The sequence below is a fragment of the Musca domestica genome, unplaced genomic scaffold (genome assembly GCF_030504385.1).
Source record: "Musca domestica strain aabys unplaced genomic scaffold, Musca_domestica.polishedcontigs.V.1.1 153, whole genome shotgun sequence".
Classification (NCBI taxonomy): domain Eukaryota; kingdom Metazoa; phylum Arthropoda; class Insecta; order Diptera; family Muscidae; genus Musca; species Musca domestica.
This window is the reverse complement of record NW_026712211.1, coordinates 658,711-786,286: the sequence shown is the minus strand read 5'-3', so window position 1 is coordinate 786,286 and position 127,576 is coordinate 658,711. Positions and strand designations below refer to the sequence as shown.

At 35.5% G+C, this 127,576-nt stretch overlaps 1 protein-coding gene across 1 annotated transcript; it reads right to left on the bottom strand.

Annotated features, from left to right (window-relative positions):
- Positions 1 to 10,239: 10,239 nt before the first annotated feature.
- LOC131801326 (uncharacterized) lies at positions 10,240 to 114,131 on the bottom strand. The gene is made up of 10 exons (XM_059119875.1): positions 113,974 to 114,131; positions 110,116 to 110,177; positions 99,133 to 99,494; positions 76,926 to 77,838; positions 70,707 to 70,847; positions 62,650 to 62,774; positions 37,344 to 37,472; positions 25,884 to 26,602; positions 22,164 to 22,329; positions 10,240 to 17,723 (listed from the first exon to the last, which is right to left on the bottom strand). The coding sequence occupies exons 1-10, from the start codon at positions 114,129 to 114,131 to the stop codon at positions 15,435 to 15,437; spliced, it is 5,064 nt and encodes a 1,687-aa protein (XP_058975858.1). The 3' UTR covers positions 10,240 to 15,434.
- Between the last annotated feature and the right edge of the window lie 13,445 nt (positions 114,132 to 127,576).

The following is a 127,576-nucleotide window of genomic DNA, read 5'->3' as shown; positions in this document are numbered from 1 at the left end:
AAAAGTACTAAATAATAAATTGTACTGAACTTCTTCAAATGGAATCCTTAATTTTGTTGTTGAGGTATCTGTTGGTATGTGGGATTGAGATATGGAGTTGGTTTCGGAAATGTGTACTACAATTGTACGAAAAGTACAAAATTGTACTAAAATATTTGGGTGAAGGGATTGAGCGCGAATCCCGAAATTTGATTAGATATCACTGTTGGTGTTAAGTACGGAGGTGGTTTTGAAAATATGTACTATAATTGTTTGAAAAGTACTAAGTGGTACTAAATTTGGTATTGTGTGAAGTTATAGAGATAGAATCCGGAAATTTAATATTGAGTTCTCTGTTGGTATATGGGATTGAGGTATGGGGATGGTTTTGCAAATGCGTAATATAATTCAACGAAATGTAATGCATAGAAAAGTACCGAATGGTACTATATTTGGTATTTAGGTATGGTATGGTATCTGAGTTTGAGATTTGGCGATGGTTTGAAAATACGTCCTATATTTGTAGGAAAAGTACTAAGTGGTACTAAATTAGGAATGGAGTGAAGGGATAGGGCTGGAATCCCAACATTTGATATGGATGGGTCAGTTGGTGTCTGTGGTTAAGATATAGAATTAGTTTAAAAAATATGCACTACAATTGTTCGAAAAGTACCAAGTGGTACTAATCCTGAAATTTGATAATGAGGTCTCTATTGGTATCTAAGATATTAAGGTGGTTTTGGAAATGTGTACTATTATTGTACTAAATGGTACTAATATTGGTAATGGGGAAAATTAAATTACATGACTGAAATCCTGAAATTTAATATTACGATAACTTTTAGTATCTGAAGTTGAGATTTGGTGGTGATTTTGCAAATGCGTAAAATAATTGTTCAAAAAGTATTAAATGTTACTAATTTTGGATCGCTGTTGGAGAGATGTAGATTTTTTTCGACGTTTTCATATAGCCCCCATATAACAGTACCTGCCGATATTCGGTATTTGGATGATTTTAGCGACATTATTCGCCGGAATTGTTTTAAATTTGGTGTTTGAAGGTCGAAATGGATTCTACAGCCTAAGGCAGAAAATTGTGTGTGCAGGCCCACGTCTTCGTATAGCCCCCATATAAGGGTACCTCCCTATATTCGGTATTTCGATGATTACTCACCGGAATTGTTTCAAACTTGGTGTTTGAAGTTCGTAATGAATACTACAGCCAAAGGCAGAATATTATCTATGCAGGTCCACGTCTTCGGTATTTTGATGATTTTAGCGTCATTATTCACCGCGGTAGTTTCAAATTACGTATTTAAAGTTCGTAGAGAGAACTAAAGCCTGTGACAGAAAATTGCCTATGCGGGTCCAGATGTTTGTATAGATCCCATATATCAGTACCTCCTTATATTCGGTATTTGCACGATTTTAGGTACAATACTCACCGAAATTGTTTGAGATGTCGTATTTGAAGTTAGTAATGGAAGCTACAGCCTGTGACAAAAAATTGTCTATGCAGGTCCAGGTCTTCATATAGCTCCTATATAACGGTACCTCCCTATGTACGGTAATTTGATTATTCAGTGTTTATTTCAACTTCCGAATTTGAATATGTTAATGGCTTATGACAAACAATGCAGGTTTACGTCGTACATATCCCAACACAACGGCTATATTCGGTATTTTTAAGATGTTAACAGAATTTTTGGCGAATGTTATCTTTTTCGAAAACTTACTGCTTTTTTACTTGTTTTTCTCTTTTTTTGAAACTATGCAAAATAATACATATCTCTTTAAAAATAATTTTATGAAAGTTCTTCAGTTCGACCGTCACTTAAAATTCTTATGGATACATATCTTTATTATTCATACGTTTCCATTTGATATCGGAACCGAGAGAAGTAATGAAGATCGAAAATACACCAATTTTTTGCTTCCGTCAAATTGAATGGACACCGACCAGTGGTAGATTCGATTATGACAAAGGGTAAAAAATTATGTGGCTGGGTTGACTTGTATCCACGCTCAGACCTGAAGGATGGAAGCAAATATATCTGAATTTAAAAAATGTTGCTTTGATAACGTAAAACATTTTTCAATTTCAAGGTAAGGTATAAAGGTCATAGTCTAGGCAGAGTTTGAGCTATCGTTTTTTGTAGACTCTGTTCATTGATTTTATAGCAATTTAACAGAATTAATGATGAACAAGCCAATTTTGATTTCGATGCTAAATAACTTTATAGTCAATACATTATTGCCTTTTCTCCAGAATTGTTGAATTTACTCTGATTGCCGGAGTAGTAATACCAATTTAAATTGAATATTTAATTCGCCATCAATTTTATATATATAACGTGGTTACAATTCCAAGAACAATTTATTTTCATTTTCTCCGTGTTTTTAATGCATTATAAATGATTTCGCCGAAAAATCGGAATCGGGATTAAGTCTACGCAAATCATTGCATGTGTGTACATACATATGTACATACATATTGCATTCATACGAATATATGTACTAAAAATATTTAAAATCCATTCGTTTGGCATTTTCAGAACATTCGTACACAGTTTGGTGAGATCCATAAATGATAAATGTGTTTTTTATTGTTAATTACGAAAACGGACAACCAACCAAATAACAATAGCAACAACAACAACAAGAACAAAACTCATGCACAAATGGATTTATTGCAACCAATGTGAAATGCGAATATGAAAAATAAATGACGTTACCCAGTAAACAAGTTGCATGAAAATTCAATTAAATTTTATTAAAATACTGATAAAGTTTACTGTGTCGGTTAGAAAAGCAGTGTGTAGTACTTGGAACAGGTTTCAAAAATTTGAAGAGTTTAAAACATTTTAATCAAATATGTTTTTGAAGCATAAGAACTATTAGCAAGTCCTTTTTTATTTTTTTATACTCTCAGCCATATGGCTACGGAGGGTATATACTATCTGACAGGGCTAAAACGTGCCTCATCGAAATAATGGTTTTAGGCCCTAGGTCTCTTTGGGCCAAATCCGTTTCAGGACATTTGGAGTCGATCAAGTGACGTCCGTCCGTCTGGCTGGTGCGCACCATAATTCTCGAAGGGAGTATCCGATTTGGTTCAAACTTGTTACAACGTAATATTATTATCAAACTTAGATCGAGTTTGGAGATGGGCAATAGTGGTCCAGTCCTTTCGGTCCCTCCCCCCAAAAAAAGTCAACGTAAAAAAATAAATTACTGCAAATTCAAATAATTGCTATGTCAGGCGCTAAAATGGACAATTTCGGTCAACTCCATCAAGTACCTCTCCCAAAGAGTCAAAATTTTGAATATATTGAATATAAAATGTGATGTAAGAGTCAGATTACCTTCAAAAGTTTCAATACCCACGAAGCTCATAAAACGCGAAATTAACATCCGATTCCGTTTAGACTTGGCACGTCTCAATATTTCTTTCAACAATAGATCTGTTGCAAAGATGGTCGAGATCGGGCCATTGTTTTTGGTACCTCCCCTACAAAGAGTCAAAGTTTTGAAAAACCAAAACGATTATAAAATCCGAAATAAGCATCCGGCTATCTTCATATTTCACACATCCCATTATTTATACTAAAACAAGTTAAAAAGCATACCCTCTACCATTTGGAACGAGTTTGGAAATTTTCAAAAAAAAAAAAAAAAATCATTAAAACATTCTGTTAAAATTTTAAAAATACCAAATATAGCCGTTATATTGGGGTTTATACGACGTGGGCCTACATAGGCATTGTTTGTCATAAGCCATTACCATATTCAAATTCGAAACTTGAAATAAACGGTGAATAATGTAGCTGAAATCATCAAAATATCGTATATAGGGAGGTACCGTTATATCGGAGCTGTGCGAAGACCTGGAACTGCATAGACAACTTTCTGTCACAGGCTGTAGCATCCATTACGAACTTCAAATACCACAAATCAAACAATTTTGTTGGGTATTGTACCTAAAATCGTCAAAATACCGAATATAGGGAGGTACTGATATATGGGCCTATACTAAGACCTGGACCTGCACGGACAATTTTCTGTCACAGGCTGTAGTTCCCATAACGAAATCTAAATACGTAATTTCAAACAATTCTGGTGAATAATGACGCAAAAATCATAAAAATACCGATTATTGGGAGGTACCGTTATGTAGGACTATACGAAGACGAATACCTGCACAAACAATTTTCTGTCTTAGAGTGTATTATCCATTTCGAATTTCAAATGCCAAATTTGAAACAATTCCGGTGAATAATGTCGCTAAAATCATCAAAATACCGAATATAGGGAGGTACCATTATATGGGGGCTATACGAAGACGTGGACCTGCACTGACAATTTTCTGTTTTTGGGTGTAGTATCCATTTCGAACTTCAAATACAAAATTTGAAACAATTTCGGTGAATAATGTGGCTAAAATCATCAAAATACCGAATATCGGGAGGTACCGTTATATGAGGGCTATATGAAAACGTGGATCTACATGACCCATTCACGAAATTAACCTGCCTACTGGAAAAATAAGCATGTGTGCAAAATTTTAGTCATCTATCTCAATTCATTCGAAAGATAGCGTGATTACAACAGACACACTGACGGACAGACGGACATCGCTAAATCGACGCTGATCAAAATTTTACGCTGATCAAGAATATATATACTTTGTTGGGTCTGACATGAGTACTTCGAGGAGTTACAAACGGAATGACAAAGTTAATATACCCTCCATAGTATGGTAGAGGGTATAAAAATATCTGCTGTGAAGATGGGATATACTGGTCCAATCCTTCTGGTACCTCCCCCACAAAGTGTCAACATTTTGAATATCTATGAAGCTCATAAAACGCGTAATTAACATTTGAATCCTTTCAGACTTGGTATATCTTAATATTTTAATCAACACTAGAACTGTTACAAAGATGGTGGAGATCGGGAAATTGTTTCTGATGCCTCCCCTACAAAGGGTCAAAGTTTTGAATCACTAAAACGATTATAAAATCCGGTTCTCTAAATTTTGAATATCTATTAGACTCATAAAACGCAAAATAAACATCAGATTCCGTTCAGACTTGGTATATCTCAATATTTCCATCAACACAAGATCTGTTATAAAGATGGGAGGGATCGTAACATCTCATCTGGTACCTCCCTCCCTTTTTAAAAAACAAAACGACCGAAGAAGCGAAATAAGCATCCAACTCTCTTCAATTTTCACACATAGAATCATTTTTGCAAACACAAGATCTTTTGCGAAGATGATATTGCCCATACCAATATTTTTATCTGTATTAGATGATATATGAAAATGGAATACTTCGGTCGACTATATCTGGTACCTCACGCACATACCAACATTTTCTAAAAAAATTATTACATATGTCATATAAATATTATCCAAACTTGGCACGTCGCAATATTTATATCACATTTATTTAGGACTAATACGAAATGGACAATACTGGTCCATCCCTTCGGAACTTACTCCATACAGGGTCAAAATATATTAAAATAATGAACATTGGCTGAGGGTATACATCTGATATATGAAAATGGAATACTTCGGTCGACTATATCTGGTACCTCACGCACATACCAACATTTTCTAAAAAAATTATTACATATGTCATATAAATATTATCCAAACTTGGCACGTCGCAATATTTATATCACATTTATTTAGGACTAATACGAAATGGACAATACTGGTCCATCCCTTCGGAACTTACTCCATACAGGGTCAAAATATATTAAAATAATGAACATTGGCTGAGGGTATACATCTGTCGGCAAAACCGACTGATACTTTTTAGCTTATTGCCTTTTAATTTTTAATCTCTTAATACGCAAGTGCAAAGGCTTTCATTACTATTTCCCAGAACTCAAAATCTGCACTGTATTAAAAATTCCGCACATTTTCAATAACTCATCTCATCGTTCATCATTGGGTATTTATTTTTTATTCATATTATCCTCCATAAATCCTTTTGTATATTTAAATACATTTGTTTTTGTTCTTTTGTGTGTGGGTGTTTGTTTTATGTATTTTTGTTATGAATCCAACGAGATTGAGAGAGAGAGGGAGATAGAGAGAACCCTTTGCAGTGCAGTGCAACAATTAAATACAAATAATGTACCAAAAACAGCATGGAACAACAACTAACTGTTGAATATTGTTGTTATTGAATTGAAAATACATTCATTTTATTTCGGCTTTAATTCATTCGTACATTAATTATAACAATTGTAAATGAATGGCTGACCAATATTTAGTAGGGATTAAAAACTTCAAAAAAGGATAACTGTTTTATTGATTTTAAAATCCTAAAAATAAATGACGGCCATTGTTTCGTTGGCAATAATTAGAATTAAAATAATAATAGAAACAATTTTTTGTGTGTAAAAAATTTTTGCAATTGTTTTTGGAGGTCAATGAACTTAAAAAATTTAAACAAATAATTTAAAATATTGTGTCGAAGTTTTATAATTTTCAAATGTTTAAAAATCCTACTACTCAACTTCTATTATAAAAAACTTGCGCTGCAAAATTCCGTAAAAGTTTGACTAAAATCCCAGATTTTTACAGGCATGTCATAGGAACGAATTCCATGTTTAACTTCTTTAACGTCGGAAAATGAGAACCGATTTTTTTTTCGGTTCGAAACTACTTATAATTTTGCAAATGAAATTATGTTTTTATGGGAACTTTAAAACATTTTCAAGTAATAAAAATCTGGTTGTAATAACAACTATCCAATTAAATTTATTTTTGTACCTTTTTATTTAAATTGAATTAACAAATGTTTGTTGCTCTATTATTAAAAAAGTGTTGCCACATCATTTTTTCTTAAAAACCAGTTTTTTCTTTAAACAAAAATTATTCATACAATCCGGCCTTACAATTTACAAATTGAAACAAAGATTAAAAAAAAAAAAAACAAAACAAACAAGTTACACAATTTCAGTTGGTTTTGCTGACAGATGTATACTCTCAGCCAGTGTTTAAATATATTTTGACTTCTGTTATGATTATTCAAATTCTTAACCCTTTTAAGAGTAGATTCAGGAATGGACCTATATTGTCAATTTCGTATCGGACCTAAAAATGCCAAGTTTTTACTATATAGACTACTTTCTTCATTTTATATGAGATATGTGATAATTTTTAAAAAATGTTAAAATATGCGGAGTTACCATGTATAGTAGATTAATTATTCCATTTTAATACTATATCTAATATTGAAAAAAATTACAAGAAAATCGAACATTTATATCCAAAGATTTATTCAAATTAATCTTAGGTTAATAGTTGAGAGAAATAAGGAATCGCTGACGCTGATGGCCAGATCTCTACCATCTTTATAACAGATCTTGTGTTGCTAGAAACATTAAGTTGTTTCGCGATTTATGAGCTTCATGGATATTCAAAATTTTGGCCCTTTGCGTTGGAGGTACCAGAAGGATTGGATCGATATATACCATCTTCACAGCATGTCTTGTGTTAGTAGAAATAATGAGATGTGTGAAATATGGAGAGAACCGAATGCTTATTTCGGATTTTATGATCGTTTTGGCTATTCAAAATGTTGATCCTTTGTGGGAAAGGTACCAGAAGGAATGGTCCGATCTCGACCATCTTTATAACAGACCTTGTGTTGCTAGAAATATTGAGATGAGCTTCATGAAACTTTGTGTGGTAGCTACCAGAAGGAATGGTCCGATCCCAATTCACACCAGACATTGGGTTAATAAAAATATTATGATGTGTGTAATTTAAAGAGAAGCCGATGCTTATTTCGGATTTTTAATCGTTTTGGTTGTTCAAAACTTTGAAGCTTTGTGGGGCAAGTACCAGAAGGAATGGTCCGATCTCTATCATCTTTATAACAGATTTTGTGTAAATGGCAATATTGAGATGTACCAGGTCTAAATGGTTATAAATGGTAATTTCGTGTTTTATGAGCTTTATGAATATTCAAAATTTTGACCCATTGTGGGGGAGCTACCAGAAGGAGTAGACGGATTTATTCCGTCTGCACACCAGACCTTGGGTTAATAAAAATATTGTGATGTGTGCAATTTAAAGACAATCGGACTCATACATCACATTTTATAATTATTCCAAATTTTGACCGTTATTGTCCACTTTCGCACCTGACCATGCATTGATGCAAATAATAGGATATGCAAAGTTGGGGTAATATTGAGTTATCCTTTCTCTTTCTGTGCAGTGAATTTTTTTTTAATATTGAAAATTTTTGGGGAGTTACCTGAAGGAGTTGTCCATCTCCGTACTTGATCTAAGTTTGAAAATAGTATTATGATGTACCAAGTTTGGATTAAATCGGATACTCCCTTCGAGAATTATCGACAGACAGACAGACGAACGGTCGGACAGAAATTGCTAGATCGACTCCAAATGTCTTGAAACGGCTCAAAGAGACCTAGTCTGAAACCGTTATTTTGATGAAGCACCTTTTGGCCGTATCAAATGATATATACCCAGACTGAGGGCATAATGAGGACAAAAACCTTGAAAACGTCGAAAATCATGCTGTGCCATTATATGGGAGCTGCTTTAGTTGGAAATAATGGTAGACAAAGTAAGGTACCTCAACGTCGACAAATAAAGTTCATTTTCAATACCACTAATCCAGACTAACAATTGGGCAAAGTTTTAGAGTTTTTCTTAACAAAATATTGCCTGTATTTTGATTTTTATACATAGATCTATGAAATCGATTGAGAATTGTACAGGGTGAGATGAAAAAACTGCAACCAACTCCAGTCTGCGGTCATTTCTAAGCCAACAGCTGTTAAAATTATTATTGACAGTGACATTATGTAGTTTACAAGCGTACATAAGCATTTTGGTGAGAATTTTCCAGAAAAAAGTTATTGGTGATGTAATTCAAGCGTGATAGTGTAATTTCTTTATATTTGGCTGGAAAACCACAAGTGGCTATCGTTAGAGCACTCCAGCATTTAAATGTGAATAAATCTTTTGTGTCTCGTAACATCGCTCGTTACTGTGATACTGGAAGCGTAGCCCGACGTCAAGGAAGTGGACGGTAGAAAACAGCAACATCAGCAGAAATGGCTCCAAATGTAAAGAAGCGACTTGATCGAAACCCGCATCTCAGTGGCCAAAAACTGGCTCGTGATCTGAACATATCGCAATATTCCATTCGGCAAATATTGAAAAAGAGCTCGGGGTAAAGTCATTGAAAATCCAAAAAGTGAACTTATTTTGGAGGGTGTATTAAAGTCTTGGGCTCGCAAACATTTTGGCCGCAGACCTTGGGCATTCCAACAGGACTCAGAAGCATCGAACTCAGCACGCGCCACCCAAGAATGGTTACAAAATTATGTTTCTTGCTTCATTTCCAGCTCACAATGGCCACCAAAATCTCCCGATACCAATCCGTTGGACTATTGTGTCTGGAGTATTTAGGAAAACAAGGTTGGCACAAAAAAATTCCAATGTGTCGATCACTTCAAGCAAGCGCTTCGCCGGGAATGGGCCATAGTACTGCAGAGCAACATTCGGGCAACGTGTGACGGCTTCATTGGCCGTTTGAAGGCCATAATTTGTGCCAAAGGTGATCAATTCGAACAAATTTAAATTTAGTCTAACATTTGATGCTATTTCCGACATTTTCTGCTTTCATTCAGTGAAATTAAAAAAAAAACGAATGTAAAAATTATGGCGTTTGACATTGTTGCAGTTTTTTTTATCTCACGCTTATTCTTTTCTTTGTAGCGATGAACTTTTTCCCACAACAACTACATTGCCTGTAATTGTGCTGCTGTACTGAATGATGACTTTGAACGTTGAGACTGCAACATTTAGTTGGCTACACATCGAGGTCCGTGGATCAAATCCCATGGAAATTTTTTACGAGGTGAGAGCCAAATATTGGATTATTAAACGATAACAGCTGTTTATGTTAGAAATTTTGAAAATGTCGGAAATCATCATGTGCCATTGTATGGGAGCTATACCAAAATGTTGCAGAAAACTTCAAAATAACGAAAATCAGGGGCTATAACAAATACAGGACCGGGGTTAATTCATTTAAAACACCTACATTTTTTGAGATCAGTCTCAGTCTCAAATTAACAATTTCATAAATATTTGTCATATTCAACAATAATAGAGCTCCATTTCGTTTTATCAGTATTTCTTGACACACTACCTCTACTGTGAAACATTAAAACTTTCTGAAATAAAACCACAATTAATTATCAGATTTTTGTGTTGTTTTTTATTTATTCATGTTTTTTTTTGTTTGTTTTCATTCATGTATGATTATCATTTTTGTTTGCTTTTGTTTTGTTTTATTTTACACAATTTATACATTAATTGACACATAAGACATTTTAAAACGTTTTTATTTTTTTGTTTCATATTTTTTATTCATAGTGGTTTTTTATTTGTATGATTTTTGTTTTTAATTTATTCGATTGTTATTTTGTTGTTGTTGTTGTTTAGGTGTTATTGAATTTAAGCTTACGTTTCATTGTTAATTAATTAATTAATTACTTAACTATTATTAATATTATTAGTGGTATTAATACAAATTAAAAACTGGGACAAAAGTAAGGTTAAGAAATCAAATTAAAAAATAATAGTTGGCAAAAAATATACTTTACACATAATTATTTGTTGTCTAGTTTTTGTTGTTGGGGTTTTTTATTTAACTACCAATATTTTGCTGACAATTATGTATATATTTTTTTCCTTTGCATATCCAAATGAAGAAGACTTCAATTGCCTTTTTGCTTGAGTTGCCTTAAAAATATTAATTGTTTTTGTTTATTTATATATATAATATTTACGGTTAGTTTTTACACAGTTATTATTTAATATTTATATTATAATGTAGTTGTAGTTGTTTTTCTATTATAAAATTATATCAGTTTTGTTATTCGTTTTATTACAATTGCAATGTATTTATAACATAAAAATTTACATCATTTTTTACAATAGTTTTGTGTGTTTGTTTAATGTCCAAACGTGTTGTTGTTGCTTATAATTGTTATAAGACTTGTTTTTTTAATTTCTTTAATTATTGTTCAATTTAGATTTCTGCTTGATTTTTTAAAAAATAAATTTATTATAAATAAACTACGATCACAAAATAGTTTTTGAAGACTTTTACTTTTTCTTTCAAAATGTTGGTGCTGAGGAGAGGGGTTTTGTTTTTGTGTACAAGATATTTTCAAATATCAGCAATTTTATTTTCATACATATTTCCTAAATTGTTATGCTGTTGAGTAGACCGAAAATTGTTCGATTTTATCTTACAAATTTAAGGCAAGATTTGTTTTATTGGTTTTGCTATTGCCATGTTAGATGATGAGGGAATGTTTCCATACGTTTGGGCCGTTTTTAAAGCATACTTTTAGGCGCATTGTTAAAGAGATGTTGTCGCATTTCTTTTAAACAAGAAGATTTATTAAAATTGTATAAAACAAACCGTTTTGTAGGAAATTTGTTTAAAAATCGCCAAAAAAAAGTAAGTAGATGCCGATTTAGAAACATCCAATGTAAGGAAAGAGGACTCTTTGCAATAATTGAATGACTGACCGAGAATCTACGAGCAGGCGAAACGGCTGAGGCTAGATCTTGAAATTGAATTTAGTACCATTTAGTACTTTTTGTACAAATATAGGACGCATTTTCAAACTACCGCCAAATTTGAAACACAGATACTATCAGTGATCTAAATATGAAATTTCCGAATTGTATCCTTTTAGTATTGTATTCCTTTCAAATATAGTATCATTCAGTACTTTTCGTTATTATAGTACAAATTTCCGAAACCACTTCCAAATGTCTAGGCTGCACATGAACCCTATACCAAATTGTAAGAAATGTGGACCTAAATCCAGTGGAACCAAAATCAATGTTTCGAAATAGAAATTTATGATCATAACCGGTGACTGGGAGAGCATTTAGTACTTCTCGTGCATTTGTAGTACACATTTCCAAAACTACATATTATTACATACCTACCACTTACAGAGACCCCAATATAAAATTCCAGATCCATCCGTTCACTCTAAACCAAACTGTTCTAAATGTAGTACCATTACAAACTTGGTGGTAGATAGACAGGGAGCCTAATAGGCGTGCGATAAGGCTGGGTTTTTGGAAATTTGTACTAAAGGGTACGGAAAGAACTGAAATTGACTAAAAATTTAATACTTTTTATTGGACAAACGAAATGAGCCATAATTCTAAAATTTAGAATAAGAGTCACTGATGAAAGGCAGGACAGATTTGTATTTGGATTTTGCAGGATATTTTTTGGAAATTCTTACTTTAAGCTTATGAAAAGTTCTAAAATGGAACTGAATTTGAATTTGGTACTATGTGAACTGATAGAACTAAAAAATTGAAGTTTGGTATGAGAATTAGGGTTTGACAAACAAGTTTAATATAGTTATGAAGGTGATTATACGAAATGTGTACTAAGTGTGCGAATTGTCCAAAATGGTACTAAATTTGGAATAATTAAGTTTTAGGGTGAACGGATAAAGCTGGAATTTTTTTATTGGGCTCCCCGCCTATCCACCACTACGGTTTGTGAAAGAGAGGAGTTTTTCAAAATGAGTGCTATGTCTGCGAATTGTACTAAATGGTATTAAATTTTAAGCACTTAGTTTTAAAAGTTGGAATTTCGAAATTCGTGGTAGGTTTGTGATAAGAGGTAGTCTTGCCAAGACAAAGAAATGTACTAAGTAGTACCATATTTGGTACATTTTGGTATTGGGTGGACAGATAGTGCTTGAAATCTGAAACTTGGTACTATGGTCGCTGTTCATGTGTTGCCTGGTCATATGGAGGTGGTTTTGGAAACGTGCATTATAATTGTACGAAAAGTACAAAATAGTATTTAATCTGATATTGGATGAAGGGATAGAGATAAAATTCTGAAATTTGATATTTAGATTACTGGTGGTATCTGAGGTTGAGATTAGAAGGTGGGTTTGGAAATGCGTCCTATATTTGTAAGAAAAGTACTAATTGGTACTAATTTTGGTCTTGGGTGAAGGGATAGGCTGGGATCCTGAAATTTGCATATGGTTTTAGAAATGTGTACTATAAATGTACGAAAAGTACTAAATGGTACAACATTTTGGCTTTGGGTGAAGGAGTCCTCAAATTTGATATTGAGGTGTTGGTTTTGGAAATGTGTACTGTAAATGTACGAAAAGTACTAAATAGTACCAAATTTGGAAGTGATATAGATAAAGTTCTGAAAATTGATATTGAGGTGTCTGTTGGTATCTGAGATTGAGATATTGAGGTGGTTTTGGAAATGTGTGCCATAATTGTACGAAAAGTACTGAATGGTACTAAATTTGGTGTTGGGTGAAGGAAATATTTGGAATCCCGAAATATGGTAAGATTTCGTTGTTGGCGTTAAGATATGGAGGTGGTTTTATAAATGTGGTACCAAATTGGCCATTGGGTGGAGGAATGGAGCTGGAACCGCGAAATTTGATATTGAGGTCTCTGTTGGTTTCTGGTATTGAGATATGGAGTTGCTTTTTGAAATGTGAAAAGTACTAAATAGTACCAAATCTGCTATTGGTAAAGGGATAGATGTGGAATCCTGAAATTTGATATAAATGTGACTGCTGGAGTCTGTGCTTGAGAGAAGAAATGGGTTTTGGATATGCGTACTAAATGTTACTAAGTTTTGTAATGGGGAAAATAACAGAGCTGAAATCCTGGAATTTGATATTAAGGTTACTGTATGGAACTGAGCTTAGGATCTGGTGGTGGATTTGTAAGTGCATACAAAATTTGTTCGAAAATTACTAAATGGTATTTATTTTGGATGATTTTTGATTTTTCGGATGGAGAGAAGTGCCTACACAATGTTACTAATTTTGGTATTAGATGATGGAATAGAGCTAAAATTATAAAATTGGATATTGGAATTTGATAAGGAGACGTTGAAATAGCTTTGAAAAGAAAAATTAAATGTGGTTCCATTGTGCAATGGTTTATTAGTATCCTCCTCGGTGAACTTCAAAATGAAAGATTTTGAAGACTTTTTGGTGTAAACGGTAAAAATTTTCCAAATTTGCTTTCCGAGAAAAAGAAATAAATTGAAAGTCTGAAAATTAAGCTCAATTTATGAAGTTTTTATTAAAAAAATTTGCCAAACTGAACAAATTGTGCATTTTGAGTAAGGCCTAACACGAACATTTGGAGCGAATCTATCTGGACTTTTTGTTGTAGTCGAATTTGCGGGCATTGCCAGTTTGATCTTAAAAAGTAAAACTGGAAATACAAAAAAGTTTTTTTTTTCTCTCAGCAGATCAGTTATTTTATTCAGAGTTTAGAGCTCATTAAAAGTACTCCGTTCCGTTTCCTTAAGACCACCTAAAAGTCTCTCCTTTTAATCACCGAAAATAAATGCTCAGTGAAAATTGGAGGTGTTTCCTTTTATCTGTCCCTGCCTGGCTGTCCTGACAAAATAATTTGTGAGTTATTTAACCCTTCGAACCTTTAGACTCAATTTTTTTTTCAAATTGGGAATTTTGTTATCCCCGTATCCTCATATCAAAAATATGTCCTTTAATAAAAACATTTTTTCCAACATCATCTTAACATGGCAATAAATATGTATGTACGTACATAAATTTCCAAAAATTATCTTCAGATATGTATGGTAATGGATGGATTACGGGGAAGTCTTCCATTTGTTTGTTAGTTTTTGTTTTGTTATAAAATTTTCCACAGATTTTTAAATGTATCCAAATTTATATCTATGTATATCTGTGGACTGTTAGTATTACTTTTGTTGTTTTAATATCATTTTGTTAATCCATTTGATTTTCAGTTGACGGCCTTAAAGGAAAATGAAAAACCAAAGAATTTGGAAACCGAAAAACAAAAATAGAAAACGAGGGCAGTGAGGCGGCATTTTCTGTCTGTTGTAGAAAAAATGACTCGAAAAAGACCATATCAAAGTTTTATGTTATATGTAGTTTTGTTTAAGGCCAGTTTCCACGTCTTGTTAGAGTCATATGGAAATTAATTCTTTCTCAACAATTTTTTTAACTTAATCGAACGCTACCCTTTTTAGGATATATTTTGTACAATGCTATGTAATATTGATCTATCATATTTATATTGCAGTTATCCTCTGAATGTATTCATATTTGCTATACTATAATGAGTTTCCTTTCAGAATACAAATTGTGTGAGGCGCCTTAAAGTATGCTATAAATATGCTTAATATAAATGTATAAAACGTTCTTTTACATATGACGCTAACATTACGTGTATAGCAGCCTTCAGATTGCTGTTACATTTTAATACTTTTTTTTTAGTGTCCGTCTTGCAGATACGTATTCATGCGATCCTTTAGCGAACGCATCTTCTGACGAACTCCATGGATTTTTGACTAACTAACCAGGGTTTCTATGTCGGAGACCATTACCTCCAAATCTGATGTCAATTCTGTGGCATGCATTTTCGAATTGTGGTGGCTGGTGTTGTTGTTGTTTGCAGAACTGGCGGAGGAGGAGGATGATGACTTGGAAGTGGATGCTGAGGCCGCAGCAGGCAGTGGTGGTGGATGATAGTTGTGAGTATGCTGTCTTATCGAATTCGAACGTTGCTGCCCGGGCGGTAGGGGGGCACTGATTAGCGGTGGTGGTGGCAAGCTTGTGCGGCTGCGCCTGTGCTCGGCTTGTGTTACTATGGCTGGATTAAAATTAAAACTATTGTTAAGATTGGCCGGAGAATTACTGCTACCCACACTGCCGCCAGCCGACGAACAGCTGGAGGATGCTATAGAGGCTGCATTTGCTGCTGCCGCCGCCGTATTAAGCAAACTAAGACTAGCTCTGGGTATGTTACTAAAACTAGCTCGCGACGCACGTTGAGCATTATATGATGGCAGTTGCTGCGATGTGTTACTGCCAGCTAAGCATGCAGCCGGTGTGGACGAGGAGGAAGAAGATTTGGCCAAGACATTGCCCGGCATTTGATCGGATTGGTGGGCTGGTGTGGAGCTTATGCTGCGTCTCAGCGGCACAGGACCGTGACCCTGCGCGGCTGGCACACTCAGTCCACTTTTGCTGCCCACTTGTGTGAGCTTGGAATTATCCGTGGATTCTCTCCGCAGATTCATGTTGGAGTTACTGCGCTTGGCCGGCTGCAGGCCAGGTGGTGGATCTTTGCCATTCTTGGCCACACTAGACTTGAGATTAAGACTACTGCGTTTCTTGGTTTTGCTTAGATTATTCTGACTATTATTTATGAGATTTTGAGTGCTGCCAAAATTGCGACTCAGATTATCAGCATTGCTGTCGCTGAGCTTGCGCGATGAACGCTGCTGGTCTACGGCAAAGGGATTACTGGAACTGGATGATCTCTGGAAATGTTGGGTCTGTGAAGTGGAGGGTTGGTTGTCCAGATTTGATTTGCTCGACGAACGCTTGACCATGCTGGAGGCGGCACTTGTGCTGTTCGATTTTTCGCCAGCAGCATTTACAGCTGGATCGCTCAGGCGCTTCTCGTTGGTCTGTATGAATTTGAGATTTTCATAGAAGGGATTCTCCACACGTGATGGAGCGGTTTTGGGGTTTAAGGTTTCATAATTGGGTTCATTTAGGGTTAAAATTTGATTGTCCTCATCATTGTTGGAGCGCAGCAAAAGAGCGGCCCGTTTAGTTTTTTCTCCCAGAGATCTGGCAGCCCCACCACTACCACTACCTCCAGTATTGCCTCCACCATCCATTTGATGACTACCGCTGGCCCTTTTGTTGTCGCTACGCGAATGCCGTTTAAATTTCGTATTCGCCGGATTGCCAATGACATGGGTCTTGACTTTGGTGTTCTTCGAGAGGCGTAGGGCAAATTTGAAAGGTGGCTTGTAGACCACTTGCAGCTTGACCTTTTCATTGGACAAATTACCCATGCTCTTACTCTTGGTGGGTGTCTTCTGGACCAATCTTTCAGGGGTACTCTGAGATTTACTCATAACATTCTTAACCTTCGAAGAGTGTTCAATGTGGGATAGTGGCTGGGCCACAATGGGGGATTCCAGCAACCATTTTTGTACCTTGCCAAAAGTGTTGGTGTGATTATTGGCCGAACCCAGGCCACCTGTGTTGCGTGTGGAATAATCAATGATTTCTTTGCTGTGTTTCTTTTTCTTTGATTTCTTGAGATTTTCCGCCGCATTGGCCGCCTTTTCGGCATTGACCACAGCATTGATGACATTTTGAGCGGTTTTACTTTGACTGCCGGAAATGCGATTCTTTTTGCCGCGCGGTGGTTTCTTGCCTTCACCCGGTGTCGTCGATGTTGTTGTTACAACAGCAGTGGCTCCGGCTGCTGCTGAGCTGGTGGTTGCCGCCGTTGCTGCTGCCGCCACTTTGGTGATGCGTCCATGGGAATGGGAGTTTTTATTGATGACCTTACTTGCCTTTGTTACCCCACCACCGCCTGCTGCTGCTGTCTGCGTTGTTGTTGCTGCTGCTGCTGATGTTTTCTTACCATTGGCTGCTGCTCGCTCGCCTCTGACTTTCTTTTTGAACGGCACCTTTGTTCGCACGGCCGTGTGAACGATAACGCCGTTGTTGTCGTCTGGCAGTCGGACGGTTTCGGTGGTGGCGCTGTGTATTATTGTTACCGACTTCAGTTTTAGATTTGATCGTTTCGTTAGAAGTTTCGTGCTCAGGATCTGCAAAAAGATGGATGGAAGGTAGAGGGGAGAAAAAATTGCGGATTAGTAAAATATTGAAAATTTATAAATATTTGGGAAAACATTATCTGGCAGTACATGTTAGGCTTAAATATGACCACAATGACCAAGGATCAAAAAGGACAAGTTTAAGACAGGGAAATAGTTAAAAAGCGAATGTTCCACAACCTTCTAAAATCTTCTGGTTTGGTATTTTTTTCGTAGCGTGACCTTTTCTTCTGCCTTATACTACATTAATTGCAAAATTAACCTGTCTACATTTAACTCTTAGGAAATAATTCGCATTCACTTCGTTATATAATCGGAATATAATTCTGATTTAATCGCCGAGATTGTCGAGTTCAGCCGGCAAAGTAGAAGTGAAATAGACGTGTGGCTCATCTATGGTTTAGGAAACTGGAATTCGCTACCAAATACTACGACCCCACTATAAGCAATCTCCCCGTTCAAAGCATCGTCACGGTCCTAGAAAGTTTAATGGACGTGTAGCTCATCCACGGTCTTGGAAACTCGTTAGCATCAATCGTGGTAAGTTACGCAACATTGAGTCAAATCCTTGGTCATCCTGGGACATCCTTGTGGATCCCGAGGTCCTTAGAAATCCTTTGTGAGTCTTTTTATAACTATTGAATGTCCTTGTAGTCTTCTTGGGTATTAAGGATACTGTTGCTATTAAGGAAATTAGCAACAGTATCCTTGAATATTTAAGTATTCTGCTTGAGTAGTTATTAAGGTATCTTGCAAACATAGTTTTAAACACCTCTGTAGTTCTACGTATCGGATCTCCCGTAAACGTAGCCGTATACTCCTCATACATCCTGTTTGAGTCATTAACCACGTTTTTCGCATTAAAAAAACCTGATTGCCGAATCCTTTTCTCTGTTCCGTGTATCGAATACTTATCTAGGTCTCGAGTCGAGGAACTATTTTTAATTCCGGATCGAAGAATCAGTTCTACTTATCGTAGAATAAGTATAGTATTCGATTATCTCCAATAAAATATCAAATCAAACGAAAACCAAAATCGGTGATTCTGCTCTGTCTCAAAAGAAATAAATTGGACCACGACGATCTATTCCTGCCCAAAGGGAGAATTCCTGTCATTACAAGCTCCACGCTCTTGACAAGCATCACGTTTATAGCTAACTCCAAGCTCTTAGCTGTCTCTACGCCCCAAGCTCTTAAAAAGCTCTACGCTTATAGCAATTTTTAAGCCATTGCCAAGCTCTAAGTCCATAGCTAGTTCCTAGCTCGTATCCATCTACTAATACTTTGTCACTTTTACTTTTTGCATTTTCCCCATGAAAACTTCCTAGTCGACAGCAATCCGAATACTTCCGAACCAAAAGCAACCCAAACATCTCGGCAGCAATCCCCCCTGTATACGCACAAGCCAGTAACATCGACATCAAAATCTCTCCATGGCCTCCGAAAAATGAGATAAAAAACTGTAATAAAGCCAAACATCATAATTTTTACATTTTTTTTAATTTTATTGAAGGAAAGCCATTTGGCCACTACAGGCGAAGCGCTTGCTTGAGGTGATCGACACTTTGGTATTTTTTAGTGCCAACCTTGCTTTCCAAAATACTCCAGACACAATAGTTCAACGGATTGCTATCCGGAGATTTTGGTGGATATTGTGCGCTGAAAATTAAGTGAGAGACCTCATTTTGCAACTATTCTTGGGTGGCGCGTACTGAGTGCGATGGTGCTGGGTCCTATTTGAATGTCCAAGCTTAATACACCCTCCAGAACATTTTCGCGATAATATTCGGCATATATTCTGATTCTAATTCTGGTCGATTAATACAAGCGGAGAGCGACCATCGGCTGTTATGGCGGCCCACACCATCACCATGGCCGGCGCTTGATTTCTGGTGGCCAACCGAAGGTGCACATTTTCAGCTGACCTCTTTGGCAAGAAAACACGATAATTTTGTTTGTTTACAAACTGCTGGACAACGAATGTTTTCTCATCGGAGAAAAGCATATTCGGCAGTTCACCACTTTCGGCCAAGCGAAGCAACTCTTTAGTTGCAATTGGCTGCAGTTTTTTCATCTCACCCTTCTCTGTAAATCCTTATCATATTTTTAAGCTTAGAAAAATCGTATTATTTGTCTAAAGGATGTTCCAAAATCAAAGTTAATGGAATTTTGTTTTTGAATTCTGATTTTTGGATTTTTTAATTTTGGATGCTCTCAAAATTTTTTTCTTTCAAAATAGTTCTGGAAATTTTAGGTATGCAATCGAAAATCTATTTTGTTTTGAATTTTGTCTTTAACTTCTGATTTTTGGATTTTCTCAATTTGGATGCACTCAGTAATTGTTTTTTTTTTTTTAATTTTATGGAAATTTTATCTATGCCATCGAAAATCCCTTTTTTTTTGTTCTTCATTTATTGATCCTTAAATGTCTTCTACTTCCAACACTTCCTTTTCTTAGTTTTTCTTTAATATGAATTAAATTTCCTACCAAAATTCCAAGCATTTTTATTATACTCTCACTTCCCGAAAACGGCCTTCAACTCAAAATGAAGATGAATGAACATTTCACTAGCCATATTAAGTGAACGGAGCAGATTAATGAAGTGTTTCCTCACTAAAGCCATTACATGCTACAGTCAAATACTACAACAATGTTGAATACGAGATGAACAATTTTGCAAAAATACAAACAAAATACTAGAGATTTTTTTTCATTTAGCAAAAATACAAAATACACTAAAGCTGCTGCTGTTGTTGATGGAATAAACCACCATAACTTACTACTACCACCACCACCATTGACGTCTGTTGAATTCTTTTTGGCTAATTGCTTTTCGTATTCTTCCTGTAGCAGGATTGTTGCAAATTTCATAAACTTTTGAGCAAAAAAAAAACATTTTTTTTTTTGGGTTAATGGAATTTTAAAAATTAATAATTAGAAATAGTGAACAGAAAAGTAACGAGTAATGTAATAACAGTTCGTTCATAACAGAAGTAAAACTGAATCTGTGGATTTTTATATCATTGCATAAATTGAATTTTCATTAAAATACAAAAAATTAATTTTTTTCATTAAATAACAAACATTTTTTCCAAATATGTGGATTTTTATTTGAAGAAATGAGTTAAATAGCTTTCAACCCTATCAGAATCATAGTCAGAACTTTATGAATATTTAGAGGGGTGACGTTAAAAAAAAAAAAACAAGTTCTTCAGCAAACTCGAAGTAAATCGTTTTGGAATTTCCAAGACCCAGACTGACTATTGGACAATGATGTTATGAGGAAATAAAACCAGTAAGGAAAGGCAAAAGTCGGATACCCAAGAACACTATGATGTAGCTTGATTGAGGTAAATTTATGTTGTGTGACCTCTCGAACCAAATATCGTTGCTATGAAGTGCATGTTATGATTTTTAGAATACCTAAATATAAAATCGGATGAAGCTACTTTCTTTGACAAAAATTAGCGTCCCTTATGTATTATTTACATCAAATTAGAGGGGAATATATATGGGAGACATATATAAATCTGAACCGATCTCGACAAATTTTCGAAATTTTATGTTCAGGATTTTATGATATTATCAGAAAATGTGCAGTGAATAGGGAAAAGGTGCTAAATTTGGAAATAAAACCAGTAAGGAAAGGCAAAAGTCGGGCGTTGCCGACTTTATGATACGCAAGAACACTATGATGTAGCTTGACTGAGGTAAATTTATGTTGTGTGACCTCTCGAACCAAATATCGTTGCTATTAAGTGCATGTTATGACTTTTAGAATACCTAAATATAAAATTTGACAAAAATTAGCGTCCTTTATGTATTATTTACATCTATACATATGGGAGACATATCTAAATCTGAACCGATCTCTATATATTACGCATTTGGTGCGCAATACTCATAAAATCGGAACACACTATATTTTTGGGAACTATATCCAAATTTGATCCGATTATCACCAATTGCAAAAGAATTCGTCCTTCAAGCAAATGTTTTGTGGAAAATTTCATTTCAATCAGACAATAAATGTGACCTGTAATTTGTTAACAAAAATACATGGACAGACGGACGGACATGCATAAACCAATTCAGAACACGATTCCAAGAAGATCATCAAAAGGAAGTATGAATGTACCACAGTGTGGTGACGGCTACAAAAAGTCTTCCACAAACCAATATTGATAATATTTGGAATGATATCTATTATTTTTACAAAATTTATTTTTTGTAGAGATTTTTTTCTTATGGTATTAATATGTAGCTCCTATTAGTGGGTCCATATATGTCGATAATTTGAAATAATTCAAATATTTTATTTTTTTTAATTCCACCTTTCAATAACAAGCAAATCTGTTTAGCAACAGATTTGTTTGTCTAGATTTTGCGGATGTATTTTTTAGATACTCTTTGTTATCTTCTTTACTTACCAACAGCACAAATACGCCAACAACGGCCAGGGCGACGGTATACCAATTGTGTTGTATCCACTTCTTGAATGTGGCAATGCTCTCCTCGGACAGCAACAATTTGCGCAATGTTGCCAAAGGACCAGAAGGATCAACTTCACGACATTTTTGGAACACATCACAGTAACTGTTGACACGACGTTGCCAAGATGTTGTTGCAATGATAAATGGATATGTCCGGCAATTTGAAATTATAGAAAAATAGAAGAAAAGCATATATTAGTTATTTTTTTTTGTTGCAATTATTAAAAAAAATAGAAATATAGAATTATTAAAAATATTATATTTTAATGTAAACTTTTTGGATACTTAAAGTTCACTACATCTAATGAAATAATAAATATAATTCTAATGAAATAATAAATAAATAAATGGAAACCTTACTATTTAAAAGAACCTGGAAAAAGTTCTAATAAAATGACGTAAGATAATACGAAAGAAGCATGTATGATACCCAAGGAAGACATGGCTCAAAGGGTCAAATATTCGTTGTGTATGAAATTTAAAATTTCTTAAAATCCAAATTTAAAAATTTTATGCAAATTAGAAAAAATCGGGCACTTATTTCACGCTTCGTGAGATCTATGCTTCTTCAAAATGTTAATCTTTCGTAGGGGAGGTATCAAAAGGAGTGGTCTGATGTATTTCATGTTCGATCTTTTTCTAGTGTATATGGGGGCCATACAAAAACGGGAACCTATTTGGGCATTTTTTTTTATTTTAGGAATGTTATCTATTCGATTCTTAAATACCAAATTTAGTGCAAAAACGGAGCTAGAACCCATATCGAACCACAAATACGATTTTTAGGCAAATCCGTGAAAAAATGTGACAAAAATAATCAAAATAACAAATATCGGGAGGTACTGTTATATGGCGGCCAAACGTGGATTCTTATATCTCATTTTATATACCAACCATCCTAGACGCAATAAAAACTAATGTGACAAGTTTAACATACCCTCCTTAGGTGGTGCCTATAAAAGCAATTGCTTGGGAGAGAAGTGAATCGAATCGGGAGGGAATCGAAATGGCCCATCTTCAAGCTCGATCTTTGTGTACATAAAAAATAGAATACACCAAATGAAACGTTTAAATCCAAAAATCCTTTTCAGAGCCAGCCTATTCGCAGACCGAAGAGAGAAATACAAATTTTTACATGATAGATGAAATTAACAAATAAAAAAACTGTTATCTTCGACCGGGTCGAATTTTAAATAGCCACTACTATTTAGAAAGTAACACTTAAAATATTTTTCCGAGATTCGGTATCCGAACAACACTAAATTTGCTAAATATTGCTCAAATCATCAAAATAATGAATATCGAGAGGTACAGTTATATGGATGCTATATGAAAAGGTGGACATATACTACTGCCTCTAAATGCTCTCTCAAATTGGAGTAGAAAGTGAATCTCGCTCGAATAAGTGCGGGAGTAGCCCAAAGAGTTAACAAATGAATTTTGTTTATAATATTTTTTTATGCCACTTGAATAAGAGCGGAAAAGCTTTGCTCCATTTTGGAGTGAAAGGTAAATTCTCTCGAAATCGAGCAGATTCTGCTCGTGTTGAGTACTTTTGTATGTTTTGGCATACCGTTGTTATACCCTCAGCCATATGACTACAGAGGGTATATATCTCATTTGATACGTCCAAAACGAGCCTCATCGAAATAATGATGTTAGACCCCAGGTCACTTTGGACCAAATCCTTTTCAGGTTATTTGGAGTCGATTTTGGGTGTCCGTCCGTTCATCTCTCTGGCTGGATCAAGTACACTTTTACTCTCGAAGAGAATATCCAATAAAGTCCGAACTTGGTATATCGTAATATTATTATCAAACTTAGATCGAGTTCGGATATGGACAATATCGGTCAACTCCTTCTGATACCTCCCCCACAAAAACTCTAAATTTTCATAGAAAATCCTAATATTAGTATCAGAGCTAGATAAGATGCAAAAATGGACAATATCGGCAAATTCTATCAAGTACCTTTCTCACAATGGGTCAAAATTTTGAATAATTATAATTCTTATAAACTGTTATGTTAGAGTCCGATCGTCTCCAAATCACACAGATCACAATATTTTTATTAACCCAAGGTCTGGCGCGAAGATGGAATATATCGATCCACTATTCTGATACCTCCCCCACAAAGGGTCAACATTTCGAATTTGCATGAAGCTCATAAACCGCGAAATTAACATCCGATCCCATTCTGACTTAATATATTTCAATATTTTTGTCAGCACAAAATCTTTTAAAGAGAAGGTAGAGATCGGACCATTCCTTCTGGTACCTCCGCAACAAAGGGTCAACGTTTCGAATAACCAAAACGATTATAAAATCCGTAATAAGCATTTGGTTCTCTTCATATTTCTCACATCGCATATATCGGTCCACTCCTTCTGGTACCTCCCCCAAAAAGGGTCAACATTTTTAATATCCAAGAAGCTCATACAACTCGTAATTAGCATTCGATTCCATTCAAACTTGACAAATCTCAAAATTTCTATCAACAAAAGATCTGTTATAAAGATGGTAGAGATCGAACCCTTTTTTCTGGTACTCTGCCAGAAAGGGTATAAGTTTTGAATAACCAAAACGATAATAAAATCCAAAATAAGCATACGGTTCTATTCATATTTCACATATCCCATTATTTTTACTAACACAATATTTGCTGTGAAAATGGGATATATCGGTCCTCTCTTTGTGGTACCTCCTCGCAAAAGGGTCAAAATTTTGATTATCCTTGAAGAAAACGCAAAGTTAACAGCCGATTCCATATAGAGTTGGTACATCCCAATATTTCTATGAGCACAAGATCTCTTATAAAAATGGTAGAGATCGGACCATTTCTTCCGCTACCTCCCCCACATAGGGTTTAAGATTTTTAGAAACAAATGCTTAAAAAAGCGAAATTGGCATCCAACTCTCTTCAAATTTCACACATACAAACATTTTTGCTAAAACAATATCTGTTGTGAAGGTGATATATATCTGCTAACCCCTTCTGGTACCTCGCTCCCAAAGGGTTCAAATTTTTCCACTGTCAGTAGTTACATGGAACTTACAAAAATTACATAATTCTGAAATCAGAAACAAAGTCTTTGTAAGGGACACTCAATATAAACACCTTCAAAAATGTTTTATCTTGAAATGTACTGCATCGAATTCGGAAGCCCTGTTTGACATTCTTTAATCTCGAATTCAAAATATTTGTTCTCATTTGCCCTCTTTAGAAACACATATTTCCTTTCATCTTTTCAAAATGTAGTTTCACCATTGTCCCACATTTCATCAAAATCCAAGTGATGTCATGCATAACGCACTACGAAGAAGTGTCTGTCTGTGTGCGGTGCAGTGCGGTGCGGTGAAAAGAGGAAGCAAACCTCTCACTATTGTTTGGTGAACAATTTGGTAATGGATGTGGTCATTTTAAAAGATTTGACACTTGACATAGACACACTGGTGGTCAAGTGCACTGTGTGTGTGTGTGTGCATGTAGACACACTTACACACACTCACACACACACATAGATGCATGCATACTTGAGTATTATCTAAAACCACTATCATGAAACACAAAACCACAAACTGTGACATATTTGCCATTACACTTTTCGCCTCACTCTTCCTCTCTCTTCTACATCTACGTATAAACAGAAAAACTTACCCATTATAATCATTACAGGGTGTTCCAGGTTTGGCATACATATCGGGTACATCAAATGGTGGTTCATTCCATTCAAAGGAACTGCGACATGGATTATCCTCCCCAGGCAGCTTACAGCACAATTCACATGATTTGATCTTGTCATCTTTGGGCCCCGGAATACATTGACACGATTCCAGACCATAGGCTAAACAAATACTACCCGTACATTCACCCATATAGCAAACGAATTCCTTGTTACATATTGTCTTGTTCGGCTTATTGACCGATGGCGGACACTGAGGCATGTGACCATCACAGAAACTGGGATCCCGACAGCCGTTGTCGTCTCTGCACTTATCACCATACTTAAGTTTACAATCGCCCGTACAGCAGGGACCTTGCGAGGGACTGCACATCGCCTTCGGCGTCAGCGTGCAGGGCTTCTCATCGTTGCGCGGATGGCGTGACATGGGAAAGCAACAAGAATCTTTACAATCCTCTTCCCAACCGCAATCGCATTGTTCACCAGGTTCTACAACGCCATTGCCACAAATCGACGATTGCGGTTCGGTAAAGCAACCCTTTGTGCTACGAGCCTTGGCATTCAGAACCGGTTCAATGGACTTCAGTGAGCAGGGAGAGAATTTGTTGTTATTCTTCTTGTCTCCCGATGTGGCACGAGCAAACATTATGAAATTGCCATCTTCGCCGCCCGGGGTACACTGTTCGGGATCGTGCTGAAAGTAGAGAAGAGTGGGGAAAATTTAAGTTAATTTGTTGATTGTCAATGCGTGTAGAGAAATATATAGCTATTGCTATATAAAGAACCTCCATCCCTTTAGATATGTGTTAAACTAAGACCAAATAATAAAGATCAGTTTATATTAAGAGCCTTATACGAGCGTCGGAAATAGGTGTTCTCGAAGGACTAAATTCGATTTTTTCCAAACCTATTAAATATCTACTCTCGGAGATATAGCGTCAGAATAGGAGGTACCTCCCAAAAATTTAGATGTTATATGCACATATCTATTGATCGATTACAGATACAGTCTCCAAATCTAGAATGCGTTACGGAATTTGAAACAAGAATAAATTTGCAAAATTATATTGAAATCGGTTCAGATTTGAATATATCTCCAATATATATTTTCGGCCGATTTCATGTATTTGATGTATGTCCGATTCCATAGATATTTCGAAAGAATGACGGAATTTGGTACCAAAATAAATTTGCAAATTGTATTGAAATCGGTTCAGATTTGGATATAGCTCCCATACATATATCGTTTATTTGATGCACCAAACACGATATGTATGTTCGATTCCAATGAGATTTGGAATGGGTGACGGAATTTGATCAAAAAATATATTGACAAATTTTATTAAAATCGGTGCTTACGTAGAATTTTTATTAAATGGGCTCTTAAAAATTTGGCCAAAGATCAACTTTTTATAAAAAAAATTGTGTTTGGAGACGAAAATAATTGTTGGCTCAGTTAGTACGATACTAAGCCGAATTGTCGATTTTGTAGTGAAGATCAGACAGAAGGATTGGAAAAGCTACCATGCCTCCATAACAGTTGAGTGCTGTTTGAGGCTGATGCCATCTTTGGACCGTACATCTTTAATTATGCTGCGAATAGTAACGAATGATGAGGGCTACCGTGAGATGATATCCAGCTTTTTTTGCCCGAAATGTTGAATTGTATGACATGTGTGACGAAATATACCCATTGGTCCTATTTAGGATCTTCATAGAACCATATCGTATTTTTGGAAGTAATGTACAGGGCGTCCGATTGAGAGTTTTTCCACAAATCATATGTTTTGCCCAAGGACAAAACTTTTTTAAAATTGGTGAGCATTGGCCCAAGTTTAGATATAATCAGACCTCTGAAAAATTCTCCCGAATTTGGACAAAGAGTGAAACTCACTCGAATTCGAGTGGGGGCGCTCCAAGGAGCAAAAAAAATAGAGCAAACTAAATTTTTTGATGTCGCCCGTTTTTGAGTGGTAGATAAATTCGTTCGAAATCGAGAAGATTCTATTCTTGCCGAACACTTTTTATATCTTCCTCCACAAAATAAATTTTTCTACTAATTTTCACTTTTTTTTTTTAAATTTTATTGAATGAAAGCAAAAAATGTCGGAATTAGCATCAAATTTTAGAATAAGTTTAGATTTGTTGGAATTGGTAAGAATTATGGCCTTCAAACGGCCAATGAAACCTTCACACGCAGCCCGAAAGTTGCTCTGCGGTATTTTGGCCCCCTCCAAGCGAAACACTTGCTTGATGTGTTCGACACTTTAGTATTTTTTAGTGCCAACCATGCTTTCTAAAATACTCCAGACACAATAGTTCAACGGATTGGTATCCGGAGATTTTGGTGGTTATTGTGAGCTGGAAATGGAGCGAGGAACCTCATTTTGTAATCATTCTTGGGTGGCGCGTGCTGAGTGCGATGGTGCTGAGTCCTGTTGGAATGTCTAATGTCTGCGGCCAAAATGTTTGCGTGCCCTAGGCTTAAAAATCACCCTCCAGAATATTTTCGCGATAATATTCGGCATTTACTCTGGGGAGAGCGAACATCCGCTGTTATGGCGGCCCACACCATCACTATGGCCGGCGCTTGAGTTCTGGTGGCCAACCGAAGGTGCACATGTTCAGCTGACCTCTTTGGCAAGTAAACACGATCATTTTGTTGGTTTACAAACTGCTGGACAACGAATGTTTTCCCATCGGAGAAAACCAAATTCGGCAGTTCACAACTTTCGGCAAAGCGAAGCAACTCTTTTGAGTCAATTTTCTTTCTGTTGCGGTGTAAGTTCTTGCACTATTTTGAATTTCAATGGCTTAACCCCGAACTCATTTTTCATTATTTGCCGAATGGAATATTGCGATATGTTTAGCTCACGAGCCATTTTTCGGCCACTGCGACGAGGGTTACGATCAAGCCAGCTCTTTACCTTTCGAACCATTTCTGCTGAAGTTGCTGTTTTCTTCCGTCCACTTCCTTGACGTCGGGCTACGCTTCCAGTATCACGGTAACGAGCGATGGTACGAGACACAAAAGATTTATTCACATTTAAATGATGGAGTGCTCTAACGATAGCCACTTGTGGCTTTCCAGCCAAATATAAAGAAATCACATTATAACGCTTGAATTCCATCACGAATAACTTTTTAACATTTTTTTTAAACATTTTTTTCATCTCACCCTGTATATATTCGATCAAGTTTTCCTATAACGGCCATCATATAAGGGTACCTCCCAATATTCGACATTTTAGTCATATTTGTTCACGATTTTTGTAGTGGAAAGTATTGGTAGTTCGGCCCGGAAGAACTTGATCTTTTTTTAACTTTATTTTAAAATAATCCTTCTCGAATTCGCACTTTGTTTATTGTTACTGGTAACTCCACTGAATATCATATAGTCCGGACCGCTCGAATTTTGACCTTTCATTACGGTTTCTATATACTCTCCACCATATTATGGAGGGTATATTTAGTTTGTCATTCCGTTTGTAACACCTCGAAATTTTAAAAGTTTGACCCGACAAAGTATATATATTCTTCATCAGCATAAAATTCTGTGTCGATTTATCAATCCCCGTCCGTTTGTCCGTCTGTGGAAATAACTCAAGCTTCCGAACGAAATGAAGTAGGTTGATAAAATTTTACTCAAATGTGTACTAGTCTGCAGGACTTTTGGTATTGATAATGGGCCATGTAGGACCATTTTCTGATAAAATATATGGGCAAGATCTTCGCAATCGCTATAAGCAGGGAATATAATATAACAGGGAATATATATATAAGAGCAGTACCTAAACGTGAACCAGATTTTAAAGAAAAATATTATTAAAATATAAAATACATATAATAAAAATTTTAGCGAAAATATTCTAAATTTGTAAAAAATAAAAAAAGGATTTTTATAAACCTGGCTGTGGGATTTGAACCGCGGACCTCGGTGTGCAGCCAACTAGAAGTTGCCGTCTCTACGTTCAGAGCCATTAACCCGTCTTCCTAAAGCAGCACTAAAACAAGTGTATGCATTCGAAGCAATGTAGTTGTTGTGGACAAAAAATCCATCACTACAAAAACAAAACTTTGCTGTGAAAAAGATCTGCCAATAGAACTTGAGTCGAACCTGGAGAGTTTCTAGTGTATAATTCGCATATGCTAATTTGCAATAAGTTCGAAATATATACTACTTTCCAGAGAACGGCCCTTGTAAGCCATCATCCACACCAAATATGCCTGATGAGCCGCTTAACCAACGGCGAAACGCGTCGCATAGTGGTGAGTGTGTGATAGTGTCTATCTGGCTTTCCTTTTCACTGCAAATTCCTGATCATTAAGCTCGTCTCGAAAGAGAAAACAAACACATAAATCATAAAACATATGATCTTCGCCTTAACAAGGCAAAACTCAAAATTTATGATGTTTACTGGTAAATCAAAAATGGACGGATTAATTCGAAAATTTCAAAAATTATGGAGGAGTAGGGACTTTTTCCCTACATTTAGGTTACATTGCAATGTAAACTATTAAAACGCCTATGCACGAGTTCCAATTTTTAGCTCTACATTAAAAATCTGCTGAGTTTTTCCTTTAATTAGATTTTTTTGTGTTACAGAGCACAATTTTTATGAAAAAATCAACATTTGGAATAACAATCTGTGTGAGCACATTGGTAAATTTGCTAAAATATACGCTTCATCTAAATTTGAAATATTCTAATTGATATATCTGTTGCACAATTCATGCGTGTAATTAAATCAACAAACATTAATTTGATAATTACCAATTTTCGACTGAAAACCCGCATGAAAAATACACATTTGACATGTATCTTCATTTTCTTTAACGCACACACACACACACAACGCATACATATGTAACTTCATTCAAACCCTATGCAACGTCTGCCACGCTGCATTGCAACCGACATGGAAACGCAATAACTTAAAATGTAATTTGTCCTTGTTACAATTTAATCGATGATTAAAGGAAATTCCAAGTACCGCAAGCGTATAACAAGAAAGCGTAATGATTATATCATTGAAGCGATGCGAAAGCAGAATACGCTTAAGCACGCTAAAGCTTTTGATATGCTCTAGGAAAATAACAACAATCTCTTAAGATGAAAACACCCAGGCAAAAAAAGGGAAACTCGAGTACTTTGCGAAATGAAGAAGTTTAGGTTGGATAGATTTTCAGTGGAAATGGAAATCAATTTTAATGGGGTGGTTGGCTAATGAGATTTTTTTTAAAAAATATTGGAAAAATATTGTAGAACTTGTGATACTCGCGAGTGAACTTTGATATTTAAATTTATAAGTAATTGAAACCAAGTTTCAGTATCAGTCGGTTTTGCCGACAGATGTATTCTCTCAGCCAATGTTCGATTAATTAAATATATTTTGACTTCTGCTTTGATTATTCAAATTGTTGACCCTCTATGGAGTAGGTTCGGGAGAAATGGACCAATATTGTCCATTTCGCATTGGACCTAAATAAATATGATATAAATATTGTGACGTGCCAGGTTTTGACGACTACTTCCTTCCATTTATATATGATAATTTTTAGAAAATGTTAAAATGTGCGTGAGGTACCAGATATATGTTATTGTTTCACAAGTTATGACAGATAAAAATATTGAAAATTGTGACCCTTTGTGGGTGAGATACCAGAAGGCGTTCGCAGATATACTTGTGGGAGAGGTACCCGAAGAAATGGTCCGATCTCTAACATATTTTTAACTTATCTTGTGTTGATTGATAGTATTGAGATGTACTAAGTCTGAATAGAATCGGATGTTAAGTTCGTGTTTTATGAGCTTCATGCTTATTCAAAATTCCGACCCTTTGTGGGGAGGTATCAGAACGAGTGGAATGATATATCCCATCTTCGTAGCAGATTTTGTATTAGTAGAAATAATGGGATGTGAAAAATATGAAGACGACCGGATGCTTATTACAGATTTTATAATCGTTTTGTTTATTCAGAATTTTGACCATTTGTGTGGGAGATACCAGAAAAAATTGTCCGATTTCTACGATCTTTATAATGGATCTTGTGTTGATAGAAATATTGAGATGTGAAAAGTCTGAATGGAATCGGATGTTAATTTCGTGTTTTATGAGCTTCGTGCTTATTCACAATTTTGACCCTTTGTGGGGGAGATAGCAGATCTTGTGTTAGTAGAAATAATGGGATGTGTAAAATATGAGGAGAATCGGATGCTTATTTCGGATTTTATAATTGCATGGGTTATTTAAAACTTTGACCCTTTGGGAGGTGCCAGAAGGAATGGTCCGATCTCTACCATAATTATAACAGATCTTGTGTTGATGGAAATATTGACATGTGCCAAGTCTGAATGGAATCGGATGTTAATTTCGTGTTTTATGAGCTTCATGCTTATTCAAAATTCCGTCTCTTTGTGGGGGAGGTAGCAGATGGAGTGGACCGATATATTCCATATTCACAGCAGATCTTGTGTTAGCAAAAATAATGGGATGTGTAAAATATGAAGATGCTTATTTCGGATTTTTTGATCGTTTTGGTTAATCAAAACTTTGACCCTTTCTGGGGGAGGTACCAGAAGGAATTGTCCGATCTCTTTCATTTTTATAACAGATCTTGTGTTGATAGAAATATTGAGATGTGCCAGGTCTGAATGGAAGCAGATGGAGTGGACCGATATATTCCATCTTCATAGCCGATTTTGTGTTAGTAGAAATAACGGGAGAACAGGATGCTTATTTCGGATTTTATAATTGTTTGTGTTATTTAAAATGTTGATCTTCTGTGGGGAGGTACCAGAATGAATTGTCCGATCTCTACCATCTTTATAGCAGATCTTGTCTTAATGGAAATATTGATATGTGCCAAGTCTGAAATGAAATCGGCTGTTAATTTCGAGTTTTATGAGCTTTATGGATATTCAAAATGTATACCCTTTGTGCGGGAGGTACCTGGAGGAGTGGACCGATATATCCCATCTTCACATCAGATCTTGTGTTAATAGAAATAATGGGATGTGTGAAGTATGAAGTGAACCTGATGCTTATTTCGGATTTTATAATTGTTTGTGTTGTTCAAAATTTTGATCATTTGTGGGGAGGTACCAGAATGAATTGTCCGATCTCTACCATCTTTATAGCAGATATTGTCTAGATAGAAACATTGAGACTTACTAAGTATGAATGGAATCGGATGTTAATTTCGCGTTTTACGATCTTCATGATTATTTAAAATTTTGACCATCTGTGAGGGAGATACCCGAAGGAGTGATTCGATATATTCCATCTTCACACCAGATCTTAGGCTAATATCAATATTGTGATGTGTGTAATTTGAAGACAATCTGAATCTTACACAACATTTTAAAAGAGTTATAATTATTCCAAATTTTTGTGTGGGAGGTATTTGGTGCAGTGGACCTATATTGTCCATTTTTGGAACTGACCTAGCACTGATGCAAACATTAGTATTTGCAAAATTATCCTTTCTCTTTCTGTGCAGTAAAATATTTTATGTCAGAAGGATTGTACCGATATTGCCTATGTCCGAATAAGTTTGAAAATAATATTATAAGTTTGGACTAAATCGTATACTCCTTTCGAGAGTTATCGTGAGCACTAGTCAGCCTGACAGTTAAACCGACGGACATCGCTAGATCGTCTACAAATTTCCTGAAACGGATTTGGTTCAAAGAGACCTAGGGTCTAAGACTGTTTTTTCGATGAATCACGTTTTGGGCGTATCAAATACCTAGCCATATGGCTAAGGGTATAATAAGCCAAAAGGACCGAGGTTGGTTATTTCAAAGCTTCATATTTTTTAGCTGAAGACTCCAAAAAGTTAATTTCGGCCCAATTTGCTGTAATCTATTTCAAAGTCGAAAAAAAAACAAAAAAAAAAAAAAAAATAATAATAGGAACATAATCCTCCAATATATCTCAAACATACCATTTGCATGCAAAATTTCCCTAATTGAAACACCCTAACATTAATTTACTATCCTTGGCAAGAAAGTGCGGTATCTTTAGAGTCTATTGTTATAAATGAGTGCATGAAAGTGTATCCGACTGTATAATCTGTATATGAGTATGGCTTCCTTTTTTTCTTTCCATGGAGAGAGAGCGAGAGTGTGAAAAAATCGCCCACCATACACATACATGTATTGGTGTCATGACTATACTAACACCCACAACGAACAGACATGAAAAACACAGCGTAGAAAACTTTATACAGAAACGTATGTTTGCTAACTTACTATATTTCCACACACACACACACTCACACACATGCACACAATTTTAAAAGGAATACACAGCATATATATCATATACACAGGAAAATCAAGTTCCTCTCGACGCCATAGTTAAAAAGTTCAACGAAAAAGAGAGAATTTCATGCTAACGCGACGAACTGTAACTAATTGCATTAAGTGCATTCCACATTCATTCTACCAAAATCGCAGACTCACACAGAGAGATCTACATGCACACAAAAATGTACATATGTATGTATATGCGGAGGAGAAAAAGCAAAACAGTAACCTTCCTGGCAGACACCTATTTAAACGTTATCGCGTATAGTCGGTGTCTGTGCGGAATTTGCCACATCCTTTCCATTCGAAATGCATTGTTGCCGCTACATTTTGTTAAATACTACGTTGTATTGTTACATTTGCAGATCATGGTTTTGGGCGAAACGAACATATGAACTGTAATGGGAGTCTATTTGTTTGGGAGGGATGTTGTCATGTATTTTTTGTTGGGTAAAATTAAAATGAAAGTAATTTTTGGGGTATGAAAATAAAAATGGGGTTGTCCGCTTTAAATAAAGTATCAGGATGTCTAAGAGACATAAAATAAAAATATAGATTACCGAGATAGAGAAATTGTTTGGGGGGAGCAAAAATTTTTCGAATTGTTGATGAGTATTGTGAACATCAGAAATATTATGGTGGGAGCTCCTGCAAACAGATTCCATGCCAATCGTAATTAAAAAATTGATTTAACTACTGGTCAAATTTGATTTCAGGACACCATAGATTTCAAATATTCAGGGTGAAATGAAAAAACTGCAACCAACTTCAGACTGCTGTCATTTCTAAGCCACTCGTCCGACAGCTGTTAAAATTATTCCAGTGACAGCTCATTATATTGTTTACAAGTGTACAAAAGCATTTTGGTGAGAATTTTCCAGAAAAAAAGTTATTCGTGATGGAAGTGAACATTTAGGAAGTGAACGGAAGAAAACACCAACACCAGCAGAAATGGTTTGAAAAGTAAAGAGGCGACTTGATCAAAACCCGCGTCGCAGTGGCCGAAAAATAGCTCGTGAGCTGAACATATCGAAATATTCCATTCGGCAAATATTGGAAATGGAGCCACTGAAATTCCAAAAAGTGCAAGAAAACAAAATAGACTCAAAAGAGCTAAAGAGTTGTTTCGCTTGGTCGAAAGTGGTGAACTGTCGAATTTGGTTTTCTCCGATGAGAAACATTCGTTGTCCAACAGTTTGTAAACAAACAAAATTATCGTATTTACTTGCCAAAGAGGTCAGCTGAAAATGTGCACCTTCGGTTGGCCACCGGAACTCAAGCGCCGGCCATGGTGATGGTGTGGGCCACCATAACAGCCGATGGTCGCTCTCCATTCGTATTAATCGACCATGCCATCAGAACAAATTCCGAATATTATCACGAAAATATTCTGGAGTGTATATTAAAGCCTTGGCACGCAAACATTTTGGCCGCAGACCTGGGACATTCCAAAAGGACTCAGCACGCGCTAACCAAGAATGGTTACAAAATGAGGATCCTCGCTTCATTTCCAGCGCACAATGGCCACCAAAATCTCCGGACACCAATCCGTTGGACTATTTTGTCCGCAGTATTTTGGAAAGCAAGTTTGGCACAAAAAAAAAATAACAAAGAGTCGATCGCCCCAGCAAGCGCTTCGCCGGAATGGGCTGTATACCATGACTAGGCAAAAGAAAGATCCGAGTTTTAGGGATATCTAATTGAAATCGACTTCGAGTGACTGCCTGCGTTTCGTTTTCATTTCCAATGCCTAGCCCATCTAAACCTCTTAATATTTTGCGATCATCTCCCTCAAAATAGGCTTCTATTCCATTATCGATACCGTGTACATCTTTTTGGCCCGATTAAACTTATAACATCCCCAGCACATGGTTTTGTAAGGTATAGAAAAATATTGGCATATTAACATTTTACGTAGGAAAGTAACCTTAGTAAGGGGGAGTTCCCCCCTTTCCATTTTTTTTTTGTAATTTTCGGAATAAGATTTCTTTAAATACTAAAATTTTAGATATAATGTGGCTTGATAACAATAGGAGTCACCAAAGGGATATTTTTGATGTTTTTTTAGATGTGAGGATGTCCGTCTGTCTGTCTGATTTGATCCAAACTTGGTAAATCGTAACATTATTCCTAAACTTATATCGAGTTCGGAGATGGGTAATATCGGTCCACTCCTTCTGGTACCTCCCACACAAAAGCTGAAAACTTTTATAGAAAATAATTTATCTTATAGAACAAGAAAGGATAATTCAATTTCGTTCATGTTTTACAAATCCCAATATTTTTGTCATTGCTATGTCAGGTACGAAAATGGACAATATCGGACCAGTTCATTAAGTACCTCTCCCAATTATAACTCTTATATATTAGGAAGAGTCCGATTGTCTTCAAATTTCATACATCCTAATATTTTTATCAATGCTAGATCTGGTGTGTCCACTCTTTCTGGTACCTCCCCCACAGCGGGTCTAAATGAATAATTATGTCTCTCATAAAATCCGAAATAAACATCTAATTCCCATCAAATTTCACACATCTCAATTTCTCGTAAAACGCGAAATGAGCATCAAATTCCTTTCAAACTCGACATATTTCAATATTTCTATTAACACAAAATCTGTTACCCACAACGGGTCAACATTTGAAATAAAATCCAAATTAAGTATCCGATTTTCATAAAATCAAACGATCATAAAATGTGAAAGAAACTTCAGACTATCTTCAAATTTCACACATTCCAATATTTTAACTAGCGCACGATCTGGGTGGGGATGGTAGATATCAGCGCACGCCTTCGGGTAACTCCCGCACATAGGAAAACTATTTTCAATATTTAACGAATCTTTCTTAACTTGGTTTAGGTAAATATTTATCCCAACCAGAGGTCTGATATGAATATGGAATGTATTGGCTAACTCCTCCTCCCCCACAAAACAATATTGTCCTAGTCCTTCGATGCCTCTCCCTTGAAGGGCAACAATTTGAAAAATATCAATAATATCTAAATATATTTTAATAAACAAACACTGGTTGAGGTTATACAGCTGTCGCCAATACCGACTGATACTTTTTAAATTGTTATAAAAAAATTTATAATCCTGCTATAGTTTATTTCACTTACCGGTGATCCAAAATTATGGCCAATTTCATGGGCCAGTGTTACATGTGATACGGCCGGTGGTACATGTTTGCCATAATTTAGCAGAGTAACAATACCCGTATTGAGGGATTTCAGGGAGCCACGATAGTGCTGAAAAAGAAAAGAAAAATGATATTATTAAAAATCATGCACTGAAATTTAAGTTATTTGGGGCGTATAAATAATGTCAACTACATGTGATGATCATACGCAGTGGCGTACAACATTTCGAGCAATTTTTTTGTTCTTGGTTTTAGTGTTAAGGGAAAACGAAAAAACATTTTTGTTTTAAGAATTTAAGCAGATATTATCCATCTCAACAGTTACATAATCTTATATTTTCATATCCAAATCTTACACTTGCGTGGTTTTTGTTATTTTTTTTATTAGCAGTAAAAAACATAAACACATAACTTTAATTTTTAATACATTTTTAATAAATTTTTCTTAAATACTGGTTAACCTAGATAAATGTCTTATTCCGAGAAAAATAGGGTAATTTTGTGTGAGATATTCCTTCTTTTGACTCTTTCTATATAAAACGAAAAATTGAAGAAAAATTGAACAAAGAAAAATTGAATCTATGTTTTCTTCATAGATCTACTCGAAATAGAGCTTTCTTTTCTTTTTCTAAATGAAGTTTTGTTAAAAATGTTCGGGAAAGAGAGCATGTTTATATAAAAGTATCTGAATTCAACGGTGTACCTCTTACACGGGGACCATACCAAAACGGGAACATCTATAGAAAATTTTATACTCCAAGGATTGTCATCTACCAAATCTTCTTAAATACCAAATTTGAAACAATTTAGTGGGTAAATGTGCGCTTAGGAAAACATTGACGTAAATTTTCTATTAGGAAACTACTAATGCCAATTTTTAGACAAATCCGTAAAAAACTCTGGCAAAAATCAAATTACCGAAATAATCAAGGTACCGTTATATAGCCCCCATATACCAAAACGATCTACACGTGGACCTATACTTACTATGTTCCGCCCCGGATAGAGAACCCATTGCGAACTAAAAATATCAACTTTTAGACAAATCCGTTGAAGAATGTGGTAAAAATAATTAAAACACCGAATATGTGGGCTATACCAAAACGTGGACCTACAATGTTCCACCACCGGAGCTAGAATTCAATAAGACTTACAAATACCAATTTTCGGACAAATCCGTGGAAAAATATGGCAAAAATCATCAAAATACCGAATATCCGGATGTACCGCTTAATGGCGCTATATTTCTCATTTTCAATACCAACCATCCCAGACACAACACAAATATTTCTACCAAATTTTGCAGCTCTACGTCAGACATACGGTCAGACGGAAATCGTTAAATCCACTTAGAATTTTATGCTGATTATGATTATTATGGGGTCTATGACGAATACCCTCCTTTCCAAAGTGGAGGGTATACAAAAGAAGAAACGTCAATCGGGTTTTTGAAAGTTTACATCAGTTTATACCTTAAATACACAGATTCCAAACAATTTTAATCCGAAAATGTCAAAAACGTGGGAGAGGGAAAAACTTACTTCTTTATTTAGACTACTTTGCGAATGTAAGTCAACATTTTTTCATCGATATCATGGAAATTTTTCTTTCAACTGTCAAAATAATTTTGTTGATCTAGAATTTTTCCATATTTTTTCTAAGTTTCAAATAGCCGAACAACAACTCACAACTTTCATGCCTTGAGTATTAGTTAAACACCATCAACATGTTTTTATGACATGCCCCCACACAAAAATTTCTTCCCAGACCACTTCAATGTTTAAACAAAAAAACAAAAACTTGTCAGAATAATTTTTAATGTATTTGATTTTTGAGATGGGCGAAAAACTTTTGAACTCTCCACAAATTAGCAAATTTCAATTAATAAAACTGTTTGAAATTAAAAATTAAAAAACAAACAGCATAACTTTTGCTTATTGGGCCAAAGTTTCGTTGTGGACACACACATATACATAACTATATGCTTCGGAAGAGGAGATGGTGAAAAAACGTTTAACCAAAAAGTGTTTTTTTTTTCTTTTGTGGAACTACAACTTTTATTGCTTCCAAAAAAAAAAAAAGAAAAAATTGAAAATAAAAAAACCAAAAGCAACAAAAAATTGGAAGGAACATCATTGAACATCAATGTTTTTCCTTGGCAATGAACGCTGCCGAATGCAAACAACAAAAGTTTTCAATTATAAATTTTGTGGTTAATTGGAAATTGTTGTAGGTAAGTGAGTAGAAAGAACAGAATTGTTGTTGTTGTTTCTATTTTTTGTGTGTGCGGTTGCTTCATTGCTGTGAGTTGGAATCTGGCAACAACTTGTTCACAGTTTCTAAACTTGGAGAATTGTAGCAAAACACAATTTCAATATCCTTCCCCTGTAGCTCAGCCATTAAAGTTCACTGCATTTGCCTTTGGGGCGCAAAATTTCGCTGTTACATTGTCGTTATTATTGTGCCGAAGAAAAAAATGCTAGCCAAAACGGTTGGCAAATTTCGCCAAATGATGCCATTGTCCGCATTAGGCCTGATGTTGGTTGGCCAAATTCATGGCAGCCAGCAAACTTGCTACCCCAAATTCCTCGTTGTCGCGCAACGAAGTCAGCTGTTACTTTCACAGGCTAAAATTAATTGAATGATCCTAATAACGATGGTGACTCGAACGTGATTAGCGGTTACGCTTTGGGCCAAAAGCTATTTGCCTTTCCGGGGGGTAAATCATTAAGCAATAAGAAAATTAAAATGTTCATAATGGCATGAGTTATTATTCAATTATGGACTTTGTGTTGGTGTGTGTGGGAGTGCGGGAGTGCATGAGGGGTATATGAAGGGAATTTAAAATGAGTGGTTTTGAACGAAATCAAATTTCAATTTAAATGTATAACGTGAATAAACATCTTGTATTGCTACGAAGTTGTGAATATCTTAGGCCATAAATTGAAAATATTTTATGGATAAGATGGAAAATACTCTTCAAAAGACTGTGAACTGAAATTTTTGGGAGTGACATTTTTATACCCTCAGCCATATGACCACAGAAGGTATATATCATTTGATACGGCCAAAAAGTGTCTCATCGAAAAAACAGTTTAAAACCCTAGGTCTCTTTGGACCAAATCTGTTTCAGGACATTGGAGTCGATTTAGCGATGTCTGTCCGTTCGTCTGTCTGGCTGGTGCATAACTCTTGAAGAGAGTATCCGATTTGATCCAAACTTGGTACATCGTAATATTATTCTCAAACTTAGATCGAGTGCGGAGATGGGCAACATCGGTCCTTTCCTTTTGGTCACCGTTTTCAAAGAAAATAGTTACTGCACAGAAAGAGAAAGGATAATTCGATTTTGCTCTAATTTAGCAAATTCTAATATTTTCATGAGCGCTAGGTCAAGGGTGGAAATGGATAGCTGCATCAAGTACCTCCCACACTAAGGGTCAACATTTCGAATGATATGAAATGATGATGTAAGCGTCCGATTGCCTTCAAATTACACACCTCACAATATTTTTATTTACCAAAGGTTTAGTGTGAAGATGTAATATATTGGTCCGCTCTTTCTGGTAGCACCCCCACAAAGGGTTAAACTTTTGAACATTCATGAAGCTCATAAAACCTGAAATTAAAATCCGACTCTATTCAGACTCGGCACATCTGTATATTTCCATCAACACAAGATCTGTTATAAAGATGGTATAGTTCGGGCCATTCCCTCTGGTACCTCCCCCACAATTTTGAATAACCTAAACGATTATAAGATCCGAAAATGCATCCGGTTATCTTCATATTTTACACCTACTATTATTTCTACTATCCCAAGATCTGATGGGAAGATGGAAGAGATCGGATCATTCCTTCTGGCACCTCCCCCACAAAGGGTCAAAATTTGGAATATCCATGAAGCTCATAAAACGCGAAATTAACGTCCGATTCTTTTCAGACTTGGCAAATCTCAATATTTCCATCAACACAAGATCTGTTATAAAGATGGTAGAGATCAGACCATTGCTTCTGGTACCTCCCCACAAAGGGTCAAAGTTTGGAATAACCAAAACAATTATAAAATCCGAAATATGCATCGGGTTCTCTTCATATTTCACATATCCTAATATTTATACCATCTCAAAATCTGCTGTGAACATGGTAGATATCGTATCATTCCTTCTTGTACCTCCCCCACAAAGGGTCAAAACTTTGAATATCCATGGAGCTTATAGAACACGAAATTAACATTCGATTCTATTCAGACTTGGCACATCTCAATATTTCTATCAGCACAAGATCTGTTATAAAGATGGTAGAGATTGGGCCATTCCTTCTGGAATCTCCCCCACAAAGGGTCAAAGTTTTGAGCAACCAAAACGATTATAAAATCCGAAAAATGCATCCAATTCTCTTCATATTTTACGCATCCTATTATTTCTACTATCTCAATATCTGCTGTGAAGATGGTAGATATCGGGTCATTCCTTCTTGTACCTCCCCACAAAGGGTCATAACTTTGAATATCCATGGAGCTTATAGAACACGAAATTAACATTCGATTCTATTCAGACATCTCAATATTTCTATCAGCACAAGATCTGTTATAAAGATGGTAGAGATTGGACCATTCCTTCTGGAATCTCCCCCACAAATCAAAACGAATTTAAAATCTGAAATATGCATCCGGTTCTCTTCATGTTTAACACATCTTCTATCTCAAGATCTGCTGTGGAGATGGTAGAGATCGGACCACTTTATCTGTTACCTCCCACACAAAGGGTCAAAGGTTTGAATAACCAAAATGATCATAAAATCCGAAGTAGGCATCCGGTTCTCTTTATATTTCACACATCTCAACAATTGCGATAACACAAGATCATTTATAAAGAAAGCAGAAATCGGATCATTCCCTCTTGATACCCTCCACCAAGGGTCAAAGTTTCGAATCACCAAAGAGATTATTATGTACGAAATAAGCATCCGGTTCACTTCATATTTCCCACATCCCATTATTTTGCTACCACAAGATCTGCTGTGAAGATGGATATATCGGGTCACTCCTTCTAGTACCTCCCCCATATAGGGTTCGAGATTTTAAAAAAACACATCGTTCATAAGTTCGAAATAATCATCCTACTCTCTGAAATTTTACACATCCAAACATTTTGCTCTTGCCAGATCTGTTGTGAAGATATCTGCCAACCCCTTCTGATACCTCACCCACAAAGGGTGACAGTGTCTAAAAATTATCACATATCTCATATAGAGTGAAGATATCACCAGGATAGTCCAAGCCCGGCACGTCGCAATATTTATATTATATTGTGATACGAAACGGACCATATATTTACCCATTTCATCGGAACCTACTCCATAGGGGATCAACAGTTTGATTAATCATAAGAGAAGTCAAAGTATATCGAAATATTCTAACATTGGAACATCCCTCGGCAAAATCGTCTGATACATTATAACCTGTTTTTTGCTTCATTTGCCCGAATCTCAAAATAACAACCTTCGGTTTTGTAGTGGGGTACGCACTCTCAGTGCCAATATAACTCAATACTTGATATGAAAAAAATAACTTCTTTTCCTTCGTATATTTTTAGGAAATCCCCATTACTTTCAACCTACTCGTAATTTATAAGTTAATTTTTTACACGACCTTCAAATGGGTTATTCGGCTCAAAGATCTCCCAAGTTTTTGCTGAGGATCATTTCACTTTTTTCCCAGTTTAAATCGTTTAGCCTCTTTAAATTCTCTTAATTAAAGCATTTACTTGAATTTTCTTAAAGACCTAAAGTAATTAAATTCTTCATTTCCTGATTCTCAACATCCTTTCGAATTCATTTCCCAAATAGTCACTAATTGATATCTTTGTTTCCCTTTCCCCCTCCCTACCTTTGTAAAGCTAATAGCATTACATCGGTATTTGTTTTGTTTGTAAAATGAAATCCTGAAAATCAAACATTTTCTTAATTTTGGTTAGAAGCTTTTAGTTAATCACACTTAATGGCAATGTCGGTCGGTCGGTCGTATGGTTTGTTGGTTGGATGTTGGCAGGAATTTTGGGGTCAATGACTTGCCATTTCCACTTGAACTTCTGTAACACTAATTCACAAACTATTCTTCAAGTAGTTCTATTTCTTTGTCATCATCGTCTTTTGGAAATTGGAGTCCATCACCTATGCATATCCGTTGTCCTATGAAGGGTTTACTATGTGTGTGTGTGTGGATAAACAATACGTGTGTGAGTAAATCAGTTTGTTAAGTATGTGCTCTGAAGTATTTTGTATAACCATTTAGTCCTTTGTCATTTGTGTGTTAATGTCTAAGATAAATAAACTTTCGTGCGAATGTGTGTGTGTGTGTTTGCGTAGGGATATTTGTTAACGTTCGAAGTATTTGTGGACCCAAGGAATTTCTCCGAAAACCTTGTGGCTTGATTTAATGTTTAAGGAAATTCCAAAGACTGCTGCTGATAATTTCAGTTTAAGTTTTCTCTTTAATGGTCAGGTTAATTGAGGTTCGTATTCTGGGATAATATGTTACATTTCAAATCTGAGCCAACTGAATAAGTCAAGTTTCCTTTTAATTTTGGGGATTTTTGAAGAGTTTGAAAATTTTCCTTAATATCCGGTAGCTAATGTCTTTGTCAGTGCCAGCATCATTTGAAACCACATAATTTGCTTTTGAGTCCTTTTTGGGTTTGCGGAAACGGAAAATAATTGAATTAAATAAATTTTCAATAGATTACAATTCTAAGGAAGTATTTGCAAAGGAGGGGATATAAACGACTAAGTAATAAGGTGGGTGTAGGGGAGGATATTTAATTATAAATAAATTCGGAAAGTAAATTTGTTAACTAGGTCATCCATCTGGGTCAAATTCCTGAGAATTAATTGCTGACATAATACTTTTAGACGTTAAGGCTAAAGTTGGGAAAGGATAACTTCGAGTCATTTTCAAAACCCAAAATTATTGGAAAGTGATCCATTTTCTGGGGGAAATAGAGCCGGAACTTATTTTATTAGAAATTTCCCCATTAAGATTCATTGGAATCCGTGCATTTTTTTTTAATAACAACACCAGGATTATTTTTTCGTTAAAATATCAACTCTTAGGCGAGTCAAAAAAGGGAAATTTAGGTAATTTTTATAACCTCAGCCATATGGCTAGAGAGGGTATACAGGGTGAGATGAAAAAACTGGAACCAACCGCAGACTGTTGTCATTTCTAAGCCACTCGTCCGACAGCTGTTAAATTATTCCAGTGACAGCTCATTATATTATTTACAAGCGTACAAAAGCAATTTGGTGAGAATTTTATAGAAAAAAGTTATTCGTGATGGAATTCATGCGGAATAGTGTGATTTCTTTATATTTGGCTGGAAAACCACAAGTGGGTATCGTTAGAGAACTCCAGCATTTAAATGTAAATAAATATTTTGTGCCTCGTACCATCGCTTGTTACCGTGATCCTTGTTACCGTGATCAAGGAAGAGGACGGAAAAAAAACACAAGAAAATCATCAGCAGAAATGGTTGGAAAAGTAAAGAAGCGACTTGATAAAAACTCGCGTCGCAGTGGCGAAATATGGCTCGTGAGCTGAACATATCGCAATATTCCATTCGGCAAATATTGAAAAATGAGCTCGGGGTAAAGCCATTGAAATTCCAAAAAATTCAAGATTTAATTCAAGAAAATAGACTCAAAAGAGCTAAAGAGTTGCTTCGCTTGGTCGAAAGTGGTGAACTGCCAATTTGGTTTTCTCCGATGAGAAAACATTCGTTGTCCAGCAGTTTGTAAACAAACAAAATGATCGTGTTTACTCGGTTGGCCACCAGAACTCAAGCGTCGGCCATGGTGATGGTGTGGGCCACCATAACAGCCTATGGTCCCCCTTCGCTCGTATTAATCGACCGTGGCATCAGAATAAATGCCGAATATTATCGATTATTATTGTGGAGGGTGTATTAAATCCTAGGCTACGCAAACATTTTGGCCGCAGACCTCGGACATTCCAACAGGACTCAGCACCATCGCATTCAGCACGCGCCACCCAAGAATGATTACAAAATGAGGTTCATCGCTTCATTTCCAGCGTACAATGGCCACCAAAATCTCCGGATACCGATCCGTTGAGCTATTGTGTCTGGAGTATTTTGGAAACCAAGGTTGACACTAAAAAAAACCTTAAGCAGGCGCTTCGCCGAAAATGGGCCAAAAAATGGTTTCATTGGCCATTTGAAGGCCATAATTCGTGCTAAAGGTGACCAATTCGAACAAATCTAAACTTATTCTAAAATTTGATGCTATTTGCTTTCATTCAATAAAATTTAGAAAAAAAAATGTAAAAATTATGCCGTTTGACTTTGTTGCAGTTTTTTATCTAAACCTGTATATCACTGAATACGGCCAAAACGCACCTCATCATAGACCTCAGGCCTCTTTGGATAAAATCCATTTCAGGACATTTGGAGTCGATCTAGCGACGACCGTCCGTCTGTCTGGCTGGTACGGGAGGGGAATATCCGATTTGGTTCAAAGTTGATACGTCGTAATATTATTATAAAGGGTAGATCGACTTCGGAGATGGGAAATAGCGGCCCACTGCTTCCGGTAAGATTTTCAAAAAAATAAAAAAAAATATTACTGCACAGAAAGAGAAACAATAATCCGATTTTGCTTCAAATTTGCAAATAATTTCATCAGTGCTAGGTGCGAAAATGGACAATATCGATCCATTCATCAACTACCTCCCCCACAGAATATCAAAATTTTGAATAATTATAACTCTTATAATATATATAATATCAAATTGCACACTTCACAATATTTTTATTAACCAAAAGTCTGGTATGAAGATGGCATATATTGGTCCACTCTTTCTGGTACCACCCCCACAAATGGTCAACGTCTTGAATATCCATGAAGCTCATATGACAAGAACTTAATATCTGATTCCATTCACACTTAGGACATCTCAATATTTCTATCAACACTGGTACCTCCCCCACAAAAGGGTCAACGTTTTGAATAACCAAAACGATCATAAAATCCGAAATAAGCTTAAGGTTCTCCTCATATTTCACCCATCCCCTTATTTTTACTAACAAAAAATCTGCTAAGAAAAAGAGATATATCGACCCACTCCTTCTGGTACCTCTCCCACAAAGGGCTAGAAGTTTGAATATCCATGAAACTCATAAAACATCCACTTCCATTCAGACTTGGCATATCTCAATATTTCTATAAAAAACAAGAAATGTTACAAATATGGTAGAGATGGGACCATTTGTTCTCATACCTCCCCCACAAAGGGTCGAAGTTTTGAATAGCCAAAACGATCATAAAATCCGAAATAAGCATCCAGTTCTCTTCATATTTTACACACCCCATTACTTCTACTAAAACAAGCTCTGCTGTGAAGATGGAATGTATCGGTCCACTTCTGCTGGTACCTCTCCCACAAAGAGTCAAAATTTTGAATATGCATGCAGCTCATAAAACGCGAAATTAACATCCGATTCCGATCTGTTATAAAGATGGTAGAGATGGTAGACTATTCCTTCTGGAGGTACCCACATAGAGTTCAAAATTTTGAAAGCCAAAAGGCTCAAATAAAGCGGAATAAGCATCCAACTCTCTTTAAATTGCACACATACAAAAATTTTTGCTAACACAAGATCTTATGTGAATATGATAGATATGTGCGATTCCCTTCTGGTACCTCACCAACAAAGGTTCACAATTTTCAATACTCATAACTTGCGAAACAAGTCAGCTATTTTGGACCAATTGGGATACTCGCTTCGAGAGTTATCCTTTGCACCATCCATACAGCCAAACGGATCGACTAGACTAGATCGACTCCAAATGTCTGAAACGGATTTGGTCCAAAGAGACCTAGAGTCTAAAATCGCTACTCGATGAGGCACGTTTTGGCCGTATCACAAATGATTTAGCCATATGTCTGAGGGTATAAAAATTATTGTAGAAGAGGTCCATCAATTACCCCTCTATACCTGAGCCTAACTGTAAAAATAGTTCCACAAAACAACCATTATTTTTCTGTTCTTAACCGTTAAAATTTTCTACGTTTTATTTGGCGTTACTTGTCTCTCCACTCTCTCCCTCTATACATGTTCAGGTATGTGTCCCATTCAACGTATCTGTGTGTATGTGTGGGTATCTTTATTTGCGTCTGATGTCAGTTTTGTATGCCATTTATGTCACTGAATTGGAAAATTACATTGAAACATTTGTTGACAAAACTCCAGTTTACCCCCAAACATTTGCGCTTTCATTAAAAGTGAAAACCAGGTTAGCCTATCCAAGTTGTGTATTTAAGCCACCCCACCCCACCCATGTTATACAAGAGTACACATAAACATAGACAAGGTATGGGGGAGCAACGAGAGAAGGGAGTGCGTTTGTTGCAAAGCATTGGACATTGATTCGGTGGCCTCCCTATACACAAATGGATATGTTTGCTTTCCCTCCTTCTGTGTGTGTATGAGAGAGAGGTTGTGTGTGTTTGTTTGATACGGAGTAGAAGTGTAGTTAAATTATCTTCGTATTGATATACCGTTTTCAGTCAATGGCTGTATGCATGACGGACATGTCAGGACAAACTAAAGTGAAATGAATACGAAAGGAGAACATAAATTCAAGGGTGTCTCCAATAGCCATTCAACTTGTTCAAAATAATATAGAATATGTTTGAATACAATACCACACACACACAAAAAGGTCCCTATGTAGAAAATAAATTCAAACAATACTCCAGTACAATTAGTATTGTGAGCATTTTTTTTTTTCATTTTTGCTTGTTGCATTTTTTTTCCAAGAATTGTAAATAAAATACTGACTACTGACATGTTCCAACGTATGTGGATATTTGTTCGGGGGTTTTTTTGTTGCTGACCATTGTTGAATATATCAGTTACCTCTTTACCTCAAGGGAAATTAACTATTGTTAACAACAAACTTGTTACATTTATTGCTTTGTGCTCTTTGTGTGTAGGAGATGTGGGTGGCATATGGTTACTTTAACAAATTCTACAAATTTTGAAATGTCATGGCAACGGGGTGCAAAAATGTTATAAATATTCATATTGGAAATTTAGGTTTATAGTCCAGTTGAAATTATGCTTTTAATGGAGGGTATTGCACTCCAGAGGACTATTAATAGTATAAAATGAAAATATTGTTGGGGTTATTGATTTTTACCGATGATCGGGGATGGGAAATCAGAAAATTGAAATAAATATAATAATGAAATAGTTAGGTGTAGAAATGGAAAATCAATCTAAATTTAGCATTCGAAGGCAAGTTTCGAAATTTCTGAAAGTCTTTTAAATAAAATTATAATATTCTGCTATAGGTCCCAGAATACGTATATATTAAACCTCATTTTAGGGCGAGTCACCAAGGGGTCTTTTTGGTTATTTTGTCAAAATATGACAAGAAGTTCCTTTAAAACGGGATCGTAGCAAATCGAAATATTCTACGACATTTTTTTGTCATAAGATTCTACAATATTTCGAATTTTTTGTAGCTCGTTTTATGTGGTCCTTATATTTACTGAGTTCCGCAGGACATTTTTAAAATGTATTTTTCTCCATACATAAAAATTAAGTCAACTTTAACAAGTTAAAAGACATTAAGTTTGGCCAGGCCGATCTTCTAATACCCTCCACCATTGGGTAATGAAAACATTTTTATGCAAAAGTATGGGTACCATACTAAAACTGGAGCCTATCTAGACAATTTTATACGACAACGATTGAAATCGAATACCAAATTTGACATGATTTCGTGGGTAAATGTGACCAAGATGACTAGCACCAATATTGTCAATATTTTGCCACCAGTTGTAGAACCCATTATGAAGTACAAATACAAAATTTCACACAAATCTATTAAAAATTGTGGCTGAAATCGTCAAAATACCGAATATCTGATTGTACAAAATATTTTGTACATAATTTTGAGTGCGGCTGAGACGCTGGGAAAATCTAACCATTAAAAATAAATATTTCAAAATTGTCAATTTCCCAGTGGTCATAAAATATCACATGTGTACAATTCAGTGATCTTGTGCGCTGTCGCATACGATAATGTGTAGGATAATAAAGGTCATAACCCACACACACAGATATCGATGCGCCAGTAGGTAGCCAAGATCACTTGAATGAAGGGACACGCAGCCATGTAATGTTTCCTTTTAAATCTAATTGTTTCTCTCCGTATGAGACGCTGATGTTCTCCCAGGCATACAAACCGTGACCGTATAGAAATAAAAAGATATATAAATAAAACAAAGAAGGATTAGTTTAAATATAATATAAATGACCGTTTATTGAGGCGTTGTGAGAGTTTGTCAACCCGAGTCGACAGATTACCTTTTTTATGCGGTTAGCTCCGTAGCTAGCAAGAGAGACACTAAGAATGCAAAGTCGCAATGCATCGAGGTGGCTGGAAGCACCGATGCTTCCAGGAAATCTCTAACAGCAACACGGGCTGAGAGAGTACCCAGAGAGAGTTGTAGAGAAATGGCTTGGAAAAGCTGCCAACGGTCCGAGCTGTGCGAACGTAGGCCCCAAGGAGAGTTGTAGGGAAAATCTTCAGACTAGGAAGGCTTTCTCCCTACGGTCCGAGCCAAGCGAACGTAGGCTCCAAGGGGAAGTTGCAGGCAACCTTTTACCCCAAGAATGCATCTCTCTACGGTCCGTACTAAGCGAACGTAGGCTCTCTGGATCGTATGGCAATTTGCAATTCTAACTTAAACACTAATAATAGATAAGAACAATTGTGTGGCTACGACTAGGTTAAGTTAGATTAGTTTCAGTAGTACGTAAGGAACATATTTTAAAAATAAAATCAGAATTGAAATAACACCCTAACGAAGCGGTCGTATTCTTTTCTCGCCCTTTCACACTAATGGAACCGTTATATATGCGCTATAGGAAAACATGGACCTAGACATTCAATGTTCTGCCACCGGAACTAGAACCCATTGCGAACAATAAGTACCACTGTTAAGACAAATGTGGAAAAAAATTTCAAAATACCAAATATCGGGAGGTACCGTTAAACGGGAGCTACACGAAAACGTGGAGCAATAAGTACAATGTTCTTACATCAGGGCTAGAACTCATTACGAATTGCAAATAAATTTTTAAAGACAAATCCGTTGAAAAATGTGGCAAATATCATAAAAATATTGAATATCGGGAGTAACCCTTATATGGGGACTGTACGAAAACGTAGACGTATATAAACAATGTTCCGCCACCGAAATTAGAACCAATAACTAGATATAAATACCAATTTTTAGAAACATCTGTGGGAAAATGTGGGCTACACGGAAACGTAAACGTTTATGTACAATGTTCTGTCACCGAAGCTAGAACCAGTTTTTAGATAAATCCGTGGGAAAATATCACATTTTATGCCAAATCATAAGTTTCATATTCATCTCAAGTTGTAAAGAATCGCTGACTTGTTTCGCAAGTTATGACAGATAAATGAATTGAAAATTGTGACCCTTTGTGGGTGAGGTACCAGAAGGGGTTCTGGGGGGAAATATTGAGATGTACCAAGTCTTCATGGAATTGGACGTTAATTTCACGTTTTATGGGCTTCATGGATATTTAAAATTTTAACCCTTTGTAGGGGAGGTACAAGAAGAGGTTCGCAGATGTATATCATGTTCACAACATTTTCATATTTGGGTTTTGGGTTAATAAAAATATTGTGATGTGTGTAATTTGAAGACAATCGGACTCTTACATCACATTGGACCGATTTTTTCCATTTTCGTAACTGACCTAGCACTGATGCAAATATTACGATTTGCAATGTTGGAAAAAATCGTAGATCGATGTTGCCAAACGTAGATCGAGTTCGGAGATGGGCAATATCGGTGCACTCCATCAAGTACCTCCCCGACAAAGGGTCAATATTTTGAATAATTATAACTCTTATAAAATGTGATATAAGAACCCGATTGCCATCGAGTCACACATAACAATATTTTTATTAACCCAAGGTCTGGTGTGAAGATGAAATATATCGGGCTACACTTTTTGGTACATCCCCCATAAAGGGTCAAAATTTTGAATTTCTATGAAGTTTATAAGACGTCAACTAAACATGTGAATCCATTCAAACTTAGCACATCTAAATATTTCTATCAACACAAAAGATCGGATCATTTCATATCGTACCTCCCCCACATGGGGTTATAGATTTTGAAAACCATAACGCTCAAAAAAAGCGGAATAGCATCGAACTCTGGTCAAATTTCACACATAAGATATTTTGTTAAGAGGATATAAATCTGCTAAACCCTTCTGGTACTTCACCCACAAAGGGTCTGAAATTCCAATACTTATATCTGTCATAATTTCGAAACAAGTCGGCGATTCTATATAACTTGCTCTAGTTAAATATTTTTCTCAACCAGAAACCTAATTGAATATTGATTTCGCATAAATTTGGATATAAATGTTCCATTTTCTTGTAATTCTGCCCATACCGATTTTTTTATCTGTGCTATATGAGGAAGTATGAAAATGAAATATTTTGTTTAAAGTGAAGGATGTAGTCCATATAGTCCAAACCTGGCACGTCGCAATAATTATATTAGATTTATTAAGGTCCGATACAAAAGTGACAATATTGGTGCATTCCTATGGAACCCACTCCATATAAGGTCAAACTTTTGCATAATCATGACAGTAGTCAAAATATATTTGAATAATCGAACATTGACTGGGGGTATACATCTGTCGGTAATACCAACTGATACTTTTTAACTTGTTATAATTAAATTTCGAACGTAATATGTTTAAAAGAAGGAGAATTTTTCATAAACTCACCTGGAGTGCAAAATTTTTGCCAAATTTTTTTTTTTAATATTTATTAATTCCTGGCGTTTAGGTAAAGTTAAGACTTTTGATATATTCGGGGATCTATGGTAGAATTTGATGACAACTAATTTATAAGAATATTTTGAATTGATTGTAGGCTGTTGAAATTGAGATTTTATCCTTTTCTTGAAAAAAGGGTCAACAAGCCGCTTTGTTGACTCACTGGAGGTTTACAGTTTTTTACACCAAAACAATCCTCATATTGTTATTACTAATATTGCCGAAGAAACTAAATGCTTACAACAATTCAAGGCTACTTATTAATAATAAGGTGAACTTACCCCCTCTATTAAGGTTACTTTGCGAAGTATAAATTAAATTAAGAAATTAAGAAACACTTGTCTCCTCTTTTTTAATTCCACGTTTATAGTCTATTGATTTTTTCCTGTAATTATTTTATGCGTTGCACAGCGAATTAAGTATTTATTAACGAGTTTTTAATCATTTAATGTGCTTAAGAAAGCCAATATATTTGCCTGCGGTGGCCCACCGTGCGTATGATCATTGAATATTCAATTAAATATTACCCATACGCTCTGAGGTAACATGATGAGGATGGCATACAAAACATATGAACGAACACACACAATACCAAATAATACAAACGTCCACGACTAGGTACACACAATCCTTACAACAATCCACCTGAGGAGAAGTCGGAGGCAAAAGGAGAGACATCTACATGCTTGTTAAAAATTTCATTTTAATTGTGTTCTCCTGCTACTCTGTATTTATATGACTCGTTCCTGTATGTTTTTTTCCTACATCAATCTGTTTATGGTATTTTATTTACATCAGAGAGGTCTCTCGTCTGGGGTTGTGTGTGTGTGTGTAAGAGAGAGATAGAGAGAGGGTGGTTGTACTGCCCAAATGCATATGAATGGATTGACTAACGGACTACATAACAGAGTGGCTGCTGGGTCCAATGAATAAGAATGCATTTGGGATGAAAAATGCCAGAACGCAACAATGCCATTTGCCTGTAACTCTGTGTGTGTGTGGGTTGTAGTTATTATGTTGGATGCTGTACCACCCATCGTCAGTTGGTCGTTCCATCCGACCGGTTATTATTGTGTAAACAAAAACGTAAAGTCAACAATATGAAAATGTAATTAAGCCCTGATATCAATGAGGTAAGCTAACGTTATGGAGATTGTATTCGGATATTGGGTATTTGTGTAGATATCAGCAAATACCCACACACACCCACACACTCACATGCATGCATACGTAACTCTGATTGTGTATGGTGGACTACATTATATTTATGCAAAAATATATTTATTTTTGAGCAGATCCACACACACACACACACATGCACACATCCATGTAACTATGCATCATTGATGCCTTTGTCGTTGTTGATGTTGACGCTGATTATGGTCATTGTTAAAGATACTGATGACATATAGGGAATGAATTTCGTATTTACACACACACACACACACCTATACTTGGCAAGCAGTTTGTCTAGCAACAAAAAGATCAATTTCAATTTTATGAATTTATTTACACACACACACATACAAAAACTGAAATTCCCAATATACATGTACATATATCACAGCACATAATTGCAAATAAAACCACATCCCAGAGAAGTATGACTGGATTGAAGAGTTGTGTTCGGTTTCTTTTTTTTTTTTGCAAAAGAAAAAATCTTAAATCAAGTATTGATTTCATATTGGAAAAGCTGTACTAATACTAGCCGCCCTCAACAACGAAAGAAACATAAATCCAATTTATTTTATAAAATCAAAATATTGTGTGAATATTTAATTGGAAAACAAGATTCCTTAAAAAGTTATCTTGGGAAAAAAATAACAAACATACATATGACTATATTTGTAGGTTTTTTTGTGGAAAATAAAATTTGAGGTTTGGACAAGATTGGAAACAGTATATGAAAGAAAAAAAAAACCAAATTACAAAATTGGGGTTTTTGCATTGAAAAACAAATTCTCAAATTTTATTTATTGGTTGGAAATATAAGATGTATTTTGTAAAGTATTTAATATATAAAAAATTAAATAATAAATAAATATGCCTCAAGGTATATGTGTAAACCAAAAATAAATATTTGCATGAAAACCAAAACATAAAATTTAAAATTACTGATTTAAAATAAATGTTCAGAATAAGTGAAGAAATAAGTTCCATAGAAGATTTATGGTATATATAAAATGGTACTGTTAAAATATACAACAACATTTTAATGAATTAAGACCACTTATAAATTTGTTTGAAATTAATTTCCGAACAATTGTTGTCGATATTTATTTTCGCTTATTTCCCTCTGTCTGTACCTCGAAATAACCGGGTTAAGTACATTATGCGGTTCCTCCCAAACAGTACGGGTTGACGGGTACATATATTAATGTACTCTATATTTGGATGAAAACTGTCGGATCCATGATACAGAGGTGCTAATATTTAATTTTTTTTTTAAATATTATCTGTGGCTGTACAACCGAATCCTTTGATCTCACAAGAGTAGTCAAGACGAAACCATTATCAAAAAAAAAAAAAAAAAAAAAAAAATGGTCTCTTTGGACGAAATCCGTTGAAGGAAGAAAATTATGAAAATATGTCGTTGTCCGTCTGTCTCAAATTTGGGAAGGAATTGAGCAAAAAAGTTTTTTTTTTTTAATGTTAAATTATTTCTCTTTTGTCTGTATTTATTTCAAGAATGTTCAGGGTGAGATGAAAAAACTGCAAACAACTTCAGACTGCTGTAATTTCTAAGCCACTCGTCCGACGGCTGTTAAAATTATTCCAGTGACAGCTCATTTTATTGTTTACAAGCGTACAAAAGCAAAAGTTGCTTCGCTCAGCCGAAAGTGGTGAACTGCGGAATTTGGTTTTCTCCGATGAGAAAACATTTGTTGTCCAGCAGTTTGTAAACAAACAAAATGATAGTGTTTACTTGCCAAAGACGTCAGCTGAAAATGTGCACCGTGGCATCAGAATAAATGCCGAATATTATCGCGAAAATATTCTGGAGGGTGTATTAAAGCCTTGAACACGAAAACATTTTGGCCGCAGACCTTGGACATTCCAGCAGAACTCAACACCATCGCACTCAGCACGCGCCACCCAAGAATGGTCACAAAATTTCCTCGCTTCATTTCCAGTGCACAATGGTCACCAAAATCTCCTGATACCAATCCGTTGGACTCTTGTGTCTGGAGTATTTTGGAAAGCAAGGTTGGCACTAAGAAATACCAAAGTGTTGATCACGTTAAGCAAGCGCTTCCCCGGCATGTGCCAAAATACCGCAGAGCAACATTTAACGGTTTAGCAATGTTTAATGGTTTCATTGACCGTTTGAAGGCCACAATTCGTGCCAAAGGTGACCAAGTCGAACAAATCTAAAGTTATTCTAAAATTTGATGCTATTTCCGACATTTTTTGCTTTCATTCAATAAAATTAAAAATCATGGCTTTGGACTTTGCTGCAGTTTTTTATCTCATCCTATTTTGTATTGTGTATTTGAATGAAGACGAATTTAGACAATAGGTGTTACAGACTCCCCAGTCGGATCCATGGCACAGAAGAGCTAATATTTTAGGATTTTGTGAAATATTATTTTTAGATGTACACCATATCAGACCGACTCCTTAGATCTCACAAGAATTGAATTAATACCTTGTATTGAACAAACGAAATGAGCTAGAATTAGAATGAGAGTCACTAATGGAGTGCCGGATAGATATACCTAAGGTTTTTTGGAAATTCGAACTTTAAGGTTATGAAAAGTTCCAAACCGTGCAATAAACCTCTAAAATGGCATAATTTGGTATTATGTGAATGGATAGAGCGAAAAAAAAAGAGAATCAAGGTTGGAAAGTAAGTTTGATATAAGGAGATAGTTTTGGAAATGTGTACTAGGTGTTCTAAATTTTACTAAATCTAGAACAGTTTGGTTTAGGGTGAACTACAGAAGCTGGTATTATGAAGTTTTGTATTGGGGTCTCTGTTGGTGGTAGGTTTGTGATAAAGAGGTGGTTTTAGAAATGTGTACTACAGAATACTACTGTACACGGAAAATACTAAATTGTGCTATATTTGGTACAATTTAGTATTGAGTCAACAGATATTGCTTGGAATCTGCAATTTGGTATTAGGATCGCTGTTCTTGTGTAGCCTGGACATGGAAATATTCTGGAAATATGTACTTTTATGGTATAAAAACCGTCCTAAAAATGTTCGAAAAGTACTAAATGGTACCACGTTTGCCGCTGTGAGAATGTATGGAGCTAGAATCCGGAAATTTCATGGAAATATGGAGGTGGATTTGAAAAGGAGTTGGTCAAGGCTGTTGGAGTCTAGGATAGAGAGCTGTAGGTGTTTGGGATATGAGTACTAAATGTTACTAATTTTGGTATCGGGTGAAGGGAGAAAGTTGAAATTATGAACTTCGATATTGAGGTCGCTGTTGGTTTCCTTGGAGACGTTGAAATAGTTTTGGATAGAAAAGGTGCAATGGTTGAACTAATATCCTTTACGGTAAATTTCAAAAATTAAATATTTTGAAGTCTCATTGGTGTAAAAAGAAAAAAAATCTTATTATTTTTCGAAAAAGGGATAACTTGAATAATATTTGAGAACTTGATAGTTTGAAAATTTGTATGAAGTTTGGATTAAGAAATTTTGTCAACTTGAACAAAGTGTACAATTGGAGTACTAAAAAGACCGAACGAACTGTTGAAAGAATTTGGCGGACTTTTAGCTGTCAAAGTAGCGAGCACTGGTTAGTTTTATACATAACATTCGCCCGCCCCGCAAAAGAGTTCAATTGAGGTCCAAGATCCGGTATAGTCCTCATGCTACGGCATTTGTCCATGTATTTTGAAGATTCTAAATACATTTATGGAATTTGGTATTTATTGCTTCTTATAGGCATCTAACCACGCTGCAAAAATGGTCAGTGTGGATGCAAGTTGCGGTGAAGCCTTTATACAATGTTACCTCCAAACGACGTACCCAAAAAAAAAAAAAAAAAATTACAACACATTTCGGGGCGTCCAACTAGTTGCATATATACAAAAATTTTCAGAAAATAAAACAATTCCAATGCGGCTTGGGTTCTAGTGCCGCTAACCTGCGCATGTTCTTGTTACCTCAACAAAATCAGCATTTTTACGATTTAAACCAAATTTTTTATGGACCCGTTTGAAATTAGGCATTAAAAGTTTGTTGTAGGTATCCTACCCACTGGAATAAAATTTTTATAGTAGATCCAAGTTTCGGTAAAGCATCCATACAACGGCATCTGCAAATATTCAATTATCTCATGATTTTAGTATACTCCAAGGAAAATCCATGAAACCCTTATTTCGATTGATAGTTTTGTCGATATAATTTAATAGGGCACAATAAACTTATGCAGATACACATCTTAGTATAGCCCCCACAAACGGTATTTAGTTTTCAAAGGATTTTTTTTTAATTTTTTAAGTTTCCTCCAAATGCTGGAGGGTATTAAATGTTCGGCTTGTGCCGAATTTAGCTATATTTGTAGTTTTTGTATTAACTTCGATTAAATTTCAGCAATTTGCAATTAAATGTTTTTCTTTTCGCGAATCAACAAAACTGCATTCTTTTGGTATTGACATAAAAACCAGCATAAATTTCTCGCTGCCCCGGGAAGACTTTTCTTTCAGTTGTGTGCGTGCGTGTGTGTGTGAAAGGACTTTAAGCTCGATACGAGTGAATATTATGTTAAAACACCATAATAAATGTAATTCAACAATGCTTTAGAATCGCTGCTGATTTCTTTCCTTTTTCTGTTTGTACTGCTCCGAATATTGGAGAAGGCTATGGACTTTTTGTTGTTGTTGTGGAAATGAATACAAAAGAAAACAAAAAACTCGTTTCGTTTTTTACTGTTGTGCTCAATTGTAGGTTCCATTACCGGTCGGTCAACCTTTTTGCCAGGCGCTGGTGATCCTTAACAAAATGCACAACATTGTATTTGTGTTAGTTAGGATGGGTGTGTGTGTGTATTTGTTTGTGTGAAAATGTTCTTAACGGATGGTGAATGGCGATGGCGAATGGTTTTGTTTGACTGTAAATGCTGACAACTGGATCCTTTTCATTGCTTTCAACAAATACGAACACACATACAAACACACACACTGATGCACACATTCAAGTGTGGTATACATTTAAACATTTGCAAAACATCAGCCAGCCAGCAACCAACCAACCATCCAACGAGAGGAGGTATGGAATTTATTCGGCGAACATGTCGGAAATGAATAAAATGAAGACATGTATTGTTGTTTTCAAAACTGCAAACGGAGGTGGTTGTATATTTTCGTTGTTGTTGTTGTTTCTCGTTTTTCGGGGTTTATGTCACTTCATTTGGCTTTGGCTGGGAGGGCACGTATATGTGTGTGTGCTAGTATGGGTGTGTGAAACATTTTGTCCATTTCGCCTCGTTTTCATTGTTATGACCATGGCTCGCGCTGTGTTAACTCTCTGTTATATAGCCATTTTGTTATGCCTGTTCCATTTGGCGAATGGGTTTTTTTGCTGTAGTTTAATCTCACACCCGCCTCTTAATGGTGTCACAACGTTCACATTCGAATGTGTTTTAACGTTAGCATCGGACAGGGAAAAAAAGGTCATAATGAATTTTCAAGTTCATAATAAAATTGTTGAAGTTTTTCATATGCAGTTTTATGGCGTTGCTTTTTAATGTTCCGGCCGGCCGGTCGGTCGGTCGTCAGCAATAATGAAAAATAATTTTTCAAATTGTACGAGGCAATTTAAATGCGAACATGAGAAGAATTCTTGTGGGTTCTTATATCGATTGGCATTTTTAGATGAGGAATGGGTGTTCGGGGGGGGGGGGGGGGGGGGTACTTTTAAAGTCATTTCAGAATTTTGAGAAGAGGCTAAATGATGGATATGGGGGGATAAGCAGAACATCTTTGTGTGGCTTTATTGTGCATTATTTTACCAAATAGGAATGGAAAATAATCAAAAAATGGAAGAAGTTGCAAGTGCCCGCTACTTCGTCAGAGAAAAGTCCACCTTAAAATATTAAATTCGCTTCAACAGTCCGTGTGAGGCTTTTTAAAAAAAATGCGTAATTTGTTCTGTTTGACAAAATTTTTGTAATCCAAATATTCTTATAAGTTATTTAAGTTTTCCCATTTTCGGAAAGAATAATAGGGAAATGTTTCTTTCCTATCTTTCATTTTTAAGTTTACAGCCAAAATTACTGCACAATGGACCCACATCGAATTTTTCTGTCCAAAAATATTTCATTGTCGCGATATGTAAGCCTTAGAAACCAACAGTGACTTCAATATCAAATTCCAGAATTTCAGCATTCAAAACAATGGACATATCTCCATCCTAGACACTTAGAGTGATCCAAAATTAGTACCACTTAGCATCTTTCGAACAATAGTAATACAAATTATTAAGACCACCCCCATATCCCAACACCGAATACAAGCAGAGACCTTAATTAAAATTTGAGCATTTGATCTCTAGCCCTTAACTCCATACCAAATTTAGTACTATTTAGTACTTTTCGTGCAATTATAGTAGACATTTCCAAAACCAGTTTCATATCACAATTCCAGATGCCAATATACCCCTCAATATACCCCTCAATATAAAATTTGAGAATTCGAGCACTATTCTTACACCCAATACCAAATTTAGTACTATTTAGTACATTTCGTACTTTTTCAATTCCAGATACCAACGGAGACTTTAATATCAATTTTCAGGATTCCAGCTCTATTTCTGCACCCAATACTAAATTGAGTACCATCTGGTACTTTTCGTACAATTATAATACACATTTCCAAATCCACTTACATATCTCAATTCCAGATACCAACGGAGACCTCAATTCGAATTTTCAGGATTCCAGCCCCATTCCTCCACCCAATAATAAATTTTAGTACTATTTGATACTTTTCGTACAATTATAATACACATTTCCAAATCCACCTACATATCTCAATCCCAGATGCTAATAGAGACTCGAATATCAAATTTCAGGATTTCAACTCGATTATTTCGCACAATACCAAATTTAGTACCATTTTGTACTTTCCGTATAATTGTCGTATACACATTGTCATGGTACACATTTTCAAAACCAGTTCCATATCTCAATCCCACATAGCAAGAGAGACCTCAATATAAAATTTCGGGGTTCCAGCTTCAATGCCCAATTTAGTGTCACTTAGTACTTTTCGTATAATTATGGTACACATTTCCAAAAACCTCCTCAATATCTTAATCCTAATTTCCAACAGCGATATCTGTATCAATTTTCAGGATTTTATCTCTATTTCTTCACACAAAAACTAATTTAGTACTATTAGTACGTTTCCCACAATTATAGTACACATTTCGAAAATTCTCTACTATATTTCAACCACTTCACCTAAAAACATATTTAGTACTATTTAGTACTTTTCGTACAAATATTACTAAAACCACATCCATATCCCAATTCCATATACGATTAGAGACCTTATTATCAAATTTGAGTATTCCAGCCGGATTTCAGCCTTTTCCTTTCAGCCAATACCAGATTTAGTACTATTTAGTACCTTTCGTATAAAAATTTGCAAAAAAACCTCCATATCTCAATCTCAGATACCTACAGTGACATCTGTGTAAATTTTCAGAATTTAACCTCTATTCCTTCACACAGTTACAAATTTAGTACTATTTGGTACTTTTCGTAAAATTATAGTACACATTTCCAAAAGCACCTCCATGTCTCAATTCCAGAATTCCAGAAATATAGAACTATTTAGTACTTTTTGTGCATTTGTGGTACACATTTCAAAACCACCTTCATATCTGAATCCCAAATACCAATAGAAACTTCAATTTCAGATTTTGGCATTCTAGCTCTATCTCTTCACCCAACACCAAATTTAGTACCATTTAGTACTTTTCGCAGAATTATAGTACACATTTTTAAAACCACCTCCATATCTCAATTTCAGATACCAACTGATACCTCAATATCAAATTTGAGGATTGCAGCCGGTTTTCAGCCTTATCCCTCCATCTAATATAAAATTTTGTGCTTTTCGTACAAATATAGGACGCATTTTTCAGGCCACTGCAAAGTCTCAATAACAGATACCATCATTAATCTAAATATGAAATTTCAAAATCTTATCCCTTTCCCCTCACACAATACCAAATATGGTACCATGCGGTACTTTTCGTACAATTATAATATACATTTCCGCAACCAACTCCATATGTCCAGGCTACACATGAACAACGACCCAATTACCAAATTGTACCAAATATAGTACAATTTAGTACTTCCATCTTCGTCCGTTCACCCTTAACCAAACTGTTCCCAATTTAGTACCAATTGGTATAGTTCCAAAACAACCTTCACATACCAACCTTACTTTCCAACCCTGATTTTCATATCAAATTAAAAATTTTTAGCCCTACCCGTCCTCATAATAAAAACTGGTACCATTGCCAAATTTCAGATTTCTAGTACTGTGTGTTCACCCAATACCAAATTGCGCAAATTTATAGTGCTATTTAGTACCTTTGGTCCACTTTTCCAAAACCACCTATTTATCACAAACCTACCACCAAAAGAGACCTTAATACAAAATTTCAAAATTCCAGCTTAATCCGTTCACTCTAAACCAAAATAAGTACTATTTAGTACAGTTCGCACACTGAGTACACATTTCCAAAACCACCTTCATATATAAACTTACTTCCAAATCCAGATTCTCATACCAAATTTTTGTTTCAGTTCACATAACTCCAAAGTTTATTACCATATTGGAACTTTTCGTAATCTTAAAGTTCGAATTTCCAAAAACGCTTTGGTACATTTATCCTGTCCTCCATCAGTGACTCTCATTTAAAGTTAATTCCATAATTCCACCTCCTTCCGTTTGTCCATTATAAAGTATTAAATGTTTAGTGCCTTTCCTACCCTTTTAGTACGAATTTTGAAAAACCCAACCTTCGCATCAAGAATGACCTTCATACAAAGTCTCTAGAAACTAGCTTTAGCCGTTTCGTCTGGATGTTAATTCTCAGTCAGGTATTTCTGTACTACTTTATATAAATCGATATATAACTTTCATTGACTGATCTGCAGAAATCTGCAAAATATAAGCTCGAAGTAATCGGGAGGATATCCTGGTGTGATCTTCTTTTAAATTTTTCGAAAAAAAATGTCGAATTTATATTTAGAATTAGACGTTACCGAATGTGGAATGCAATAACTAATATTTACTCAACGCGCATTTCCCCAAAAGATCATCAATTGTTATTTACCTAAATATTTTCAAAATAAAATCGTACGCTGTACTTACCCCATTCTTTTCACACACACCGCCGGCATTCTTCAAATCACCCGTCCAGGCCAGACCCAGTGTGCCCATTTCGAAATCCCGATAGGTGAACATATAAGCCAAACAGAAAGCATCGTAATCCTCCTCTGAAAATGGCAAACAAACAAAAAAAGACATACAGTACATATTTCAATACAAAAATACTCAGAGGTAAGAGTATTAGGAGAATAAAGGAATTGAAGATAAAGAAGAAAGCTTAGACTAAAGAATACAAAAAAAATGAGACGAGACGAAATGATAGCATTAGAGACGTCATTTAATGTCGAAAAAATAAAATAGCAACACTGTGAGGGATTATTATTTTTTTCTAAGAGCATATGCTACAGTAGCATACCGATAATTGTAATCCAAACAACAAACTCATGTGAACTATAATATCCTGCATCACCTGTTCACATTTTGCTCTAATCTGAATTGACTGTATTTAAGTCTCTAATTGTACAATATTAAGCAAAAACATATAAATATTTGTTTTGTTTTTGTGTTGGTGTGTGTATGTTGTTATAATAATTTTTATATCGTTAGAGCACTGCAGCATTTAAATGTGAATAAATCTTTTGTGTCTCGTACCATCGCTCGTTACTGTGATACTGGAAGCATAGTCCGACGTCAAGGAAGTGGACGGAAGAAAACAGCAACATCAGCAGAAATGGCTCCAAGTGTAAAGAAGCGACTTGATCGAAACCCGCGTCGCAGTGGCCGAAAAATGACTCGTATCGCAATATTCCATTCGGTAAATATTGAAAAATGAGCTGGGGTAAAACCATTCAAATTCCAACAATTGCAATAACTTACACCGCAACAGAGAGATAATAAGAGCTAAAGAGTTGCTTCGCTTGGCCGAAAGTGGTGAACTGCCGAATGTGGTTTTCTCCGATGAGAAAACATTCGTTGTCCAGCAGTTTATAAACAAACAAAATGATTTTTTACTTGCCAAGGAGGTCAGCTGTAAATTTGCGAAAATTTTGAAAACTAGTAAAAAAGTATGTCCCTGCATTTAAATATATTTGGACTTGGATTTTTCAAACTGTCGACCCTTTATGAAGGAGTTTCTGAAAGAGTGGGCAAATATTGATCCCTTCATATCTGATCTATGTCTGATATTATTATAACAACGTGCAAGATTTTAACAAGTCACTATATATGGGATATGTGATAATTTTTGGGAAACGTTGCAATGTGCGTCAGGTACCAGATATTGTGGACTGAGAAGTATTCCGAAGGGGTGGACTGATATCTTCACACCAGGCATTATTTGGGTAAAAATATTTTGATTCTAAATTTGGACCGTTGTGGGAAGGAATGATCGGATATATTCTCTCTCCACGCCAGATTCTGTGTTAATAGAAATGTGGTCATGTGTTTGTTTTTCAAAATTATTAGGAGATATAATTATTCAAAATTTTAACCCTTTGAGGGGGTGGTACTCGATGAGGTAGATTGATACTGTTCATTTTTGCACCTTGCCTACAACTGATAAAATTATTGTGACCTTTTGTGGGGGAGGTACCAGAAAAAGTGGAAATTGAAGTGATATTTGACAAAATTTGACAAAGGTATTCAAAGACTGCATCTGCATAACAAAAATCAAAAGATCCGATGAAACATATAGTGGGAGCTATAGATTATGTACTTGCTTCTAGAATAAATTCGGTTGCATTTTTTGTATTGTTCGTATTTTCGTATTATTTTGGCTGATATTATAAATTTTTTTGTACAACAAATTTCCGATCGGAAGATGATATATGTGAAAACTATATTAAAATCGGAATCAATTTTTACAACATTTGGCAAAGCAAACAATGGCAATAGAACTAGATAAGGAACTATATCGCAATTTGGCGCGGCGAATAAAATAACCGAATATTGATGAAGGCAGCCTCAAAATGGGTAGATATTGTACATTTTTCATAAGGGAAATGTTTATACTATCAGAAAAAAGACCAACGTTAAACATTTTAAAATTCTCAATATCAGTAGATATCAACATTAGGGATGTACAATACAGTGGATATGGATAACCTAGGGACAGCTTATGACCTTTGAGGTAGATATCATTATGGACTAATATTGAATATCTGTAGGGGCGTTTTATATTTTCTGAGAACCTGAATTACAAACGTCTAAAAATTGTTTTATATGGTTGGTTATTTGGTATGTAAAATTTACAATGAATGTCAGAAAAATCAGAATTTCGGAGGAGGACGGCCTAGAGGGCCCACTGCCTATATACATAGTTTCTACACTAAATAGTATACATGGAATGATAACACTGTAACACATGGTAAAATAACCTAAATATAGGGAGCCAGTTCCTCCCTCTTCCACAAATTTAAACATTTTAGGATTAATATTCCTCAGAGTCCGTGCATTTTTCGTACATAGTGTCTTCAACAGTATTGTAAAGAAAAGTACAAGGAATATTCTGGCCTCAAGCAAAAAAAGGGGTCTTGTTGGACCTTTTTTAAAAATGTAGCAAGTCAAAATATTCCACAAAATTATGTCTAATAAAATTTTTACTATAGGTCCTAGAAGACGTTAAAAGTATAAATCTTACCTAAAGACCAGAAATTCATATATATTAAAGACAAATTTTAGAGTTAAAATTGTTTTTTTTTTTGTGTGAGTTAGTCCAAAAATCTCCAATAAAGCATAATTTTAGAAGAATGACGTCAAAGACGAAAATATTCTTCATGAAATTTCAATACAAGTCACCAAGGGAAAAAAATATTTCCCCTGTATATAAACAAAAATATTCGCAACAATGTTCCCAAAAATATCCGAAAATATTTCCTATTTGATTAATTTTTCCTCAGACTTTTTTCGAGTTCACGCCTGAAAGTAACATAAAATTTAATTTTAGATGGAAGGTGTCAAAAGAAGAAATAATCTACACATCATTTCACTATAAGTCTCGGAATAAACTATATATCCAGGTTTAATAGTTTTTATGAAAATTGCATTCAAAATGCATGTACTACAAGTGAGAATAATGTGATAATGTACTGCTAATTTAACACGTTTCCAATCGGAGTCAAAATTTAAAGGTAGATTTCATTTTTTGGAGAAAGTGTCAAAGGAGGAATTATTCAAGATCGTATTTCATTGTTAGTCTTTGAACGAACGAAGTTTGTATATTCAATATTTACCATGAAAAAATATCATAAATTTTCGTTAAAGAAAAACTTTGTTTATTTCGCAAAAATAGCACTTTTTCCGATTCGCTGCAATATCTTAAAATTTCACAGTATAAGAGCTAGTATAGTTGTGGATAATTCTAAGTCGATTCATTTTCATTCTCATTTTAATTTTGTTTCGTAATCATACAAAAATGAGGATCCATAAAATATCACAACTAATTTTTGAAGTAGCAATGTTTGGTATTTAATTTCTTTGTACCAAGAATTAACGTCATCAACAACCCTGCCAATGTCCTTGAAATTCAAAAACTGTTTTATTTTACATGAAGTTCGAAGAATACATGCTGGTCATGAAACAGCTAATTTGTGTACATTTCACACACGAACGCATTTTCATAAAACAACATCAACTCAACTAACGTTCCGAGAGAGAGAGATAGAGAGTGCGTTGTCCAAAGTAGAACATTATTCATTAACATTATAATTCACCTTGAATTTAGTTTTGAGTTGCATTTCTTCAAATGTAATTGATTTTCAAAACATTTTACATATCTCTTATCAGAAATGTGTAAACAACAACGGTTGAGATTTTCTATATGATCCTCTCTCTCTCTCTCCCCTTAGAAGTGTGTGTGTTTGCATGCTGGCGTCAGTGCGTGTTTCTCATTTCCATTCAATGTTTTTTTTTTTGTTACCGTGAAAAGTAGAAAAATCCTTCAACTCAACATTTTCAATGGAGGAAAAATAAGTAAAAGTAAGTTATATATAGACATTCCAATGTATGTGTGTGTGCTGCAGTGTGTGTGTCTGTGGATTACTCACAACTACATCATGCCCCGTAATATTCATATTGGATGCATATGCATAAGATTACATATATTAAATGTAAACCGACCGTATACAATATTTAATCAGCTTTCATGGAAATTAGGTTAGAACGAGTGTTTACTTGTTGATATTGAATGCGATGCTTGCGGAATGGCAATTGTATTAACTTATTTACTGGTTACATTTGTAATATATATATATATATATATTTACTAAATCATTGAGAGGGAGAGGAAGAGAGAGAGAGAAAACATTTTAGATATGAGATAACATTTATGGATGCAGAGAAGGACAGGGTCGTTTTGCATGGTTTGTCTTTTGAGGGCTCATCATTACCTCAAGTAAAAATTTAAAATGAAAAAAATTTTTTGAGGGTCATCATTACTAATAGATTGTACTTTATGCCATGATTTTTATTAATACCTTTAAGGATCAATAATGTGATAGTATTAAAATTAATGTGTAGATGGTCTTCGTTTTAGAAAATGGTAGGAGATCAATAACCTTTATGCTATCTGGTGTTTCTCGGGTCAGTTTCAATCCTCAAGTAAAAGTTTAAAATGAAAATTGGTTCGCCTAACAGTTGACTATCTATCCTACCACTTTATATATATAACCAGTAAAGAAAGTCTTAAAGTCGGGCGGGGCCGACATTTTGATACCCTACACCACTTTGCTAATTTAGCAGAGCTCCACATAACAATAAAAAGTTTTTTTATGGGAGATTTCAATCATACACGCTATGATTATAATTATAATTTAAAATCAAAGGACTAAATATGCCAAAGCATTTGTATCTTTTAAATTCGGACTTGTATTGCCCCTTTGGTGCACAATTAATTTGAAATCGGATAAAGATATACATGGGAGCTATACCAAACCAGAACCTATCTCGATAAAAATTGGCAAAGATATTTCTGAGCTGTATTTTCCCGGAATATAACATTGCTACGGAGTGCATATTACGGCTGTGGGTAACAAATATAACAAATCGGATGAACAATATATATGGGAGCTATAGCAATATCTGATTCCATCTTCACCAAATTTGACATACTAGCTTCTAGACTCAATTCAGTCATAAATGCCAAATTCCATCCCATTTGGACAAATATTAGAGGTTTGGTGTACAATAAAAGGCAAATCGGACGAAGTTATATATATAAGCTATATCCAAATCTGAACTGATCTCGATAAAATTTAGCAAATGTATTTCTGAGCTGTATTTGATATATTTCCACAGATATTGTTGTTACGAAGTGCATATTACGGCTGCGGAGGACCAAAAATAACAAATCGGATGAATAATATATATGGGAGCTATAGCTATATCTGAACCGATTTCGATCAAATTTGGCATACTTATTTTCAGGCCTAATTTGATTATATGTGCAAAATTCCATAATAGTCGGGCTGATATTACACGTTTGGTGCACAATAAAAGGCAAATCGGACGAAGATATATATGGGAGCTATATCTAAATTTTGACAGATTATTCAATAGGGTTCGTCCTTGGGCGAAACAAATGATTTGTGCAAAATTTCATCTGGATCGCGCAATAAATGCGAACTGTACTTTGTTTACAAAAATACATGGACAGACGGACGGAAGGACGGGAGGACGGATATGCATAAATCGACTCAGAATGTGATTCTATGCAGATCATCAAAAGGAACTATGGGTCTATCTCGTTTCCTTTTGCCTGTTACAAACAAACGCACAAAGAAATAATACCCTGACCACCTAGTGGTCAGAAATTGAGTATTTCTTGTTATTGGTCCTTTTTTTTTGTTTTCTGTCAGAGAAATACGAATTGCAAGAGTCGATTTTTCCAAGAGGAATTTCATTGCCGTTTATTTCTTTCACATCCACCCCAATGTCTCCAACATAAATCCATGTCGTATGGAAAAAAATAATGCAATTTTATAAAACCACATACATGGCTTGTTATTGCTAACGTAATATCTGCGGATATCATCTGACTGGGTATGCGTGCCTTTATTAACTTTATTGCATTTTGACTGCGGTTATTGTTGAATATTTTTGCAAATTTTGCAATTATAAATTATTTCGAGCAGGCAGAGAGATGTCATACCAGTTTTTTTTTTGACATGCATACCAACATACACGTTGGCATGCAAGATATTATTAAGGTTGAAGTTTGCCATGGTATGAGGGTTTGTAATGTTGCTCGAGAGGATATATATAACCATTTTAAGTTAAGAATAACATTAAGTGGAAATTCTACAAATTCATAAGATGCTGTTTATAAATGCAGTTGTGAGATTTCGAAGAAATGCCAAATGAAAGCTGTAGTGGGATTGTCGAACTCTTTTTTTTATTAAACCGAAAAATGGGTAACTTTGAAACCCAAAATTTTGATATAAAAAATAAGTTAAAGGTGACAACATGGGTAGGTCTTAGCGACTACTTTGATTTCGTCGCTAACTTACCAACAAATGTCGTTGATTACCGAAATTATAAGCGTTTTAATATTACCGATTTTTTTCAATAAATGAGTAAGAGAATTACACTACCGGTTTATATTTTAGTCACATATAAAGTGAGCTTTTATGATTATTGAAGTATGTTGTCGTGATAGTGTGATTTCTTTATATTTAACTGGAAAACCACAAGTGGCTATCGTTAGAGCACTCCAGCATTTAAATGTGAATAAATATTTTGTCTCGTGCCATCGCTCGTTATCGTGATACTGGTAGCGTAGCCCGACGTCAAGAAAGTGGACGGAAGAAACACAGACACAGCAACATCAGCAGAAATGGTTCGAAATGTAAAGAAGCGACTTGATCGAAACCCGCGTCTCAGTTGCCGAAAAATGGCTCGTGAGCTGAACATATCGCAATATTCCATTCGGCAAATATTGAAAAATTGGTCTACAATTGCGACATGTAGAGTAGCTGCAAAATCAGGAAATTTTTCTTTTTTGTGGCCCATTTCAACATCTAAATATTTTGCTACCATCTCCAAAAACAATAGGGTTATATTCTGACCCTCAACGTCCCTCGATCACCTCAAGCAAGCGCTTCGCCAGGAATGGGCCAAAATATCGCAGAGTAACAATCGGGCAGCGTGCGACGGTTTCATTGGCCACTTGAAGGCCATAATTCGCACCAAAGGTGACCAATTCGAACAAATCTAAACTTATTCTAAAATTTGATGCTATTTCCGACATGTTTTGCTTTCATTCAATAAAATTAAAAAAAAATGTAAAAATTGAGAATTATGGCGTTTGACTTTGTTGCAGATTTCATAGACTAACTCTACTCAAAAATATTATATAGATATATATATATATATATATATATATATATATATATATATATATATATATATATATATATATATATATATATATATATATATATATATATATATATATATATATATAGATATATCCTCTGCATAATGGAACTTCAAAATTTTGGATATTTTAAGAACAGCTGATTTGTTTTTAATTCAAATTTTCACATTGTGGAGGGTATAAAAAGTTCGACAGAACTTAATGTCGCATTTACATGTTTTTTACCATAGTCCTCATCACAATCTTCTGCTTTAAAATGTCAATGGAATAGAAACATTTTTGTCGCACATTTCCATAAAGAGAGTGAGACCACTGTGGGTTTGTTTAAAAAAGTTCTAAGGTGGCGAAACTTAATTTACAATACAGGAACCTTCCTGTATACAAAAGAGTAACAAAATCGCATTTTGAGGGTTTTCTCATTCAGTTTTTAATGATAAGATATCTAAATTCATTTTTCCTCATATTACCCATTGAAGATATTACAGACTTTTTGCAATCGTTCCATATATCAATATTCTAATAAAGATTTTTCTTTTTAAAAAAAATTGCATTCCAAAATTAATTTGAATAAAGTTTTCCTCAAATTTATTTTAAGTTAAGCAAAAATGATTTTGAAAACACTTTAAATTAAGTTTACCAAAAATAAGCTATTTTTGTCCACTCACAGCAAATGATATCTTATCGTACAATTTCTTTTCAGTTCTCAAAACAATCGCCAAAAACTTACCTGAAAACAATTCCAAGAATTTCTCAACACCATAATTTCCGGGAAATCGATATGAGGGATCCTTGATGGCGTTCATGTTGTGGACTTTAATGCGTTTTATCATGAAAGTGATGTTATCGGGCTTGCCATCATTGTTAAAGTCTGAAATGGAAAAGAACAAAGAGAAAATGAAAAACAAAACAAGTAAAAAAGCTGTAAGTTCGGCTGGGCCGAACTTTGAATACCCTCCACCATTTGGTAGAAATTTGGCAATTTTCAAAAAATTAAAATCCATTAAAAATTCTGTTAAAATCTTAAAAATACCGAAGATAGTAGTTATATTCGAATACCCTCCACGATTTGATACAAATTTGGCAATTTTCAAAAAATTAAAATCCATTAAAAATTCTGCTAAAATCTTAAAAATACCGAAGATAGTAGTTATATTGGAGTGTATACATATGCATTGTTTGTCATAAGCCATTGCCATTTCCAAATTCGAAAATTGAATTAAACGGTCAATAATGTAGCTAAAATTATAAAAATATCGTATATAGGGAGATACCGTTATATCGGAGCTGTGAAAAGACCTGGACCAACATAGACAATTTCCTGTCACAGGCTATAGCATCCATTACGAAGTTCAAATACGACATCTCAAACAATTTCGATGGAAATTGTAGCTAAAATCGTCAAAATACCGAATATAGGGGAGGTACTGATATATGGGGCCTATACGAAGATCTGCACCTGTATAGACAATTTTCTGTTACAGACTGAAGTTCCCATTATGAACTCTAAATACGTAATTTGAAACAATTCTGGTGAAAAAAGACGCTAAAATCATTAAAATACCGAATATTGGGAGGTGCCGTTATATGGGGGCTATATGGAGACGTGGACCTGCACAGACAATTTTCTGCCTTAGGCTGTTGTATCCATTCCGAACTTCAAACACCAAATTTGAAACAATTCCGGTAAATTATGTCGTTAAAATCATCAAAATACCGAATATCGGGAGGTACCGTTATATGGGGGCTATACGAAGACATGGACCTACATGCCCCATTTTCTGTCTTATGCTGTAGTATCCATTACGAACTTTGAATGCCAAATTTGAAACAATTTCGGTAAATAATGTCGCTAAAATCATCAAAATTCCGAATATCGGGAGGTACCGTTATATGGGGGCTATAGGAAGACGTGGATCTACATGACCCATTTTCTGTCATAGGCTGTAGTATCCATCATGAACTTCAAATACCAAATTTGAAACAATTCCGGTGAGTAATGTCGCTAAAAAATCAAAATACCGAATAAAGGGAGGTACCGTTATATGGGGGCTATATGAAGACGTGGACCTGCACAGACAAATTTCTGTCTTAGGCTGTAGTATCCATTATGACTTTCAAATACCAATTTTGAAACAATTCCGGTAAATAATGTCGCTAAAATCATCAAAATACCGAATATCGGGAGGTACCGTTATATGGGGGGCTATACGAAGATGTGGATCTACATAACCCATTTTCTGTCTTATGCTGTAGTATCCATTACGAATATTGAATACCAAATTTGAAACAATTCCGGTAAATAATGTCGCTAAAATCATCAAAATACTGAATATCAGGATGTACCGTTATATTAGGGCTATATGAAGACATGGACCTGCACTGACTATTTTCTGTCTTAGGGTGTAGTATTCATTACGAACTTTGAATACCAAATTTGAAACAATTCCGGTAAATAATGTCGCTAAAATCATCAAAATACCGCATATCGGGAGGTACCGCTATATGGGGGCTACACGAAGACCTGGATCTACATAACCCATTTTCTGTTTTAGGCTGTAGTATCCATTACAAACTTCAAATACCAATATTGAAACAATTCCGGTAAATAATTTCGCTACAATCATCAAAATACCGAATATCGGGGGGGGGGGGGGGGGGGGGGGGGGGGAACCTTTATATGGGGGCGTTCGGAAGCTAGAGTGATTTCCACAGACGGACAGACGGACGGACATTGTTAAATCGACATAGAATTTTATGCTGTTCAAGAATATATACTTTGTGGGGTCTAAAATGTATATTTCGAGGTGTCACAAACGGAATGACAAACTTAATATACCCTCCATACTATGGTGGAGGGTATAAAAACAATAGCATACGGCAAAGAATGCTAAAGGACAAACGGACAACGATGGTCATTCAATAGAAAAGCAGAACACAACGATAATAACAATATGGTCGGCATAAAGTGGAAAAATCAATCTACGTTGGGCTATTTTAAATGTTTGCTTGTGTGTGTGCAATTCAATAACGCTGGCTGTGTGTGAGTGTGTGTTTTAGAGATTGTTATGAGCGAGTAGTATAACACAATACACAATAAATTTCAGTTTCTGACAAAACAAATCCGATTTAAATCTCAATAACTTTTTTTCTTGTTGTGCCGTATTTTGTTTTGTGTGCACAAAACTTTATTCATTTCCGCTTTCCGCTGGCATTGCATTGCACTTTAGAGCACCTACCGCAATGGAAATACCAAAAAAAAAAAAAAATGGAAAACAAAACAGAACTGAACAAAAATGAAAAATCACAATTTTCCACGGCTAAATTGAAAAATATGCAACAAAAATGTTTCGTAGGTCGAATGGAAAAAACAAATTGTCCAGCCATGTTTTTCATTACTTTATGTTGGAATGGTGTTCGGTTTATGTGTTTGTGTGTGTGTGTGGGTGGGTGTTTGAACACCATTCTGCATATTGCATACTAAATATGCAGTGTGGAGAGAGCTGAGAGAAAAGCACAAAAAAACATGACTAGAAAATTGAGTTTCTAAAAATGTTTTTTTTTTTCGTGGTGGTTTATTTCGTTTCATTTTTTTTTTCGTTTCTGGTCCCCCTTCTTCACCGGCCACTTCACAACATGTAAAACAAATATTATCCTTGGCGGTCTATTTCGGTATTTGTCATCGTCATTCCCCCCGCCCCATATACTTACAACTAAACATTAACAACAATCCTGTACAGGCAGTTTTGCACAATGTTATTTGTTGTTGTTTGTATTTGGTGATGGCGATGGCGATGGCGATGGTGATGGTGATACTCACTTTTCGAGTATCTGCAATACTTTTTTTCCGCTGTGGCTTTTTCTAGGTAAATTGTCGCCAACACACCCAAAAAAACAAGGAGAACTATGTTGATATGTAGTGCGGACAATATTTGCCTTGATTGTCAAATTTTAGAAGTTTTTTTGTGTTTTTTTAGAAAGTAATTGAAATGTTTAGTATTGTTTTTTTAGAATAAAAAAAAATTTCGGTTTTGTAAGAAAGAAAGACAGAAAGAAAGTAAATTTCAAATCGGTTTTTTTCTCTCCAGATATATTTTTATTGGTTTCAAATTATCGTATAGCGGACATAAATCCCATTATGACCTGATTATGGCAAAGTACATTTTTCTTGGGAGAATTACATTTATTTATTCGAACCGAAAATTCAGACACAAAATCCGGATTTTATTTGGTTCTACAAAATGGGTAGCATGTGAAAGCATATGGAAATGGCCAATCTTACAAGTGGTCATATGATGGCGTTCCTTGAACCGGTTCCGGAGTTATGCATTAAAATTGATATTTTAATAACGGAACTTTTTGAATTGCCCATAATAAGTCGAAAATTGACCCATTTTGGGGTATTATCCCATATTATCTCTTGCCCTTGTTCTTGCCAAATGGTGCCAATTGTGATGGTATCTCTTGTAGTTCCGAAGATATTAGTTAAAAATATCGTGAAATCATTATTTTCTCCGTATCTAACTTTCATAGCCTTATAAGTAGCAGACCTTTACCCGGGACTTGAAATTTCCTCCTGTGGGGTATGTCCTACGCCGGCTAGGCGATTCATAGTTTTGATACGGCTCTCTGTCTGTCTGGCTGGTGCGCACCTTAGCTCTCGAAGGGAGTATCCGCTTTTATCAAAATTTGGAACATCCGGAGATGGGCAATAAAAAACCTCATAGAAATGTTTGACTTTGTGCAAACCTTGCAAATCCCAATATTTGTATTAGTCATATGTTGGGTGAGAAAATGGACATTATTGACCGACTCCATCAAATACCTCCCCCACAAAGGGTAAAAATTTGGAATAATTACAAGTTTTATAAAATACGCAATAAGTATCCGATCATGATCTTCAAACACATACCAATATATCTACTAAAACAAGACTTGATATGAACATGAAATGTATCGGGCTACTTCTTCTGGTATCTTCCACACAACGGGTCAAAATTTTAAATAATTGTATTTCTCACTAGTACGTGCCCGCTACTCGCCAGAGAAAAATCTACCTTAAGATTTGCATTCGTTCAATTTAGTAGTTTTCGAACATTTCCAAACCCATCTTCATATCTGAACCACATACCCCAATAGGGAGACAATATTAAATTTCTGTTCCTTCACACAATACCAAACTTTGTACAATTTAGTACTTTTCGTAAAATTATAGTACATATTTCCACAACAACCTCCATATCTCAAGCTTCGATATCAACATCAAATTTCGCGATTCCAGCTCTATCCTTTCACCTTATATCCATTGTTGGGTTACTTAGTACTTTTCGTTCAATTATCAATACCAACTCTATTGGTTCTCAAAAATTTTTAAATGTACTAAGTTTAGTACCTTTTAGTACGCATAAATACGAATTTCCAACACTGCCTACATTTGTCAGTCCTAGAATGCAACCATAATCTTATTTCAAAATTTCAGAACTCCAGCCACACAAATCGAAATTGTACCAAATTAAGTAACTTTTAGTACGTTTCGTGCACATAAGAACAAATTTCAAAAACTTCCTTAATATCCCAATCCTACACCCCGCCAGTAATGCTAATTTCAAATTTCAGGATACCATCTCCATTCGTTCCTCTAAATTAAAATAGTACCATGTAGTTCTTTCGTTTACATAACTATACACTTCCAAAACTACCTCCTTAAATCGATTCTACTCCTGAACCTTGATTCCCATTCCAAATTTCAAGATTTTCGCTCTAACCGTTCAGATAATACGAAATGGTACCAAATGTAATCCATTTTAGTACTTTTTGTACACTTGTAGTGCGAAAATCCTAAAACCCTTTGGTACACCTAGCATACCATCAGTGACTCTCATTCCAAATATAAAAGCTTTGACACTACTGCTTCCTCAAAAACTACGGATACCATATTTAGTAACTTTTCGTACCGTTCTAGTACGAAGATTCAGCCGTTTCGTCTGGGCATAGATGAATCGTTAAGTCAGTCAATCATTGTTTTATTAATACATAAAAAGCGAAATATGCATCCGTTTTTCTTCATGTTATATATGTCCCAATATTCGGTGTGAAGTGGGATATATCGGTACACTGCTTTGGACCCACAAAGGGTTCAACATTTTGAATAATTATATCTCTCATAAAATAAGAAATTAGAACTCGATTATCTTCAAATTTCGCACATCCCAATACTTTTACTAACACAAGATCAGGTGTAAAGATGGTGGATATGGGCTCACTTCTTCTGATACCTCCCCCACAAAGGGATAAAAATTTCGAATAACCAAAACGCAAGTAAAATGCGAAATAGCCTTTCGATACTCTTCAAATTTCAAACATCGCTACATTTTTATTAACACAAGATCTGAATTGAAGAGTACATATATCGGCCTACCGCTTCTGTAACCTCCTCCACAAAGGCCCTCAATTTAAAATACCTATATCTCTCACAACTTGCGAAACAAGCCAGCGATTCTTTTCAAACCTTTCTCTCAATCAGAGATCTGGCGTGAATTATGGAATTAATCGGCTCACTCCTCTCGTACCTCTCCCACAAAAGCTATAATTTTTGATTAGCTATTATTTCCATAACATTTATAACAGATGTCTAATTTTCTAAAATTTTGCACATCGTAATATTTTTCCCAGTATTGGAAGATGTCGAACACCTCGGCCTACTATATCTGGTACCTCGCGCATATTTCAACATTTTCAAAAAATTATCACAATTAACTATATTCATATTTAATTTAACATTTCATCATCAAGACGTAAAAATATTTCCTGAAATATACTTAAAATCTCCTTCTAAATACTGTTGTTATGGTCTAATAATTTCATCCAACCTTAACATTTCACATTCCAAAAATTTTGAAATATTTCAATATTTTTATCACTAATTACATTTGCTTTATTTCCCACTCACCTGTATTCTTGTATATCGAATTGGCCCTCTGGACATGGCGCGTTATGGCCTCAATGCTCGCCTCATCCGAACCCATTTTCTGAAAAAATGTATGATCCGCCTGTAGATACAACATGCACGTTATCTTACGATCATACAACGATTTCACACTGTTCGGGCTATCGCCATAATCCCCGCCACGATTGCTTAGCAAGCTGGTCATCAGCATGCTATTGAAATTGGGATTGTGTGGATTGGGCGCCATCATTATTTCCGGATTGTAATTATTGACAATGATATTGGGTTTTTTGGTGGCACCATTTTTGGTGATTATTTCCACATGGGTCTTGTGGATCGGTCGATCATTGCCCATGAAGATGGTGGTCCAGTTGTTGTTGAAGAAACCACCACCGCCGCCTCCGTTGCTGTCATTGAAGTCATCATACGATGAGCGATTGTTGTAGGTGCTGACAATGATGTTTTTGTGTTTGGTGTAGGTTTTCCTCACATTGTTGTTGTTGTATGAACTGTCTCCATTGTTATTATTATTGTTGTTGTTGTTAGGATTATAATTACTAACAATTATGTTACGGTTGCGATTGTATTTCGTCGATGATGATGATGCGGAGGAGGACGAGGACGAGGGAGTAAATGGTGGTGGTGGAGTATTGGCAGTTGTGTCTGATGCTGCTCCTCCACCCTGCTTTGTCTGCTGCTGACCAGCATTACGCCACGTTATCACAGATGCTTGTTGCGTTTTACGCTTTTGTTCTTCTTCTTCTTTTTTTTTATTGGAATTCGCTAATGTAGCGCTTGAACTGGATTCAGAATTTGTATCCGCATTATGGTAAATACTGTAGTCATCATTATAGGGAACATCTAAATCCAAAGGCAACGGTGGGTCATTTTTATGGCCATCGCCAGATGAAGCCAGCTGCAAGAGAAATGAAAACAAAAGCAAATGTTAAAAAAAAAGACGGAAACAAAACAATGAGAAAACAAATTAAGGCAACCGGCAAAAAAATTGTATGGCCTAAAGGATTAATGACAGAGGCAGTTTGCAAAGGATTGCAGGAATACAAAAAAAGAGGAGGACAATGGTGAAAGTTAAATCCATCCAAAAGAAACAAAAAAGATGATTGGTCCTTTCATGCCATTCTTTGTTCAAAACATATGTGTTCATTTTTTGAGCCATTCATGGTTTCTGTTGTTGTTGTTTGAGTTAAGCCGAAAATTGAGGGAACTCAAGGCATAACAAATAAATTGAAAGACATAATTTTTCATTAACACAGAACCTCTGCTGCAGGATAATATATACAGGGTACAGAAAATCTTCTTTTGTGCGGTAACGTTATCCACGATTGTAGAAAAATTATTCATGGTTAAATTGTATTGTGAAAAAATATTCCACATCATGTTACCTACTGGATATACAAATTTCTTTTGTTCGGAGACTCCCAATAAAATTTGATCTAGAATAGTTCTTCTTTTGGAACATTTCGCAAAAAATTAAGTCTAAAGGCAATTTTGACTCTGATTGGATACGTGTTAAATTAACAGTGAAAACGTTATATTCTCTTTTGGTACACACATTCGAAATATAATTTTCCTAAAAACTATTGTAACTAGATATATGGTTTTTTCTGAGATTGAAAACGAAATTTTGTATAGAATATTTCTTATTTGACAATTTTCGACAGAAACGGATTTCTATGTTACTTTCAGGCGTCAACTCGAAAAAAGTAGGGAATATTTTCGGTATTTTTTGTGGTGAGATGAAAAAAATGCAGCCAACTTCAGACTGCTGTCATTTCTAAGCCACTCGTCCGACAGCTGTTAAAATTATTCCAGTGACAGTTCATTATATTGTTTACAATCGTACAAAAGCATTTTGGTGAGAATTTTCCAGAAAAAAAGTTATTCGTGATGGAATTCAAGCGTGATAATGTGATTTATTTATATTTGGCTGAAAAACCACAAGTGGCTATCGTTGGAGCACTCCAGCATTTAAATGTGAATAAATCTTTTATGTCTCGTACCATCGCTCGTTATCGCGAAACTGGTAGCGTTGCCCAACGTCAAGGAAGTGGACGGAAGAAAACAGCAACATCAGCAGAAATGGTTTGAAAGAGAGTAAAGAAGCGACTTGATCGAAACCCGCGTCACAGTAGCCGAAAAATGGCTCATGAGCTGGACATATCGCAATATTCCATTCGGCAAATATTGAAAAATGAGCCATTGAAATTCCAAAAAGTGCAAGAACTTATACCCCAACAGGAAGAAAATGGACTTAAAAGAACTAAAGAGTTGCTTCGCTTGGCAAAATCTCTGGATACCAATCCGTTGGATTATTGTGTTTGGAGTATTTTGGAAAGCAAGGTTGGCACTAAAAAATACCAAAGTGTCGATCACCTCAAGCAAGCGCTTCGCCGAGAATGGGCCAAAATACCGCAGAGCAAAATTCGGGCAGCGTGTGACTGTTTCATTGGCCATTTGAAGGCCAAAGATGACCAATTCGAACAAATCTAGACTTATGGCAAAGTTTGATGCTATTTCCGACATTTTTTGGTGACTTATATCATTCCGTTTGTAACATCCCTAAATATTCCTCGTAGACACCATAAAGTATATATATATATTCATAATCAGTATAATCTGTCTGTCCGTCTGTCTGTTGAAATCGCGATACAGCCCATATTATCTGACGTAGAGCTTCAAAATTTGACGGAACAATTCGTATTGTGTCTATAATGGTTGTTATTGAAAATGAGATACATCGGTCCACGTTTTGGTATGGTCTCCATATAAAGGTACCTCCCGATATTGGGTATTTTCATGATGTTGCCACATTTTTCCACGGATTTGTCTAAAAATTGATATTTGTAGGTCATATCGGGTTCTAGCGCCTGTGGCAGAACATTGAAAATTTAGGTTCACGTTTTCTTATAGCGCACATATAACGATACCCATCGGTACTCGGTATGTTGATAATCCTAGTCACATTTACCCATGAAAAATTAACAGGATTATCCAAAAATTTAACAGCATTGTCGTTCAAAGTGGAACACGTTTGAATCCAGATATTTTATATAAAAATATTTTCTTTATCCAAAGGTGGGGGGTATTAAAAGTTCGGTCTGGCGGAACTTCATAATTTGCTAGATTTTCACATTAATTCTTTGAAATATTGAATTTTGTCTCACAGTGTTTTTTTTACATTTGTTGACAATTATTGTGTCGAACACAATTTTTAGATAAATTATAATATTATTAGATTTTAAAAATATCCCATGAAAAGAATATTTAAATTTTTGCATAAAATACATTTGAAATAAACTATTTAATGCATAAGAATTCCATTTTCTATTCTAATCAAATAAACATTTTTAATTCCAATTTTCTTTCATCAGGAATTAAATTTAAAACCGTGGATTTAATTTCCTTCCATCCACACACTAGTTTCCTCCCTTCCCCCCAACGAAGCCCCACAACCAATGAAACCTTCTGGTAACTACCAGTGTGCATAGAAGACTCTTCAGGCCATATTGTATTTGTGTTCATCTTCAACGGGAGCTGTTTTTTTTTTGTGATTCCATTTCAGTTACTATTTCATTTTCAGTTCCGGTGAATGTAAATTGAAGGTAGGTTTTCTTCTGCTGATGTTTTTGTCTTCCTCTCCAAGTTCGTTTCTTTTTTTCTTCATCTTCTTTAATTCACGTTTCTATTCCCGTTTGAAGTGGTTAGGCAGCCCCAGGGGTCTACCAGCTTAAATAAAAGAGGGGTCTTTAGGGCCGTAAGCACTCTTAACAGCGTCAGCAACAACGACAACAACAAAAAACATAAATGACGTTTTAATTGGATTTATTTGGCCAAAAGAAAAATTACCCTTTCACATCGTCTTTCTTTTGGCTTGGCCGTTGTTCTTGTTGTTGCTGTCGTTGTTCCATGTTTTGTGTGAATGTGTTTGGTTTCATTGCTCGCATGCATTCATTTCATTCATTCACTCGGGTTTTTTCTCTCTTTTCATTTCATTTATTCTTTGTTTTTATCCTTACTAACAGTTGATGTTGTTCTTGTTGTCTAGTTTCTCATCACATTGTGTGGTGTTGCATTTTCCGAAAAGTTAGAAATTGCAACCGCAACCACTAATGTTAGAACAGAGAAAAATGAATGAAGCAGCAGCAGCAAAGTTTGCAATGCACTGTCGTCCCAACCACCATTGCCGACAGCAAAATATGTTGCCCACCATCAGTTCCCCTCTCAAGGCAAGCCGTTCTTACCCATATTCTCTTGTTTCTTTTGGCCATCTCTTTGGACTCTTTTCCATATATATATATTATTTGATATCAACAAAAGTTTGTTAAGCCCGCTTTAGTCATTTTTAGTGTCCCCCTTTGTATTGGTGGTGTGCTGGCTGGCTGGCTGGATGACTGGCCAACTTTTGCAATTTAAAATGAACATTAAAATGTCCTTTTCGGGTATCCTTTAGTATTCATACTTGCTACTACTCCGACCGACCATTATACGTTGTGTACGTTGAGAACAAGACATATATTTTTTTTATTTTATCTGTCTCAGGTCATACATTAAAAGCTGAGTATGTGAATGTGTCACAGCTATGGGCTGGGCAATTGATACCGGGGGGTAATGGACATTAAAAAATGTTTGTGATATCCTTTGAAAAAGGATTATTTGAATTTCTAAGAAAAGCTGATGATCGATTATTAGTGAAAAAGGCTATAACCTCACCCAATGTTCGAATATTTAAATATATTTTGACTTCTGTTATGATTATTTAAATTATTGACCCTCTATGAAGGAGGTTCCGAAAGTGGAATATACTGGTCCACTTTTTTAGTACATTTCATTTTAGTACATATTAATTTAAAAAAATAATAACTGACTGATTGACTGACTTAACGATTCATCAACGACCAAGCAAAACGGCTGAAGCTAAAATCTTGAAATTTTGTGTGAGATTCACTCTTGGTCCGAGGGTGTCAGATAGGGCCAGCTTTTTGTGAATCCGTACTAAAATCTTACGAAAAGTAATAGAAGGTATTATAAGTGCACGAAAATTTCTAAACCGTACTATATTTGGTACCATTTCGTAACATGTGAACGGTTAGAGCTAAAAACTTGAAATTTGGAATAAGAATCAAGATTGAGGAGTGGAGTCGACGAAAGGGAAACATTTCGAAATTGGTACTTATGTGAACGAAAAAGTACCAAATGGTACTAAATTTGTTACAATTTTGATTTGGTTTAAACGATATAGCTGGAATTCTGAAATTTAGCAAAACATTATTGTAAGACTAAGGTATGTACGTAGTTTTGGAAATTCGTACTTATTTGTTCTAAAAGGTACTTAATTTGGTACAATTTAAATTTTTGGGAGAACCGGTAGAGTTGGCATCCTGAAATTCGGAAATAAAATCTGTATTGGATGGCATAAAATAGTTAATTATGAAAATTTGTACCTACGTGTACTAAATTTGGTACAATTTGGATTTGGGTGAACCAATAAAGCTGGTATCCAGCAATTTAGAAATAAGTTTACTGTTGGGTTGAAGAATCGGGATATGGTGGTAGTTTTGGCAATTTGTATTTATAGATACTAAAATGTACTAAATTTGGTGCATCTTGGGGTATGTGTAAACCGATAGAGTTGGAATCCTGAAAATTGGAACTAATGCCATGTTTATGGTAGATATGACAATTTTAATCTAAATCCAGTGGAATAACCATTTTATATGTAACTGTACTGTAAGAATGCCGATGTAGGATTGCGCTATGTAGGAAATTGTGGAAATTCGTACTTATGTGAACTACAGGGTTAGACGAAAAATCAGCAACCATCTTCAGACTGCTGTCATTTCTAAGCAGCTCGTCCGACAGCTGTTAATATTATACCAGTGACAGTTCATTATATTGTTTACAAGCGTACAAAAAGAATTTGCTGAGAATTTTCCGGAAAAAAACATTCGTGATGGAATTCAAGCGTGATAGTGTGATTTCTTTATATTTGGCTGGAAGACCACAAGTGACTATCGTTAGAGCACTCCAGCATTTAAATGTGAATAAATCTTTTGTGTCTTCTACCATTGCCCGTTACCGTGATACTGGTAGCTTAGCCCGACGTTAAGGTAGTGGACCGAAGAAAAGAGCAACATCAGCAGAAATGGTTCAAAAAGTAAAGAAGCGACTTGATCGAAACCTGCGTCGCAATGGCTCGTGAGCTGAACATATTGCAAAATTCCATTCGAAAAATTTGGAAAAATGAGCTCGGGGTAAGGCCATTGAAATTCCAAAAAGTGCAGGTACTTACACCGCAACAGAAAGAAAAAAGACTCAAAAGGCTAAAGAGTTGCTTGGCTTGGCCGAAAGTGGTGAACTGCCGCATTTGGTTTCGTGTTTTTACTTGCCAAAGAGGTCAGCTGAAAATGTGCACCTTCGGTTGGCCACCAGAACTCAAGCGCCGGCCATTATGAGTGTGGGCCGCCATAACAGCCGATGGTCGCTCTCCGCTCGTATTAATCCACCATGGTATCAGAATAAATGCTGAATATTATCGCGAAAATATTCTGGAGGGGTGTATTAAAGTCTTGGACACGCAAACATTTTGGCCGCAGACCTTGGACATTCCAACAGGATTTAGCACCATCGTATGCAACACGCGCCACCCAAGATTGGTTACAAAATGAGGTTCCTCGCTTCCTTTCCAAAATCTCCGGATACCAATCCGTTGAAATACTGTGTCTGGAGAATTTTGGAAAGGAAGGTTGGCACTAAAAAATACCAAAATGACGATCACCTCAAGCAAGGTCTTCGCCGGGAATGGGCAGAGCAACATTCGGGCAGCGTGTGACGGTTTCGTTGGCCGTTTGAAGGCCATAATTCGTGACCAATTCAAACAAATCTAAATTTATTCTAAAAATTTATGCTATTTCCGACATTTTTTGCTTTCATTCAATAGAATTAAAAAAAATGTAAAAATTTTGGCGTTTGTCTTTGATGCAGTTTTTTTTCTCACCCTATACATGGTACTAAGTCTAGTAAAATTTATATTTGAGCGAACCAAAAGGGGAGGAATCCTATAATTTAAATTGGGATTACTGTGGAGTTCGGTATGTAGCAAGTTTTGGAAATTCGAACTTATATGTACTAAATGCTACTAAATTTGGAAACTTGGACTAGAAGTTTCAAAAAAAAACTCTAAATAGATTTGATAGGAGATGCAGACCACATATTTAAATAAACCAATTTTAAGGCAAATTTCTTAACCGATGTAAACGAAACTCAATTTTATCGATTAAAAAAGTAGTATTGATTCCGGTCTCCGTGTATGAGTTTAGATTTTTATAAGCTGCCTTCTCGCCATCAGTAAAGAGAACATAGTTATTGTAGGAATCTTGTACAAATTTGACATTTTTAGAGTTGCTCCTGTATAATGCCCTGGGGTTTTTCATCTACATTTTCGCTGCGCTATATTTTGAGCCCTAAATAGGTTGTGTGGTCTGAGAGCCAAAATGTCTGAATTAAAGCCCTTTAATCCACATGATGGTTTCTGGTTTCAACGACTCTGATGTGTTCTAAAATTGCATTTATTGTAGATTTAAAGGCGCATATGATCGGGAAAAAATTAACCATTTCTCGAGTGCCGATTTAGCAATAAATCCCAATGCTAGCATACTTTTTAACTTACGTAATCAATATTAGATCGTTCTTCATAAAATCCTTTCAAAACAATCCTACCAGCAGACACTTTTACATGTGCCCAATTTCACTGACCTAATGCTGTAACTCCCCACCTCCAATGTGTGTATTTACATGGAACATTATTTTACCACTCGTTGCTGCTGTTGAGGGCTTATAATGAAGTACTTGCCGAGTAATAAATATAGAAGTAACAGAGAGAGAGAGAGAATCGAGAAGGATGAGTTTTTCGGTTAAAAAAAAGAGGAATCCTCCTCCTACCTCCACCCATTGTATTTCATAACGACGACAAGAACAAATCACAACACATATACAAAGCTCCAGTAAAATATATGTGTGCGTATTTGTCTCTGGTATAACACCGATGTACGTAGGACATACATATTGTACATTCTGTAACAACTGACCTCGTTTTCTAACCAAATGAATTTACATATTTGTTTCTCTTCGTGTGTGTGTGTAAGGGTGTGTGTTCATGTGGTTGTTGTCAGGCCATGCTAACTAAGTAAAGTTAAATATGTTCATGTAATCGATGAGGACATCAATACATGTATAAGTAGCTGACAATTTAATTCGATTGCCACAAGAGAAAATCATTGTTGTCAAGGGGAGGGGAGAGGTAGAGAGGATGGGGGATGGTATGTTACTCTGAACAGGTTTTCTAATAATTCTTCATCAGAGATTAGTTTTCTTTTATGCGTATATATATGGGTATGTGTATGTGTGTATATGTGTACAGATAAGAGCTTTAATCGATTCAGTAATTTATTGTTTATCATCTGACAATGTGCATTCGATTATAGCATCTGATATTTTCAGGATTGATATGCATTCTGATTAAAATTCCTGACAAGAAGCACAAAAATTTAATGTAGTTGAATTCTTAGTATGAAAGAAAGCTAAAGCAATATAAATGAGAGGGAAATTAAATCTTTGAATGGAAGATAATGTATGCTGGTCCATCTGTGTGTCGTCTGTCCATAAACTTTCGGAAGCAAAGGACAAGCAGAATTTTTTATTGTGCCTACAATTCGAAAATGGTTGGGTTTACATAGTTTATTACATGCGAAAGGCTTAAACCAATTCTAGTACTCCTGTTATTATGAATAAATTCTTGTTTCTTCTCTGAGCCTGGAACCCATCTCTCACATGGATTATAGATCCAGTTCTTAAAGAGTTGTCTTCATAAAATGATGTAAAGGTTTTGCAAATCAACCTACTAACCCCTTTTTATACCTTCAACCATAAGGCTAGAAAGGGTATATATCATTTGATACGGCCAAAATGTGCCTCATCGAAATAAAGGTTTTAGACCCTAGGACTCTTTGAACCAAATCCGTTTCGGGAAATTTCTAGCGAAGTCCGTCCGTCTGTCTAGCTGGTATGAACGATAACTCTCGAAGGAAATATCTGCTTTGGTCCAAACTTGGTACATGGTAATATTATTATTAAACTCAGATCGAGTTCGGAGATGGGCAAATCGGTCCATATCATCTGGTACTTTCCCCACAAAATGTCGAAATATTCAAAAAACATTTTACTGCACAGAAAGAAAGGATAATCCGATTTTCTCCAACGTTTCAAATACTAATATTTGCAGCAGTGCTACGACAGGTGAGAAAATGGACAATTTCGGTCCAAAATCAAAGTTTTGAATAACTCAAACGATTATAAAATACGAAATAAGCATACGGTTCTCTTCAAATTTCACACATGCCATAATTTTTACTAACACAAGATCTGTAGTGAAAATGGGGTATATCGGAACCAGAAGAATTGGTTCTTCCCCCACACAAAGGGATCAAAATTTTGCAAAACAAAACGCTCAAAGAATGCGAAATAAGCATATATATCCCTTTAAATTTCACACATACAAACATTTTTGCTAACACAAGATCTGTTTTGAAGATCATATACAGGGTGAGATGAAAAACTGCAAGCAATTTCAGACTGCTGTCATTTCAAAGCCACTCCGACCGACAGCTGTTAAAATTATTCCACTGGCAGCCCATTACATTGTTTACAAGCGTACAAATGCATCTTGGTGAGCATTTTCCAGCAAAAAAAGTTATTCGTGATGGAATTCAAGCGTGATTTCTTTATATTTGGCTGGAAAACCACAAGTGGTTATCATTAGAGCACTCCGGCATTTAAATGAGAATTAATCTTTTGTGTCTCCTACCCGGCGGAAGTGGACGGAAGAAAACCGCAACATCAGCAGAAATGATTCGAAAAGCAAAGAAGCGACTTGATCGAAAGCCAAAAAAAAAAAGCCAAAAAATGGCTCGTGAGCTGAACATATCGCAATAATCCATTCGGCAAATATTAAAAAATAAGCTCGGGGTAAAGCCATTATAATTTCAAAAAGTGCAAGAACTTACACTGCACCAGAAAGAAAATACACTCAAAAGAGCTAAAGAGTTGCTTCCCTTGGCCGAATGTTGTGAACTGCCGAATATGGTTTTCTCCGATGAGAAAAACGAACAAAATTATCGTGTTTACTTGCCAAAGAGGTCAGCTGAAAATGTGTACATTCGGTTGGCCACCAGAACTCAAGCGCCGGCCAAGGGGATGGTGTTGACCGCTATAACATTCGATGGTCGCTGTCCGCTCGGAGGGTGTGTTAAAGCCTTGGGCAAGCAAACATTTTGGCCGCAGACCTTGGACATTCCAACAGGACTCAGCACCATCGCACCTGCACGCGCCACCCAAGAATGGTTACAAGATGAGGTTCCTCGCTTTATTTCTAGCGCACAATCAACGGATACCAATCCGTTTGACTATCGTGTCTGTATTATTTTGGAAAGCAAGGTTGACACTAAAAAATTCCAAAGTGTCGATCACCTCAAGCAAGTGCTTCGCCGGAAATGGGCCAAAATACCACAGAGAAATATTCAGACAGCGTGTGACGGTTTCATTGGCCGTTCGAAGGCCATAATTCGTGCCAAAGGTGACCAATTGGAAAAAATCTAAACTTATTCTAAAATTTGTTGCTATTTCCGACATTTTTTGTCCTTATTCAATAAAATAAAAAAAAAGTAAAAATGATGGCGTTTGACTTTGTTGTAGTTTTTTTTATCTCACCCTATCTCATATATGAGCGGACATATTCGCTTCTAGGCTGCATTCCGTTGTATATGCCAAAATCCCTTCAGTTCATTCACATTTATTGCTCAATTAATCCGAAATCGGAAGAAATATATGTAGGATCGAATCTAATAGAGTTCGCCTTTAGGTTGAACAAATACATTTTGCCACAATTCGTCTCCATCGGAGGACCTGTTCTTTGCAAATTCATAAACAGTCTGGTATTAATAAATTAACTCAGTATATGATTCTATGGAGTTCATAAAAAGAAACTACGGTTCTATCTCTCTTTTTCGTCATGTTATCAATAAATGCACAAGCACACAGTATCTTGCACTACATTATGGTGTAGGCTATACAAAATAGCCGTTCTATTTTTCCCACTTCACCTTTTTATTGTAATTGCCCAACATAATTACGTCCACTTAGAATTTCTTCAACCCCTAGACAACATTGAACGTGGGAGGTACCGTTATATGCGGGCTATACATGTCCCTAAGGTGAACATTTTCAGTAAGATGGTTCTCTACCCCCTAAAGACATACAAATTTTAGCTATATCCCTCGAAATAGGTAAACCCTCGAAACAGGTAAAATCAGGAGGTACCTTTATAAAGTTGCTATTCCGAAGCATTGACCTACATTGAAATTTTCTGCGAAGAGATTTTGTACCTCCTTAATGCCAAATAAGGACTAAACAATTGAAGATGTGGTCTAGACCCCGGTAATTGCTGAAATCAGGGGATATTTTCCTATGAGGGTATGGACCTATATTTTGCAACGATGGTTCCTTCTTACTAAGGACTCAAGCAAAAATTGCAAAATTTGAAAAAAAAACAAGTAAGCAAAGGCTACAGTCGAGCGGGGCCGACCGTTGAATACCCTACAACACTATAATAAATGATACAGTTTATATAGGCGAGATACTCGAAAGAATTCTACAAGATATTGTGACAAATAATAAAAGAAAGAAAAAAAAAAAAACGAATAATAGCAACTTAAACTAATTTGCTCATTTCCAATTAATTGGTAGATTTTGCACGTAAATGGTCTTCCTAGATCTGGAACCAATATTTCCCAAAGACCAATAATCTCTCAGAAGTGGCAAAAGATTAACATTTATTATTGGTTTTTGACTGAAACGCATCTATATGAGATACAGATATTTGACTATATTCCTTAACGAAATCAGCGTTAACGAAATAGTCAGAAGTGCGTCTTTCCTGTATTTGTAAATTCTCCAACAAGTCTCTGGAATGGACACTTTCGTATTTTGTCTACAAAAGTTGACAAACTATTTCACACATTGAATATTTTTGGATGGCCATTAGAAACTGCTTGGCTTTTGCAATGTGCGGTAACCCCCATTCAAATATGCGTGAGGATCGGGCGATAATTACGACCTGCCGACAATTTTGCAGTTTTTTGGTCCATTTCAACCCTTAAATATATGGCGATCATCTCCAAAAAGAGTAGGCTTTTATTCTGACCCTCATCTTATACCCATGAAAAATTTCGTAAGGATCGGGCCATAAATGCGATCTTTATATGATATCCTGATATCCCAACTACTTAGTTTTGTTAGCTGTAGAAATATTACCAAATGTTAATTAAAAATGAAAATATGCCAAAAATATGACAAAATTGAAAAAATATGAGAAAATTTTACAAAATCAATATTTTCATCTTTAGAGAGATATTTTTATGCGATTTTTTTAGACGTTTTTTCTTTCCTGCCAAGAGGCCATTCTGAATTAATGAGAACTGTCGAAATCAGTTCAGCCGTTCTCGACATATAAGAGATCTTTCAAGCATATCTTCTTTGATAGACATATATCGCACATATTTTGCTATATATCCGATTTGTTGGATGTTAAGACCAATGTAAAGGTCAGAAGTAACCTTGTGATGGCTTTGTGATTTCGCCGGGATTTAAAATATTCGCGGTTTAATGAAAATTTTTGAATTTTTTCAACAAAAAATATATGGTATATTTTACCCGCTAAATATTATCCGATGACCACCCAAATTAGTAGGCTTCTTCCCCGCCCTAAACTCTAGCTACATGCGAAATTCCGCGTCGATTGGTCTATAATTGCGACCTGTATAGCTACTGCAAAATCCGACATTTTTTCAGTATTTGGTCCATTTCAACCCCTAAACATTTGGCGTTCATCTCCAAAAGAAATAGGGTTCTATTCTGACCCTAGTCCCACCTCCATTCTAAATTTCGTGAAGATCGGACCATAATTGCGACCTGTAGAGTGATTACAAATTAACATGGACAGACGGACAGACGGACGGACGGACATACATAGCTAGATCAACTCAGCTCGGCGAGCTAGGAAGATCCATATATACTTTCCTATATGGGAAACCAATATTTCGAGGTGTTACATAAATTCTGGCCCAATCAAACTTATAATACCCCCAACACATAGTGTTGTAGGGTATAAAAATTGAAAAATATGGCTAAAATTTAAAAAATACTTGAAATCGGGCTGCACCCTTATATGTGTGCTATACCAAAACGTGGACCGGCATGATCCATATTTTGTAAAAGTGATTCTAAATGTAACCTAAAGGCATGTATCAAATGTTGAAATTTAAGATTATAAATTTAGAATTGTAAATTATCAAATCGTATGAATTTTTTGGTCGTCCTGAAGGGTCTTGTCTAGAGCTATGTTAATCTGGCTCACTAGTTACTAAACGTATGCAAAAATCTTATGAGACGATCCCGATGAGATAAAAACGAAGATCCTTTCATTACTAGGTAAGAAGGAGATCAGTGAGGTAACAGGCATCCTTCGGGGCACCTGGGTCTACATGCTCGTCTGTACAAGATATAATGTGCAGATAACAGCGTATGCAGGGCATGTGGGGAAGATGACGAAACATTGGAACATTTTCCCTGCCAATGCCCAGCGTTTGCAAATATCAGATCCCAATTCTTAGGAAACGACTCCATACCAGACCTTAATCAGACCATGGTAAATGATATAAGACAGTTAAGAAATTTCATAAAGGCAACTGAATTTCAAATATAACATACAGTAAACTATCCGTCTTCTCAAAAAAAAAAAAAAAAAAAAAACATTAGTTTAGAGCGCACAACAGGCCTATACTGGCTTAAGCGTATGCCCAGCAGGCCGTACGGCGAATTGCTTCGCTTCATATCACTCATACTACCAGATAATGAACTGGCTCGTTCGATCGAGCTAGATTGGCACACCTCTAGCCTCGTCAAATCGGGATAAGTTAGTGATGTGGAAAATAAAAGCCGATCTTAAATATGAAATTTTTCGTTGAACACCAAATTAACATCTATTTTATAAAACATTTCACATTCTAAGCTTTCATTCCGAGGATATACATTTTTTTATTTGGAAAATGCCAGTGTAAATAAGATCTTGCTGCTAAAAATATATGTATGAAATAATATTTTATAAAGAACTTTTCTCGGTTCAACGAAATATAAAGATTTTCTAAAACTCAAAATGTGAATGGCATATTGTATGTATTTCAGATTTATTTTCCTTATTTTTATATTAAATGTTCCTATTAAATTCCATGAGAATTTATTTATTTTTAACTGTCAAATCGCTTTAATATAATTTGAACTAAAACAAAAATGAAATTATCCACAACTGATGCCATTTAAACAGCACTTTTAATAGAGTGAATATAAAAAAACAACTAAAAAAGTCATTCCATGCAATTGTTTTTTTCCTTCCTTTGTTTTTATTTCCCTTGCATTCGATAACAGAAAATAAAAATCGAATTTAAATTTTAATAATAAAATTTCATTCGACTTTTTCACTTTTTTATTTTTTTTTTGTACAAGTGTGGCCGATGCTCCAAAAAAATAGATTGACATCCTCCGGAGTTCGTGTAACATCACCACCAGGGACAAAATGTAGAGAATGAACGCGAAAAAATGAATGATTGAACGAATGAGCGAACCAACGAACGAACGAAATACATGAAAATGTATTTGACTCTATTATGTAAATTTTTGTAAATTAACTGTCAATCAAAACTAATACACACGTACGTGTATGGTTATTATGGTACAGGAAGGGAATGGAGAGATGGGAGCAAAAGCAGGGGAGTGATGCGAAAAATACAAATAATATACACCGACATTTTGGGGGTACATTGCAACGGAAACACATATTCCTATGGCTGTCGATAACACCATTTCAGGGTTATTGTATGATATCGGTGTAAGGTGTAGGTACAGGGATACCGAGTTAAGAAGAAAGTTTTTCGAAATTGTGGTTTACGTAATTAAGGTCCATGTGCTCTTAAAAGGGGATCGCTGAGTATGTACTATACCCAAGGCTGTAACAAGGCATATGAAAAACAAGGTATAAGGAACTCAAGTCATTCGGCTATAATGAGATCCAAAGATTTACTAGTGTGAGCAGACAAATATCTCGCGGGTCGTTTTCGACTTATTTTATTAGCTCCTATATAGAACATATGAATTTGAAAAGGCTTCATATATATTTTTCATACGAGAGCTATAGTGATCTTCTATATCTAAAAAAACAGTAGTGAAATGTCAGACTGACTGCCTGAGAATCAACGCCCAAAAAAAAAAAAAAACGGCTGAAGCTAGAAACTTGAAATTTTGCACGTTGGTCAGTCTTGGTGTATATGCATGTGTAAGAAATTCGTACTAAAAGGGTACGAAAGCTACTAAAATGTACTAAAACTTGAATACTTTGTATGGAAAAGCGAAATACGCTAGAATTGTGATATTTGGAATAAGAGTCACAGATTGGGTGCAGGATAGATGTACCAAAGAATTTTTGGAAATTCGAACTTCTAAGTTTCGAAAAGTAAAAAAATAGTACTAAACTTCTAAAATGGTACCATTTGATATTAGGCGAACGGATAGAGCTAAAAACTTGAATCTTAGTAGGAGATTGGAGGTTTGAAAGTAAGTTTGATATATGAAGGTGGATTTGGAAATGTGTACCAAGTGTGCGAACTGTACCAAATAGTATTAAATTTGGAACAGTTTATTTTAGGGTGAACGAATGACATTGGAGATTTGAATTTTTGTATTGGCGTCTCTATTGGGGCTAAGTTTGTGATAAAGAGGTGGTTTTGGAAATGTGAACTACAAGTGCACGAAAAGTACTAAGTAGTACTACATTTGGTACAACTTCGTATGAAGTGAGAAGAAAGTGCTTGAAATCGAAAATTTTGGTATAAGGGTCGTTGTTCATGTGCAGCTGTTGACATTTGATAGCTAGATTACTGATGGTAAATGTTTTTGAAATTTGGCGGTGGTATGGAAATGCGACCTGTATTTATACGAAAAAGTACTAAATTTGGTATTGGGTAAAGGGATAGGCCTGGAATCCTCAAAATTTTATATTTTGTTTTCAATTGGTATCTGAAATTGATATATATTGAGATTGTAAATTTGATATTGAAGGTCTCCGTTGTTATCTGAGATATGGAGGTGGTTTTCGAAATGTGTACCATAGTAATACGAAAAGTACAAAATAGTACTAAATTTGATATTGGGTGAAGCAATGAAGATGAAATCCTCAAATTTGATATTGAGGTGTCTGGGATTGAAAAGTTACGAAAAGTACAAAATTGTACTAAATTTGTATTGGGTGAAGGTATCTGGAATTGAGATATGCAGGTGTTTTCGGAAATGTGTTCGATAATTGTTCGAAAAGTACTGGGGAAAGGATAGAGATGGAAAATTGAAATTTGATATTGAGCCCTCTGTTGGTATCTGAAATTGAGTTATGGAGGTGGTTTTATACAAAAGTACTAAATAGTACCAAATTTGGTACTGGAAATCCTGAAATTTGATATAGATATCAGTGTTGGTGTCTGTGGTTATTTTTGAAAATATGTACTATAAGCGCATGAAAAGTACTAAACAGTACTATATTTGGTATAAATTGGTATTAGGGGAAAAGATAGTGCTTGAAGTCTGAAATTTAGTCTAAGGTCGCTCTTCATGTACAGCTTGCACATATCGGGGTGGTTACGGAAATGTATACCATATTGTACGAAAATACCTAAATTTGGCGCAGTTTGAAGGAATCTAAATAAAATTCTGAAATTTGATAACTGTTGGTATCTGAGATTGAGATTTAGCGGTAATTTGGAAATGTGTCCCATATTTGTACTAAATGTTACAAAATTTGGTATTGGGTGAAGGGATAGGCCAGGAATCCTCAAATTTTATATTTTGGTTTCAATTGGTATCTGAAATTGAGATATGAAGTGGTTTTGCAAATTTGGTATTAAAGGTCTCCGTTGGTATCTGGGATTGAGGTATAAGGTGGTTTTTGAAATGTGTACCATATTTGTACGAAAAGTACTAAATGTTACGGAATTTGGTATTGGGTGAAGGAATAGGGCACAAAGCCTCAAAAATGATATTTTGGTTTCTGTTGATATCTGGATTTGAGATATGGAGATTGGTTTGGAAATGTGTACTATATTTTTAAGAAAAGTACTAAATAGTACTAAGCTTAGTATTGGGTAAAGGAATAGAGCAGAAATCCGTCCGTGGATAAAATATGGCGGTAGTTTTGGAAATATGTACAGATGAAGCTGATATTTCCAAGTTTTAGTGTTGGGATCCCTGTTGGTCGTAGGTTCGATATTTAAAGTTGGTTTTGGAAATGTGTACTAGAAGTGAACGAAAAGTACTATATTTGGTACACTTGGGTATTGGGTGAATAGATGTTTCTTGAAATCTGAAATTTGGTATTTGTTAATTTGAAGCCGGTATTGTTCGAAACGTACTAAGTGGTACTAGATTGGGTATTGGGTGAAGGAATAGAGCTTAATTCCCGAAATTTCATATTGAGGTATCTGCTGGTATCTGGGTCTGAGATTTGGAGAAGGCTTTGGAAGTGCGTACTATAGTTGTTCGAAAAATAGTAAGTGGTACTAAATTTGGTGAAGGGATAGAGCTGAAAACGTGGAATTTTATATTGTCATATCTGTAGGTGTCTAGGATTGAGATATGAAACAATTTTGCAAATGAGTACTAAAATTACACGAAAAGTACTAAATTTGAGTTGAAATCCTTAAATTTGTTATTTATGTCTCTGTTGTTATTTGGTGACGAGATCTTGTGGTGGTTTGGAAATGCGCACCAAAATTGTTCGAAAAGTTCTAAATGGTTCTAATTTTGGATCACTGTTGGTGTCTAGGATGGAGAGATGAGGATTGTTTTAGATATGCGTACTAAATGTTACTAAATTTAGTATTGAGTGCAGGAATAGAGCTGAGATTCTGAAATTTTTGTATTGAGGTCACTGTTGGTTTCTAGGGTTAACATATGGAGACGTTGAAATTGTTGCGGACAGAAAAATTGGACGTGGTTCCATTGTGCAATGGTTTTACTAATATCCTCCTGGGTAAACTTCAAGTTGAACATTTTCGAAGACTTTTTGGTGTAAATGGTAAACATTTTCCTATTATTCTTTCCGAAAAAAGAGAAAAACATTTGAAAATTATATTATATAAACATATTACGATGTCTGAAATTTTGATTAAAATGTTTTCCAAACTGAAAAAATTGGGCATTTAGTGTACTAAAAAGGCCTAACACGAACTATTGGAACGATTCAAAATTGTAAAGTGGACTGACAAAGGAGTGGACACTTGCAAGTATCTGTATAGTTTAGGTCCTACTTAGGCAACCGACAATGGATTGTATAATCCAAAAAAAAAAAATTGAGCAAGTGTGGCATAGTGATGGTGCATTCTTTATATAAAATTAGAGGAATATGTACAGGAACTATATATAAATCGGAAGCAATTTTTTAATTAAGACAAAAATTCATACACTAGATCTATAAATATTGCAAACAATTAAATTTCAGTTCAAACTATCTATCTTCTTGTAAGGACAACGTTACACGCATGCATCTATAGCTCTTAGATGTCCATGGAAACGGTGTAAATTCAAAATGTTCATTATACATGTACTCAGGAGAGAATTGACATTTAAAATGTATACTTAAAAAAGAATTGACAAATGGGTACCACTTTAAGCCAGTAAATGGCTGATGTGTCTGACTGCTGTTCTTTTACAGCAAAAAAGACACACAACACAATGCACACTCTCCCAATAATATGGCCTTTTAAGGACATTTTATACATTGGGCAAAAACGGTTGTAAATATTGTTCCAACAGCAACAGCAGGCTGTGTGCTGTAGACGGTGACAACAAAACAGAAAAAAATCGTGAAAATATTAAAATTCCACAAAACAAAAAAAAAAAAAAAAAAAACAAAAAAAAATGCGTGGCTGGCGCAAAAACCAATCAAAATGCATGTTCTGCCAAAGACAGGCACACGTACTTAAGCCACGAAAATATGCATATTTTCTTAAGAACAGACAATATGTTATGGAGAATATATCTGAGAGAATTATTTCGTTAAGAACGTATATCTCTGAGGTATATGTATAATGTGTGTAGACACATACAATCCTGTCAGCTGCAAAAACAAGAATATGTTTTGTAAATAATTTGCTGCTTTTTTTTTGTCTGCTGGATAATAACTAAGTCTGATGATTTGTACGTGAGAATATTAAGGAGATATACATATTCGTGTTTACATATACACATATATAAGCAATTTTAGAAAAGTCAATTTCAAATGTGATTATTTAGATTTTATTTATTTTTTTAATAATGGCATTGCCTTCTCGAAAAGTCAATGTAACTCATGCAAATATTGCAGAGAGAAAAATTGAGCTGACAATGAATGAATATCAAATTTAGAGTTCATATGAATTCAACGATTTGGAAAAAATGAGAAATCAAAGATTTTTTTATTTCAAAGAAAACTATTAGCCTATTTTTGTAATTTTTGAATAATTGAAAAAGGCCTTATTTAAAGAAATCTAAAATGCTAAAGCAATGAGTCCCAGAAGAGTTATTGTTATCCATGAAATGTAATTCCTATTAAACTTCAACAAGGGTATTAAGTTCGGCGGGGATGCATTTTTCGCAATAATTCAAATTATAAATTTAAATTAGTATTGGAAAACGGTCAAGGTCCTCACAACACCAATATTCGAGATCCATAGTTGAAAGGGGTATATTGAAAACCAGGATCTGCATTTAGTATTTTTCGCTCTTATTGTCTTTTTCAACTTAATTTTCTAAATAAAAACCCACATAAAATAAGATTAGATCGAAATGAAAAGTCAATTGTTGGTCAATTTTTTAGCCGCCAAGAACTTAAAAATGTTCAATTGTAACCAATTGGGATGGAAATTGTGGCAGAAACTACAAAAGTATGGACTATCAGGTACCAGCGCTTTATTGCGGTCTTACCCAATAATAAATTCATACAAAATCCTGCTCTTTTGGAAGACAAAATTATGACTAAAATCTTAAATAAATCAAAAAATTTGATATGTTTTAATCGAAAATTATGCCGGTGCTAAGAAATTTTTTGGAGTCCTTAAATATACTCTCAATATTATTTTTAAAAACACCCACAGATCTTAAATTTTCAAGATTAAGTCACTCCTAGAACACTCCTAAAAATTCTCGAAATCAAAAAGATTCAAATTCAGCTTTAGGCAGGTATCTATCTCCAAATATTTACACAGTGAGCTGCAAACCTAATACAACCTGGACATCTTCTCTGGAGAATCGCTAGGGTGAACTACCCGTCTCCGAGCGATTGAACCACGAGTGCCCAGTCCATCTCAGAAGACCTGGACATCAACATCCCAACCACCTACATGGTAAACTCTGATTGCACTGTGCTACACAGATAATAATTACGGGAAAAAGCCAGCAGATTATAAAAGTAGAGATAAAAAATTAGACACGTGTGTGGGTGTTTTGAAAGTTTACATAGCAAAGTTACTTAAATGGAGGGGGGCAAAAAAATTCACACTTTTGGAAATTTTCGAATTAAGATTCTTCGCCATTAATGTGCATAAATAAACGAGAATTATTCTTGTTAAAAATAATAAAATTTATATAAAAAAATTAAAACGGGATCGTAGCAAAGTCAAAATATTCGACAAAATTATTTGTCACATAATTCTATTATATATCCTACAAGATGTCAAGAGTTATACTTAAAACACATTATAGGGTTGAAGCCGTGCTTGGTGTGAGTTTGTACACAAATCTCCAATAAAGCATCATTTTAAAAGGATCAGGTCAAAGTATTCTTCATCAAATGTTACTATAAGTTATCAAAGAAGAGAAATCTCTATTCCGATCTTGATCAAATTTGGCAGAGGTATTTCTGGGCTGTATCTGATATCTCATACCAAACATCATTCTTGTGCATGTTACGAATGTGAGATATATGAAAGCTACATCTGAAACGATTTTCTCCATATTTGATGTACCTGTTTCTAGACTGAATTCGGTCGGATGTGCCAAATTCAGGTCATTTGGACTGTTATTGGCCGTTTGGTGTACAATTAATCCGAAATCGGTAAAAGATATATATGGGAGCTATATCCAAATCTGAACCGATCTTGATAAAATTTGGGAGATCTATTTCTGGGCTGTGTCTGATATCTGGTTCCAAACACTATTGTTCTCGAGTGCATATTACGAATATGAGAACTTAAACACTAAATCGGATGAAACATAAATATGGGAGCTATAGCTATATCTGAACCCATTTTCACCAAATTTGATTTACTTGCTACTAAATACGGAATATATATTGGGGTCTATACGACGTGGACCTACATAGGCATTGTTTGTCATAAGCCATTACCATATTCAAATTCAAAACTTGAAACAAACGGCGAATACTGTAGCTAAAATCAAGAAAATATCGTATAGAGGGAGGTACCGTTATATCGTAGCTGTGCGACGACCTGGACCAGCAAAGACAATTTTCTGTCACAGGCTATAGCATCCATTACGAACTTCAAATACGACATCTCAAACAATAGAAAGGTAATGATATATGGGGCCTGTACGAAGACCTGGACCTGCATAGGCAATTATCTGTCACGGAATTTATTCCCATTACGAACTCTAAATACGTAATTTGAAATAATTCCAGTGAATAATGACACTAAAATCATCAAAATACCGAACATCAGGAGGTACCGTTATATGGGGGCTATGCGAAGACGTGGATCTGCACAGACAATTTTGTGTCTTAGTTTTATAACTTAAACATGAGTATTTCGAGGAGTTACAAACGGAATGACAAAGTTAATATACCCTCCAAGTATGGTGGAGGGTATAAAAATTATTCGAAAATAGTCTCCTTCGTGACTTTGTTTTTAGTCCTCAAAAATTTTTTGAAAAACAATGTTTTTTCAAACATCCATGATATGACTGAATCCATGCTTATATTATTCTTGGGGTCTTAAAAAAGTCAATATTTTTATTTGGAATTTTTATTTAGTTACTTTTAACTTACCTCTTCCGGCAGCCATCTTTTGACACGTTCTTTTGTTTGAAAACCATCACCAACGCCACCATTGATGTCTCCCCTCAACTCCTCTCGCACACTTTTGTTGCTGTGTGACTTTCTTCGCTTCAGGTCATCCATTAGCATGCTGCGTTTGAGCCTCTCGCTGGCACAGTGTTCGGCCTTAGAGGATTTCGATGGTTGATCTACATCGCTTAACTTATAGATAATCGTGTGTACTCCCGCATCCTGGAGATCCGGTGAGTAGCGGTGTGATGGTTCAATGTAATATTGTTCAGTGGGTGTTTCAATGGTGCCATCGATTAGATTATCATTGGTGAGTATGGCATGTATGTGGGAGTTTTCATCATCTGTAAAGGGAAAAAGAGAAGAAATAAGTTTTATTTCATATTTTTTTTTTCTGAGAGAGAGAGGGTGGGGAGAGAGAGAGAGGGGGGAGAGAGAATGAGAGAAGAATTGTTGTTCATAGATTAATTGTACAAATTAAACTTTCTTGTTCCCTATTTTGCACTTTTCAAACAAAAGATATTTCATAATTGAATTTGTAAACATTCCTAAAACTTATGACAGCTGTCAACAACAGATTAGTTACTTGGAATTACGAACAGGACATACCAAAGTACAAAATCACTTTTAACTACAAAACAAAAAAAAAAAAACAAGAAAAAAAGGACGCCAAGTGAAACTCCCTTAACCTGATCCAACCCTAAAGCCATCCATGGCTTAGCGCGCTCAAAACTACTAAAACTACCTTCTCTTCATAAATAAGGAAATTCCTGGCAAGCTTAAAAAATATTGACAAAAATGTTCATGTTTATCTTGGCAAGAAGCAGAAGCAGAAAAAAATGCAAGCAAAGAAACTTCCTTCAACTTGAAACTAAAACCAAATAAGAAAGTTAGAGGAACTGCAGCAAAAACCACCCATTCGAGCTGTGGGGGTGGTGGAGATGGTGGTCTTCTTGGTCTCTGTGTAAAGTGTGCGGTTAAACAAAAATAAATTGTCAATGACATAAAAACTAAAACCCCCAACCCCAATTGCAGGCGAACAGCAACATACCAGCCATAAAATTCCATAAAATAATTCTTGGGAAAATCTTTTTAAAAGTAAAACAAGAAGAGACAAAAAACCGAAGCAAAAAAACCAACACACGGAAGAAAATAACCACACCGTCGTTATTACTTCAAAGGATTTCCAAAGGCAAAAGAATTGGAGAAAAATGACAAGGGACGGGGTGGGGCAGCAAACTATCAGACTGCGCTCAACAAAGCCAACATACCACAGCTCCATTGAAGCATAAGGCGAAGGAGTGGGGAATATTAAAACCAAAGTTTATGCATTAAATCAATTTGCCAACCAACAACAATAAACAGCAGGAAAAAAGGAGAAGAAGGACCAGACCACTAGAGCGTTGAAAAAAAAAACACTATATCATTGTTTTTTTCTTGTGATTTTATTTTCTTTTGTTTTTTTGCATCGTGTCTTGTAATCGTGTTGGTATACGAAAGGAAAACAATTGTGTTTTGGGATTTTTTTTCTGATGTCGTAGTTTTCTCTCATCTTTAGGTTAAAGGGTAGTGGGTCTCGATGGGCTACAGTGAGTGCAGCGTGATTGGAAAAAGAAATTTTGACAATATTACTATTATTATGAGGGTCATTTAAAAAAAACAATTCAATATCTGATTGAAAAAGGTAATTTCGCGAAAATATTTATCCTACGGGTAACTTTGGCTAAATTTTGAATTTTAAGGAAATATATGCAAAATTATTTCAAGTGGCCCTGTAAGATGAAAAAAGAGTCCAATCTCCCTCTTCGATTGTCAACTCTATTCTCTATTCGGCTCGACTCAAGCAATATTTAGTGAGAAAGGAATACAACCGCTTCGCTTGGGTGTAGATTCAATTCTAGAACCTTCTCGAAGCATCAATGTTTTCAATGATGAGAATAGAGTCCAATCTCCCCTAACCTCCTTGGCAAGTAAACACGATCATTTTGTTTTTTTGACAAATTGCTGGACAACGAATGTTTTCTCATCGGACAAAACCAAATTCGGCAGTTCACCACTTTCGTCGAAGCGAAACCACTCTTTTGCTATTTTGAGCTTATTTTCTTTCTGTTATGGTGTAAGTTCTTGCACTTTTTGGAATTTCAATGGCTTTACCCCGAGCTCATTATACCCTAAGCCAAATGGTTACAGAGGGTATATATCATTTGATACGGCCAAAATGTGTCTCATCGAAATAACGGTTTTAGACCCTAGGTCTCTTTGGACCAAATCCGTTTTAGGACATTTGGAGTCGATCTCCGTCCATCCGTCTGTCTGTCTGGCTGGCTGGTGCGCACGATAACTCTCGAAGGGAGTATTCGATTTGATCCGAACGTGGTACATAATAATATTTTTGTCAAACTTAGATCGAGTTCGGAGATGTCCAATATCGGTACTCTCCTTCTGGTACCTCCCACAAAAAATGTCATCATTTTTAAAGAAAATAATTTATTGCACAGAAAGAGAAAGGATAATCCGATTTTGATTGAACTTTGCGAATCCTAATATCGGTCCACTCCAATAGGGACCTCCTCCACAAAGGGTCAAAATTTTGAATAATTACATCTCTTATAAATTGTGATGTAAGAGTCCGATAGTCTTTAAATTTCACACCTTCCAATAATTTTATTAGCACGAGGTCTGGTGTGAAAATGGAATGTACCGCTCCATTCCTTCTGGTACCTCCCCCACAAAAGGTCGAAAATTTAAAAAAAATATTTTTTGCACAGAAAGAGGAACGATAATCCGATTTTGCTCGAACCTTGCAAATTCTAATATTTTAATCAGTGCTAGGTCAGGTGCGAAATTGGACAATATCGGTCAACTCCTTCAAGTACCTCCCCCACAAAGAATCCAAATTTTGAATAATTACAACTCTCATAACATGTGATGTAAGAGTCCGATTGTCCTCAAATTTTACACATCCCAATATTAATATTAACTCAAAGTCTGTTGTTAAGATGGAATATATCGGTCCACTCCTTTTGGTACCTCCCTCTTACAAGGTCAAAATTTTCAAAAAAAAAAATATATTTTTTTTCTGCACAGAAAGAGAAGCGATAATTCGGTTTTGCTCCAACTTTGCAAACCCTAATATTTTCGTCTGTTCTAGGTCAGGTACAAAAATGGATAATATCGGTCCACTCCATCAAGTACCTCCCCACAAAGGGTCAAAATTTCGAATAATTATAAGTCTTATATCCCATCACAATATTTTCATAAACCCAAGATCTGGTGTTAAGATGGAATCTGGTCCACTCCTTCTGGTACCTCTCCCACAAAAGGTCGAAATTTTGAATATCCATTAAGCTTATAAAACGCGAAATTTGTAGAGATCGGCCATTCCTCCTGCTACCTCCCCCACAAAGGGTCAAAATTTTGAATAACCAAAACGTTTATAAAATCCGAAATAAGCATCAGGTTTTCTTTATGTGAAATACACATCCCATTCTTTCCACTAACCAAAAATCCGCTGTGAAGATGGGGTATATCGGTCCACTGCTTCTGGCACCTCCCCCATAGAGGCTCAAAATTCTGAATATCCATGAAGCTCATAAAAAGCGAAATTGACATCCGATTCTGTTCAAGATTTGGTACATCCCAAAATTTCCGTAACACAACACAGCCCAAACCTAGCACGTCACAATATATTATTTAGGTCTGATACGAAATGGACAATATAGGTCAATTCCTTCAGAACCAACTACATAAAGGGTTAAACATTTGAATAATCATAACAGAAGTCAAAATATTTTTAAATAATCGAACATTGGCTCTCTATCGGCAAAACCGACCGATACTTTTTAACATGTTTTTCAATATTTGCCGAATGGAATATTGCCATATGTTCAGCTCACGAGCCATTTTTCGGCGACTGCGAAGCGGGATTCGATCAAGTTGCTTCTTTTATTTTTGGAACTATTTCTGCTGATGTTGCTGTTTTCTTCCGTCCACATCCTTGAGGTCGGGCTACGCTGTAACCTGTAACACGTTAACGAGCGATGGTACGAGACACAAATGATTTATTCAAATTTAAATGCTGGAGTGCTCTAACGATAGCCTCTTGTTGTTTTCCAGCCAAATATAATGAAATCACACTATCACGCTTGAATTCCGTCACGTATAACCTTTTTTCTCGAAAATGCTCGCCTAGATGCATTTGTACGCTTGTAAACAATATAATGAGCTGTCACGGGAATAATTTTAACAGCTATCGGACGAGTGGCTTAGAAATGACAGCAGTCTGAAGTTGGTTGCAGTTTTTTCGTTTAACCCTGTATATTTAATTAATCGAACATTGGCTGAGGGTATACATCTGTAGGCAAAATCGTCGACTGATACCGGTTATTCGAAAGCTATCAGAAAGACAGCAAAATATATGTGTAATTGTCACAATAGATCTTTTTAAGATCAAAACTAATGCCACCCTTCATCAAAATAACGTAGAATTGAGAATATATGTCATATAATGTGTAACGAGTAACTGATATTGTCAAATATCGGCCCTTTCCCTTTCCACGAATGGACACAATTTTTATTAGTCATACCCCGAATGAAATGTGAAATGTGTACGGTTTTCTCCTACTGCCCACATCCAAAATTTGCAACCGAAATTAGAGGAGATATGAGATGAGATACTAATAACAAAATTTTTGACAAATCCTGAATCTTGTGTTCAGGTCCAAATATTTTTTTTTCTAATTTTTTTTAAATTAAAATAAAAAAATAAATAAATAAATATATATATTATATTCGAAGACGTACTATAACTGTTCTCCTATACCAAATGAGAATTTTTTTAAATATCATCAATTCATTAAAAATTTTTTTTGAAATTTTGAAAAATATCAAATTTTTGTATACATATATACGTATATCATCAATTCATTGAAGAAAATTTCGAAATTTTTTTTAATGAATTGATGAAATTCAGAAGTTTCAAAAAAATTTTATTTATAAAAGCCTAATTGAATATGACGCAGAGCCATGTCATTAACTGCATTTTGAATATTTAAATATTGAATTCTTTGTAGACAGAAAGAAAGTTTTCAAGTTCTGACGAAAATATATTAGATGTAGCATAACATGTGAACTAAACTTAGGTTTAACTTAAACCAGCCACGAAATTTGATTTCTGATATTAAGGAAGATCGATTCCGTTTAGGGTTATAAAGGGGGCAAATAGTAGATCTAGTCAACAGTAAAACATTTGCTATGCTACTCACAACATCATTCACACCACTGTCTTCCAGATAATAATTCAAATAACTTTTTTTAATATCCGACATCTCCTTAATCGTCTAAAACATTTTTTTCTTTTAATTGTTGAGACTACTTCAGTTCTGAGCGTTTTTTTTTTTCAAGACCATGGCTTTCCTTAAGCATCGTTTTCCACCAATGCAATATTATTGCAAATAAATCATTATGAATTTTTTATTTTCTTGTTGCATGTTTTGCCATAAATTGTTGACAATGGCTGTGAGTTTTTATTTTTCCTCTCTCATCAAAAACATACCCAAACACACACACACATTTCTCTATGCGATTGTGAGGCTAAAACCTCCTTGCACAATTCTTAAGAGTCCTTAGCAGCACTTTTTTCATATTTCCCACAACAGCGAATTGGAAAGAAACATGAATAGTTTTTATTGTTGACTTTTTCTTCTTCTTTCTCTTCCCGGTTTTTTATTCATCTTCCAACACAAGGACATTTGTGTTTTTTTTTTTTTTTTTAATATTTATTTCTATTATTTTTACTTTTGCCCGTTTGGAAATCGATAAGGATTTATGTTGTTCAATGGCAAAAGCAACAATATTGTGAAGTATTCTTGGGAGAATATCAACTTTCGTTGTTGTTGTTGTTGCTGGTGGTTTTGTGTCCTCCTTTGGCTTTGGAGACCAGAATAACAAACCAAATCTAATGTCTAGTGAATTATAGTGTCTTGGTTTATAGTTTCAATATGTTTAGGGTCCTTTGGCAAATGCAGTCACTCAGTCAGCCAACAGCGTTAAGGGGATAGGCAAAGGTCCTGGGTGTGTGCGTGTGTATGTGCGTCAAGAGCCTTTCCTTTCAAATATCATAATGTTAACATTGATAAAGTATCACAAATCAAAAGCTTAACTTTGTTGCAACGGATATCAATTGAAACGGAAGGAAAGGCCATATTTTACGCTTTTAATCTCCCTGTGTGTGTGTGCGTGAGTTTGAATATATATTTTTTTTTTTGCCCAGCCATTCACAATTTATTATTTCACATTTTCGTGCATATTTATTCAAAAGTGTGCAAACGATCCCCAAGTCTATCCGAAACACAAAAAAAAAAGAAAAAAAAAAAACTTTTTTTTGTTTCAAGAATGAATGGTGTGTAGGGGACCCACCAACCAGCTACAAGACCGAAAAGGTATTGCAGCTGTTACTTGATTTATTTGAAAAGTTTAATTGAGCCCCAATGCATAAACCCAACAACTCGAGTTCGTCCATCCAACGACAACAACAACAATCAACCTGTTTTTATTTGCAACATGAATCCAATGAGAATATTGATAGTCAAGTTTGAAGTATGACCTGGTGCCCTAGCTGCTTGGCTCTGAATTGAAGGGGGGAAATGTATGTTCAAATTGACATTTGGAGAAGTTCATAAATGCCAAAAAGAAATTCGGTTGCCTGGATAGATGAAGTTTTTTTGTGTTTTTTTTTTTTTGTCGAATCTGAAGTAAATTCATACATCAATCAGTTTTGTTGGGGTGCGTCTGTATGTCGCTTAATATCCAGGTGAAAATTACTTTTGAAAGGAAATATATTATTTTAAAGGGTAAGTACAAGATGATATGAAAAACTGCAACCAACTTCAGAATTCTGTCAATATATTATTTTAAGGGTAAGTACGGGGTGAAATGAAAAAAACTGCAACCAACTTCAGAGTGCTGTCATTTCTAAGCCACTTGTCCGACAGCAGTTAAAATTATTCCGGTGACAGCTCATTATATTGTTTATAAGCCTAAAAAAGCATTTTGGTGAGATTTTTCCAGAAAAAAGTTACTCGTGATGGAATTCAAGCTTGATAGTGTGATTTCTTTATATTTTGGCTGGAAAACCATAAGTGGCTATCGTTGGAGCACTCCAGCATTTAAATGTGAATAAACCTTTTTTGTCTCGTACCATCGCTCGTTACGTTATAATGGTAGCGTAGCTCGACGTCAAGGAAGTGGACGGAAGAAAGCAGCAATAGCAGCAGAAATGGTTGGAAAAATAAAGAAGCGACTTGATCGAAACCCGCGTCGCAGTGGCCGAAAAATGGCCCATGGGCTGAACATATCACAACATTCCATTCGGCAAATATTGAAAAATGAGCTTGGGGTGAAGCTATTGAAATTCCAAAAAAACAAGAACTTATACTGCAACAGAAAGAAAATGGAGTCAAAAGAGCTAAAGAGTTGCTTCGCTTGGCCGAAAGTGGTGAACTGCCGAATTTGGTTTTCGCCGATGAGAAAACATTCGTTGTCTAGGAGTTTGTCAACAAACAAAATGACCAATGAGGTAAGCTGAAAATGTGCACCTTCGGTTGGCCAACAGAACTCAAGGGCCAGCCATGGTGATGGTGTGGGCCGCCATAACAGCCGATGGCAGCTCTCCGCTCGTATTAATCGACCGTGGCATCAGAATAAATGCCGAGTATTATCGCGAAAATATTCTGGAGGGTGTATTAAAGCCTTGGGCATGCAAACATTTTGGCGGCAGACCTTGGACATTCCAACAGGTCTCAGCGTCATTGCACTCAGCACGCTCCATCCAAGAATGGTTACAAAATGAGGTTCCTTGCTTCATTTCCAGGGCACAATGGTCACCAAAATCTCCGGATGTGGCAAGACTATTGTGTCTGGAGTATTTTGGAAAGCATGGTTGGCACTAAAAAATACCAAAGTGTGCCAAAATACCGCAAAGCAACATTCGGGCAGCGTGTGACGGTTTCTTTGGCCATTTGAATGCCATAATTCGTGCCAAAGATGACCAATTCGAACAAATCTAAACATATTTTAAAATTTGATGATATTTCCGATATTTTTTGCTTTCATTCAATAAAATTAAAAAAAAAATATGGCCTTTAACTTTGTTGCAGAATTTTTTCGGAGGGAATATGTTGATTGGAATGGGAGGACTTCTGCATTATACTAAGAAACCGAATTGGATGACAAGATTGAAGGACACATTTTATATCTGAAGAATTAAACGTGAAAGAAATAGGAAGCCAATTTGAAAATATCAGTCGGTTTGCTGAGAATCAGAATTATTCAAAATTTCGACAAAATTTGGGGAGGTACCAAAAATTTAGTACGAGTGAGGATGACTTGTGGCAGTGTCCATATTTCCTTTGCTTCCAATGACTCATTGGTATCTTACAACTATCTTGCAACAGATAAGGTTGGAAAAACGGGCACCTACGAGTTCTACAACCGCAGATTTTTTCTTTCCACGTCGTCCATGCATACCACAGCTATCTGCGATGAGATTGGAAGCAGGAACAAGGTTCTCAAGTCTCTTGCTTGCAGTACTTGATAAACTGATATGGAAACCTTGTTGACCTCTTACAACGAAATAGGTCAGTCTGTGGTACACTATGCGGTTCGGTTGTGGTTTATGCTATGCAGTGGAAAATTATTTATTTCTGCAAGAGCGCCGACGTTAAAACCCCAACGGGATGCCTCCTCATGACACATGTCGACCATATCGAAAGTCTCCCAGATATGTAGGGAAAAACTTCATGGTTATAGAGAGAGAGAGAGAGAGAGAGAGAGAGAGGGAGAAAGAGAGAGAGAAAATGTACAGTGAGTAAAGTACTCGGAGACCATGTCTCATCACATTTGAGGAGCGAGGGCTGGCCCGACAACACGAGTAGTTTTGGGACAATAAAGATCCGGATGTTGCAGCCGCATCAATTCGTATTCAATTCTGATAGAACCACATGTCGAACACCTTAAAGGTCTTCCACACACGTGGTAATAATGACAGAGAGGGGGAGAGAGAGGGAGAGAGAGAAAGATATAAGAGAGAGCCTCTAGATCAGCAGGACTGAATGGATTCACTGAGAATATAGAATGAATACCGTTCTTGGAGATCATCTCCCTCCAATCGCAACAGAAGATCACAGTTAATATCCGGATGGTGGCACAGTTAATATCCGGATGATGCAACCATCTCAACTCGTAGTGGCACAGTCGTACATGACACGCTGTGCCTTTTTCACTGCCCTAACAAACCTACTCAACTAACTTCAGTATCGTTGTGGACTCAACCTAGACAGGCTGCGTCCCTCGCTGCCGTGGACACATTCCCCATTACAATTATGACGGTTTTGTTTTCGGTCATAAGCCCCATAATGAAATTGGGGTTATAGCCAAAAAAAGTATAACCCTCTTCTCTTGAAAGTAGCGGATATAATCCCCATGATTATGGAAAATGTATCCAAAAACGATTGAGGACATACACATCCTTATCGGCGAGCTATTTTAAAATTGTATTTTTTTTTGTGGGTGTTATTCGACCCGAATGTCCGGGTTTTATCCGGTTCTACAAAACTGATATGTACAAAATGGGTATCATTAGAAAGCCTCTTCACTTCTGCGATAAAGTTTTTTTAACTTTAAAAATTTTTTGTATCCTCTACTTTATATTTTCCCTACTAAAAAATGTCTGTAATCCATAATTTGGTTTCTCGTATTTTATACCTAGCTGTGACAAATCTGATTAAAAATCTCAAAAAAAAAAAAAAAATCTTCTAAAAACCAAGAATTGGCATCTGTAGGAGTCTAAATAAATCTTTAAAAAATCCACGACTTTGGGCCTTGTGGGAGTCTAGAAAAAAAAACCTAAAAAAATCTATGCTTTGGGCATTGTGCGAATCTAGGAAAAATTTTTAAAAAATCCATGCCTTTATGCCTTTAGGAGCCTAGAAAAAAAATTAAAAAAAAAAATGCAAAAATATCTTTAAAAAATCTCCGCTTTGGGTCTTTAGTGCTTCTGAAAAAATTATTTAAAAAATCACGACTATGGGTCGTTGGTGGGTCTTAATCTTATAAACATTCAATGCACTTAGACTTCAGAAATTTCATAAAAAACATCCAGCCCTACGGCTGAAGAAAGAAAAATATTTAAAAAATGCTATTATATACATGCATGGTCAATGTCGATTATCTCAAGTCGAGGTCTAAAAGTGGACATCATTCTGTATATTCTCTACATATAATTTCATTTAGCAAAAACTTTTTCAGTAGATCCCATAAAGCCACATGCCAACGAAAGGCTGGCTACAAAAAATTATCAATATAGGTCCACCGTTTGGTACAGAAGTTGTATAATCCCATACCCGGCCATATATAGTATGTTCCCGGTTTCATTAATTTCGAGATTTCCAGATTTTGCCAAGAATAATATTTTTTTGAGTGATGGTATTAAAATATAATAGTACAACGGATCTAGTTAGAAATTTATTTAGTGCAGTTGTGGTATGGGTTGCTACGATCCCGCGTAAAAGGAGTTTTTAACCATATTTAAAATAAGGACCAAAAAGAACCCTCAAGCGTTGACTCGCTCGACCAAATTATTCCTGGTATTCTTATATGCAATATTCCCAAAGATCTTGTATACCTAAAATGCATGGATTTCGAGGAATCTTAAATCAAAAATTTTAAGAGTGTGAAAGAGGGCCCCCTTTGAGGCTTTTTCTTCTCATCAAACCCAAAATTTTGACCTCTAGAATTATATCAGAGTTTTCGGAATATCAGACAAGATTAATTCTATATCACCTGTGGTTCCAGAGTGTGGAATAGGCCCCACTGAACATTTTTCTGCCAATCAACCCAATCAAAATTGTTACCTCTAGAATTATTGAAGAGTTTTATGAATATCAAGCAAGATTATTTCTATATCACCTGTGGTTCCAGAGACATATTGATCTATTGTCGATATTCCATACTTAAATGTTATACATATTCTAATGTGGTAGTGAAATGGGCTCCAGAATTAATCACTAAATCACCTACCCGTTCTCTCTACAGTCTTCTGCTTATAAAGCCAATATGGTTTTCTAAAACTTTTGTTTTCTGCCGAGAAAATTCTTTATAAATATTTTACAGATATAAATATTTTACAGAATTTCAAGTAATCTAGAAAAATATGAAGAAAATATTCTGCAGAAAAAAAAAAACGAAAATTTCGGAAATATTATATTTTTATTTGCCATATTATTTCAAATTGAATTCATTCCACCTTCATTTCTATTTCTTAAAAGCATTGCCAACCAAGACCGTTAAATTAAAAACATCCAAACCAATATCGAAACTTTTGACACTTCGATTGCTGAAAATAAACCCTTATCGCTGCCAAAGTTTCCATATCCCAAAAATATCAAATAACAATTTCCCATCGGCACCCCAGAATTATTAACAAAATCAACTAAATAAATTTCAATAAACTGTAAAAGACAGCAACAAAAATATACACGCTTTGAATACCAAAAACCTGTTTATTGTCATTTGTTAACTCGTTTAGATTTTTTTCATTTTTCCAAAATCTTTTTTGATTTAGTTGCAACAACTTTAAGCCATGTCAAGAATGAAAAGGAGACAATGTTTTTCTTTTCTAATTTCAAGTATTTCAAATAAATCCATTCAACTACGAGCCACACACATGTTCATCCCCCTCCCCCCATCACTAACACTCATTCCCCTGGCATGACATTGTACTTGATCCTTTTCTGGAATAAAGGACACGTATTTTTAACCGACCCACAAAATAACTTAACTTTGATGCCTGGTACTCTTCCGCCACTACAATGTGTGTGTGTGTGTGTGGGAACATGAACACAATTTTAGTTGTTGTTCGTGCCGTTGTTGTTAAGTTAGGATGCTTTGCTTTAACATTGAGTATGTATGTGATATTGTTTATGACGGATATCAGTAGACATACAAACTTTGTATACATGTTGTTTTTTTTTTTTTTTTTGGAGTACATTTATCCTCTTTTATATTTGTGTTAGCACTCGAGGGATTTATGACTTGGAACGCACAATCAACTACAAGTGCCAGAGTATATCAGAAAAATGTACATCTTAAATATTTATATGTATGTATTTAGGAGCTAGAGAGTCAACATACGGTTGTTATGCGAGAACAACGAGAGAAAAATAAGACTATGATTGGGAGAATATATGGGTGGCAATATTTTCGGAAGTTTAACTGAAAATTAGGATATCTGTTGGTGACTGGAATTTGATATGTTTTGAATATTTAAACCTACACAAATAGCCCTAATTTCCAAGGGAATCATCCAAAAACAAATAAATCGGTAAGGTTTTTTTAATTACTAGCATCCGAAGATAAATATCGAATTTTGCGCGAAATTTCAAAGCTGGACCGTTAAGACGCACATTGCTAGCTAAGCCGACTTGAACTTTTTTTGAGATTTTTTTGTGTTATATTCAGTTGAAAATATTGAATTTTCCGAAAACAAGTTAAAAAGTATCAGTCGGTTTTGTCGACAGATGTATACCATCAGTCAACGATAATCAAAATATATTTTGATGTTAGGATGATTTAAATTGTAGACCCTCTATGGAGTAGGTTCCGAAGGAAGGGCCAATAATGCCCATTTCATATTGATTTGGAATATACAGGCTTCCTTCACTCTACAGGATGAGATAAACAAAAACTGCAACAAAGTCAAACGCCATAATTTTTATTTTTTTTTTTAAATTTTATTTTTTTTTTAAATTCCCGGCGAAGCGCTTGCTTGAGGTGATCGACACTTTGATATTTTTTAATGCCAAACGTGCTTTCCAAAATACTCCAGACACAATATTCCAACGGATTAGTATCGGGAGGTTGTATGTGGTCATTATGCGCTGGAAATGAAGCGAGGAACCTCATTTTGTAACCATTCTTGGGTGGCGCGTGCTGAGTGCGATGGTGCTGAGTCCTGTTGGAATGTCCAAGGTCTGCGGCCCAAATATTTTCGTGCCCACCCAAGGCTTTAATACACCCTCCAGAATATTTTTGCGATAATATTCGGCATTTATTCTGATGCCACGGTCGATTAATAAGAGCGCAGAGCGACCATCGGCTATTATGGCGGCCCATACCATCACCATGGCCGGCGCTTGAGTTCTGGTGGCCAACCGAAGGTGCACATTTTCAGCTGACCTCTTTGGCATGTAAACACGATCATTTTGTTTGTTTACAAACTGCTGAACAACGAATGTTTTCTCATCGGAGAAAACCAAATTCGGCATTTCACCACTTTTGGACAAGCGATGGAACTCTTTAGAGTCTATTTTCTTTCTGTTGCGGTGAAAATTCTTGCACTTTTTGGAATTTCAATGGCTGTACCCCGAGCTCATTTTTCAATATTTGCCGAATGAATTTCTTCCGATCGAGCAAACACATCAATGGAAATCTTATGAAGAGTACTCTCCATTTGCGTTATAAAATATGTAAGAAGATTTGACATATTCCGAGGTTATGGTCATTTCTGGAGAAATCCTTTAAACTAATATTTCCATTGGCCAATATGCCTTCCAGGACATTTTTTTCAGTCCAACATGCACTTCAATGGAAAGGACAAGAAATTTCTTCTGGTCTAACATAAAAATGAATGGAAAGCTTATAAAGAGTACTTTTCATAAGCTTTCCATTGATGCGTACGTTAGACTGGAAGAAATTTCCTGGCCAATGCAAATATCCTGTTCAAAGTATTTCTCCAGAAATAACCAAATACCTCGAAGTCTGTCCAATAGCCCTACACAGTTTTTGGCGCCAATAGATAGTACTCTTCATAGGCTTGCCATGGTTGTGTATGTTCTGTATGAGGGCATATTGGCCCATGAAATTATCCTGTTCAAAGGATTTCTCCAGAAATGGCCATATATTCTGAAATCTAATTTTGGCACTAAATATTTGGGTACTAAATCCAATGCACAACATTCTTCACACATCACACATGGATATTTTGACAACTTAAAATATAACAAGTAAAAAAATACCCTAAAACACTCCACCATTTGGAAGGAAATTGAAAAATTTAAAAAAGTCCGAAAACTACCACTTAAGTGAAAACCGTTATATAGGGACTATACGAAAACGTGAACCTGCATAAGACATTTTTTGTCTAGGCTATACGAAACCATTACGAACTTCAAATACGAAATTCGAAATAATTCCGGTAAATAATGTCGCTAAAATCATGAAAATACCGTATATCGGGAGGTACCATTATATGGGGGCTATACGAAAACATGGACCGTCATGGCCTATTTACGAACTAAACCTGCCTACTGGTTATCTATGCATGTATATACAATTTTAGCTTTCTATCTCAATTCGTGATTACAACAGACAGACGGATATCGCTAGATCATCTTAGAATTTTACGCTGATCCAGAATATATATACTTTGTAGGGTCTATTATGAGTATTTCGAGAAGTTACTAAAGGAATGACAAAGTTAATATACTCTCCATAGAATGGTGGAGGGAAAAAATTGTATTATTTTGTCCCAACACCCCATTATATGTTGCACAAATATCTAATACAACAAATCGGAAATTTGAAAAAAATCCTGAATAAAATCTCGTTGATTTTTATGTTGTGTAAATACACTGGCAGTATCGCTGGCGGTACTTTAGATATTTTGTTGGAAAATAATCCTCCACAGTTAACATTTGATATTGTTGTTATGGCCAAAGCTTACACCCCCTCCCCCCTTTTCCGAAATCAAGCAAATATTGGTTTTACCTTGACGCATGGGTTGAGGATGAAAATGATGATGATGATGACGAGGATGAGAAGAAGGACGAGGACAACGGTGTTGATAATTTGTTATCCCTTGCTGGGTTGTCTTCATGTGCACTGCTACGTGTTGTAGCTCTTTGTTTGGCAGCAATATCCGACATTGAGTTGTAATACAGCTCAAGCAACTGAGGATTTCAGTTGTTTTTCAGGTTTATTTTTTTTTTCTCTACCTCCTCCATTTTTTGCTCACCATAAGCCAAGTTAATAAAGTTTATTTGTATTAAGCATTTACTTTGCTTGCTTGCTTGCCTGCCTGCCTGCCTGCTTTCGCCATAAGACTCTGTTGTTTGTCTAAAAAACGAAGGGGGCCAGTTTGAGTTTATTGTATAATATATAACTTTACTATTAGCACGAATGCCCTGAACGCAGTATATTACTTCCTGCTGCAATAAAGGTTATAAATATTTATGTATTTTTGCAAGCTCCGCTATGTTTGTGAAACACCAAGTTATGGGTATATACATAAAAATAAATTACACAGCGAATTAAATAAGAGAGCAGTTTTTGCAAGTCCTTGGAAGCTATGCGAAAATTAGCATTGGCGAGTTTTAAGGATTTTTTTATGGCTTTCGTTGGAAATTGTGTTTATTTTATTGCTTTGTCTATGAATTAAATTAACAAATTGCTTGAAAAATTAATCCTTATTTAAAAAAAAAAAAAAAAACCTCAGTATTTTGGAAGCGCTCTCCATGATCTGTCCATAAGGATTTGCAATGCATACAAAATATATGCTTCCCTGCTGTTTTCTCTATATTTTACTTCTATTTGGCCCTTGGGATATGAACATACCATCTATCCCCTCACAAGCATTGCAACATTCTCCATCGCAATTGCTATTTTCGCTAACCTTTATAATGATGATGATTTTATTTAAGCTCAATAAGAAGCTGGAATTTCGTATGAAAATTAACAACAGATTTTATGTTAAACACCGACAACTATGCCAAATGGCTGGGGAAACTACAACGAACATTAAAGCACAACATGGGAATTTTTCCAAAAGGTATTTGTTTGCATAACAGAAATTCTTTTTAGTTTAGTTAAGGTCCCGCTTGTTTTTCTCATCCATACCATACGAGAGCAGAGCTGAACAGCATAGCTCACGCCTGATATGTGCGTCTGTATGTGTGGGTGTTCGAGTTCTGTTTTGAATTTGCTTAGTCTTTAAAGAGGATTTCTTTGTGTTTTGCTTTTCGGCTTACCACCCAGCAATTATCCACCTGATTTCGACAAAAATGTTCATTCACCCTACATTTTATGTCCGCAATTTTGGAAGAAGGGGTATGTGAACTGTGGAAGAGATATATGTGAGAATCTTTGTCTTTAATGACAAAGGGTTTGATGTGGAATGATGAAATGAGAAATTTTGAAAGATCAGAAATGCCAAAAATGACTTTAAGAGAAATTGAAGATTTTTATATCTGCAGACTCCCAAAAATCAAGAAGTTCTATAAAAATAGTGTAATAATATTTATGGATAAAGAACTTTCCACTGGATTATTTGGATAGGTGAGATTTTTTGAATTTCTGGGGAAGAGGTCCTTTTTCAGACCTTCTAGGACTTTTGTAGGTCGTTCGTAATCATAACTTTCTACATAGATCCAATGAATGGAAGACCTGTTACAGGAATTCTGTAGATGGAAGAACTTCAACAAATTTTCTGAGATCAAGGACACAGGGAAATGTCACAGGTTTTCAATTGATAAAAAGTTTTAAATGGGTATTCAATGGACAAGGAATCTCTTGCAGCTCTTCCGTTGTCAGAAAGCCCTTTAAAGCCTGACCTAAAGACCTTTTTAAACTTTTTACTTTTTAAAATTTTAACTTGTAAATACGGAAGTCCTCTTAGCAGTCCTTTGAGTCCAAAATATCTCTTACATATCTTCCGTGGTCAGAAGACATATCAGAGGTCTACTGTGGCCACAACATCTCGGATATGGTCTCCTGTGATCCGAAAATCTTTGACAGGTCTTCTGTGATCTGAAGACCTTTGACACTTCTTCTGCGTTGAAAGAGCCCTTGATAGGTTTTCTGTGTTCCGGAGACCTTTGGCAGGTCTGAGGTCAAAAGGCCATTTCACTGCACTTTTCGCAGTCTTCTTCTGCGAGAAAATTTTTGACATACCTTCAGTGGTCTGAGAACTACGACACCAGTTCTTCTCTGGTCAGAAGGCCGCTGACAGGTTATCTTCGGACAGAAGACTTTTCTGTGCAGAAGACAGATCTTCAGGGATCAAAATATCTTTAACATATCTCCTTTGGATACAAGACCTTTGACGGGTCGTATGCCAAAAGACCTATAACGGGTTAATAGACCTTTGGAAGGTTTTCTAGGGTCAGAAGGTCTTTGACTTGTCTTCTGTATTGAGAATATCTTTTACAGGCCTTCTGTGTTAATAAGACAGGTCTTTTGTGGTCAGAAGACCAGATTGTTGTGAGAAAATTAATAAAAGATTTAAAGATCAGAAGACATTTAACCGACCTCTGACAGGTCTTCTGTGGTCTTAATAGCCTTGATATGTATTCTGTGGTCTATAAGACCCTTGACATGATTTCCGTGATCAAAAGTTTTTTAATAGGTCCTCTGTGGCCAGAAGTCCTTTGAGATGTCTTCGTTGACCAGAATACCTTTGGCAGACCTTCAGATCTTTCACAGGTCCTCACAGGTCAGAAGATCAGAAGACCTTCTTCTTCTTCTGAGGTGGAATGACGGACCTACTACGACGGGTCTTCTGTTGTCAAAAGGCTTTCACTTTCAGCTCTGACAGCTCTCTCTTTTTCTAAAGACCTTAGACAGATTTTTTTTATGGCCAGAAGACCTTGTAAAGGTTTTATATGACCAGAAAACATTCTATACATCTTTCAGGACAAGAGGACTTTTTACAGACCCCTTAAGATCAGAAAACTTTGTAAAGTCTACCAGGAGACATAAGATTCTTCTATGGCCAGATGTCCAGAAGGGGTACTCTACTACCAGAAGACCTTTTATAGGTCTTCAATGACTACAAAAGGATTTTTTATAGGTCTCTTAAGATCAGAAAACATTCGAAGAGTCTACTAGGAGACCTTTGTCCAGAAGTCCTATAACAGGTCTCCAATGACTACTGTCTTGTTCATTCTAGACCGTTTAAAGTTTTTATGTGACCAGAAAACATTCCAGGATCAGAGGAATGGTTTTCCAGGATCAGAGAACCTTTAATAGATCTTATGAGACCCCAAAACATAAGAGTCTTCTATGACCAGTACCCACAAAAGCTTTCAATAACAAGAGTCTTCTAGGACCATAAGGCAAGTGTTTAAGAGTCTCTTGGGGCTATGAGACTGTCCATGGATCTTTCAATACAAAACGTCTTATGAACTTTAAAGTCGTGTTTAAGAGTCTTAGGAACTTTACAAAATGTCTTAGGAACTTTAAAGTCGTATCTTAAAGGAAGATCTTTAAAGGGATTATATTGTCAGAAGACCTTTTAAAAGACTCATATAACCCTTTTTAGACTTTTAAAGAAGGGCTTTTAAAGTAGGACCTTGAGACATTATAAAGATTTTCTACATCCAGTGAACGGAATACCTTCCAAAGGGCTTTTGTAGATTTTCTATGACAAGAGGACATTCTCACGGGATTTCTAGGACATGGGAACATTTTTAAAATTTCCTACATCCAGTAGAACATTTTAAGGAGTTCTAGGACTAGATTAAATTTTCAAACTTTTTATAAACAGAATACCTTTAAGTGATTTTTAAAGGTCCTTCTGTGAACATAGGACTATTTTAGGACCATTGATGAGTGGAAGTCTTTTTAAATGGACAGAAGATATTGTTTTGGTATTGGCGATATTTTCCCGGCAAACTCCATTCTATCAAAGTTACCCCTTTTCTTCTCCAATTTTATTTTATTATATTCCCCCCTTTCTCTCGGCAAAATCCCTTTGTTTCCCCGCTCTTTATTTTGTCTTTGAAGTTCTGCAATAGATACCCCTTTTGTGTAAACCGTAGTTAGCAAACCCTTTATCATCGGATATCCTTACAAATAAGAAAGTTTTAACACAGCTCTGTTTGATAAACAAATAGACAGATAGAGAGAGAGCGGGAGAATGGCATGGGATGAGAGTATAAAGATTCCTGCGGTTGTTTAGAAGAATTTCCTTTTTAGCAAAACAAACACATCCTTAGTAGAATGTGTTCGTTTTTCTTCATTTTTTTTTGATGCAAGAAATTTCTAAATACCATATGAATGCGTAGATACGTGCCTGGATGCCTGTCTATATTCACATACATATCTCTGCCAGTCTATGTGTGTGTGTCTGTGTTGTTTCTGTGAAACTCCTGGCTATGGATATGAGAAAATTTGTGAACAATTAGATTCTGCTTCTGTTAAGAATATTAATTACGTACATAATTAAGCACAACCAATTCTTTGTACAATCCTTCCATGTCCTCCGTACAGCCGCAAAATATACCACCACATACATGGATGGTATGTAAGTGTGCGTAAGAGTGTGCCTGCAAACGTGTGCCGAAGAACATCCTTTTCCCTATGTGTCGGCATTTAATGGAATATTCAATTGATGAACAAGTAGGCGGCTTATGGACTTAAATGAAATTCGCAACCACTGAATAGTCAAGTGGTGTAGTGTTGCGGTTAAAGATGTTTTTGACAAAGAGCAGCAGCAACGAGTGTTTGTGTCCGGGTGTGAGTGCGAGTATGTGCGTGGGTGTGTGTGTGTGTCGTAGGTCTTTGTAACTAAATCAGGCAATCAATCAAACTGTTTCCAAGTTCCCAATTATGTAAATTGTTCGGTTTTTCATCCATAGCCTTAATAAGATTAATGCCTCAACTAAGCAACTTCAAATAAGTTGTGCTGGCGTTGAAATGAAATGCGCATGAAATGGTTGGCTGTTGAAACACAACGTCGTCACCATTTTCATCAGATAAGACATACGTCTTAAGTTGCAATTTCCTTTTGCTGGCAAAGGTTTTCGGGCATTGAAATTGTTACGTCAAATACTCTTCAAATTAATGTTAAGTTTGGTGAAGGACGAAAGTTAGATTTTATCATTAAATATCAGAGACTCTTAAAGATGTGTGGATGAATTATAAAACTTGGTAGAGGCTTTAGACAAAAAGGAGATATATTCCGAGGATATTTCATATAAATTAAAATCAAAACTATTATTAAATAGTCTAAAGAGGAGATAAATACAATGAAATTGCAGCCATGCTCCGAAAGTTCGTTAGAGCTTTCGCAGAAATCCCTGATACTTCGGGAAATTTTTGAGAAGGATTTTATCAAATTAAAAATTGCTTTAAATACATACAAAATATAGAAAATATTGGAAAAACTAAGATTAAAATTCAAAAGTATTTTGAAATCTATATTATTTAAATCCTTTAAAATCTATCCTCCGGTCTAAATCAGGAATAAAGGAATAAGGCTGGACTAAAATTCAAAAATATTTTGAAATCTCTATGATCCTTTAAAATCTGTTCTCAGGTCTAAATCAGGAATAAAGGATTAAGGCTGGAATCCCGAAATTTGTTATTAAGGTCTCTATTGGTGTCTGTGGTTAAGATTTGGAAGTGGTTTTGGAAATGCGTCCTATATTTGTACGAAAACTGACACTAAATTGGTATAGGGTGAACGAATAAGGCTGGAATCCCGAAATTTGCTACTTAGGTCTCAGATGTTGTCAGCAGTTAAAATATGGAGGATACTTGTACGAATGCTACTAATTAACACTAAGTTTGGTATTGGGTAAAGGAATAAGGCTGGAATCCCGAAATTTGTTATTTAGGTCTCTGTTGGTGTCTGTGGTTAAGATATGGAGATTAGATATTTAAGATATTTGTACAAAAACTACTAAATGATACTAAATTTTGTAAGGGGTGCCGGAATAAGGCTGGAATCCCGAAGTCTGTTAATTAGGTCTCTGTTGGTGTCTGTGGTAAAGATATGGGGGTTGGTTTTGGAAATGCGTCCTATATTTGTGCGAACACTACTATATTACACAAAATTTGGTATTGGATGAAAGAATAAGACCGGGATCCCGATATTTGTTATTTAGGTCTGGAAGTAATAGGGGTGGTCGCTCTCTGATGGTCCTCTCCGCTCGTATTAATCGACGTGAAATCAGAATAAATGCCGAATATTATCGCGAACAAATTCTGGAGGGTGTATTAAGCCTTGGGCACGCAAAAATTTTGGCCGCAGTCCAACAGGACTCAGTACCATCGCACTCAGCACGCCCCATCCAAGTATGGTTACAAAATGAGGTTCCTCGCATTTGCAGTTCTTTATCTCACCTTGTACTTGAATGTGAGCAATTTGTCGGATGCTTCACTTTCTTTGAGCGTTTTGTTTTTCAAAAATCTTGCACCCTATGTGGGGGAGGTACCAGAAACCAATCGGTATAACATCTTTATAACAGATCTTGTGTTGATGGAAATAGTTAGCCTGAATGTAATCGGATAGTATTTTCGTGTCTTATGAGCTTCATGGATGCTCGAAATTTTGACACTTTGTGGAGGAGGTACAAGATGGAGTGGACCGATATATCCCATCTTCACAGCAGACCTTACGTTAATAAAAGTAATAGGCTGCATGAAATATGAAGAGAACCGGATGCTTATTTCCGATTTTATGATAGTTTTTGTTATTCAAAAAAATTTGATCCTTTGTGGGGAAGGTAGCAGAAGGAATGGTCCGATTTCTATCATCTTTATAACAGATCTTGTGTTAAGTCCGAATGGAATCGGATGTTAATTTCGCGTTATATGTGCTTCATTAATATTCGAAATTTTTGACCTGTTGTTAGGGAGGTACCGATATATACCATCTTCAAAGCAGATCTTGTATTTGTAAACATAATGAGATGAGTGAAATATGAAGAGAACCGGATGCATATTTCGGATTTTAAAATCGTTTTGGTTATTCAAAACTTGAATCCTGAAACCAGAAGGAATCGCCCGATTTCTACTATCTTTATAACAGATCTTGTGTTTATGGAAACATTGAGATGTGCCAAGTCTGAATGAAATTGGACGTATATTTCGTGTTTTAAAAGTTTCATGATTATTCAAAATGTTAACCCATTGTGAGGGAGGTACCAGAAGGAGTGGACCGATATATTCCATCTTCACAGAATATTTTGTGTGAGTAAAATTATTGTGATACTTGTAATTTTTAAAGTTTAGAATTATTCAAAATTTTGACCTATTGTCACACCTGACAGAGCACTGATGTAATATTAAGATTGGTAAAGTTGGGGCAAAATCGGATTATCTTTTCTTTTTCTGTGCAGTAAAATATATATTTTCTTTTTTGAAAGTTTCGACCTTTTTTGGGGAAGAATTAGAAGAAGTGGCCCGACATTGCTTATCTCAGAACTCGATCTAAGTTTGAAAATAATATTATGATGTACCAAGTTTGGATCAAATAGGATATTCGCTTGGAGAGTTATCGTACGCAATATGCAGCCAGACATCCAGACGGACGCACATCGCTAGATCGAATCCAAATGTCCTGAAACGGATTTGCTCCAAAGAGACCTAGAGTCCAAATCGTCATTTGTATGAGGTACGTTTTGGCTGAATCAAATGATATATACCCTATCTAGCCATACGGCTGATAGTGTAAAATTTAAAATATATTTTCTTAAGAATTTCCATTCTACTATCTTGGCATTGATCCCCATGTCGCTGCACAATAAGTTTGACCAAAAAATCTCATCATATTTTGTACTGATAAAAATCCCTCTCTCTTAAGTCATCTTTTTTATTGCCCCAAATTTAATTTGAAATGTTTTGGGGCATCAACATAAACATGTAAGTATTTTTTGTTCGTATTTAAGTCACGATGATCAAAAATTATGTCAGCAGTTTTAGATGGAACAACAATTTCAAATAAAGTTGCCCGAAACTTTATAAAACGTTGTTGCAAATGAAACTTAGCACAAACTGTCAAACTGCCAATGTCCATTTTTGGCTTTTGAAACTTTATGTCCAGCATTAAATGTCCGGCATTCATGTATGGATGTGATGGCTTCATCTGTTTAAGCCGGTACAATTTACGGTAATATGTGTGTGTCTCTGGTTGGCTGGCTGACTGGTAGTTATTAGGGATATTACAAATAAAGAGCTAAATTAAGAGTTGTACGTTTTTATTTACTTCAAATTGTGTCGATGTGTTTGTGCGTACATTTTGTTGTCTCTTTCCGCTTTTACAGAAAATGTCTGGTCGGTCTGGTCCTTATTATGGCATAGCTTTAGGTGGTTTAAGCTTATTTTATGTTTATTTGTCTTAATGCTGTTTCTCGGTTATGAAACATGTATACATACCCACATACATATATACCTCTGCAAAATGAAACAAGTAAAAAAGCCGGCCGGGCCGAACTTTGAATACCCTCCGCCATTTAGAAGGAATTTGAAATTTTTCGAAGAAGATAACATTAGCCAAAAATTCTGTTAACATTTCAAAAATACCCAATATAGCCGTTATATTAGGGCCTGTACGACGTGCACCTACACAGGCATTGTTGGTCACAAGCCATTACCATATTCAAATTCGAAACTTGAAATAAACGGTGAATAATGTAGCTAAAATCATCAAAATATCGTATATAGGGAGGTACCGTTATATCGGAGCTGTGCGAAGACCTGGACCAGCATAGACAATTTTCTGTCACAGGCTATACCATCCATTACTAACGTCAAATACGATATCTCAAACAATTTCGGTGGGTATTGTACCCTAACTCGTCAAAATGCCGAATATAGGGAGGTACTGATATATGGGGCCTATACGAAGATCTGGGCCTGCATAGGCAATTTTCTGTCACAGACTGTAGTTCCCATTACGAACTCTAAATACGTAATTTGAAACAATTCCGGTGAATAATGACGCTAAAATCATCAAAATATCGAATATTGGGAGGTACCGTTATATGGGGGCTATACGAAGACGTGTACCTGCATAGACAATTTTCTGCCTTAGGCTGTAGTATCCATTTTGAGCTTCAAACATCAAATTTGAAACAATTGCGGTGAATAATGTCGCTAAAATCAGTAAAATACCGAATATAGGGAGGTACCGTTATATGGGGGCTATAGGAAGACGTGGACTTTCACAGACAATTTTCTGTCTCAGGCAGTAGTTTCCATTTCGAACTTCAAATGCCAAATTTGAAACAATTCCGATGAATAATGTCGCTAAAATCATCAAAATACCGAATATCGGGAGGTACCGTTATATGGGGGCTATATGAAAACGTGGACCTGCCCAGATAATTTTCTGTCATAGGCTGTAGTATCCATTTCAAACTTCAAATGCCAAATTTGAAGCAATTCCGGTGAGTAATATTGCTAAAATCATCAAAATACCGAATACCGGGAGGTACCGTTATATGGGGGCTATATGAAAACGAGGACCTACATGGCCCATTTACGAACTTAACCTGCCTACTGACAAAATAAACATGTGTGCAAAATTTTAGCCTCCTATCTCAATTCGTTCGAAAGATAGCGTGATTACAACAAACAGACAGACGGACTTTTTACGCTGATCAAGAATATATATACTTGTTGGGTCTAGGATCATTATTCGATGAGTTACAAACGGAATGACAAAATGAATATACCCTCCTTAGTATGGTGGAGGGTATAAAAAAGTGAACATCGGCTCCTAAATGTATATGCATGTCTATGTATGTGTATATGTGAGTTTGCTGGTTTTTCTACATTGCCCAAGCCAATGTTGTCTTTTAATGGCTATGTATGTGTCAATTAATTTGGCACATGTACTCTCCGTAGTTGATACATACACACATTCTTCCCCATGTGTGTGTGTGTGCGTGTGTTTGTCTGCTATGTTAACAACATTTTTCTTATGGACGTGATTTTATATTGGCCCATCACCAACAGCCATAAAGGCATCATAATTAGTTAGCATGGGTGTGTAGATGTGTATGTGAGTGTGCTTCGTAAGGATAAAGGAGTTTGTTGTTTTTTCATGCACCAGTTGTTGCTGTTGGCTGTTGTGGTTTCTTGTTGCTGCTGTTGTTGTTTTCTTTTTCGACATGTTTATATTTAGTAAGCAATTACATTTTTAACAAGATCAAGTCCATTTATTTTGCATGCCAACCCATGTGGCCACGCCACCTTCTTTATTGTCATTCAGATGTTGGGATGTCGACGGAAAGTTTATTGTAATTTATGCGTTGACGGGAAAACGACATGTGGTGTCTGATGAAAATTGTCTTTTAGGAATGGATAGGAAACTTAGTACAAAAGGGGAAGAGGGAAGTTTGGGAATATATCTCTTGATCAGCGTAAAATTCTAAGTCGATTTAACGATGTCCGAATGTTGTTATGACGCTATCTTTCGAACGAATTGAGATAGAAGGCTAAAATTTTGCACACGCGTGTATTTTGCTGGTAGGTAGGTTAAGTTCGTAAATAGGCCACGTTCTCGTATAGCCCCAATATAACGGTACCTCCCAATATTCGGTATTTTTATGTTTTAAGCTACAATATTTACCTGAAAATCAAAGACTAAGTTTACATTTGATACCAATTACACTGTTCGACAAATTTTATTTTTTAAATATTCCACAAACATGAGGATGCGCGAAGGTTAAAAAATCGAAGACTAATTTTACATTTGATTGCACTGTTCGACAAATTTTATTTTTTTAATTTCTTTTTTTAGGGCAGTAGCTTATGAAGGAATAGCTAAACACGAAGACACGTGTATTGGCGCTTCGAAAGTTTACATGGCAAAATAACCTGAATTGAGGGGGCAAATTACCCCTCCACCACACTTTTGGATATTTTCGGATTAAGATTTTTCGAAATCAATGCAATTCAGGTATATATAGTGTCTTCGGCAATATTGCCGATAAAAATACGAGGATTTTTTAGTCGAACATTTTAACCCTTAAGTAGGTCAAGAAAGGTGTCTTTGTGGCCCCTTTTTATATATTTTATATTTTTCAAGTTTTTTCCTAATTGTGGAGGATATGAAAAGTTTTAGCTGCATTTTTACTTGTTTTCCAGCCAATTTAAACTTTTACCAGAATAATTGGACCAAAAATTTTTATTAGTACACTCGACCAAATATTCAAAAAATATGGGGATACGCTTAGGTTAAAAAATCGAAGACTAATTTTACATTTGATACCAATTACACTGTTCGATAAATTTAATTTTTTTTTAATATTTATTAAGGGCAGGAGGTTATGAAGAGAGCGCTAAAAAACGAAGACATATGTATTTGCGTTTCGAAAGTTTACAGCACAAAATAACCTAATTTGAGAGGACAAATTCTCCCTTATTCCACACTTTTGGATATTTTCGGATTCAGATTAATCGAAATCCGTGCATTTAAATAGAATCTTCGCCAATATTGTAGGAGGATATTTTTGGTCGAACAATTTCGCCCTCGAGCAAATCAACAAAGAAATCTTTTTGGTCCCTTTTTATACCCTCAGCCATATGCCTACAGAGGGTATATATCGTATATATCAAAACGTGCCTCATCGAAGTACCGAGTTTAGACCCTAGGTCTCTTGGACCAAAACCAAATTTGTGGTCGATCTAGCGATGCCCATTCGTCTGCTTGTTGGCTGGTGCGCACGAGAACCTTCGAAGGGAGTATCCGATTTGGTCCAAACTTGGTATATCGTAATATTATTATCAAACTTGGATCGAGTTTGGAGATGGTACCACCACCACCTTCTGGTACCTCCACCACAATAGGTAAAAAAATAAATAAATAAATAAAAAAAATATTTTACTGCCCTGAAAGATATTCCATTTTCCCTCCAACTTTGCAAATCAGGTGCGAAAATTGAAAATATCTATCCACTCCATCAAGCACCTCCCTCAAAGGGTCAAAAATGTGAATAATTATAAAAGGTGATGTAAGAGTCCGATTGTCTATCTTTAAATTACTCACATTAAAATATTTTTATTAACCCAAGGTCTGGTGTGAAGATGGAATATGTCGGTCCTCTCCTTCTGGTATCTCCCCCACAAGGGTCAATATTTTAAATATTCATGAAGGTCATAAAACGCGAAAATAACATCCGATACCATTGAGACGTGATATATCTCAATATTTCCATCAACACAAGGTCTGTTATAAAGATGATAGAGATCGGACCGTTTCTTCTGGTAACTCCCCCACAAAGAGTCTAAATTTCGAATTACCAAAACGTACCCTTTCTAGTGCCTCTCCCACAAAGGGTAACAATTTTCAATACATTTATCTGTCACAACTTGCGATACAAGTCGGCGATTCTTTACAACTTGTTATATCAAAATATTTCTCTCAAGCATAAACCTGAGATGAATAATAAATTGGATATTCCCTGTCAAAATTGTAGTTTGCACAACCCAGAAAATAGGGAAGGGATTTCGTCTAAAAATTCATAGAGTTTGAAACCTTCATTTCAATAATGTCAATTTTATTAGTATCAAATGATATGTACCCTTTGTAACTGTTAGCCCGAAGGTGTACAAACGATTCTGAATTATTAAGTTCGCAAAATTTTTGCAGGCAATTGGGGTCCAAAATTTAAAATTGTACTTTCGATGACAAACAGGGTAATATTTCGTATTTTTTTAAGCATTTGATAATGCTCACATTATTTATAATCTTGAGTGATTATTCTCATGATTATTCTTGAGATTATTCTCACATTTACCATCGATCAGCCACGGAAGCCCTATTTTCCAAAAAACAAAGATTTTGCCTTCTCTGTGCAAAGAGAGCTCAGTTTTAAAGTTGTTTTCATTTTTACTAACAACCAAAGAACCCTTTTTATCTCTATCGTGCTCTGGCTATGACTCACTTTCCCTGTTTGAATGTTTTTTTTTTGCAATTCAAAGTGTATTTGCATATATGTTAGTATTTTTACACAAACCAACACACACACACACATCCATTTATATTTTATGTAACATTCATTGCAACTTCAAATATTTACTGGTCTTGGAGTTTTGGTTTTCATTTGTTCTTAGGATTTAAATGCATGCAATGTACGGCACATAAATATTTCATAAATTGAGACAACAAATGCATATTGTATTATATGTATACATATGTACATATATATGGAATATTCAATCGTACAAAGGACTTTTGTGTATGTAAGTCTTCCCGATTTCAAGTGGGGCTTACTTATATTTATATCTTAATTACTAAAATGTGTCTTCTACCCCTTGAATTTCATAAAGAATGAAGTTCTTTATAATAAATTTGCGCGATCTTGTTTAAAATTTAAATTAAATTTATATATTTACAAATCGTAATCATTTCATACGCCATTAGATTTTCTATACTCAAAAATACTTAAGTTAAACCCCATTTTTGTGGTGAAAATCTACTTCGATTTAAGTACTACAAACCACTTGAAAAAAATTATAATTTTTTTTAATTACTACAAACTTGATATAAGTCAAAGTACTTGATTCTGGTCATATCCGAATTACTTTTCAATTTATGAACAGCAGATTTAGTTTTGATGTTGACTTTAGTTTATCTTTG

Coding starts and splice junctions, on each gene's coding strand:
- LOC131801326 (XM_059119875.1), bottom strand. CDS start 114,131: ATGTCGGATATTGCTGCCAAACAAAGAGCTACAACACGTAGCAGTGCA. Junction 77,839..99,132: donor AAAGATGGCTGCCGGAAGAG/GTAAGTTAAAAG, acceptor TTTCTCTTGCAG/CTGGCTTCATCTGGCGATGG. Junction 17,724..22,163: donor TTGGCGTATTTGTGCTGTTG/GTAAGTAAAGAA, acceptor ATCTTTTTGCAG/ATCCTGAGCACGAAACTTCT.